The 141,933-nt window shown below is 51.5% G+C and overlaps 1 protein-coding gene and 1 long non-coding RNA gene across 8 annotated transcripts in view; one reads left to right on the forward strand and one right to left on the reverse strand.

Annotated features, from left to right (window-relative positions):
- The window catches only part of LOC113922468, a 12,931-nt gene extending 9,128 nt beyond the window's left edge, over positions 1 to 3,803 (reverse strand). The window contains exon 1 of the long non-coding RNA XR_003519951.2: positions 3,656 to 3,803. This is a non-coding gene — a long non-coding RNA (uncharacterized LOC113922468). The remainder of the gene's footprint in view (positions 1 to 3,655) is intronic.
- Positions 3,804 to 10,539: 6,736 nt separating this feature from the next.
- PAX2 (paired box 2) lies at positions 10,540 to 87,877 on the forward strand. Of its 7 annotated transcripts, none has more exons than XM_027596326.1 (11): positions 10,543 to 10,645; positions 14,149 to 14,317; positions 15,113 to 15,310; positions 41,807 to 41,892; positions 43,447 to 43,566; positions 49,151 to 49,219; positions 67,806 to 67,981; positions 70,217 to 70,343; positions 84,793 to 84,894; positions 87,072 to 87,158; positions 87,651 to 87,877. In XM_027596326.1, exons 1-11 carry the CDS (start codon positions 10,603 to 10,605, stop codon positions 87,770 to 87,772), a joined length of 1,299 nt encoding a protein of 432 aa, XP_027452127.1. In that variant the 5' UTR covers positions 10,543 to 10,602; the 3' UTR covers positions 87,773 to 87,877. The 7 variants fall into 7 exon arrangements, with proteins under 7 accessions (XP_027452126.1, XP_027452127.1, XP_027452128.1 ...); XM_027596327.1 differs by having other exon boundaries at positions 10,551 to 10,645; positions 87,632 to 87,808; XM_027596325.1 differs by lacking the exon at positions 49,151 to 49,219 and having other exon boundaries at positions 10,540 to 10,645; positions 87,632 to 87,808.
- Positions 87,878 to 141,933: the final 54,056 nt, after the last annotated feature.

Genomic DNA, 141,933 nt, shown 5'->3' on the forward strand with positions numbered 1-141,933 from the left:
GGGCCACTGTAATCGCTGGGGACTGGGGCTCTGCGGCCTCTCCCCACCAGTGGGACCTCCTGGGCCCTCCCTCCCGGTGTCCTCTAAATCTGCTAAAAACTTTCCACCCAGAAAACGTGAGTTTTACAACTTCTCTTGGTCTCTTTACAGAACCGGGCTTTTCCATTCTGTTGTGCCTTTAGGACTTTATCTTTCCACTTTCCAGTGTATAAATGCTTTGCACAACTTCCTCCAAGTTGGGTGCACAAGGAAGGTCTTGGTTTCTAGTGGGAATGGAGTGTGGGTGTGTGTGCATATGTGTTAGTGGATGGGGACATGCTGTGTGCACATGTCTGTGTGCACAGGTCTGCATGCACATGTGTGAGGGTCTTGTGTCTTTGAGTATGAACCAAAGTGTAAGCACTGGTGTAGATGTGTCTGACGTTTGGAGAAAAGGCTCTGCCCCCAAAATAAACAACTCAAGGGAGGCCTGAGGAAAGGGGAGGGATGGCAGGCCCCAGGGGACCCAGATGGAGAGAAGAATCTGAACCTGCTGACCAAAAGGGTTAAGGGAGTGGAGGGCTTTTCCTTTTTTTTTCCCCCTCCCTACCCCTCTCCTCCAGGCCTGCCAGTTCCGGTCTGTCTGCCCACTAGGTGCCCTAGAGTAATGCAGGGGTGGGAAGCCAGGGACTCAAGTTTAGTTTTGGATTGATGAGGAGGGAGAGGGTTTGATCAGTTTCCAAGTTTTCCAAATAATTCTACAGAGGTCAAGGACTTACTCCGGGCCCTTTTTTGCCTCATTCCTCAACTTTCTCAACTCCCCCCACCCCCCTTGCACCAGACCCCAGCAGCTCAGGTTCTAGTTCTTTCAGCTGATAATCCAGTCTCAGCATTGGTCTTCCTCTAAGCTTCTTGGCCCAGTCCCTAGGCTGCCTCCATTCCCCCTTGGGGGCCTGGACCCACTAGGGAACCTGGGCCCCCAGGAGTGTCAACTGTGGCCTCCTGGGCTTTTAGGGCTCTGGGCCACCCCTCTGCACCAGAGGTTTAAGTAGGGAGATCAATAGCAAACAGTTGTAATGATCTAATTAATTATGGCAAAATTAAAAGCGAGTACAAAATCAATCTCTGATGGTGTTGAAGATGGAATTCAATTGAGAGCCCATCTGTGCACCCCCTCGACCGTATAAATATGCAGCCCAAGGACAGACCTAATGGCCGGGCCTTCCTGGAAACCTCTCTCCCCCTTTCTTCCTCCCCTGTACAGGGCTTTTCCCTCACTCATAGCATCTATTTTGCTTCCTACCACCTCCTGCCCCCACCCCTCCTTCTTTCCCTGTCCCTCTGCTCAGGCTCTTGACACTCCCACTTTTCCATTTTCCCTCTCCGAAGGCGGCTCTTTTCTGCCTTGCAGGCCTGAGGTGCGGGGACCTGGTTCCCAGTCCTGCCAAGTCTCCCAGCAGAGGCAGCCAGGCACCCTCCCCAGCGCCTCGGAAAAGAGAAGGCAGAGCGGGATGGGGAGGCATCCCTGAGCTCTGTTAGGGCCCTCACCCGACGTTTCTGAGTGCCCGGGATACTCCAGGACAGACCAGGGCGCTTACCCAGGGTCGCCTGCGCCTACCTGCACCAGGCCTGGTAGCCGCTCTCCCAGCGCCGGTGGCAGAGGGGCCGGGCGGACCAGCTGTGCGCCGCGCTCCCTTTCCCTTCCCTCCTTGTCCCGCTTTGGCCGGTGCGGGGACCACACTCCCGCCAGCCGCGGCTTGGGGAAGAGTGGGGAGGAGCTGAGGAGCTGGGCAGGAGGCAGGGCTGTATTGGAGAGAAGGAAGCCACCGTTCCCTTCGAGGCGGCCCCACGGAGCCCCGGAGTCTTCCGCCCTCCGAGCCGCTTTCTCTCTTTCTTTCTCTTTTCACTGCCTCCCTCCTGCTCCTCTGCCCTAATTTCTACTTTAGGCACGTCTGGCTGGGGTACAGCTCCCCGGGGGCTCTGCGGCCCCCAGACGGTCCCCGCGCCCCTTTGGCTTCATCCGGCTAGTTCAAAATGACAATGACACGCGCGCGAGCCAGCGAGCCTGGCTGACGCCCTGGCGCAAGCGCCGCAGCCGGGTTTGCGAAGGATGCGGGTTTTATTTAGTCTCGCTGAGCCAGATCGGGAGCACCGAAAACCACCAGGAAGAGGTCAGGTATGGGGGAAGGAGAGAGAATCTGCAACTAGATCAATTGTGGTCTTTGGCCATCGTAGCCTATACCCCCAGCATCATAAAAATAAGACGTTTATTTGATGTCGGCTGTCCTAGTTGGTTCTCTGGCTCCCTGTCGCTGGTCCCCTGCCTCTCCCTCCTGGGGCTCTGGGCCCACTCCCTGGCCCACATTGAGTTCCCAGGTTTCTTTCTGCCCTTGGAGATCCCTCCCACTCCCTGGTCCTGCCGCCGGGCCCTCAGAGCCTGGGGGAGACACAGCGCGACGCCTCCCCGCCCTCTTTTGCCAGGCCTCCTCACCCCGTTATTAATTGCTGTGCTGACCTGCGGGATTGATTGGCGGCCCTGCAGGAAGAGGCTGAGAAGGCCTTGGCCTCCGAGCAGCCTCGGCGGAGGGCAGAGGGAGGAGGGGGAGGTGCTGGATATGGGTCCTGAGCGCCTGTCTCAGCCCCGCCTGGGACACAGCTGTTTGCCCAGACACCCTTCTCCACCCCCTCTCTCTCACACACACACACCTTCCACGCACCCTCACAACACACTCAGGCGATCCCCTCACCAAGAGATGTTCAGCCCCCAAGGAGACCCATCAGAAATTCTTAATTGATTTAGAAACGGAAAAAGGCTTCCTCCCTCCATTAGTCAGTTTCTTCAATATGTTCGTTAGCCGCGGGTCTAGACCTCACCGCCGGTCCAGACATGGCGGAGCAAACTACTGGGACCAGGGCTTTTTTCTGTCCAAGATTCACTTTGCCTCTTTTTTTTCCCTAGGAACAGTGACAGAAAGTTAAGAAATAATCCTGGATGCAGTGACCTTTAGAGTTTCAAACCAAAGCACTTTTTCCAGAAAGAGCCCTTGTCCTGGCTCCTGAGGGATTCGGTGCAGCCCTTTTGTTTCAAGTTCGGGGAGTGGACGGCTCTGGACCAGGAGGGTGGAGGGCGGAGGCTTGCAGCCTTCTGGGGCTGGGGTCTAACCCTACAGCCGAGACCCTCCCTCCTCCCCACCCCCACCCCCGCCTGCTTAAACCTTAGCGCGTGCGTGCGCGCGCGCGCACACACACACACACACACACTCTCTCTCTCTCTCTCTCTCTCTCTCTCTCTCTCTCTCTCTCTCTCTCTCTCTCTCTTTTTCTCTCTCTCTATCCCGGCCCCCACAGCCACAGCAACACCACTCGCCCCGACCCCAGGCCACAGGCCCACGGGCCAGGCACCCAAGCAGGAGTGAGCCCTCAGACGTCCCGGCTTTGGGCTGGGGTGGGAGGAGGTGGCAGGAGTAAGACAAATCTCAGCCGGTCCCCAGAGAGCCCCCTGTGCTTTGGTTCTCTCCCTGTCTCGACCAGCCCCACTTGCTTCGGTTTTCCCTTCTCCCCTCCGCTCCGGTCCTTTGTCTCCAGCCACTTCGCGGCGCCAAGCAGCCTGTCCCCCGCCTTGGCAGCCCTGCCCTTCGCTTCCCTGTTCCGCTGGCGGGTCTCCCCCCTGCCTTACCCGCTCCCGGCTCTGGCGCGTTCTCCGCCTGCTCCTCACATCCACACAGCTGCCCCGAGAGGAGGAAGGGAGGGCGGGCGCGCCGCGGATGGATCCGACAGAGTAGATTTGGTGCCTGCTCGCAACTCCGGCAAAACTCAGCCCGCCCGGGTGCTCCCGCCCCTCTCCAACTATTCCTCAGCGCTGCCGAGCCGCGCGCCCCCGCCCGCGTTTGGCCCCTTCCTTTCCTTGTACGTCGGCTGTGGCTCTTTCGCTCCCCGCTGGCCGGCCCAGCATCTGCAGTTGCGCTCCCCCTCTGCCCTGCACTCCGCGCCCTTTCGGCTGCCCCCAGCTAGCTGCCGCCTGCTCCCTTTCTTCGCAGCCCCCTGCGTCGTGGTGGCGGTGGCGGGGGGCGCCGGCGCGGTCCGGGGCCCGTCGGCACTGTCTCCTTCCACCCCAGCCAGGTCAGGCTGCGGGCTCGACGCCTGGCTGAGAAGGGGGTTAATCATTACTTGGCCACCGGCACAGCCTCACTCGCACTCTCTCACCCGGGCTTGGGGAGGAAGGGAAGAGGTAGTTGGCCGGCTGGGGACCTCGGCTTCCGCCCAAACCAGCCTCTTCGGGCCTTCCAGAGACAGGTGTCTTCTCCGTTCCCTCAGCATCCCTTTCATGTCCCTTTTCTTCCCCTCCTCTCTCCCCGCCTTCCACGCCTCCCCTTTAGCAGGCCTCTCCCCACCGTCTCATCTCCGCTCTGGCTTTGGCAGGTTGACCGAAGGTCCTGGGAGGACCAACTTTCTTTGTTTGGAACTGGACTGGACGGGATTTCGTTTCCCAGGTCTCCGTGAATGGGCCAGCTTCCTCCCAACGGTTTTGGCCGGCTGGCCCCAAGGGGACCCCGCCTGAGGCTACAATTAACCTGGCTGTTTGGGGGGGGCGGTAGGACTTTAATGGATCCTCTAGCATCTGCCTGACGCAGCGGGGCAAGGGTACTGGAAGAAGTGAGAATGGAGTGGCAGGAAGGATAGACGAGAGCAGAGTGGCAAACATGGACAAGGTGTGGTAGAGTCAAAGGAAGGAACACAGGAGGGGACGCAGCAAGGAATCCTCTTGTTTCCTTTATAGGATAGAAGTTGGATGGAAAGCACCACCCCTTGCCCTGCCTAACCAGCCCAGATCCCTCGTTCCCTCTTTGTGGAAGGGTAAGGGTTCAGAAAGCTGGGCACTTATTCCTTAATCTACCACAGAAATGTTTGGTTTTCAAAGTGCTTTGGTCCACGGAGTAGGCAAGACAGGTAATCATCCTTATTTTACAGGTGAGGAAACTGAGGCTCAAAGAGGGAAAGGGACAGTGCATGTGGTGGCTGTTGCTCCTTCTCATGGGTTGTGGGGTGAGTGGCCCCTTTAGCTGTGCAGAGGTCCATGAGTGTCTGGGGGTTGTGGGACAGGCTGTGTGCAGGTCTGAGCTGGGAGTACCACGGCCTCTGTGGGCCTCTTGCCTCCCCCACTCCACCTTGTTTTCTGTTACACAGGGCCCTCCACTCCTACCCTGTAGACCCACTGGCCCAGTTTCTCCTGGTTTGACAATTTTTTCAGCTGCCCAGTCGGGTGGCCCACCGGCGGCCGCCACCTGGCAGGCCCGTGCCGCTAAGAGGCCGCCTTGGTGGCCAAGTGGCTTGCATTGTCGTTTTCCCTCAAAGGGGCTGCGAAGGGCCGGGCAGGTCGCTGGGACCTCTTGCGAGGAGCAGCCGGGTTAAAGGGGGAGGGGCCGGCGAGGATAAAGGCGCAGCACGTGCGCCCGGCCTCCACAGGACCAACAGACCGAGCGGGCGGGGCCAGCCGGGAGGCGCGCCCCCCCCACCCGGGCTTCACGCAGGGAGCCCAAATATTGGGAACAAAAGCGGGAAAAGAAGAGAGAGAGCAGGAGGGGGGGGGAGCAAGGGAGGGAGCGAGGAAGCAGAAATTAGGGGGTCTTAGATAAAAAAAAAAAGAAAGTAGCTTTAGGGGGAATGTGCCGTGGAGTGTGAAATTGCAGCCCATGGTGCTCCATATTGTACCAGAAGCTCTTCCAAAAAAAAAAAAAAAGCCATCCTCCAACGTGACCAGAGGGCTAGGAAGGGGGAGGGGCGGGGAGAGAATGGGGAGGGGGAGGGGAGAGGGCTGGGCGGGAGCCGGTCAGGCCGAGCTGGAGAGGGGGCCGGGTGCGTGCGCCGAGTGTCCGGGATCTGGTCGCGGAGAGTTGGCGCCCCGAGGTGCGCCGGGACCCAGAGGGCGAGTGGGCCGCGGCCGTCCCGCACTTGGATTGTCAGCGAACTTTTTTTCTCTCCGCTTTTTTTTTTCTGGTGGTAGTGGTGGTGACTTCCAAAACTGGGACTGATTCAGGAAAGGAGCTCGGCTGTGAAGCTGCTACTCTGCTCTACCTTCCTCTCTTCCCTCCTCCGTTTCTGCTTCTCTTCCCTTCGGACTAGTTTCTCCCCCCTTGGTTCTAAACAGCTCCCCCCCCCCCCGAACTTCAATGCGTTTAATTTGGTCCGCTCTGTGGGGAGCATTTCCTAGGGAGATACATTTAATTTCGGAATTTCTAATCCCCTCCCTCAGAGGCCGGGCCCTGGCTCCCTTCGCCGCTCCCCAGGAGGTGGAAGGAGTGGAAGGAGGAAGACAAGCCCGGGCCAAGGGAGAGGGGCAGGGCGGGGAAGCTCTCTCTCGGCCCCCAACCCTCCCCCCACGTGGCCCAGCTGCCTTCCCGAGCTGCTCGAGGACCGGGGGTCTGGGCTCTGGGTCAGGGCCCTGCCTTCAGCGGAGAGGCAGCTACACCCTGTGCCTTTCCTCACCGGGACAGAAAGCGCTGGGCCAGGGAATGGGAAACCGGAAAAGGAGCAGAAGGGTGGAGTAGAGAGCTGGTGCAAGCGGGGGCAGCGGACAGGGTCTAGATGAGCACTTCACTTCATGCACAATCTACCCAGAACCCATTTGGTAGCTCTGAGCGCTAGTCGTGCTTGGCTTGGCTTGGGAAGCCTGTGCATGTGTACACTTGGGGTGCGGAGGAGGAAGTCAATGTGGGCCCTGCTTCTCCCACACCTACACCCTGCAGAGCAGGCCCTGGACAGCTTGAGAGTTAGGCCAGCTGCAGCTCAGCAGCCAGAAAGGAGGCAAGGGCTGGGGCAGCCGGAGAGCCTGGCAGGGAAGGGAGCGGAGAAGGCGAAGGAAGGGAGATCCACAAGGAAGATTTATTGGGCAGATCAGATGCACAGAGGCGGCTAATGAAGCAAATCCCGAGATGGGTATCAGAGCAACTCCCCAAAAGTTTATTTGCCTTTAAATTTCCGCAGGGAGGCGGGCGCCTTGTTTGAAGTGTAAATGCCCCTAGGTTGGGGGGTGGAAGGGCCGCTTTGAAAACACCAGAGAGAAAAGGTTCATTTAGAGGCAGACGGGAAAAGCAACCAACCCTGACAGGTCGGAGCCCGGGTTGTGTTTGGGGTTGGGTTGTTTTCTTTCTTTCTCTTTCTTTTCCTCTTTCCTCTACTTTCTCCTTCCCTTTTCCCCTTTCTTGCTTTTTTCTCCTCTACTAGACTCTATAGAAGAAGAAAGGGAAGAACAGGAAAGGGAGCATCAGAGCTGGAGAGGCCAGTGCCTGGAGAAAAATCTGTAGGCCAGCCCTGGAGCCATAGGAGAAGGCAGAGCCTTGGCTAAAAGTGTTTCTAATCATCAGGGATCATTGCTCTTTAACTTTCTAGACCCAGGAATGGGCTGGAGCGAGGAGGAAGCTGCCAGGGGCTGGATTGGTGGGAGGGTGAGTGTCCAGCTAGTGCAGTGCTGGGGAAAGGGTCCCAGGAACTGGGGGTGGCCGGGGTGGGAGTGATTCTGGAATCTCAGAGGCTACCTGGGAACTGGACTAGCATGGAAGGGTCTTTACTCCTCAGGGGGTACCTGGGAAAGATAGGTGTGTGAGTATAACTTGCAGCACACTTTGCGCATTAAGTCCCCCTAAGTCCCCTTTCACAAAATGTGAAATCCCTCTTGCCCAACACATGAAAATGCCTGTTGTCTGCACCCACACTTCTTCATGGTATGTGCAACACAGGGATATGTCTGCTGGTTCTAGAAAAACCAGTGAGTCTATGTGTGGAGGGGGGTTCTGTCCACAGTCTTATTCCTCCAATAGTTCAGACTCCCCAAGACTTATTAACTTTCTGGACCAACATAGGGAGACCTGGGGCAAAGGGCTCCTTTAGAGTTCTGAGCTCCTCTCAGTAAGGATCCTTCCTCTGTACCTCTCCCTCCACCCCAATCTTGGTTAATTACCTTCCTGAAGGAAGCCCAGAGCTGTACCAGGTAATATCACCTGAGAGCCCCTTTCTCCCAGGCCTGGGAGCCTTTCCCTTTAGGCTGCCCGAACTGTATTTTCCTTTTTTTTCGTTCCCCACACGAAGTTAGTGCGGTTACGTGGGGTTGTGAGGCCAAAGCAAACCCGGGAGCGCCATCTGCAGGTCTCTAGAGGAAGAGACTGACCTTCGGGGCTGGACCCGGCGCCTTCAACCTCCAGCCCAAGGGAACCAGCCTGGCTGCCCAAGGAAGAGGGAGTGAGGGCTGGGAGGGAGGGGGCTTGAGGGAGGTGGTTGTTTTTTTTTTTTTTTTTTCCCTCCCAGAAGTTACTCCATAGGTGGATTAAGCGAATCTGGCTCAGGAGGATCCAGGAAGGGGGTCAAATGTCTAGCCAACTCAGCCCCCTGAGGAGTGGGTGGTTCAGAGTCCTGTGGGGACTGAGCCTGGCTGGATCCCCGTCGGAGGATTGAGGGCACTCTGAACACCCGGGTGCGGGAGGCCCAGTAGGAGTCTCCTGGCTGAATGGGGCGGGTGCGTCTCCCATCCTAGCTGCTGCCTGGGCACTTGCCAGCGGGACAGCGGCGCGAGTCTGCGGCTCTTTCGCGGGCGCCAGGGTCTGCAGTCAGGGGCCAGAGGCGCCTCGAGACCGAGCAGCAAGAGCGGAGCGCGGGCTTCCCTGAGCCGCCCTTTCGCAGACCCAGGGAAGCGGGGGGAGGGAGCGAAGGAGGGAGAGAGAGTTAAAACATCAGCTGAAGTGCCAAGATGATTTATGAGACGAGGGAAAATATTTCATAAAGATCTCCCGGATATTCTGTACTTAACCAGTTAGGAGACAAAGGGCTTCTCCTGCCTGGTGCGTATGAGCGGACCCGAGCGAGTGCGGGCGAGGGCTGCGGAGGCTGGGCCAGCGGCTCTGGCAGGAGCGGGGCCCGGCCGAGCGCGCTGCGCCTCCTGCGCTAGCTCGGGATCCGTCAAGCTGGCAGCGGGCGGCGCTCAACCTCGTTCGCAGCCTCTTCTCCCCAGCCGGGGAGACCAAAGCTCGTCGCCCGCGTCCTCTGCCGCCGCGACCAGTCGCTCCGCACTGTCTCCCCTCCCCAAGCCCTTCTCCCAGGCCATCCGAGGGTCCAGAAGCCAAGCCCCCCGGGCTCTCCCACCGTCCGTTGGGTCCCACTGAGGCAGGTGGGTCCTCGCTGGAGGTCTCCAGCTCCATCCTAAACCGAGCGTTCTGGGCTGCCCAGACTCTGATGGCCAAGGGAAGAGGGAAGCCCTCCGCGCAGCCGCGCGTGGGATGAGAGAGGACAAACTACAGGGCACTTTGCCCCGGAATGAGAATTGGGGGTGCGTGGGTGGGGAGGTACCTCAGGAGGGAAAGGCGAAAGGGAAGGACCAGAGAGAGGAAGGAAGAATCAGGAAGGAACGGAAGGGAACTCAGACCTGAGAGGAGGGGGGTTAAGGCTAGGGATGCGGACCGGGCTCCGGGCCGCGTGGCCCACGCGGGCACTGGCCGGTGGATGGCAGGGCTGGGTGAGTTGGGACTGCGAGCCTGGCTTTCGAGAGCGGCTCGCTCAGGGGCACTCTGTCGTTGCCTGAATATTCATTAGACTGGCCGCTCTTTATCTTTATCTAACGTTTATCTTATCGGCGAGTTTCGTTTCTCAGTGTAGTTTTAATCCCGGGCTCCCCTTTCCCCTCCCCCTGGCCCGCTCCCCTCCCTCCCTCTTCCTTCGCCCGCCGCTCCCTCCCTTCCTCCCTCCCGTTTCCCCCTCCCCACCCCTCCCCTCGCCGGCACCGGAGTGACAGGCGCGGGGCCCTCCTCGCCAAAGCTCGGGGCTCCGGCGCTGGCGAATCACAGAGTGGTGGAATCTATTGCCTTTGTCTGACAAGTCATCCATCTCCCAGCGCGGGGAGGAGGAGGGGGTCTGGAGGGGGCTTTGCAGCTTTTAGAGAGACACACACCGGGAGCCAAGGCTCCAGTCTCCGGCCGAGTCTTCTCGCAGCCGCAACCCACCTGGGGCCAGCCCAGTGCTGCCGGCGCTGCTCGGCTCCCTCCCTCCCTCCCTCCCGGCCCTTCGGCCGCGGCGGTGAGCGCCTGCCTTTTCCGGGGGCGGGGGCCCGGCTCGCGCTCTCCCCTCCTGGAGGCGCCCGCTCGGACATCCCGAGGATTGCTACTTCTCTGCCAACTTCGCCAACTCACCGGCACTTGGAGCGGCCCGGCTCCCCGCCCGGCGCCCTCGGGCCGCCCCCGCTCCTCGCCCTCTCCGACCGCCGCCTCTCGGATGACCGGGTTCCAGGGGAGCTGAGCCGCCTCCCCCGCCCAGCCTCAGCCCTGGCCTCAGCTGCCGCGCGCGCCATGCGCCCCCAGATCCCCCCGGCCCGGCCCGCCGCCCCGGGGCCGCTCTGCTGACCGCCCAGCCCCGCGCCCCGACGGTGGGAAGTTGCGGTCGCTGCGGGTGCGAGCTTCGATCCGCCCGGGAAGCGTCCCCGCGGGGAGCACAGCGCGGCGTCCCCCGCCCGCCCCGCCGCAGCCGGGCGCTCGCTCACCTCCCCACCCCCCCAACGTCCCTCCCTTTTCTCCTCAAGTCCTGAAGTTGAGTTTGAGAGGCGACACGGCGGCGGCGGCCGCGCTGCTCCCGCTCCTCTGCCTCCCCATGGATATGCACTGCAAAGCAGACCCCTTCTCCGCGATGCACCGTGAGTACCGGCGCCCGGCTCCTGTCCCAGCTCGGGGCTCCCCGTCCTAACCCTCTCCCGTCCAGTCCCGGTGCGGCCCTGGCCCCCTTCACTCAGGTCCCATCTTGGAGACTGCGCTGGCTTCTCCAGGCCCCCCCTTTTGTTCTTCCTCTTCCCCTCATTTTCCAGTGTTTCTAAAGCCTCCAGTTTCTCTCTTCTGCCTTAGGTCACCAATACTTCTCCCTCTACCTGCCTTCCTATCTTCCCTCCTGCCCATCACCTGTCTTCCTTTCCTTCCACCTGCTCCTTCTTAGATCATCGATCCACAGCCCCTGGCCCTGGCTCCAGCCATCCTATGCCCTGGTCACCCTCTTGCCCTGGGCTGGGAGACTAAATTGGCAGGCAGTTTTGAGGGGTTTGAGTTGTGTTGTTTTCTCTGTTCTCTCCCTCTCTCCCTCTACCCTCTCTCTCCCTCCCTCTCTCTCTGCCTCCCCCACCCTCCATTCATCTCTACCTTTCTCAAACTTGGAGTGTGCTTGCCCAGGAGGAGACTCCTGGCATGGGCAGCTTCCGTGTCAGGACAATCAGGCAGAAGAGTGTGGGGGTGGGGTGCCCCCATCTGACCCTCAGCTCCCAGCATCTCCAGGCCCTGGCAGCCCAGCCAGGGCTTGGTGTGAGCTGGTTTGTAATACTCCCTCTTCTTTTCTTTCCTACCTCCTTCCCCTCTTTCTCTTCTCCTTCAGTTGGGAGTCCAAGATTGGCAGGATGTGGTGGTCATCTTTCTCCACCTCTCCCTGGGAGATGCTCTAAAAACAAAGAGGGGTTCCAAGGAGAAATCGAAGTCAGGAAGAGATGGAGTAGAGGAGCCTGCCAGGCAGCCCCTGGGCAGAGCCGAGCTCTGCTTGCAGTTCTGGAGGCTCCTTGCCGGCCTCCCACTCCCCGGTGAAAATGGTCCAGCCAGTGCCCTGGCCGGTGGGTAGTCAAAGAGGGGGAAAACGAGGGAGAAAGAACAAAAGGAAGGCAAACGCCAAAGCTGGGGAGAAGGGAAAGAGAAATTTTTTAAAAGGGGAAGAAAATAAAAGAAAGAAAACAGAAAGGATGTTATAGGGGAAAGAGAAGGGGAGAAAAAATTTAAAAAATAGGAAAGAGAATTATTTTAATGAATTTGAATTTATCTAATTCATGTCATATGTCTTTAGCTTGGAGAACAATTCAGAGGTTTTTTTTTTTTAGACAAATAGATTCTAAATAGAAAACTTCTCCTCCTCTGTAGATTAATAATTAAGGATGATTTGTAACTTTTCACAGGGAAACTTTTTTAGACCTGGCTTGGATCGGTGCTCCAGACAAGAGTGCCGAGGAGGGAGAGCTCTGTTTTTCTCTTAAGCATATAATTAGCGTTACAGGGGGAGCTTTTAAAAAAATACTCCTGGGGTAAAATATATTTTCCTAAATAATTTCCAAGTACAGGTAATCCAAGTCAGGGGCCTCGGGCCGCCGCGGGTCTCCGCGAGTTGAGACGGAAATCCTGTCTCCTTTTCGGAGCGAGTGGAACCGGGTCGACACGCCGGCTTCGCCCAGCCCGCCGGCCTCCCTGCCCCGCCACCTCTGCTCTCGCTCTTCTCTCGGGCCGAATCCGCGGGGGATTTGCCGAGTCCCAGCCGCCCACAGGGTGTCACTTTGAAACCCAAAGTGGGGCAAGGCGAGCTGAAGGTGGTTGGAGGAAGGGAGGAGAGACGGCGGCGCGGGCAGGCAGCGTGGCCAGCAAGCCGGGGCAGCCTGAGTCCGCGCCAGCGGCAGTGGCGCATTCCAGGCCCGACTCAGCGGCAGCTCCCGGCCCCCGGCCCTGGACCCCTGTCGTGCCCCCTTCCCGTCCCCCTTCCTTAGACTGGGGACGAGGGGCCGGGCCCGGAGCCCGGGGAGGCTGAATTATTCATCTTTAATCTGCCCGCAGCTGCCGCCTTTTCATACCGGTAACGCGAGTTCTCCCGGGGCCTAAATTATTGATGGTCAGGGTTTGGAGGGAGGGGAGGGGTGAGGAGTGGGGCTAGAGGTAGGGAGAGTAGCGGGAATGAGAGGCAAAAATAAGAGGTTCTAGCCTCCCCCAGCCTCCAGATCTGAAGCCTCTCCCCAGGGGTTTTACCGGCCCTTGCTCTCGGTACCCCCAGAAGGGGACGGGAAAGAAATGAGCAGAGCGCAGATGTTCCCGCTTTCTCCGAAAGCCGCCTGAGGCTAGCAGGGCAGGGGCTGTAGGTTGCTGGCCAGGTCAGGCCGGCCGCTAGAACTCTCTGCGCTTGGATTGCTCAGTAACTGCGGCTGCGGGTTGATCGCTCTGGGTGCAGGATTTCTAGACTGCTGTAGGCCAGGGAGAATGGGGCGCCGCGCAGCGTCCTCAGGCCTGGCATCCGGTGACCACTTGGGCTCCGAGGTTGGGGGCCCCAAGCTGGAGTTGGAATGGAGACCCAGCGCCCTCCTCCTGGCCGGGAGAGCAAACGCCCTCGCTTCGCGGTGTCCTGGGAGGCTGCCGAGGTCTAAGAGGTCAGAGGGACGGGAGCTGGCTCCGGCAGGCAGCACAGGGTGCCCCGTGAGCCCTCAGCCCGTCTGGGCAACTTGCACCATGCTACCTAGAGGAAGCAGTGGGTCCCAAGCCTGGCTCAAGGCGGCAGGCAGACAAGCCCCGGCAGCCTGCGTTCTCTGGCTGCTACCGAACCGAGCGTGGCGCGGCTCTCCCGCTGCCTCCCTGGCTCTGAGCGCAGCAGACTCTGGACCCCTGCGCCTTCAGCCTTCCGTCCTCCACCTGGCTTTCTTTGAACTTTAGACACTAGGGAGACGAGTGGGAAATATGGCCCCCAAATATCTAAAGATAGAAAACATAAAAGAAAAGGAAAAAATCCCGATCAAAACCCAGAATAAAACAAAAACAAAAACACAGGGAAAGAGGCAGGAACACTCCAACTCTGATTTAAAATAGATAGAAGAGGTAAGGAGCAAAAGGAGGGAGTCAGACACTTAGTCCCTCTCTGTGCTCAGAGCCCTTTTGTACTGGGTCAACCGGTCCCAGCCCCCAAATCATCCACCTCCAAGCCCTAGCACACACCAACGACTCCCGCTTGCTTGCGGCTTAGGCGGGATCCCGCTTGGCCCTGCTTCTGCTCTCTGCTCGGCTCTTCTTTTCCTCTCCTACATTCTTTCCTGCCGGCATCAATTTCCTCCCTACCCTCTTTCTTCTCACCAGGCTTCTCCGTTCCTTCCCTCACTTTCTCCCTCGAGAGGTACTGGTCTTAGAGCCACGTTCTTCCCAGCTCTCTGCCCTGCATCTGCGTTTCCCCGTCTCTACGGCCAATGGGTTTCAATCCCCAATCCCCCGCGTTGTGCTTGGCAGCAGACCACTGTTCTGCCACAAGTCCCAGATCATGCCCCTCCACCCTGCCTGCTCCCTTCGCACATCCTGGGCCTTGGACCCTGACTAATGGCCGGTCCCTGCTGTGTGTGGGGTGTTGTGTTTTTTTCTTGTCTCTCCCCAGCAGGGCACGGGGGTGTGAACCAGCTCGGGGGGGTGTTTGTGAACGGCCGGCCCCTGCCCGACGTGGTGAGGCAGCGCATCGTGGAGCTGGCCCACCAGGGTGTGCGGCCCTGCGACATATCCCGGCAGCTGCGGGTCAGCCACGGCTGTGTCAGCAAAATCCTGGGCAGGTGAGGGCCTCAGAGCTGCCCCTGGGAGAAGCCTTGCCTCCTTATCCCGCAGCCCTGGGTCTCCAGACCAAGGACTTGGCTAAAAGTCCAGGATGCCAGTGGGGGTATCTAGATACTCCGGGCTATCTAGAGAGCTGCTCCTTTTGGAGAGGGCGCTTAGGTGGTGGCCACGGCCCCAGGAGCGAGGATGGAGCAGGGTCATTCAGCTCCTGCCCAGCTTCAGGGTTCTCGTGAGAAGCCTGCCAGATACCAGACTTCAGAAAGGGAGGGACTCCTCTTCAAGCAGAGTTAATGCAGACTTGGGGGGGGGGGTGTCAGAGGAACAGGGTGGGGAGTGTAAATGGGTCCCCAAGAGGAAAGAAAAAATCAGCATTGGGGAGGGGACAGTTCTCACCCGGGCTCTGTGTTCAGTAGGAAAGGGCTGGAGGTGGTGGCTCAGCCCTGGTGGGTCTGGAGGCCTGGAAGCTGCTGCCTCCTCTTCGTTCCAAATGCAAGGCTGGGCTTTCAGACTCCCAGGGGCACCTATCCCTGCTGGTGTGCTCGCAGCCCCTGGCATGACTGTCTTCCTGGAGGGAGTGTCCCTGTCGTCCTCCCCTGCATCCTGCCGCCCAGCCCTTGCCCTAGCCAAGCGCCCTCCGGAAGCTGGCTCAGCCACGCTGAGTCTTTTCCCTCCACGCTGCTGCCTCGGGTGGGAGAGTGGCGCTGCCGCCGCAGTCGCAGCCGCCCTGGAGCCTGCAGCCTCCCTGCCCCTGCCACCGCCTGTTCTCGCTGACCCCGCCGGCCTTCCCGGCGCAGGTACTATGAGACCGGCAGCATCAAGCCCGGAGTGATTGGAGGCTCCAAGCCCAAAGTGGCGACGCCCAAAGTGGTGGACAAGATTGCTGAATACAAGCGGCAGAACCCAACTATGTTCGCCTGGGAGATCCGAGACCGGCTCCTGGCTGAGGGCATCTGCGACAATGACACGGTGCCCAGCGTCTCTTCCATCAACAGGTGAGCAAACCACCCGGGACTGCAGGGTGGGACTCCAGCTCCCAGCTCCTGCCCATTAGGGTGTCTCCCAGCTTGCGGTCTCTGTTCTTTCCCCAGCCTCTGCCCTTGCTCCAGGCTCTCAGTCCCCGAAGTCCTTTGGGCAGGGAGAGGAGACCTGGAAGGCAGAGACAGACAGACAGACAGAGCTGTCTCCAGCTCAGGGCTGGGTATTCCCTGCCAGGCTTCTCCCGCCGGCGTCCTGGAAATGAATCCAAGTGTTTGTGGTAATTAAGACTCCAAGATTACGTGCCTCGGTATCTAGAGACAATCACAGCCCACAGCCGAAGCCTTTAAAATGACCAGTGTCTATTCATCGCTTCCAAACAGACTTCCCTTTCTAAAGGCATGCTCCCTTCCCCAGGGGCAGCTGCCTGTCCTGGCTGCCCCACCCTCCCTGCCAACTCCCACAAAGCTTGCCTCCCAGGAGCCCAGGCCTTGCTAGCCAGCTTGCACAAATTTCCGGCCTACAAGCACGAGTATCCAGGCCTGCAGAGCAAACGCCAGCCACCAGCCAGCAATTGGCAGGGAGTAGAGAAAGCTGGACAAGGAGTGGGACACCAGGCAGGCAGGGAGAGAGCTCTGGACCCCAAGGCTCAACTTCAGGATGCTTAGGGCCAGGGATAAGTCTGAACCGATGACAGGCGCAGGCACATGGGGCCAACATAGGCTGGAGTCATCGAGACCTGTAGTTGCACAGCATAGTCTCGCAATCCCCAAGCCACTCCAGCATGCTCTCTGGGAGAGTACACATGTATGTTCCACGTGTGTATACCGTGCCAGTGTGCAAATGGGCCTGTGTCGGGTACAACACGCACAAGGAGCAGTGGGATCCAAGCACCCGGAGGGCTTCAAACATCACAGAACTATACAGTCTGACACCAGCAGAGACCCTGTATAAGTTCCAGACAGCTTGGCCAGCCTTTCAACCCCATTTTAAGACAGATTCCCAAATGAGAAGAAGGCTGAGGGTTTCTTACCCTTGTTATTCTTTGTACTCTTCATAGATTCATTATCAGGACAACTAATAATTCAGATGGTGCCTTTTTCTGAAACTGGCATGACGTATCAAGGTTTCTTTTTTTTTAATATTTTGCAAATGATATGGAATTATCCCAAATCATCCTGAAAACAGCAGGTAAAATTAGCTGGTAGAATGTACCTTGGCTAAAGAAGATTCCCTCTGCCACACTCGTGCTGTAACGTACTGTGAGGCGACCCCAGAAATTATCCCAGTGTGTGCCATATGTATTAAAATGGTTATTCAGTTATGAACAGGGTAACATAATACTGATCAGCTAATTATACACCCTCCGAAAACCCTCCAGCTCCCCGGGCCTGGCTCGCTAGGTACTGAAAGCATAGCAGTTTGACATTCAGACACCTTCGAAGGAGCTGGAGAAAGACTCTGGGTGGTTTGGGAGAGGAATGTGTCTTTTTGCATTTAAAAGCCAGAGGAGGCTGGGGAAGCTTTGGGGCTGGGGCAGGATTGGCGGTTTGGAACGGGCAGGGGACAAAGCATTTGTTTTCGGAGCCATCTGGAGACTCAGCCTCTTGGCTGTCTGCTGGTCCCGAGAGTGAGTTGGAACGGAGATCTTGGGAGGAGAGCAGCCTGCTGAGGAGCGATGTTGCTGGGGCTGGGCGCTGGTGTATTGGGGGACATTCAAGAAAAATGCTTGTTGTCAGTGATAGGATTTGCCAGCCTTTGGAGGAACCCGAGACATGCACAGTTAAGGCAGTTTGGTTTTCTTGATGGGTGGAGGATTGGAGCAATCAAGGCACTTCTGATGGCAGCATCCCTCGCCTACCACCCCGTCTAGAACCCCGTCCCTCCTCTCCCCAACATATACCTTCACTGGCTGAGATGTTTTGAGAAGCTGTCTCATGCCAGAGTTTGGGGATCCTCTCATTCTGAAAAGCCCCAGAAAGCAGGGAACAGGTGACCCCAGGATCAAGCTCAGAAGCCTGGGGTTGCAGTCCCCAGCATTGGGGGAAAGTAGAGGGGTGGGTTGAGAGTAGGAAAAGAACGGCCTCGGCTTGATAGTGCTGACAGCTGCAGGATCTGCACTGCGTGGAGCCCCACCACCTGAGGGGCACCGAGGCTTCCTTTGGGTCTGTAGAAATAGCTATCTGTGGGCAGGTGTTGCTGGAGATGGAGAGGGAGTGGGAGGAGAGGAACGGGGAAGCCACCGGCAGCATGGGCAGCCAAGCCCTCGGTCTGCGGTTGGGCTTCCCGGCTTGCTTTGTCGACAAGGAGCAGTCAGGGTAGTGTGGATTTCACTTTGGGACAGAATCCTACCACGGTTCCAAATTGGGAAAGAATTCTGAGGGCTTCCCAATGTGCTGCTGAGTTGGGGCTGGAGGGATGCATCTAGGCCCCCATGTCCTCCACTTCATCCCTGTAGGTGTTTTGCTCTAAATGGGGAAAGGTTTATCTGAGATTTGTTGTTTCACCCTGAAACCTGATAAAGGCAGGATGTTTCTGCCTGCGTTGGTGATATCAGGAACTTTGTAAATTTTTCACTTTGTAAAATTTCACTGAATCTGGGCCAGAAGTGCAGCTTTACCTGCCACATCTCCACTCACTATAGGAAGACCCTGGGGATTTTCCTCTGTGCAGAAAGTGTGGTGCATCAGGGAATGGGTGGTTCTCGAGTTTAGGGCCTTCCTGTTGGTGAGGTGCCCACTTGTCTTCGGTACTTTATAACCGTTTTGAGTGTGTGCATGTGCCGGTGGTTGGCAAGAAAGGAAGTCCACACATGCTCACCCACTGAGCCAAATTGTGAGGTTTTTTTTCATCTTCTCCTTCCCAAAACAGATGTTGTCGCCACACTTGAAATATGCTGTTATGGTTATAAACGAAATTGCTTTTCATGCTTTAAAATTGGTTTTGGTTTTCTCTGATCCGGTCGCGATAAAGGCTTGGACATTCCATCCACATACTCCACTGACAAATCCTCAGAGAAATACCTCTCTGAGTCAGTGGAGTAGGTCAGGGAGGCCTCCCAAACCCACTCCTGCCCCCCAGAGACCACTATCAAAAATCCAGAGGGTTGACAGGATTGCTTAGCATGTGGAATTTCTGTGACTCCATCTCGATATTGGGTTACTGATCACTAAGCATGGAGTTGCCAGCTCCTCAGTTTATACACTGCCACTGTAGAGGGCGGATGTTTATAAACAGGTGACTTGAGACTAACACCTGGTGTGGGAAATGGCCTAGGGCGTGAGAAGAGATGGAGGGGGATCCATGCTACCGAAGGGGGTAAAAGTCGCCTAAGTTATATTGCCGAGCAATTGACTGGGCAGGAAGGATCTTCCTGATTATATGCCAAAGTCTTCTGATTTGGCTATTGCTCTGGGCAGAGAATACAGCTCCTTTGAAAGAATGGGCACAAACTCCAGGTAGAGTCTAGGGTTACCAAGGATCCCCTGAGGGTGCTTTCTTGGAATAAGCTGACAAAAAGGCCGTTGCTCGCTTAACTTTTCCAACCTGCACTACACTCTTGGGATCAGGGCCTTCCCTGCCCCTAGATCTTTGGAGTGGGCTCTTCCAGAGTCCATTTCTCACTGATCACCTGCTACCCACACTCTCTCAGCCTGTTTGGCTCCAAGTGAGCACATTCACTGGCTTCAAGGCCACAGCCCCAGTGCTGTGCAAGGTTTCCATCCTGTGTCATTCGCAGGCCTCATCGGAGTTCTGGCAGTGGGGTGACCGTAGTGGGCCAGCTGTTCATTTGAAGACCTATCCAAAAAAGCTAGGAATGCTGAAGATATGTTCAGGGCTGGAGTGTGTGTCTCTTTCTCTGAAACTCAGGTTCTAGAACATTGCACATTTGTCTCGTAGACTCTTAGACCTTGCTTGGCATGAATCTGGGCCAGCAGTGCAGCTTTACCTGCCACATCTCCATGCCCTTGTAGCTATTTGGTGGTCAGTGCTGTTGGTCTCATGGCAAAGAGCCAAGGCAAATTGGTGGGCTAAGAAGAAGACTTCTGGGGCGCCTGGGTGGCTCAGTCAGTTAAGCGTCTGCCTTCGGCTAAGGTCTTGATCCCAGGGTCCTGGGATCGAGCCCTGCATCGGGCTCCTTGCTCAGTGGGGAGCCTGCTTCTCCCTTGCCTGCCGTTCCCCCTGCTTGTGCTTGCTCTCTCTCTCTCGCTCTCTCTGTGTCAAATAAATAAATAAAATCTTAAAAAAAGAAAAAGAAAAAGAGGACTTCTGTCCTCAGAGGAGTAGGAGAAATAAGGACAGAGAACTTGCCTTCTGTGGCCCAGGGCCTACCACACTGCGGTCACAAAGAGAAAACAAATATGCCAATGTCTGTCCGAGAAGCCTTGCTCACTTATCCTTCCCCAGAGAGGGCTCTCCTCCTGCGGAGATCACCCATCATTAGACTAACATGTGAAATAGGTACGGCTGTTGATCTTATTTCTTAAAATGAGCTGGAGCTGTCCTCCTGAAAAGCCATTTTTGTTCCCTTAGTTACTTTAGACTTCTTGGCCTGCCGTCATATGGGTCTGACTGTTTCCCTCATCGGCTGGCTCAGAGCGGGCGTTCAGGCCATGAAATGGCCTTCAGGTGAGAGCAATGGCTGGTTGCCCTGAGTTCTTACCTCAGCTGCCAACTCTGGGGAAGAGAAAGACAGGAGGGGTTGTCCCTAATGAAAACTCCAGGTAGGTTTTGGAGGGCAATGCAAAGCAGAAAGAGAGGGAAACTCCTCCTAACTAACTAAATAAATAGTGTCCCAACTATTTTGAGAACTCAATAAAACAATCACATCAAATATGAAGAGGCATAAATCTTGTGTCTGCACAGGTAACCTACTCAATTGCTTTTATTATCGTTCAGGCTGCCTCCATTTATTACAGTCCACAGCCTGGGCAAAGGAGGTTGCGTGGAGGGTGGTCTCCAGTGCAATCCTACACCCTGAGAGGCAACAATCAGCCCATAGAGGCAGGGATTTCGATGGGAGCGCGGGAAGGGCCCATCTGTCTGCATGAAAACCAATCAATAACTCTGTAACCAGAGCCCTTGTCACAGGGAAATGGACAACACAACAGTTCAATACAGGGGCCACAGGGGGAATTAGCCAGCGGAGATGGGGCCAGGCAGGAACAGCCCCTGGAGAAGAGAAACAGGGTACCTGGAGAAAGGAACGTTGGGGAGGGAGTGGTGCTGTGTGTATATTGGTAGATGGGGCGAATGATTGTGCAGAGTAGATCCAGGGAATGGATCTACCGTTGGAACCGGTGTGAGAGGGAACAGTTGGGAAACGGACTTATTCTGGTGCATGCAAGAGAGTGTGGTTGTATTATGTGATGGTATGTGCTTGTAGACTAGAACATTACAGCTTCCAGAGAAAGAGTAGCCATGGTAGAAACTGGTGCAGAAGATGAATCTCCCCCTCCCCCCAACACCACCAAGAGCCTGCATCTGAAGAGGGGCTTGTCATGAGCCCACCTGAGAGAGGGGTCCTGCTTCCCCATCTTGTCAGCAGGACTGATGAAGGAACGCCCTGAGCCAAGGGCCCCATTTTCTGCTCCCGGCTTCCTAGGTCTCCAGCTCTGGCTACTCTGTAATTTCCCCTCTTAGTTCTCAGGCTTGTCCTTAGTCCCTCCTTGTTGCTACCTGGAGTTGGAGGTCTCCAAGTAAGAGGAAACGATGTATATGTATTTTTTTTCCACTTCTTGTTCTTTCTTTTTTAAAAATTTATTTATTTATTTTAGAGAGAGCGCGCGCACGCACGTGCCAGAGTGAGCGTACAGTGGAAGGGGCAGAGGGAGAAGGAAAGAATCCCAAGCAGACTCCCTACTGAGCCCGAAGTGAAGTGGGTGGGGCTCCATCTCATGACTCTGAGATCATGATCTGAGCCTAAATCAAGAGTCCAACGCTTAACCGACTGAGCCCTCCAGGTGCCCCTTCACTTCCTGTTCTTTAAAAGAGTGCAGTTAAGGGTTCTAACCTGGCCTGCCACTTGTCTGAATCCCTGCTGTTTCCCCACATCCCCAAGCCGGGTGTCCAGAGTTCAGATTCTTGCAAGGGAGGCATTTACAGGTACAGCTATGGCCAGCTCACCTAGCCACGTGCGTGAGCCTAGAAAGGAGATAGAGGCCCCTGACAGATCTGAGGCATGGGAAACAGTATCTCACAACCAATGCCCAAATCACAAGTGAAGTAAACAGATAGGAAATAAAATCGCATTGGGTTTATCAGTCTACCAGTAAACCATGGGGTTGAATGTTTTCCTCCCATTGAACCTGTTGTTTTGGTGCTAGCAAGGTGCAGCTTGAACATGGTTCACAATGGTTTCTAGGCATAGAGGTTGACATGTTCAGTGTGTATGGGTTTGTATGTGTATGCGTGTGCCATCCTGTGTCTGCTCTTTGGTAAAAGGGCTCCAAGGCCAAGAGGAAAGGGAAGAAGTTCCAAAGGATGTGTCCCGCAGTCACAGACAAAGGCTGAACACCTTGTCCTTGGCCCAATAGGTCAATCAGTGAGGTAGTCATTGGGCCATTGGGTGATAATAGGGCTCAGCTGAAGATTCTTTGTTTCTAATTTGGGCAAACTGAGGTCAAAATTTCCTTCAATCTTTACTTGCACTGTAACACTCCATGGTCCTGTTAGTCCCCAAAAAGCAGGGCCTGGCTACAGTGATGTCACCTTTGTATTGGAGAGCTGTGAGTTCAGCTGTCCATCTTCACTTAGACTCTCACTCAGTTCCAGCCCAGTCAGCAAGACTAGTTAGGGACCAACTGTATAAGCAGCTAAAAAGATGCTCTTCCCAGTGGGCCTCTTTCCTGTAGAGTTTTGGTGCAGAGGCCCACCAAGGGGTGCAGGTCCCTCTAGCAGGAGGTGTGGTGGCAGCTTGGGGACAGTCATTGACAGGGCTCTCCCAAGGGCCAGGCCAAGAGGATGTCTCCACGTCCTTCCCCAGTAACCCAGGTGCCAGGGAAATAAGGAAGAGGCTTTTTGTGAGAAACACGTAACTGGGGACTGGAGAGGCCTTGGAGACCAGGCAGGGCATGAAGGCACAGGCAGATGCCTGGGGCCTCCAGGGAGGGCCGGGCCTAGGGGAGCTGTTGGGGATGGGAAGTAAGAGGGAGTGAGCTGGCACTGGAGGAGAAGGAGCAAGGCCTCATGCAGTTCTCCGTGGGTAGGAGAAGAAGGTATATAGAAGGGAGGGAGGGAGATGGGAGAGGCCTTGGAGCCAGGTTCCTCTTGTAGCTCATCCTCAGCAACCACAAAAATAACTGGACTCTTTCTTTTGGTTTTTGAGAGATAATATGATAAGAAGATATTTTGTGTTTTTCACATGAGAGTGAGAAACTGAGAGTCGTCGGCATTCTAGAAAGGTCAGGTTTATTGTAGGGATGTGGAGGGAGGAAAGTAGAGCTGCAGGAGCTGGGATGGAGCTGGTGAGAGCTGGACCAAAGGGCTGGGGTATGCGGGCCCAGCCTAGAGGCAGGAAGATTTGGGTTTTGAAAACTCTGTGCTGGCCAAAGAAAACAGAGCTTCAGGTCTGATTCAGTCCATGGGCCCTGGTCTGCTGTCCCAGGGCTGTATAACCAGACTTGGCTTCTCTTCTCTGCTTCAGACCAGAGCACTAACAGTGCAGGTACAGGGGTGCGGGTGATGTTTCCCGAGCCCCTTAGTCCAGGAGCCCCTGAGGAGGGTAGGTCAAGGGGAGAGTCCACTCTCTACCGTGAGGGCAGGGGAGGGTGAGGCGTGAGTGGGAGGGGAGGATGGAAGTCAGAAGGAGGGCTGAAGAGTGAGAAAGGAGGTGGGGAGCCTGAGGGGTGAAAGGGAGAGGCCTCGGAACTGGCTTGGCTGGATGAGAATGGAGCGCATGGCCAGAGTACAAAGCAGGGAGCTCTGGAAGCTTGAAAAGGGGGTTGGATCCTGTGCATCTCCGCCAAGGGCCTCTGGTGGTGCTTGGAGGTGGTCGGATGGAGCCTGAGCTCTGGGCAGCTGGTAGACCAGGCTGAGGGTGACTTCAGGGAGCTCAGAAGGTGGTAAAGGAGAAAAGGGGAGGCCAGCCAGGAAGGACGAAGGTGGCGGGCAAAGGAAGTGTTGTGGGAGGTCAAGTCGTGGCCACCTGTACCACAAGGCAGCCTGGCCCTGGCTGTGGGGCTGTTGCACTGTAGTTGCTGCAGCCTGGTCCCTAGCAGAAGGGAGAGTGGGAGAGAGGCCAAGAGGAAGGGAGGGAGGTCTTCGTTTCCTAGGTGTTTCAGACTCGAGGCCCTCCACCCGGGAGCCTCCGGCCACTCTGCTCTGGACTTCCTCTCTTGCCTGCCTGCAGCCCTGCCTGAACTTCTCTGCAGTGAGCTCACTCTGCAGCCATTCGGGGGCAGAGGAAGCCAGAGGGACGCCACAGGCAGCGCCCGGCGGGAGAAGCAGAAAGGCTACAAGACAGGGCAGCAGGCTGCAAGGGGACCTGTACCCACCTTGTAGACACAGTAAGGTCAAGAAATCAGAGAGGAAGGGCTCAGAGGTCGGGGAGAGAAGGGAGGAGGGCAGGAAGGGAGGACAGCAATGGCCGCAGAGCTGGAGCACCTGGGAGCAAGCCCTGAGGCAGCATCCCCCCCACCCCCTTGGCCCCAGGGTCTTTGCTGGACTGGTGGAGGAAGCTGCAGGCAACCAGGGGCCTTGTAGGCAGTATCTGGCTTAACAGGCCACAGAGATGGTCAAGGAGGAGACCCTCATTCTGCCCCTTATCTTGTGACTTTCCATTTAATTCTAGAGGGCAAGATGGTCCTTGCTTACGTGTCCTGTGTCATACCGAGAGAAGGTGATTCTGCGTTGAGGGCCTCTGTGTGTCTCTGTTTTGGAAAGAGCCTGAGAACTTTGGAAAGAACATGTGGTATCTAGCTGAGCCTAACATTTGTGTCCTGGGAAGCTGTCTAAATGGTCCTGGTATTCCAGGGAGCTCTTAAAAGGAGTCAGTCTTGTCAAACAGGGGGCTGGTGGTTTCCTATTCAGAGAGTTTCGGGCTGAAGGGACTGTTTGGTCTCAGAATGAAAGTTTCTGCCATCGTTTGGACAACCTGTCTATTTTTTTTTTAAAAGGTTGCAAAGCATTTTTTAAAGGCTTTATTTATTTATTCATGAGAGACAGAATGAGAGAGAGAGGCAGAGGGAGAAGCAGGCTCCCTCCAGAGCAGGGAGCCCGATGTGGGATTCGATCCCAGGAGTCTGGGATCATGACCTGAGCTGAAGGCAGACGCCCAACCGACTGAGCCGCCCAGGCACCCTGGACAACCTGTCTATTTGGGATGTTAGCAAATGTTGTCTGGCAAGCGTGGGTTGAATGGACGATAGATCTACCAATGGGTTGACGAGTGGGGGTCCGGTCAGGTACAAAGGGTCCCGGCACACTTAGTCTGTGTGCACACGTGTGTGCATCTTCTCTGCTAGAGGTGAGGGTGTAGAGTGGCACATGATGGCCAGGTCGAGGGTGTGTAACACGCCTATACCAGGAGGACTGGTAGCAGCACTTGATTTGTGTCTGTCGAGGTCCTCAAAGGGAGTATGCATTTAGGTAGGGACACAGGTCAAACTGTTTATCTCCTTTTGTCATCTACAGAGAGGATACCTCCCCTTCCTCCCCCCCCCCCCCCCCCGTCACTTACTTTTTTCCTTCCTCTCTCTCCTCCTCCTCAGGGTAGCTGGTTTGGGTTAGGAGGCCAATCTCAGTAGACTCTAATTGAAGAGAGAAGAGAATTTGATGAGATAAGGAAGGCCATCCTTCCTCTGGGGACCAATAGAGGTTTCACATTCCCCTACTCCGCTCAGCTTCTCTAGGGAGCTGACACCAGGGCAGGCAGCCTCCCCACAGACTGTGACTGTCTGGCCTCTGGGAGAGCCAGAGGAAATGAGGTATTCCTTGGGGTCAAGACTCGGGTTCCCTTCCCAGTCACCATGGATCTGGATGGAGGGACAGTCTGATGGAGCCCCTGACGAGACAGGTAAAGGGGGTAGAAGAGAGACGGCCCAAGACAGGAGGAGAGAAGTGAGAGCCCAGAAGTGACAGACACAGGCCAGCTCCAGCTAAAGCCTGTTTTTTTGGCCACAGAAGTGGACTGAGTATGTGTGTTGGGAAGGGAGGTCTTTTTTTTTTTTTTTTTAATTAGGGAAGAGGCTCTGAAGCCTTTTTGGCCAGTCTCCTGGGCTAAGCCCTTAGCTTTTTGCAGAGGGTACAGCCCTGGTTCGGTCCAGCTCCCCATAGAAATAGTGGCCACCCCTCACTCTTATACCCCCTGCCCTCTCCCGCCCCAGCACATATGTATTCCCCTCTTCCTCCTCCCTTACCTCCCCTTAACTTGGCCCTGAGGATCAGGTAGTTCCTGACCCCAGGGAGGCAGCCTGAAGACTCCTTAGGAGATGACCTCCCAGGGTGGGTACAAAAAAAGTTGAGAGAAATTCATTTCATGGCCAGTCACTGCTTAGAAAAGGCGATTCCAGCATACGAATGTGATAAATGTTAACTGAGCATTAATCGCATTAAAGAGGGCCCTATAAACTTTTCATTTCTAATTAAATTCGTCCAGTGATGCTGCCCAAGCGAGTACTCTGGGCCTTTGTTTATGTGGAAAATTAAAATGCAAATACAATGGGATTTATTTCCAGGAGTGGAGTGATGGGCTGGCCCCTCTGGCTACTGGTCTCCAGGCCTCTTGGGCCAGGTAACTCCTTCTTTGGAAGTGCCATCCCCCCTTGGGACACATTCTGGTGTGAAGGGAGAGGACAGAGTTCAAGGTCAACTAGAGTTAGAGATGAAGAGAAGGTATGGAAAAAATTGAGGAGAGGGAGAAAAAAGACAGTAGATGACCCAGAAATCTAAGAAAGCATTGCTCTGCCCCCCCTCGCCCCCTCTACTTCCAACTCATACCTCTAAGAGAAGAGATCCCCCAAATCTCGCTTGTGAGTAATGTCACCACAAGCTTCCGCCGCAGCTCGGGGATGAAGGGTGAGCGTGGGAGGGAGAATTTGGAGGAATCAGCCCTGCCAGGCATATGTGGACCTCCACCTAAAAGAACCGAGTGGTCATCCACAGAGAGGGCCCTGGATTTATCTCCAGCAGTTTGAGGGGCAGCTGCAGTCCACACCATGCTCTCACTGATCTCTTCCTGCCGGCACCAAGCGGCATTGACACAGGGCGGTGGAGCGGAGAGGCGCACACCGAGGGCGCTGTGCAGGCACGCCCGCCCCCACGTAGCCTTCCCGTGTGTGGGGAGAGCCAGGCACTCATGAGAATAAACAAATGTCCCTTGCAGGGAGTCCTTCGGTGCCGTGATGCCTTTGATAAAAAGCAGTAACCCTAAATACTGTTGAATAGAACGATCTAAAGTTCCTATTTACCAAAACATAAATTAAGTCGAGTGGAGAGCAAACATGGGTCAGAAAAACCACGTGGGTAGATCAGTGGGGACACTGAAGGATCGCCGTGCTGCTCTATGGATAAGGAAGTTGTAAACAGCATTAAAAAGTAGAGAGGGAAAGAAAATGGAAGTGGAGACATGATAAAAAGCAGAGCACTAAATCACAAATAGGGGTACATGTACAAAGTCACAAACCAGATTTACGTCAAGCGTTGCAAGATCTATAGCTTGGTCTGACCACACGTGGAGATACTCTGCGCATGGGCATGCGGGCATCCGGAGAGCGGATAGAGGCTGTGTCAGCATGAGGAGGGTGGACTTGGTCGTAACCTGGGCCCTCTCTGTCAGACAGTGGGACTGACCCAACAGCTCTACCGTGCAGGGATCTGATTGGGTCCGGTTCTGCAGATAGCCAAGGAAACAGCCTTAGGAGGTTTTTAAAGGTCTTTGAGTACATGAGTCTCCTGTGAGCTGGATCCACGTTCTAATGGATCTCCAAGGCCGCAACCCATTCCCAGATGGAGTCTGCTTGACTAGTTTTGTTAAATAGCTTGCTACCCCTGTCCTCTTTAGTCTGTTTTATTCTGGGTTATTTTTGTCCTTTTCAGCGTTCACTTATGTCTCTTAGAAATGCATGAGCACTTGCTGACAAACAGGTAAATGTGACAGTTCCCAAACATCTGGATGAAAACCAAATCTTTCGGCAATCATCTATGAGGGTTGTCAATAGGATGCCAAAGATCTGGTGATTTAGAGACATCTACATAATTGATCAGATTTCTAGTTTTTATCCAGGCATCGACACTCATTTTCACTTCACTGGTGTCGCATTTCATTGGGAAACACCTGTTTTCAGAGGGAAATATTCTAGGTGACAAGGTGTTGTGGTTAGGAAGCATCTTTGATGCATTTGGGTCTGGTTTCTGGCTTAAAAGGAGGCTAGTCTTGACTTGAAAGTCAGGTGGAAAGCTGGTGCTTTAGAGAGTTTAGTATCTGAACAAGCACAGCAGGTGGATGCTTTCCCTGGAAAGTTGGTTGGGAGGGCAAGTCACTTGGTCTAAATGAGGGTAAGCTGTCCAGTAGGCCTGGCTTCCATAAGGGAATCCACTTTGCCATCTTAAAGGAGAGTATCGGGTTCTTAGAAGGCATGGTCTTTCATTCACGTATACTTTCATTTGTCCATTCAGAAAACCTTTGCTGAGCACCTGCTATATGCCAGGCAAGTCACACAAACCTATGTAACCCAGAAAATGTAAGAAAGTGGGCTCTGGGAGAGATTGCTGGAGTTTGAGTCAACTTCCCGACCTACTGGCTCTGGGAGAGATTGCTGGAGTTTGAGTCAACTTCCCGATCAACTTCCCGATCTTCCCGAGATAGATAAATCTCATCTCCTCTTTGGACCTCGGTTTCTTCACCCGTCTAATACGAGGATAACCATACAAGGTTCTCGTGAGGGTTACACGAGTTAATCCACGTAAACCTGCTTAGCATTGCACCTGGCACGTATCAAGTGCTCAATAAATGTTAGTTATTTTCATGGCAGTCATAGTCATAATGTGTCTATTTCTTGCTATATGTCTATGTCAGTGTGTGTGACTTCTGGCTTGTGTGTGCATAAACAGTGACCTCTTTTAAATAAAAAAGCTTGAGCTGAAAGGATATTCTGTGAACAGAAATGTGTATCATGAATGCCAGTGAGAATTACGGTCCGCTATGAGCCCAGCCGGATTTAGGAAGGGGCCTGTTCCATGTGTGTGCAGGAAAAAAAGCCCATGATGAGTCAGTTACCTGACGATTGAACAGAATTAGTCAGATAATTGCTCCCTTTGTGCACTTTGTTTGAGAGCCCAGCCTCTGTGTGTATGTGTGTGTGTGTGTGCGTGTGTGTGTGTGTGTGTGTATAAACTTCCTATGCCTGTACACTCCTTCTCTGGAATGAGCCTACTAGTGTTTGAGGAGTTGAAGGTTGGCATTTTCTGGGCTTCATGGCATTTTCATGGGTTGTGGTGCTTTGCATTTTGTCATTTTTTTTTAAAGATAAAATGAAACAGTCACGGGGGAAAAAATCCTTATTTGATGGGTTTGAAGGGTTCCTCTGATTCTTAAATGTCATAGGGGGAAGAGAAGGAAGGTAAACAGGAAGAGGAAGAGAAGAGAGGAGAGAAAGTAAAGAGAAAAGATAGAGAGAGAGGAGAGGGGGAAGTACGCAAGTATTTGACAAGCTCAAACCAATCTGTCTGCTATTGTCCCACATTTCTGTATGTTCCAGGGAAGCACAGGAGGTTGATTATCATTGCAGTTATTGTCACTGTTAAGGGTTAAAAGATTTTAAGGAGAAAATTTAGTAGAAAAATTTTACTTTGGGCTTGACGTATTAAGTGCAATGGTTCAAAGGAACTGGAAAACTACAAATTCTACTCACTCTGTGCTCAAAGGAGCAAAGATGAAAACTAAGGTTTTCCAAACTCACGATGATGTGTTCTGGCTCCCCATCTTTATGGGAAGGCCCGTGGACTGAGGCCAAGGCCCAATCCCATTCTTGCCTATAGCTCTCCCTGCCCCTTTGGCCTGGGTAGGTAGGGTAGCCAAGTTCAGCTCAATGGACTTTCTTAAGATCCACACCCAAATGCCTTAATATTCACTGATCTGATTTCTTTCTTAGCCTTTCCTTATTTCCCAACTTGACCCCTAGATTTCACTATTTCTTGTTTATACCTATTGCCTGACCAATGTTCTGAGTTTTTAAATTAGAAAGTAAATCTTTTAAATGAGCTAAATTTGAATCCTGAGAACTCAATTATCCTTGGATTTTTTTCATAACTGTAAAATGTTTAAGGGCCACCATTTTCCTTTCTGCCTATTCATCCTCACTAGGGCTGGACGCAACCTCGGTACGGAAATGGGCAGTGGTGAAATCTATCATCCCCGAGCCCCTGCCCCTGTCCAAATGGACCAGAAGGCCAAGGAGGGAACTAGCCCCTGCCTCCATGCTGCCTGACTGACCACACACACACCTCTACTCATCTTAGGGTTTAATGTATATTAGCACACATGTGGACATGCTTGTACACATGCATAGGCCAATCTTATGGTTGCTTTACTTGGTAAGCCCTTATATTCATTATGATAGTAGCTAACAAGTGCTTACTATAGTAGAAATCATTATAAGCATATTGCATGTATTAATTGATTTAAGCCTCGCAAACAACCCCATAGGGCTTTATAGGACTGTTTATAGATGAGGTAACTGGGGTACAGTGATGTTAAATAACTTACTCAGATCACAGGCTAAGCAGCAGAACTAGGATTTGAACCCAGGCAATACTGGTTCTAAAACCTATGTGCTCATCTGGCGCTCTATACTACATATTACCTTTCCATCAGAGAAAGGGCATCCATCTACGGTCTCTTGTGGCGCTCTGTATATCTTGCAGTCTCATGCCCTGTGATGTAGTGATACATTTCCTGACAAGCTCAGAACAAAGACCCTGCGCCCTGGTAGAAAGTCACGCCTAATAGATGTTCCTGTACTCTTCTATGGTGTGTGTGTGGGGCCCTGAGCGCAGGCCACTGCTGAGCCACATCATCTGGGGATGCTGGGAAGGAAGAAGGTGCTGATGGCCAGAGCCAGAGAGGTAGTGGATTGGGGAACTAGAGTTCATGCTGGACTCGGGTTCATGTTCATTGGAATCAGGGAGTTTACTCCCACCCATTCTCCTCTTGCCGCATCAGGGATCCAGACTCTCGATAGGCATTGAGTCTGGTTTAGGGCTTTGACACATTAGGCAGACGTAGGGAGGGTGGCACCAGGATCTGTGTCAGAAGTGTTCCATGGATCAGGGGCAGCTGGCTTCTAACAGAACAGAACTGTGCATTTGGTCATTGAGAAGAGATTTGTCCCATATCTCTAGAATCTTCCTTCTGGAAAGCAGCAATGCAAATGACCAAGCTGGAGGGAGCTAAAAAAGCTAAAGGATGGGCCCTCTCACCCACCTCCCACAACCATACCGAGAAAGCAATTACGGAATCCTATACCACCACCCAGATCCAACATCATTACTCAACCCACATCACCAAGGAGACACCCATTAACCTAATCTCTGAGACATACGTTACAAAAAAAAAAAAAAAAAAAAGATGCTGATATGATCAACGAACACAATAATTCAAAGCAGAAACACAGACATTGCTGCTAAACAATACTCAAATTCCTCCAGCTCAGTGTTACACAAAGTGCAGTCACCTCAATACAATATCACAAAACACCAAGTAACAAACCTCAAACCAGCTGCAGGAATGCATCGGGGCACAATGCAATACAATGTACACCCAACACAATTCAAACTCTCCATCCCACAGGCACACCCATACACAAAGGCTGAAATCATGTGGCCGCCAGAGCAATAGCACACACTGGTCGGGCGTGCACAGAGATGGGGCACGCAGTACAGCTCCCGGCCCCTCTGCACGCCCAGCAGAAAACGGTCACATCCACAGCCTCCCCAAGCTCAGTGCACTCCTGATCCCCAGGCCCAGCGCAGCCTGCCAGCCAGCAGCAGCACCATCCTGTTTCTCCAGCAGGTGGATGTGTCCAGACCATCACCTTCAATAAGGCCTCTGGGCTCTGGTTGCTAGTAAGAGAATAAACTGTCCCCTGAGCCTGCTTCCTGAGACAGGACAAATCAGCTCTATCCTGGCTGGGGTTTAATAAGACTTTGCTGTTGCTGAAAATGACAGAGCTCCAGGGATGGAGGGAAAGGTGGGGGTGGGCCCGGGAGGGGGGCTCACCGAGCTGGGTGCAGGAATTCCCCCTTCCTCCACCAAGCCCTGCCTTCTGTGGCCATTCCAGAGCCGAAGCCCTCTTGCTGGGTGTTCACTGAGTATCGATTCAGTCTGCAAGCAATTTTAATATTTCTTCAGGGACTTTCCAGCAACAGCACAAGTCATTAATTCACCCTCCCAAATTGCTTATTCAATAGCAGGAACATGGCTCCTGAATAAAGTCCCAGAATTTATGTGACTCGCACGAGTCAGGAGGTCAAACAACTGTTATGGAGCGAAGTTAAAAATCCAAATAAAATATTGACACTTTTTTGGGGAGGGGGAGGGGGGAAGTAAAGGTATTTAAAATAGGTTTTTGTTGCAATGCCCCCAGGATAAAGAATGGAAGGAGACTGAAGACAAGTTGGAGTTTATAAAATCAATGGAATTTATTGCACATCTACTTGGCATTTAATAATTCTCTCATTTCCACATCCCCCCCCACCCCGTCCTAGCCATAGACAGAAAGATACACAGGTGTACAAGTGCACATTTATGCACATCAATACTGGTGCATGGACCAATATAAAAACACAGTTGTGATGTGAGAATCTCAGACACTCTGGGAAGGGACCAGTGCAGTGTGACTATGGCTTACATATTTGACAGAAATAGGCATAACTGGGGCAAAAATTCATGAAGTAGGTTCTGATAAATATATCCAGTATTATAAATGGTGGATCAATGCATCAGAGCCGACATGACTATAAAGATACACTAATCATAGTAGTAGTTTCTAGAAACATAGAAACACTTTTGTGTGCAGTACTGTTACACACTCATGTACATGATTTGGAAACTAAATAGATAAACAGAATTTGGAAACTCTACACCCAAAACCTACCAGTGCATATAAAATACTGAAACCATAGCCACTTAACCTAAAATTGTGGTTCGTTTGTAACATGGACGTGCTGCTCATCAGATACAGGGGAGAGGCTAAGCATGTTTAGAATGGCTGCTATATGCAATTTCTGCCCATTGTCTACACATACATTTGCTCAGTTGTCCAGATCACAAATGAGAAAAGACTATGCCCAAATAGTTAATAAACACAGATAACTATTAATATAGAAATTTCCAGAAGAGGTAATATGTTTCAACCTGTAGACATTAGAGTCCCAGACCTGTACCCAAAGTCTGGCTCCAGTGTTATTAAGCGCATGACCTTGGGCAAATTGCTCAGACCACTCTGTTGTCTCCTTGGTGTTATAGAGAACATGCCTATTTAACAGAGTCGTAGCTAGGATTTATTTTTTTTATTTTAATTTTTTTTTTAAGATTTTACTTATTTATTTGAGAGAGAGAGCACAAACTGGGAAGAGAGGCAGAGAGAGAGGGAGAAGCAGGCTCTCCGCTGAGCAGGGAGCCCGACCTGGGGCTCAATCCCAGGCTGGGATCATGACCTGAGCTGAAGGCAGCCGATTAACTAACTGAGCCACCCAGGTGCCCCTCGTAGCTAGGATTTAAATGAGCAAACGCATTTGTCACAATGGCTGTCAGTTAATGAATATGAAATAAGTTCTAATTATTTCCTTTACTATGATTATATGCAGCTCTTCTATCCGGGCCCCACCTCTCATAGATTCTACTATCTGTTCTTGGTATGAGTTATTCTACCCAGCGTGGGTTCTGGAGCCAGGTTCCCCACTTTAAATCCTGGTTCTGTTGCCTAACAGCTGTATGCCCTTGGGTTAGTTACTTAACTTCTCTGAGCCTCGGGTTCCACATCTGTAGAATAGTTAAATTAATCCACATAAAGTGCTTAGCACAGTGCCTGGTACATAGTGAACATATATTAGCTCATTACATTCCCAAATATGTTATCCTTATTATTATTAATAATAACATTCATTTGTTATTCAGCAAATAGTCTTTAAGTGCTAACATTCTGCCAGGCACTGTTACTAGGTGCTGGAAATACAATAGTGAGAGAAATGGGTGTGATACCTGCCCTTATAAAGTTCAGAGTCTAGGGGAGGACTCAATGTGAATTGAGTAAGCAAAAAGACAAGCTTTCAGCTCTGTGCTAGACCCTGAGGGGAAGAGGGGTATGGAGAGAAATAGATTGGAAAGCCAGGGTAGAGCCAGATTGGGAAAGATTTTGAAGGCCAGGCTGAGGAATTTTGAATTGATTCTGTTGGTAATAGGAAGCAATTGTAGGGTTTAGCCACATCATATTCTTTCAGGAGACAGAGACTGATGGATTGTTTTCGAATACTGGAGTCACTGGGCAAGAGGTGGGAGGGGCGAGAGGCCAGGAGTTCAGGCCCCACCTCTGCTGCTGCTCAGGGCACTTGCTCCAGGCTTCCTTCTGCTTGCCTAGGGAGGTGGGCATGCCAGGGAGGACACGGAGCACGGGCAGGGAGGACTTGGTCCCAGCAGTGAGGCTACACAGCACCTCTTTCACCATCACATCAGGCAGTCTTCTAGCCTCTGGACCTTCCCAAGCAGGACCATGGGGTGGACAGCTGGTGGACCCCAGTTCTAGCCCGGAAGCCCTGACAGATGAGGGCAGGGCTGGTGGCGAAAGGAGCTAGTCCGGTCACGCTCTGGGCTTGGCATGCACTGCAGACTGGTTTCCAAATGGTTAGTTAAACACATTGCCCCTTAATTTTTAAACCTATGCATATCTTGAAGTTAAATCAATCCATATGCTTACCATTCATCATATAAACCATCACTATTGCCCCCTTGGGCCAGCCCCATGGCCCATCTAGCCTGGTAAATTGTATCTGGCCTGGGCTCCGGGGGACACGTGGTGGAAGGATTATCGCCCTTAGAGCCAGCCTTAGAAGGCTAAATTGATGCAGAATCTCTGAAGAAATAATATCTAAGGAACCCAGTGGGAATCTATCATCCTGGAATGTACAAAAACCTATTTTGAAATTATTTTTATTTTTAACCTATGGTTTAGTTTCCACGGAGGGACTGATAGCTTCTTGAATTTTGGTTACTGGGTCAGTGGGAGTCAGGATCAGCAGATGGAGAGCAATGTCAATCGACAGTTATGAGGAAGGAAACTTCTGAGGCTACTAAGGCTTTCTCTCAACCCTCTCAAGTCTCCCCTATATAACCACAAGTGTGGCTTCTTCACCCCCTGGGTTAAACCAGTCTTCTCAAATATTATAGAGTTTAAGAATAATCTGGAGAATTTGCTTAAATACAGATTCCTGGGCCTTGACACCATCAGCAATTTGAATCAGGAGGGCTAAGGTGGGCCCCAGGGGATTTGAATTTTAACACGCACCCCGGGGGATTCTAATGCAGGTGGTTCAAGGACAGTGGTTTGAGGAAACTCTTCTGCAAACTTTTCATCTCTCAGAGCTCAGTCCTGCCTTCTGAGAAGCAACAAAGGAAGCAGAAGCTCTGGACACATTTGGGGGGAACACTGTTAAGCTTGGAAGCTGTGCATTCCAGCTCTACCATGCTATAGTCAGAAGGGAAGTTCCTGCCTGTACCTTCTCCTCATCAGCGGCCATGCTACAGACCCTGCCTGGCCTTTGGGTGGTTGTCCAAACTGAAAGCTGTAGGGCATGTGAGTGGGCGTAGGCAAGCCACTCTGACCTGCACAGATTGCAAAGCCAGAGCCTAGGAAGACAAGAGTTTGCACAAAGCACTTCCGGGCTGCCAGTGGGGAGAGCAGGTTGGATGATGCTGTTTCCTCTGTGAGGAGGAGGTTGTAAATTTCAGGGTTTTAGTTCCTGGGATGTGCCGAGGGGAAATCCTAGTTCCTTAAAGTTCTCAGGAGTAGGGAGAGGTAGGAAACATTTTTAGGAGAGGTGAAATTTTCCGGGATAATCTATGATATTTCACTTGAGGTTCTGCCATGAAAAGTCTCCAGCTGTTTGCACTGCTCCAGCTGGACTCAGGGCTGAGCCAGGGACATGTACCCGGTAGAGACAGTTCTCAAAGGCCTGTGTTGAAACAATCATGTGCAATCACTGGGCGAAATATCCTTTGCTGAAGCAAATATGGTTTTGCCCTCTGGAACGATCCAGCCTATATAATACCCAGGAAGCCTGAAGGCTCTGGCAGAGGCCCCTCCCACCACTCACCTGGCTCAGTGGGTTGTGGAGCCAGCTAGTCTGAGACCTTCTCGACCCCGGAGTTCCCTTGATTTACCAAATCAGGACAGACTTTCCCCCTATGAGGAATTAAATATTTTCTGCAAAAACTCTGAAGTCGGCAGTCTACCCTAGGACAATTTAAACTGATTTATACATGTGTATGACACGTGTATATAGACACCTGACTTCTTGCCTTAAAGACCCTCTCAGCAAACTAGTAATATGACCAAGCCTGGGGCCAGCCTGCCGTTCTAACTAAGAAGTAATTCCATCGTGAGGAAAGCCGTCTGCTCTAGGCAGCTGGATAGGATTTTATGGGGACATGTTTGGCGGTCCCATGTATACATCACATCGTTAGCAGCTGGTTCCAACAGGTGTTATTACTCCCATTTTAGAGACGGGAATACTAACTCTCAGGGAGCCCCTTACCCTTTGTTTCTCAGAACACAACAGAAGAGGCTGGAAATAGAATCCAAGAGTTGGGATTCTGGGCTTTAGGGTATTTCTTTTCTGGAGGTAGGATAGCTTGGTGGTTATGGGTATGGGCCCTGCATTTAGTCTCCTTGAATTCAAATGCCAGACTTGCCATTTATGAAATGGGTGACGTGGGGCAAATTGCAACATGCCATATCTCCAAAATGGGTTGTTGTGAGGATTAAGTAAACTGTTTGGGGCATGTAGAACATTGCCTAACACATAGTAAATACTCAGTAGAGAGTGGATTTTATTCCTGCTTCTTCCTTAGCTCCTGCTAAGGAAGCATTGCTCCTAGAAATCCTGACCAGCCTAGTCCTGGATATGCTGCCACCTAACTCTCTCCAAGGTGAGCTGTCTGAGGTCACCTCGATGCTAATAGGACCTCTTCTTGTCTCCACCTCAGGGGGAGTTTTTGCACACCATTTATTATCATATAATACAATGCAATATAATATCATACATAACATAACATAATATGATGGGTAGGTTAACTTGGAAACCCTGAGGCGGACCGTGGATGGATGGATAGATGAATAGATACATTTGTACTAAGTATACATACATTATATCATTCTATTGATTTGTAAAAAGTTCCCGGTCTGCCTGGCTGTAATGAGATTTTTGAACTTTGCGTGGCGATCAATGAGTGGAATATTATTGGCCTGGAGAATTGATATACCTGCTCTCAGTGGCTTGTTCTGCTCGCAGGCTGCCCCGGCCCCCCAGGTGTACGATTCCAGCAGACACTTAACCTTTTTTACAGTGTCATCAGGCTAAAAGGAATCTAATAGTGACACAGGACTTGTGCTCAGCACTCTGCCACTATTGCTTTCCTGTCACAAATAATTTATAGCCTTCTATTTCCATCCCTGAGCCTGCACCCCAGCCCTGCCTCCCGCTTTCCCCAAGCTCCCAGGAATCAATAACCTCACACAGCCACAGTGGGACTTCAGGGTGCAGAGACAGACGGACAAAGAGAAGGGAGACCGACAGAGGGGCAGAGAGACAGAATGAAACACGGGGGAAGGAAGGAGAGGAGGAAGAGGAAGTGGGAGAGGGAGGAGAACCGGAAGAGGAGTAAGGATCTCCCTGGCGCTTTCTTAGAACGTGGAGAGCTCCTCCGTTTCTTCAGGAGTTTAGCAAACTGTTAATAGGAGACTCATTACCTGCTCTCATGCTAACTCACAGAGCTGGTGAAACTGTTTTGATCTCCAGCTTGGTGGGAGGTGGAGGCCTCCTGGGAATTTAACCAAAGAAAGAGTGACTTCACCTGCCTTGTCATCTATACTTGGAAGTGCGGTCACAGCCCCTGGCATCTACTGGGCCCCAAAGAAGCTGCTGCTTCTTTGAGGTCCCAGAAGGGGACCCTAGTCTGTCTTGCTGAGAGTCTCTCTGATGCACCTGCTTTGGGGTCAGGCTGTGACACCTGCTGTTGCTGCTTCGGGTCTTCTCAGTGCTCTGTCCAGGGCCTCCATAGCAGCTGCACTGACCAGGCTGGACCGTGTTGGGCGGGGAGGCCTCCTGCTTGCACCTGGCTCGGTCCCTGAAGAGAAGGCAGCCGATTCTGACGGTCACCCATAGGAATACCACTACTACTGGTCATTGTTATTATTATTAATTATTATTATTAGCATTTGCATATATTGAGCCAAGTGTCATACTAACCATTTGACGTGAATCATCCTATTTAATCCTCACAACAGTCCTAGGAAGTGGGCAGTATTATTATCTTATTTTGCAGATGAGGGAGTAAGAAACTGTCTGGTGTTTCACAATAGTAACAGAGCTGGAACTCAGACTCAGGCAGATTGGGCCCAGAGCATATCCCCTTCTTCCCTTTGCCCTAGTCACACCCTTGCTAAGTTCCTAAAGTCCCCCATGCTGGGCCTAGGCAAAGCCAGGAAAAGCGGGGGAAGGAAGGGCGCATCCCTGTGAAGGAGAACAAGCTGGAAAGAGAAGTGGGGAACAGGGGTCCTGACAGGGCCATTTTCCCATGGCAACAGGAGGAGAGATGGCCTCCAGGACTCCCCACTGCTTCCCCCCCCACCCAAAGATCCTTACCTGTAGACTTGACTTGAAGGCCAGACCTGCCTGGGGCCATGGAGGCCATACATGTGTCTGGCTGAACTTGCAGTACCAAGAATGAAAAAGATGGAAAGAGAGGGAGGAGAAATGGGGAAATAATATCAGACAATCAGCCAAAGCAATGCTTCACTTTATCCTTTTAACCTCTGGTGATAATCCCATGAGTTGTCGGGCTGTGTAGGGGATGCAGGTCGGCAATTGATAACCACCAGGTATCCATGATCCCAGTTCTTAAATTTCTGGAGATCAGCTCTGGGGACTAATAAGTGCCCACTGCCTGGGGGGCACGGATGGATACCAAGAGCATTAGTGACTCATGCAGGCACCCTGCCCAGCTCCTCTCCTGTGGACCCCCAAGCCGCTGTCAGGGAGTAGTGATTTTCCATCACTTGCTGCCTCAGCTAAATCTACACCAGTGCCCCCGGGGTCAGAGGCTGTGGGTAACAAAGATAGAAACTCTGCAAGGCCAGCCAGTTATCTGAGTCAACCAGCCCCAGCCCTGCGGCTCCCTTAGTCCAGGGCTCATCAGCCCGCAGGCTAGAGCCACCCACAGCAGGCCCAGTGAGATCCCAGAAGCTTTTGCTGCAGCGAGTTCGGAGCAGCTGCTTTGAGCCGCATAGCCTCCTTCTAGACTTTTCCTACGGACCAGTCTAAATGGGCCTCGGCTACCGTCTGATCTTTCCCATGGTGATCACGCTCCACACCTTCCCCCAGCTCTAGGGAGATGAGCTTCCCTTCTGCTGTGCTGAGAGAGAAGAGCTGTAAAAGCGCCTTTTCAAAGCTTTTGACCCCTCAACCTGTACCGTCTCTTGCTAGCTCCTCCCGGTGCGTCTCCCTGTTCCGCCTTGTTCTCTCGGTTGTTCCTGCATCTGCCCGGCAACTTCAGGCTCTGCCCTTCCCCCCACCCCGTTCTTCCTCCTCAGCCCGCAAACACATCCAGGGCTTTCCTACCCTAAACGGCCTTCCCTCCACTCAGCTGCCCGTTCCATCCACTGGCTCCCACACCTTCTTCTCCTCTCCTTTTCTACAAACTTCTGAAGGCACTAGTCTACTTTCACGGCCCCCCTCACCTCCTATTCACTCCCTAACCTCTTTCTGTCTGGCTTCAGTTGTTCCAGTCGCTTTGTTGAGACCGCCGTCCCCCAAATTCCCAAATCTGTGCCTCCTCTCATTCGCACCTCCCTCCAGTCTTTGCATCGTCACTGATGCTGTGGATTATATTCTCCTTCTGGAAATGTTCCTCTCCATTGACTTAGGTGAAACGGCCCAATCCTGGTCCTGCCATCTCCAGTGTGACCAATTCTGAGCCCTCTGCAAGGGCAGGTTCTTTTCCCCCGCCTATGAAAGTAGGTGCCCGCCAACACCCGCTCCTTCGGCCCTGTCTCTATCAACACTCTTTTTCCCTGACAGTCAGATCTGTGTCTGCCGTGCCATCTGGACGCTCCCCTACCACCCCAGACACTGCATGTCCAAGACAGAACCAGCCACCTCCCTCCCTCTCTCCTCCTGACAGCGGTACAAACCACCAGCCTTGCAGGTACCCAGAATTGAGGGTCTCAGAGCCGTGGTTGACTCTGGTTAGTTGCTAAATCCTGGTCATTCCGCCTTCACGATCTCTTGCAGACTCTTTCCTTTCTTTCCTGAGACCTCGTTGCCTGCATGTTGTTGCTTTACCGAGATCTCTAGTTTCGAAATCCCTCATGGCGTGAGACTCTCTAACCCTGGTTGCTGCACGTTGAGAGAAGTATGACAAAGTCATGAAAAGTACCCATTTTAGAGACTGAGTTCTGCCTCTGCCCTCACCAACAGTGTGTGGTCTTGACTAAGCCGCTTAACTTCTGTCAACTTTGGTTTTCAGCCTGCAAAATGAGGATAATAGTATCTACTCTGGAGGTCGTTGGGAGAAGGAACAGTAGTATGTATAAGTAATATAAATTGCACGTGATACTGGCACCTACTAGATGATCGACAAAGGGAAAATCACTCTTTATCATCGTCACTTCCAAGTTTCAGCCTTATTTCCCCTTTCTCCTTTATGTACCTCCACTGTTCCTGGCTGACCGGTTTGGGCTTTAACCGCTAAGACTCACTCGGCCTCCATGCTTTTCTTCTATTTCCCTCCAGCACCTGCTTATAATGCCCCCACCCCCACCCCGCCACGGCTGCTTTGTTCATCTGAGAACCATAGTATTTTTCACTGGGAAGGAGACCTTCGAGATCCTGTAGTCCCACCGTTTTACTTTACAGCTGAAGAAACAGAGGCCCCGAGAGGTAGAATGATGAGCCCAAAGCTATTGTGGCCGATGAGAGGCAGAGTCAGAAGCAGGACTCAGGGCCCCTGCCTAACTGCCTGCTGCCCTTTCCACTCTCCTTCATGCCTGGGGTCCCTTCATCTGTTCAGCCCTGCCCTCCTTTGAAGGTCTGTGTGAAGATCCACCTCCTCAGGGACTTCTTTCCCAGTCCGCCACCTGCAAGGGGCTGGATTCCTCCTCTGCCTCCTTCTCGCGTTTACTGCCAGGCCCCTCGGGACTCCTTAGCTTTCTTTGGGTGTGTGTCTTCCCTCTATCCAGCTTCGTGTCCGGCACGGTGAGGCAGGCGCCTTATCTCTATTGCCTGTGAGTGCTCACTTAAACCGGAGTGGAGTCTGCTCATGGCTTCTGACTCACCTGGCTGGTTTGGGTGAACTTGGCCCACACGCCGCTGTGTAGGGAGGGGCAATGCCACGGGAGAAGTTGCTTCCAAGGGTACCTATTCTGACTAATGGGTGGAGGGGAGCATTCCTTGGTCTTGGCCCCAGCGTTGGTCTTTTGCCTCACCGAGCCGTGGGCTCCTCAGATCACTGACAAGCAGGCTCAACCCCAGCCCTGGGATGTTTGATCCCGCCCCTCGCCCCGGAGTGCGCAGGGTGGGTGCCAGGCTTTTCAACTAGGCTGGTAAAGAAGCTATGATCTGAGTAAGACCCCAGAAAAGTAGATCATTGGGCCAGCGAGCTGGGCAGGGACAGGGCAGTGAGTGGGCTCAGGAAGAAGTTGTTCAGGACCTGGCATCTGGCAAAGGGACCGTGTGATGTGCTGAAATCCCGGGGACAAAAAGCACCACCTGTGACCCAGCCCTTTCCTGGCTATTTCTTTTTAGCTCAAGACACAGGGAAATCTCACCCTGTCCCCCAGCTCTAGAGGACTGTGATACAGTCCCAGTAGGAGAGCCAGCTCCAAAATGATCTCCAGACCCAGGGAGTCCTGTTGCCAGGAGGAGATATGGTGTGGTTGAGGAGGGAAGGGTGGGCAACAAGCCGCCAGGGCAGCCCCACCCACAGAAAGGGGAAGAATGCTGTGCTGCACTCACCCTGCTGCCCCAGTCCTTGCCGCCAAAAACCAAGCCGCCGCTCGGATGGTGCGCACCGCAGGAGAGAATAGACACCGCCTCTGCCCAGCCGCACTGGGCTGGATCCGCGGAGCCACCGGGAGGGAAAGCTCATGCCTGGCGGCGGTCAGTGAGGGCAGGGGCACAGGGGGCAGATGGATGAGGAAGGAGCTGGGGAGCTTGGGAGAGCCCCTCTGCAGGGCTGGGCTGGAGCTGGTGCAGGCAGGAGCAGGTGTGTGACGTGTGATGCTCTCGTGATGCTGTTGCAGGATCATCAGGACCAAAGTTCAGCAGCCTTTCCACCCAACGCCGGATGGGGCCGGGACGGGAGTGACTGCCCCTGGCCACACCATTGGTAAGAGGGCTCAGGGAAGGGAGGAAGCGGGGCCCCACCTAGGAGAGCCAGGCACCCCCCCCCCCGAACGGCCCACCTGCCCACCCACCTGAGGTCCCAGGCCCCCTTTCCCAGCCCACACTCTCCCTGCTCCTAGAGGTTGGGGTCTCCCCCAGAGACTCGCTCACCAGGACTGCTCTCTGCCTCCTGCCCACATCTCCTTGCAGCTCCTTGTCTGTCTCTGTCTCTGTCACTGCCTCTCTCTAAATCAAGACTTTCCTTTAGCATTTCTTCTCCCCCTTTCTCCTCCTTCCTCATCTTTTGTTTTTATCTGAGTCTGTCTCCACTTGCCCCTTTCTTTCAGATCTACCTTCTTACTGCATTTTGTAATTTTTAAAACTCTTTCTCTCTTCTCCCCTCCTCTCCCTTCTCTCTCTTCCCTCCTCTGTCTGCCTTTCCCTTTCTCTTTTCTCCTGTCTGCCCGTGTGGCTCTGGATCTGTTCCCACCTCTCTGCTCTGCTCCTCAAGGCCTCTTTCCTCTGAACCCATCTCTTCTTGATCTGTCTGTCTCTCTCCCCTCCCCTCTGTAACTCTCTGCTGCTCCAGCCTCCTTATTTACTGACCCTTGCTCATGACCTCTCGGAGACATGTCTGAGGCCCACCAGAATGCCAGCTAACGTCCCCTCCCGTAGGGTCTTCCGTTTGAGGCAAGGGCGCTTGGTGCTGCTAGTAGCCATAGATGAGGCCTGGGGCGTAAGGGGCTGAAATGTGGTTATACTTCTCCCGCTGCCCCTCTTGGCAGCTGTCCCCTTCTCTCTTGACCAGCAGGAAGTAGAAACGGCTGGTCCCAGCCCTCCTGAAGTTGGCAGGAGCTGTTGTTTCTGAGGCCATGTTACAGTGTGTGCCGGGAGGGAGGGTTGGGCCAGGCTGTACCTGAGTTGATCACCTCGGAGTGAATGTTTTCACTAGTCTGTGCCCTGAGGGAGGAATTAGGAACTTCTCAAGTGATTTCAAGACCAGAAGCAACTGGGAGAGACGAGCTGTGGCCTCCTGGGGAATATCACGACCATTCTTGTTTTCTCCTAGAGGGTCAGAGACAGATCCTAGAAAGCCACAGCCTCGGAAACAGGATCAGTAAAGGCCAGCCCAGGAGACTAGAGACAGTGAGCTGGGCTTTGTTTAGAGGGGTTGGCCCGGCCCCAGGGATTGGTGAGCTATGCAAGGAGGCCTGCTAAGAGCTGTGCTCCCTGCAGAACCACTGAGTCACTCTCTAGATGAGTCAGTGTTGGTGTTTCCATGCATCCTCAGGAAGTGAGTTTGAGGGCCCAGCGAAGTCTCTAGGGCTGTGGAGAAGGCCTGGGGTTGACTGGTCACCACTTAGCCTGGGGCTTGACAGAAGTGAAGAGCCTGCACTGTGTATAGCCATGCGTTTCCCTCTAAACCTCAGAGGACGCAGGGGAATATGGGCTCCCCAACCCTCTTCCTGCCTCTGCTTCTCTCGGCCCCCAGCCTTGGGGCTTTGGCCTGCGATCACAGCTGTTATCCTGATGGCATTTCCTCCTTACTCCCGTCCAGTTCCCAGTACGGCCTCCCCTCCTGTTTCCAGCGCCTCCAATGATCCAGTGGGATCCTACTCCATCAACGGGATCCTGGGAATCCCTCGCTCCAATGGTGAGAAGAGGAAACGTGACGAAGGTAGGGAGGAGGGAAGAGGCTTGGCTTCCCTGTGCATGCTTTGTCCTTGGACTCAGAGCTCCGGTTTCGGCCCAGCTTCGCAGCTGCTCTGCTGTGAGATCAGTTTTAGCAGCAAAGCCGGGGTCCTCCCCACTGCCCTGCTGGCTCCTGGAAAGGGAGGCGGGCTGCTGGTAGGGCCCTCAGCTTCACCATCTGCTCAGCAGCCTCAACGGCCTCGTCTTCCCCTGGGACTGCCCCTAATATCCCAGTGGGGCACCAGGGGAGGAGCTGAACCGTGTACCTTGGGAGGGTTCAGGAAGCTGGGGGACAGCCGACCTCTGACCCAAGGATGAAAGGCCGATCTGCCCTTGTTCTTACCTGATCCCAACCCATCAGAAGATGGAGGTGTGATGTCACGTGCAGCTGACCCGGGGGTCCTTTCTCTGTGACACATGGATTCTGCCCCCCATTGAAACCACTCAGGGAGCTGGACGTGGGCCCTCTGTACTCTTCCCTCTGGGAGGAGACGCCACTCAGGCTCCTCCCTGGCCCTTCCCCGGCATTCCCTATCGTGCCTAAGGTGCAGCCAGGCTGTTAGGCAGGGAGTTCAGGGGAGGGAGAAATGAAGAGGAGGAAGAGAAGAGAAAGGACACGAAGAGGGAGTGGTGGCCATGAGCTTGGGAGAAGGCGTTTTATAAATGTTGAGACATGGGGGGTCTCTTGGTGACCATCTGGTTCTCTTCTGATGAGGGAAGGGCTCAGGGCGCAGGGCCGGCAGGCCCAGACCAACGGAGACACCAGTGTCTGGAGCCTGCTTCCTGTCCCAGTTTCATGGTCCCTGCCAGGGAAGCAGTAACTTCTGGTCTAGGGGGGGTGTATGATTTTAAAGGTATCTCCCACAAAATAGAGAGACTCCTCTAGAGATGAGCCTAAAGGGGGACCGCATAATCCCATTAGCCTGGACAGTCCCAATTTATGCCTTTTGTCTCTGCATCTTGGCCAGTCAGCATCTCTTTTTTCTCTCAAAAATGTCCTGTTTGGACAATAAATCACATGGCCATCCCAAGCATAGACAAGCCCTTGATTGGGGCAACATTAGAGGGTAAGGAACAGAGAAAAGGGACAGAAGTGAGATTCCCTGGGCCCAGGCTGAGGGCAAAGAGAGTATGAAAGCCCTGGCCTCCAGCGGAAGGGACCGAGCATGGGAGAGGCCTAGGTCTGGCAAGACAGTGATGACCTGGTGCTGGCCTCCTTCCAGAAGCCCTAATAGCCTCGTTTCACAGGGAAACAGCTTGTCTGGCTCTATTTCTCCTTCTTCCAAAATATCCAAACCCATTTGGCTGCCACGGCCTTTGCCACTCACTAAATTTCATTGTGGTGGTTTTGGCGGCAGCCCCTGATGGGCAGGGGGAGGCTTCGGGAAAGGCGCTGGGTCCCAGTTCTCCCTGGGGCCTTCCCACACTCCCCTTAGCCAGGCGCCCTGGCACCCTGAGTGGTTTGGAAGATTCTTCCTCGGGCCCCAAGAGTTTCCCCTTCACCACCAGCCCCTGCCTTTTTTAGAGTGTGAGATGTCCGGCAGGCAGGGCAGGGGGAGGCCACAGGACACACCCCCCCGCCCCTGCCATGTACTCTCTCCTATTGGTCTGCGGTTGGGGCCAAGCATGCCCTGTTTCCTGGACTACTGTGGGCCATAAGAGGCCAGGGGTAGGGAGGCACTGGCAGGAGGCTGTGGCCACCCAGGGTCGGGCCCAGCCGGCCCGGAACAGAGTGCTCTCCTCCCTGCAATTGATCACATTCATTGTTTCAAGTCAATTGAATTCAGTGAACCTTTCCTGTGCATCAGCTGCAAGAAAGGCTTGAAGACCCCAAAGCAGAACAAGATATGATTCTTGTCCTTAAGGAGCTTACAGTCTAGTGGGGCGTGTAAATCATGTGAGCCCAGAGAGCAGAAAGGCCCATCAGATAGCTGCGTTGTGATGGAGGTCTGGGCTGCAGGCCACGGGAACTCAGAGTCAGGAGGGAGTAACCTGGCAGGAAGGGCTGCATTTCGAGGAGGGGACTGGAGGATGGACCAGGGGCATGTTCAAGGACAATGGCAGTGTGAAATTCTGTCTGGTAGACTGAGCCTTGTGGCCAGAGGGTGCTGCGGTGGGGAAGATGCAGGCGTGCTCCGGCAGGGCTGAAGGGGCAAGAGGGAAGGGCCAGGAGGGAAGGCAAAGTACATGGGTTAGGGCCGCAGGAGATCAGGCCAAGACCGGAGCACATAAGGAGTCTGGACTTTTTTCTGCAGGCATGAGTAGCCACTGAAAGTGTCTGAGCGGGAAGGGAGAAGAGCAGGGCTGGGTTTGGGAAGACCATCCTCCAGCAGGCTGACCGTGATGGCAGCGGGGAGACATCTCAGGAAGCAATTGGCATCTTCTAGGTGAGGGGTCATGGGGGCTCTCAGCTTCCTCTTACTGCTTAGCACTTACCTCCTGGGCCTAGCCAGGGGACAAGGAGGATCCGAGGCCCTACTTCTTTTGGGGGGGGATGGTTCTCTTGCCTTGACTTCCGCTTTCCCTGACAAACCGCAGACCAGGTGGAGCTGCCCTCTCCCTGGTGGAGGCCAGCACCTGTGAGGGAAGCCAGTTCTCCCTGACCTGCCCCATCCCACCCCGGGGCCGCCACCCACACTTGACCTGTCCGATCCAGGTGGAAGGGAGAGGAAAAGAGAGAGCAAAGGCAGACCTTTCACAGCCCTGCTCCCCTCCCCCATCCTGGGTGCCTCCAAGCAGCCAGGCCCAGTTTGCATTAGGGAGCAGCTCAGATGATTAAGAATAGGAGAGATAATTATGTGTCAAGATGATGTAGCCCAAGTCTGCAGTCAGGCCAAGCTAGCACAGCACCTGGCAGGCCGTTGCAGGAGAAAGCCTCAGGCATGGGCTCCACACACCCAGGTGTGTCCTTCAGATACTGGGCCAGCACCGCAGGCTACGAGTGACTTGGGGCGCTGAGGGGTGTTGGGATGGGAACGGGGATACATGTCAAGGGACTAGACCTCCAGGGGCGGAGGGGCACATCTCCCTCCAGGAGGACCCCCGCTGCCCCTGCCAGGCTGGCCCCCCTTTGGCCCCATGCACAGTGGCATCTCTCTAGAAGTGCCATGCCCCGAGGGCAAGCCGTGAGCCTCTCAGTCCTCAAGGAAGCCGCTCCCGCTCCTGCCTCTGGGTACAGTTCGGCCTATTCTTCAGCTCTAACAATGTCACGGTGGTGGGCATTAGCGAGGACAATCACTGCAGCGTGTGCTGCCATTATTGGAGACGATCTCAGCAGTAGCTATTGGCGTTCACAGTGATAATACCCAGAGCATTATTGGCATTGGCACTCGGAATATGGACAGCGTTATTAGTATCTGCAGCAATCATATCTGTGGGGATATTAGTAAAGGGCCGATCAGCTGTGACTCTGGGGAAAAAGGGAACTGACAGTGACTGTGAGCCTGCCTGAGACGCCTTCTCACGCCCTGGCCATCGGAAGTATGGAAAAATCCCCGGACTTTCCTTTGAGAAATGTGCTAGTCAAGACGCTTCGACACTCCCCACCTACCCGAGTCCAGAAGCTCCCAGAATGAGACAGGGACCAGGGATAGATGAGGAAGCTATGTCATGAAGCATCCAGAAGACAGGCTGTCCATCAGTCTGAGATGGGACTAACCTCTCCAGTTAGTACCCTGCTAAGATCCTTACCTCTTTTTGGGTACAATTTTGGTTGAGTATGTTAGGGTCCCTTGAAGGGCCACTGCTTCCCTGAACACTGCGTACCCTGGTTTATGTGGCTGGAAGATAGAGACTGTTGTATTTTTTCAGGCTGGAAAACCAGAGTCCTTTGCCTTCACCCAGTTGTTTTCGGCCGTAGCCCAAAGCATTGCTGTCCATGCGTGTTGTTGAAGCACAGAGCAATTACATAACTTGTCCAAAAATCCAAATGAAGTCATATGGTATGAGTCTGTTGATCTGTGTGAGGGGAGGTGTGTTGGTATCATCCTTTGATGTGTGGGATTGCAGGGGGCCGTGATTTTGCATTCCATTAATTAGGTGCACAATGAATTGTGCAGTTGAGAGGTGCCAAACCCGTGCGGTGGTGCATTTGCAGACAGGGCAGGTTGCAGGGAAACGGCTCAGTCCTGTCGCTGCCTTTAATAGCTCCCTTCTGCTTCGGATGAAGCCGTAACCGGAAAAAGAGGCTTATTTCCTGAGTTAGTTTACCTCCTCGAAGTCCCCGAGTGTGTTGCTCAGGTTGGACATGGAGCAAATGAGGGGATCCGGCTGTGGCAATGAGCAGCGCCCACCCGGTCCAGGAGCCCTGGCTTTGGGCAAAGGGAGGCTGCAGGACCCCCACCCAGCAAGAAGAAGGAGGAGGAGGCCGGGTGGAGGCCAGCAGGCAGTCCCTGGAGCGGCGTGGACGGGCAGTGTGGCTCAGTGGGGAAGGGTGTGGGCCCTGGAGTGAGGCACACCCAGGTTTGAATCCTGGTGGCTCCGGCAAATCGCTTACCCTTCATCAGCTCAGTTTTCTCTGTAAAATGGAGATGGCATCAGCACTCACTTCAGGGGGACTGTGGAGAGGGCTACACAAAAGCATATAGCCTTGAGCCAACTCCATCTTGGAAGACAGGTCGTCGTCATGGGTCTGCGGGGGAGGACCTAATCGGCAGGTTTATGTTTTGAGGGGAAGTGAAGTCGTGTCAGAAGGAAACTTATTTGGGCCCAGGCTCCCTAATCTTGGTGCGGGAAGCTGATGCTGGGACAAGCTCACCGGGATGGGACCAGGGAGTGGGGGAGAGATGTCAGCCACCCATGTGTGATTGGGAGGACCTTTGTCCATCTCTGTGTGGTCATTGGCTCTGTGGTTATCTGGGTGGGCCACGTGTCATCTCTCAGCATCCAAAGGCATTTTAGATGTATGTACTTAAATCTAGGACCCCCTTCTTTGCTAACCTGGAGGCATCCCTCCCTCTATCCATTGCTGTGCATTTCTGCTCTCACATGTAAGTTTATTTATTTATCTAGGGAAATGTGTGTTTGTTGTTTTATGGACACCATGTAATTTTTTATGTGGTTTAAGCAAATGTAGGTATGTGTGTTTTCTACCATTCTGAAATCTCTGGGTGAAAAGGGGCATGGAATGCCATGTACTGGGCAGGCAGGCAGTCTTCTGGGTAGTGTATATACTTGAATAGACGACCAGATGTGAGCAAATGCATGTCCACCAGTACTAGTGAGCGGGGAGAGCTCTAGGCCAGGCCTGAGGATGTTAAGGGTCCATGGTCCTGAGACACGGGTGTGCATATAGAGTTTTGCCCAAAGGGCCCTGTAGGCATCACCTTGCATTCTGTAGGCAAATACATGGGCTGTCCTGAGCCTGCCTCCAGGTTTGCCTGGGGCCCAAGGCTGGGGAGACTGAGGCTGGGAGCCCTTACACCCTAAGGCTGTGTGGGAGTTGTGGCTCAGAAACCTCGAAGCCCTTTGAGGAGGAGCCTGGTCTCCCAATCTCAGGGTCTTGTCCCCAGTCTTCTACCTGCCTGTCTTTCGGGATCTCTCAGTGCCTGTCTGTCTCTTATTTGCTCTAGTCGAGGTATACACTGATCCTGCCCACATTAGAGGAGGTGGAGGTTTGCATCTGGTCTGGACTTTAAGAGGTATGGGGGCCAGAGGGAATATGGTGTGGGGGTCAGGGGAAAGAGCTGGGGCGGTGGCGGTTATAGACAATTCGGAGAGTGGGCTCCTAAGAGCCAGGGAGCGGAAATGAGGAGTTGGGTCAGGCTCCCACTGGGAAACCAAGAGGCTAACAGAGTCTCAGGTCCTGGATCACTTCCGCCACGGGCCACTGCTGGGTTTGGGGGCTGAGGCCCCAGTGGCCTGGAGGGTCAGGCACTCAGTGGATGGGGGGCACTTTTTCCAGCCCTTGGAAAAACAAAGAACAGATCGGGTAGTAAAACAAAAGCAAAGGAGACCTGGAAGCACCTGACAGCCCTAATTCATCACGGCCCAAGTTTTTTCCTGTGTTCCCATTATATTTGTTTGTAAAAGTGGAAATCAATTTTGAAGGTAATTTTCTGGAAAGAATGGAAGGGAGGTGGGAGGGCCGGATAAGGCAGAGATGGTAAAAGGAAAAATTTAGGCCAGGCACAGCCCAGGGGCAGCTCTTGGCAAGGTGAAAGAAAATTGCATATTCAATCTCCATCCATGAATCTCCCTCACTGCTGCCCGCCTCCTGCTTGAAAACAATGAAGGCTTTTTCCCAACGCTGGGCAGGGCCTCGGTATCAGCCTCACTTTAACTTCAGGGTCATTAATTCCCTGATTATTGAAGGAGAAGAGAGGGTTGCAGCATCGTCAATTTCGAAGGCACACCCCCCCCCCATGTGATAGGGCCCTGGCTGGGCTGGGGGGCAGCCGGGGTGAGGTGAGGTGTTGTTTCAGAAGAGCAAAGGGGTGGGGAGGGAGGAAATGGGGAGCCAACTGGACTGGGGGGAAGGAAGCCAGGAGGAGGGTGGAGGAAGGCAGTCATTACTGCATACCTCTGTTGTGTTGTTATTGCAAATTAAAAGTAGCATGTTCCACTCCACAGCTATCTTTGGGGAGGGAGGGGCACCGAGGGAGGTGGGGGATCTTATCATTGCTTCTTCAGCAGACCAGCCGTGGTGTCACCGTGTGAGGTGACATTTGAATTTACAATTCCGCTGAGAAAAGCCATTAATTCACAAATTAACATTTCTCCCTCTCCCTCTCTCTTTAACACTCTCTCCCTCTCTCACATGGATGTGCAAGCAATTGAAAAGACAAAGGAAATAGCCTTAAGGAAGAGACTTTACTGCTAGTCTGTCTGTGCTGAGATTGCTCCCCCTGCTTCCAGATAGATAAACCAATTACCTGAGCAGCCCTGCTCCTGGCCGCCCGCGATCGCCTCCTTTTGTAGGCTGCCTCCGTGGCCGGATTACACCCGGTGTATCTCATTAATGTAAACCAGGCGTGCCCTGGTCACTGGCCTCTCTTCCCCACTCTCTTCCTGGAGGGGCAGCGGGAGGAGTGCTGGTGTCAGAAAAGGCAGACAAGGAGGACACCCCCCCCAAGAAGAGAGGCTGCCCCCAATCCCTCCGCTGCAGCCAGGCCCTGGGACTTCGGGCGTGCCAGTGGTCCTGGAGGAGGCTGATGGGGGAAGGGGGAAGGCCGCAGGTGAGCGCTCCTTGGGAGGCTGGCACGGGTGGAGGGCTTGAGAGGCAGAGGCAGGAGCCAGAGCCTGACTCCCTCGGGCCCACAGCGCCGTTGTCTGTGGCCTTTTGGTCCAGATGCAGAGGGCGGCTTGCATGGGAAGAGCTTCGGGAAGTTTGGCGGAGTATACACCATGTTAGTGGGACAGGATTATTCAGCCCAAAGGAGCTGGGAGGGGTGCCGAGGAGTGTCCAGAAGACACCTCGAGGCTGCACCATGTTGCAGATTCCTTAACCGAAACCCGGAGCATGGGCACAGTTATGTCTGTGTACCACCTCCTCCTTCCCCACCTACGTCCCCAGCCGGTGCTTTCCTTCTCAAAGAATACCACCCCCTACCACCCCAGAAGTGTGGAGCCCAGGGTGGTGTGCTCTCAGAACCCTGGCGTGAGCTTCCAGCGTGGGCAGGAAATCACAGAACCTCTTTTGGCTTTCGCTGTCCTCCAGGCCCTGGCCAGGCACTGTAAGAAAACATTATATTGGCAGAGGGAAGCTGAACAGAGTTCGAGGTTCTTTAAGGAGAGGTACCCTGTGGATTATGGCTGGAATGATATGATTTCACATGCCCGATACCACCCAGCCCAGGTCACATGAGGCAGGTTTTATGAAAGTCCAGAAACCAAATCTACATGAAGGTAGTCATCTGTCTGGACAAGTGCCTGAGTTTAACTGTATCAACAAAGCTCAACTTATGTTCATTTTCCAACAAATCATCAAAACCTGGCTAATGTCTACTCCAGTCCAAGAAAGAGTTAAGGTTTAAAGGTCAGCACTCACTAAGATACCAAAAAAAAAAAAAAAAAATCCACTTATGAACACACATTCATTGTTATGATTATATCTTCCCAGTAACCTGGGAAATTAGACCGTTCGAACCAGAGGGGGGAGATTCTCTATCTTAGATGGATCACGTATTTTAGCCACATTTTCTGGGTACTGTTGGCCATGAGCCTGTTGAACACTGACCATATCGTTATACAAAGGTGGGGGTAGGTTATGTCGATATTTTATTTGGCATCTGTGCACACGTGGGCTTTTTTCTGTGGAGAAGTACCAGGTTTTAGCCTGTGTAGTTGACATAGGTGCATGAATTTGACATAAATCCCTGTGTTTACACCAGAGACTGGCAGCCAGATCACTAACCAGTGGTTTCCCAGCCAGTTCATGCTGTTGTGGAGAAAGAGTTGTATTTGGTTGTTTGAGGAATTATGTTGAGATTTAGCACAAAAGAGACTTTTTTTTTTTTAAAGATTTTTATTTATCTGAGAGAGAATGAGATAGAGAGAGGGAGCATGAGAGAGGGGAGGGTCAGAGGGAGAAGCAGACTCCCCAACTGACAGCAGGGAGCCCGATGCGGGACTCGATCCCGGGACTCCAGGATCATGACCTGAGCCGAAGGCAGTTGCTCAACCAACTGAGCCACCCAGGCGCCCCTTCTTCATAAGGTGCCAGAATAGACAGGTTGCCCCCCTGCCCCCAGGAGAGAATGTACAGGTCTGCCGCGGAGGGGCTGCCTATGTCCCTCCACCACTGGAAACTAGGGTGGGTGCAGCACAGTATCCCAACTTTCCCAGCAAAGGCCCCAAGTTCTCCCCCCGCCCCCTGCGTCCGTGCACTCCTGTGCACGGGCATGCACACCCATCTTGTCAGAATTTGTCTTCACCTCCCAGTCTTCCACATGGCGACCCCCTTCTAGCCCTGCAGGTAGGCATCGTTCTCCTTCCTCCACCCGCAAGGGCACCAAGCGAGAAATCCGCTGCCTCAGCTCTGCCCTTCTCCCCCAAGTGCAGGCTATGGATGCAGGAGGGAGGAGCCAGGCCCTGCTGCTTCTGGGCTCCCCTCTCCGGGCGCTGCCTCCTCCTCTGGCCAAGGGGCAGCTGGGAAGGGCAGGGGCATGGGGGACACTTCAGAAAAAGGATTTGGATGACAGGTAGGCCAGATTGCTGCCTGCCAGAGGAATGGGTCTGAGCAGCCTCTCTGATCTTGCCGGCTGCCCACAAAGGAGCCCTGAGCTCAGAGCTTCCCTGCCTGCCTTCCTTGGGGCCTCGGTGGCCAGCAGGGCTCTCCGGGACCCTCCCCATTCTGCCCTGGGTGGGGGTGCAAAGGCAAGGAGGGTGGGGGGAGGGCTGGGCCTGACTCTGGGGCTGGGAGACGGATCACGAGCCTCCAAGCCGAGTTGCAGCAGAGCCAGTAATTCAAACCATCCTGACCCTTCGGTGAACCTGAACCTGCTGACCTTGACAACACCAGACAAGTGAGGCCTCACAAACCTCAACCTGCACGAAGGCCTCGCCTTCTCTCCCTCCCTTCCTTGGAGGTCCGGGCCCAGCCTCCAGGTGGCTCCTAATTTGGCTGTCCCCACCAAATGTCAGTATCCCTCCCTCCCTGAAGTACCCGCCTGCCCCCCTGTCTCAAAGCACCCTCTGTGCTCTGTCCCACTGGAGACAGTACACGGGCATCTCATGGGGCCCCTCCAGGGCCAGGCCAAGGAATTCTCCTTTAAACAAGGCTTGTACACCTTGCCCATTCTCCTCCTGCCTGAGCCTTCATCTTTTTCAGAAGCACTGGCTGTAGTGTGCGTGTGTGTCCACGCGCACGCGCGCACACACACACACACACACACACACACATGCACGCAGGTGCGCACACATGAGGTCTGGGTGCACACAGGGCCAGGGATAAAATGTGATCAAGACAGAGCAGACAGAGGAGGGAAGAAAAGCCCGAGGAAAGCAGCCCCAGGAACCTGCATTAAAGTAAATGCAGTTTATGAAGTTTATGCTTTCCTCCTAGGGAGAGCTGGATTCCATCCAACAGCCTCTCAGAGCCTGGCAAACAGCTCCTGAAGCAGAAAGTACGGGCAGGAGCTCAAGCAAGCCAGTGACAGAGGGAGGGATGTATAGACTCACTCTCTCTCTCTCTCTCTCTCTCTCTCTCCCACGGGCTCACACAGATCTCCCTAGGCCCCCGGCCAACTGCAAAGTCTGGATGGAAGGGTGCAGACGGTGTGTTTGGTAGGAGTGACTCCAGGAGCTTCACTTTCCTTCCCTCTTGCCTGCTCAGCCCCCCATCTTCTTCTCCTTTGGTGGTGTGGCCAACCCAGACACATGGGCAGTGTGCCTCCCCCCGCCCCGGGCAGATTGGTGGCGTGGCAAGCTGGACAGAAGGCAGCATGGACCCCTGGGGCAGCCAGCCTGTGGAAGCTGCTCTGTGTGAGGGGCAGTGCGGACGGTCTTGGGGTGGTTGTTGTGAGGCATAAGTAGTCAAAGGGATCAGAATGCGGCCTCCCAGGAAACTGCCTTTTTTCTGACTCTGGGATTCCTTTCTCTGGTATCATGGTCTAGGCCAACTGGATACCCTGTAACTACTGAAGACAGCTGCTGGAATCTCTTAGGGAGAAAAGAGACAGTATTTTTTTTTTCCTGGGAATTCAAAGGAAATGAATGGTTGACAAGGTTAAGGATCTGGGCGCTCTCAGAGGGACTTATAAGCAAGGTGGGATATCTGCCCTTCTAGGGGTTCACGTGTGCATACACTAATCACATGTAAATGGGCCAGAATCCTTGACTTTGGAGGAAAGGGGAGTGTGGGTTGGCGTGCCCCTTGCCCCCGTGCTCCGGTGACATGCCTCAGCTGGGGATGGGATGTGGGGAGGGGAAGTCTGTCTCCCTCCTCTCCCCGGGAATTTTGTGTCCCTGTCCCGCCAGGAGCTGGGACAGAGGAGGACAGCAGAGGTGGAGTCATCTGAAGACAGACAGTCAAGGGAAGAAGAGTCGAAGGGAAAGTGAAGGATGGGCAGAAATTGCTGATTGTGGAGGATGCTCTGGAAGCCAGGAGATGCCAGGCATGGAGGGAGACAGAAACTGGTCAAGGATGGCTTTCGCCCTTTCTCTCTCCTTTCCCCTCCCTCCTCCCCTCCCTCCCTCTCCTCATCCCTCCCCTCTTCCCACCACGCATCTTTATTGGTTCCGGTAATAGCGTTGATTTGCATGTCAGGCAAAGCCTTGCTACACACACAAAAAGAAAACCCCAGCCGTGGCGGTGTGGCAGTGTCAGCTCTCGCTGTTGTTCGACAGTGTAAAATTAAATTAATAAAGCCCCCAACACAGGAAAACATAACAGGAAATTAATGGCCTTTACTGTCGCTCTGATGCAGTCATTTGCAACCCTGCTTTCCGCACCAAAGACTTCATAAATGCAAGCAGTTTCTCTAAACAAGCATACTTAGGGCGGCCTGGTATGTAATTTTTCGCCTTGCTTGTGTCCTTTGAGCTAACAAAGCCCCCTTCCCTCTTGGCTCCAGAGAGGTTTCTAACTGGTCCTGGCCCCAGCTGGAACCCAGCACCAGGCAGCAGGCCCCAGCCCCTCCCTGAGAGCCCACATAGGTCGGAAGGAAGACTCCGTCCCCACACAGACAGATGCTCCTTCCCCACCGGTGGTGGGTGGTCGGTGGCCCCACTGGGGAGCCCGGAGCCCTAGCCTCTGCCAGGTGGCCAGCAGGAAGGCACGGTGCCCACTCTCAAGCAGGAAAGTTGATCACTCTGGGGAATTCACCCACACCCACCCAGGGCTCACTCCTCCCCTTCCTCTGTGCAGTTCGATTCTCTCTCCACTACCTGTTTGCTCCCCTCCCGTCATTGCCTCTGGTCTTCCCTTCCCTCCAGCTTCATCTCTACCTGCTCAACTGCTCCTACTTCATAGATGGGTCACATGCGCTCACTCGGGCTGTGTGTTGGCCGTGGGTGCTCATGCCCTTCTTTGCTACAGGTAACTGGGGGGTTTGGGGAGGAGGGGGGGACGAACTTTTTCAGAATGCGGAAAGTAACTGTCCTGGTATAATTCTCTGGAGTTCTAGGTCTCTCCTCTACTGTTTGGTGAGGAAGTATGAGGGCCCTAAATGATCGTTCAGGTCATGCCTCTGTCCTCGGGCAGATTTCCTATAAACCATTCAGAGAGCTGAGAGTCTATGATTTTGCTTTGGTGTGTAAATAGTGGAATATTGAGAAAACTTATGTCTTTGGAGAGCTTTCTATCATTGTGGGCCCAAGTGCCCAATGTGTTGGGATGTATGAGAGGAACAAATAACCAGGACGTGGGTCTCCAGGAATTTATAATCTACTGGGGGAGACAAGACTATCACACATCAGACAATAAGCTATTAATTAAACACTGAACCACGTGGCTGAGCATTCAATAGGAATCCAGGGACGTGGCTAGAAGAGCAAGCAGGAGATGGGACTTGAGCCCTGGAGTAGCTAAGATGCAGAGAGACTGTCTCCAGAGCCCCCTCCCATGTGGAAGGAGACCAGTGGCTGGGCTAAGGGTGGTGACAAGGCAAAGGCTCCGATTCTTAAGGGTCGTCTGGTCTTATGTGCCACTCACATAGAACTCTCCCTTCCTGCAGTGCTGCCTGACAGGCCATGGGACATAGGCCATACATGGACAGTTGTCATTGTTAGCAGCACTGCCTTTATACTGAGTCAGGCTAGTGTTGAGGGAAAAACCTTGGAATCCAAATGTCCGGATGTGGGGTCCATCTGCACTCCTTACTGGCTGTGGGACCTTTGGCTATTTACATGATCTCTCTGAATCTCAGGTTCCTCATCTTTGAAATAGAGACAACAATATTCACCACTTAAAGTGATGGTGAGGATCTCCCTTTGACGCCCCCTCTTCTCTCCCTACCTTCCTCCCTTCTTTCCATTCATCCCACGTGGCCCCAGGTGGATTTTAGTTTCTCACACGATGTGGTCCCTGCACTGGAGGAAGGTTTCCCACTGTCCTGGTTACCCATCTCTGAATTCATTCTTGACAGTTAAAGTCTCTCCTACGTGCACACTGAACTCTAGAGACAGTCTAGCCAATGCCAAGAACAGTAGACCCATTGCCAGTCTCCATCTGGAGATTCTGCATCCATAATGTAGCCTAAGATTACATTCGATTTTTTTTTATTAGCTCTGTCAAACTCAAGATCATATTGAGTTCGTGGTCAACGAAAACCTCGAGATCTTTTTCACATCAATTGCTATCAAGCCAGGTCTACCCCACTGTGCACTTGTATAATTGATTTTTTTTAACCTAAACATAGGGCATTCCATTTATCCATGTTGAATTTCATCTTGTTGGTTTGGGCTCTTAATTCCACCTGATTAAGCTCATAAGGATGTCTTCTGTAGCATCATCCCAGCAGGGTTTTTTTACAAGAGTAAAAAATGCCTGGGTGGCTCAGTCAGTTAGGCGTCTGCCTTCGGCTCAGGTCATGATCTCAGGGTCCTGGGATTGAGCTCCACATCAGTCTCTCTCTTTAGCGGGGAGTCTGCTTCTCCCTCCCCGTTTCCCTCTGTGCTCTCTCTCTCAAATAAATAAACACAATCTTGAAAAAAGGAATTATTTGCCTTTACAATAAAGGAGAGACAGTGCCCGCCAGTGGAAACCTCCCTCCTGGTTGCAGTAAACAAATGCTTTGGGTACTATTGAGCCCAGCAGCCATCAGCCATTTCACTTTTCTTCATCTTGTCCATAAAATTAGGAAGGGGATTCTTTGTGAAATGTTAACATTCACCACATCCACAGCATTTCCTTAATAAAAAAATGCAACTTAAGTTGATGAGCAGATTGAGTGCCTGCTATATATAAAACATGGCGGGACTGATTCACAAAAGTAAATAAAATGCAGTTCTTGACTGCAAGAAGCTTCTAATCTAGTAGGGAGATAAATGTACACATCATTATACTAGCAGAATGTGATTGATGCTATGATCAAGGTAAAAAGTGCTCTGATAAATGTTTTAAAAAGAGAGAGAGCGCGCGCACAGTTGCTTCCAACCAGGGCAATTAAGGAGGTTTTGGTGGGGTCAGCGTTTGATCTAAGCATTGATAGCTAATTCATGTGCCACAACTTGTAGCAACATGTTCTTTCCTGGGGCCCACAAATTAACTGTGTAACAATTTCTTCTAAAAGATTTCCTGACCCTAGCATTAAATTTATTAGAGCATTATTTGCAAAATCCCCCTTTTGCGGGGAAGATGGCATTGGGCTTTGTCACTGCCTCACCCTTTAATGTGACTTCTCAAGGATTATCAACAAAAAATTTAGGATCCTATCTACTCTCTCCTCCAGGGTCCTGGTAGATGAATTATCTGGGCTGGGGAAAGTTAAGTAAATCGGAATAGATATGAGTTACCTGCCTGGCCCCCTCCTGACCTGGGCGACTCCTGATGGTCCCATTTTGAAGATTCTTTTCTTTGATGGAGAAGACAAAGGCAAGCCGAGGGAGAGAGGGTTGAGAGGTTCTGCCTTCTTTCCCTTTTTCTCCTCAGTCTTACTCACCTTCCCAAGTATTGAACCTAAACCTGCCTTCCTTTTTGTTCTTTCTTCAAACATAGCTACAAAGGCCCTTTTCTGTTGTCTCAGCTTGTTCTGAGCTTTTGTCTTCCTGACAGGTTCATGCTACTCTCATATCCATCCTTGGTTATGGTCCTCTCCTTCCATCTGTTGTGTGTCCTTTTTAAGAGAGGGAAAAATAACTTTTGGCTGATAATAAGTGTCATACATGCTCATTGGAAGATATTTGGAATATACAGTAAATTTTTTAAAAAAATCACGCATAATCTCATCACCAAGAGATAACCGCTGTTAGAATTTGGTATATTCTTTACAGTCTTTTTTTTCCTTCTGCGCATATATAATTTTTTATCAAAATTGGAATGATACTGCATATACAGCTTGTGTCTTGCTATTTTCACTTAACATTATATAGGACCATTTTCACATATCATTAAATATTCTTTGAAAACATGATTTTTTAATGGCTGCATAATCTTCCACTGTTCGGTGTACATGTCCTTTTAAAATCTAGGCTCATCATATTTTAAAGCTTATCCGTGTGCAACAACAATGCCTTTCCTTAAATGTCCTTCTCTTTCAACCCCTCCCCCACTCCAGGCCTTTTACTTTGTCTGGTTGGTTATTTGAGCTTGTAGAGGTGGAATTTCATTTTTAGAGCACCCTGTCCTTACGGAATTATACTCCCTTGTAGAATCTCTTGCCATCACACGACTGTTCTTTCCCTCCCCATGTAGCAGTTTGCTTTCCTTAAGTTGGATTCTGTCCAATGCCTCCTTCCTTGGCTACTGTCAACTCTAGACATGCTTGCTTTCTCCCCAGATCCCCATCACTTCCCTTTTATCGGTTTTTGTTTCTTGGTCAGAATTAAGCAGCTTGGAATAGTGAAAAGGGCATTGGGCATTGAGAACCTCATTTCCCATCTTAAAGATGACCAGCTGTGTGACATGGGAAAATTACTCAACCTTTCTGAGCCTTTTTTTTCTTTTTGTCTCTAAGAGGGAATCCGATTAAATGATCTCTGTGACAATTTGCAGCTGTAAAATGCAATGACACTGAATTCAGAGTAGCAATTTACTTTGTTGCTTCTTTTTTCTTCTAAAAGGTAAACTGTTGAGCAAAGCAAGTTAAGAATTTCTCAACCTTTGCTTCTAGAATTCTGTTAAACGAATCAGCCAACATTTTTTTTTTTTTATCACCTCGGGCCCTATGCTAGATTTACAAAGATGAAAAAGATGGGTCCCTGCCTTCAAAATAGTCACAGTTTAGTGGAGAAAACAAACAAAAACTATGATACATACAGATTCTAAATTTGGCTCTGCCACTTACTGGCTATAGTAGGTAATTTGGGATAAGTTACCTAACCTTTCCATTCCTTGGTTTCTCCAGGTTACAAACTCAAGCTGCCACAGGCAAATTGCCTGTGTTTGCTTCTGCCTCTTGTATCACTTGTTAGCTGCGTAACCTTAGGAAAGTTCTGGAACCTCTGCACATCCATTTCCTCACCTACAAAATGGGGATAATAATAGAAACTTCCTGCTTAAGTTCTGGTAATAATTAAATGAGTGAATATATGTACAATTCTTAGATGAGTACCTAATATATAGTAAGCACTTAATGTTAGTTGCTGTTATTGTAAGGATTAAGTCAGTGTCTATATGTTACACATAGTGTCTGCTATTGTAATAGGAACTGGATCGATTTCAGTTATTATTATTATTTCTACAATAGAGGTTTGGCTAGATGGCTGCTGGAACACAGAGAAAGAAGAAATTAATACTGCTGAGGGAGGAACTAGCCACCCCCTGGTGTAACTTTGAGGAAACTCAATCCAGAAAAGCTCACGGGACTTGGCCAAGGCCATGTAGCACGTGAGCGACAAAACCAGGATTTCAACTCAGATGTCACTCCTAGTCCAGTGTTACGTTACTAGATCACTAATGCGGTTTAGTGTCCCTAGAGGCACATGGGTGTGTAAATGGGCACAGAAAGACTGAGGTCAGGCAGGCCAGGCACCACCCCCACTTTTCCCCCTACCATGAACTCACTGAGTGTTTAGAAGCTGAGCTTGGTCAAGGAGAGCAGGTGGTCTGTGAAGGCTAGAAGGCCAGGCAGAACCTAGTCTTGCTCAGAGCCTAAACTTTGGGCCATGTTTCCAAGGGCTGCTTTATGCCCTCCTCTTGAGCTTGGCTTGGCCACGGCAGACTCGAAGGTTGTCCAGTTTAAGGATGGGAGGCGACGGGGAATGTCATGCCATCTCTTTGGACAAACCGTGTTCCCACCAGCACAGTCTCCAGCCTGGCCCTTGCAGCCCTTCCCAGCACAGGGCAACAGGCCTCTCTCCTCTCTTCCTTTTCCTGTCTCTCTCTCTCCTTTCCCCCAAGCTTCCCCTCTTCCTTCCTTCCTCCCTTCCTCCCTTCTGTCCCCTTTGCTCCCATTCTCTCCTCACTCCCCTCCACGCTGTCCCCTCCCCATGGCTCCAATCCCTACTCCTTCCCGAGGGGCAACCCGGGAGGCCGGCTCGCTCCGAGGGGAGGGGGGAGGGGCGGGCGGCGCGTGGGGGTGGGGCCGGGCTGCACCGGCGGGCTGCCCTGAATGACAAGCGGGGATATTGATCGCATTCTGAACTCAGCCCAGCCGATAGAAGGTAATTAATGACTCCATTTGCCTCAGTACCGAGGAGAACAATTGAGTTTGAAACTGCAACAACTGGCAGCTGGGGGTGAACCCCGCAGAGAGGGAAGGTAGTGTCAGAGGAGGCCGGGGCAGGGGGGGCAGACACCATGGAGCCCACGTTAGCCTGAGCCCCCCACCCCAACCACAGCCAGCCCCTGCCCCTTCAGCCGTCGGCCCCCTGGGGCTGAAGTCTGGGAGCACTGTTCCTACTTCCTCCCTGCTTTTCTCTCTTCTCCCTCTATCGCTCTTTTGGGTCATTTTCTGTCTTCGGATGAAGTAAGACCAACTTTCCCCCAGACTGCTTCCCCTCTGCTGTGTGATCCTGCACACTTATTTTTACTCTCCCTCAGCTTGTTCCCTCATTTGTAAAATTGAACTAATACACCTCAAGCCTGCCTAGTACATAGTGTCCATAAATGATGATGATGATGATGATCTTTGACACGAAAGGCAAATTTGGTAGCCTGGAGAAGGCTTTGGGGTCAGACATCCTGAGTTCAAATCCAGGCTTTGCTGCTTAGTAGTTGGATAATGTTGAACAAATAATTTTGCCTCTCATCTGAAAAGTGAGAAGTACCTCGTAAAGTTGAGTGGATTCAATGAGTATATGTAAAAGCTCTAATGTTGTTGGTTTCCCCATAGGTAGATATGTGTACTGGGGCTTAGAAAATTGAAGTTAGCATAGTTCTTTCCTGTACTTTAAAAGGATTCCTCTCAAATGCCTAATTCCTACTTCTTGGGACTTGGGGGATAGCCCTTGTTCATCCCACCTTGATTTTATGGACTTTGATGAGCCTTGGGTGCTTTCTGACCAAGGAAATGGCATTATTTCATTCTGTCTCTAATCATCACCCCACCTACCTTTTGGTCAGTGCACAAGAATTTCTCTTGACCCTCACAGTGACTACTTTGAGAATTCAGGTAGAAAGTCATCCCACAGGAGGACAGAACACTTCTGTGACTAGCCCTCATCCCTAAGACCTGGTATTCAGTGGCTTCCCTCCTGCCCAAGCTGCTGAGCTCTCACTGGACAACACTATTCATGATTGGTCTGGCCTGGAATCAGAAGGGTGGAAGGTAGGGCTCTGCCCCCAGGACGCCCAGAATAGATGGGGAGTGACAAGGCTAAGTGAGTGAGGAGATCAGATCCTTTCGCTGAGGAGTAAAAGACATTTTTATTAACAATTCTAGAAGTGGTACATGCTCATTGTACAAAGCCTGGACAATATGGAAAAACTTAGATGAGAAGAAAATAATTTTCTCATGATCTGAAGGTAACCTTTATTTTTTTTTAAGATTTTATTTATTTATTTGAGAGAGAGAATGAGAGAGAGAGAGAGAGAGAGAGAGCGTACGAGAGGGAAGAGGGTCAGAGGGAGAAGCAGACTCCCCGCTGAGCAGGGAGCCCGATGTGGGACTGGATCCCAGGACTCCAGGATCATGACCTGAGCCAAAGGCAGTCGCTTAACCAACTGAGCCACCCAGGCGCCCCTGAAGGTAACCTTTATTAACCATGTCAGTGGCGCTCCTTCCAGTCAAGATGATCTTTGGTCTTGCAGTTGTCTTTGTCCCCATGGAGACCAGGCATAGCTGCTGGAGCCCACGCTCTGAACGTTGGCTGGGCAGGCAGCTCCTGCAGCCCATTGTTCTTCTGTCCTCAGCTGTCCACGGAGCACCTTCCCGGTGCCAGGCTCCCTGCTGGACATGCCCTTGAGCTAGCCACCTATCCTTATTTAATCTACACTTTGTTTACTCTGAGCCGTTTCCTCACCTGTAAAAAGGGGATCATCATCCCTACCTCCTTTGGAGAGTGGTTAGGAAGCCCAGATAACCTAAGGTTTGTGAAAGCTTTCTGTTAACTGCTCAGCAAATAGGAAGCAGTCAGAGGAGAAGACAATATGAGCCTTTGTTCCCCTGAAAGAAAAATATTCATCAAAGTTTTAGCTCAGCAGTTTGTTTAATTTAATAAATTTATTTACATCCTGCCTTATTCCAAAAAGAACTTGTAGTAGCTCACTTTCCTTGAGAGTGCTTTTGCTGTAGTGGACAAAACACCTGGAATGGGCTCCAGTCCTGAGAGCCCTACCACCTAGTTGTGTGACCTAGGACTGGTCACCACCCCGCCCCCTTCACTGCTCACCCCTTCTAGTTTTTCTTACTGTAAAATGGGAAATTTGGGCCAAGTGTCTCTTAGTCATTTTCAAACAGTCTGTGCTCAGCCAGCTCAGGGCCGTAGGCTGTGCCTTCAGTGTAGGGAGGGTGCAAGGCAGAGAAGGGGGGTGCTAGGAGGAAGACCATGCCCCAGATGGAGTCATGTGGTCCCCAGCTGAGCCCCTGGGTTTGGGACCCAGGCAGCAGAGTGAAATGATGTAGTGGGTAGGCTCTAGGTCAAGCAGACCTGCAAATCCTGACTGTCACTAACCAGCCGCCTAGCCTTAGCTAAGCAACTTAACGTCTCTTTGCCTCAGTTTCCCTCTCTTTCACATAGGTATCACAGTCCTGACCTCACAGTGTTGTGGGGAGGATTCAGTGGCATGTAATAAGCTGAGTACTGTAAGCTGCTAAGGGCTGATGGCTGGGGACAGTAGTAGAACAGGGCTGAATCTTCCACACATGGAGACTGACTAGCACACGGTCCCTTCCTCACTCTGGCAGGGTGCAGGGTGAGGTCTTACTAAACTTAACAGCAAACACATTTTCCAGCCTTAATCTAAAAATATGGCCTGGCAGTGGGAAAGAGAATTAAAAAATCAGAATTGTTCCACAAAACCCAGGACACGTGGCCACCACACTCCAGCCCTCTTCTGGGAACCCTGACAAGGGGTTGGCTTATCTCATCAAGATAAAGGCCGAGGGCCTCCTCCCTCCCGTCATTTAGGAAAGGACTTCTCGGGAACCAGCTCCCACCACGGGCCAATAGACCCATTTTATCCCACCCCTGCTGTCTGTGACAAGGCCTTGGTGTGGGGAGTCCAGTTTAGAGGCTGTCTCTGGTCCCTGTTCTCAAGTGACCTCCGCTGCCTTCTTTGGATGGTGGTTCTGTAGCTCCCCGATCAAGTGTTGCTCTTAACTGGGAAGACGGTATTCTCTGTCCCATGAGCAAAGGCACTATAGGTGGGCAGGGTGGTGTTGCTGAGAGTGATGCTGTTAGGAGCTCACCAGCAGTAGGGGTGAGTGGAGAAGGGGCATAAGTCTGCCTAGGGAGCTGCTGTGGATCTTCCCACATCCTTTGATTGCTAGGGATGCATGAGTCTTGCCTTATAGGTGATTGGGTGTTCTGGGGTGCCAAGCCAGTCAGGTGGCCAGTCCAGAGATCTTCGGCCAGGGGTCTGGGTCAGTCATTCATTCAGTCACTCATCAAACACCTACTCTATGCCCATGTCCATGCTCAGCACTGGAACCACAGAGATGCATTCAGTCATGGTCTCTGCCCACAGGGAACTCATGGCCTGGCTCCTTGGCACAAGGGAGCTGTCTCTGTTGGGTCAGTAATCTTCTTGGAGAAGGATGCTATCTAATTACTCACACATTTCCTTCCCCACTCACTCTGAAACCTCGATCAAGACGTGTTTCTGCCTCCTCCTCTGTTTTGGCCCAGCTCTGCCAGCGAGACTTGGATCCCTGGGCGGAGCAGTGGACTCCTAGTGCGGTTCCATCCCTCTCCTTGCTGTCACCTCTGGGAGTCTCCCCTTGGGAAGTCCCACCCGGAGCGCTCTCTCTCCATCATCCTCAGGAGGTGCCTGCCAGTGGTCAGCGCTGAGCACCGCTTCATCTTTTCTTCTTCTAGTCTCTTCTTCCATGTTCTCTTTTTGTGTCTGCTCCTCTTCTCTTTTTCCCCTTCCTCACCCTACCCTCCAAACCCACCCCCATCCAGGCCCTTGTTTAGCTGGACACCCCGGTTTCCTGTTCAGGTGCCTTCTCCCCAGCCAGCACCTCCCCGGGCTTCCGGCATGAGGAGCATCTTGCCTTCTTCCTCTGCCCGTTCTGTCTCTTCCTTTCCTCCTTTCCTGGGCTTCTCCTTCTTGGACCTCTGACCCCAGACTTCTCCCAACCACTTCTCCCCTTGCCTTCATCCCTTCTGTCCTTCTCCAGCTGAAGGAAGGGTGCCACCCCTCCTCCAGAGAGAGCCTGCGAGAGCTTGCTGTCCCCATCAGTGGGGCCATTGTCCGCTCCCTGTCCCTGCGCCCCCACCCCCCACAACTTTCTTTATGCTCCTTCGCCACTCATCATTACCGATGCCTTTCCTGCCTCCTCATTGCCTTCCTCCTCCTCTGGGGAGTTTCCTCAAGCCTCCTGTAGCCTCTCTTGGGGTTCTCTGCAGGCTTTCATCACACCACCTTGCTTCCCTGATCCTCCGGCACCTTCTTTCTCTCCCCCAGCCCCACGCCCTTCCTCCTCCTCTCCTTCCCTTTGCCTGCCTCCCGCCACCACCTCTTCCGAAGCAGGCTTCCCTTTGCCTTTCCTTCCTCCCCCCCCCTTTCATTGCCGCCTCTGTAACCTGTCTTATCACCAGGGCCTGAGTATACAAAAAAAATAAATAAATAAAAAGGTCAGTGAGCGGAGGGAGCAGCAATAACCCCTAAAACAGTACCATCAGTGGAACATGATTGATCAATTGAATTCCATAGCGGCTGAAAAATGTGGGATTAAGTAGTGTATTATACGCACAATGAGTTGAGGCATGATGTTCATTTCAAGTTCATTTCGCCGGCCTCTGCCACCAGATCAGGCAATCAATAGGGGCAGCAGATATCATATATCACCTCTCTGCGGGCTGGGGAGAGAGCACCATAATCTCTCGCAAATTTAGAGTGACAGATTTGTCAAGATCTGAAGGGCCCCTGAATAAATGAAGGAAAAGAGACTCCTCCAGCCAGTGACCTGAGGACAAAGCTTCAGTTCAGCCCCTACACACACACACACACACACACACACACACACACAGGATTGAGCCAAGCCACACACAGGCTTATACACAAATCCCCACAGAGGCATGATACGAGCCTTCCCACACATATGCACACACCCATGCACATAACGTATGAGCACATGCTCCCAGACAAATGCACACCTTCCTCCCCAGGACCCATTGGTGACACTGCACTAACCACACACAAAGACAGCAGGGCTTCCCTAAAAAGTAGGAGGACTCCAGCAGGGGAGGAGTAGACACAATGGGATATGCAAACAGCTACAAGGGGTGGAATTAGGAGGATAGCACATCCTTGAAAGAAAAGCAGGCACAGAAGAAACATGGGGCACCTGAGCTCACGCTCCCCGTGCAATCACACACGTGTACACACACACACACACACACACTTTGAGAACAGCTCTCTCTCTGTCACTCACACAGACACACACACATATTTATCTGGATGTTCAGACATGTACAAATGCATATACACAGAGAATACCCACAGAAAAGGAAAAACTAAATATGCCACACCCCAACTCATATAAGAGAGACACACACAGTCTCTAAGACAGAAAATCATTCCAGAGGCTTACACAGTAAAAAACACAACCACCAAGTTTTGTGTCCATAGGAATGCAGGGAACATAGAAATACCATGGAGGCTGCCCCTGTGTCTGTCTATCCAGCTCAGACTAGATCCTGCTCTTCATTTCTCTCTCTCTCTCTCTCTCTCTCTCTCTCTCACACACACACACACACACACACACACACACACACACACACACACACACTTTCTTTGCTTTCCCACCTCCTGAAGAATAGAGTGGGGTGGGGGGGAAGACAGCAGGTCCCATTTGGAAAGCAGACCCCATGCTCCATCTGGGAGGCCAGAAGAGAGGATGGCTGCAGGTTGAGGTTAATCAATATGTAATATTTTCTATGGTCTCCTGAACGATACTGTACGGTGTTACTGTATATAATGCAATATTGATTATATCATATCGTATAATCACCTATAAACTGATATATATCACAGTCCCAGAGGAACACCCTGAGGCCTACAGCGTGGGCTGGCCCCAGGCCCAAGGCTCCTCAGTGGGTCTTGGGCTGAAGGAAGCCAAGGAGTAGCCACGCTGTGGCTGGTGTGGACCCAGCTTCCGGGGGTAGACATTCAGAGAGAGACAGAGAGCAGGCACTTAGCTCACTGTGTGCTCTGGAAACTCTAACAGACCTGATGCAGGGGGGCAGGGATGGGGAGGGAAGGGTAGCAGAAAGCCTGGGTAGAGTGGGACCTGGACAGAATTGGCCTGCAGCCCCAGGGAGCGGGCCCGAGTGCGGCACCACCGTTGGCCTTTCCTTCACGGAGTGAGTCTCAGCTCTCTGTGAGAACCACAGGGGGAGCCGGGGGCCCGAGGAGCTGGCCCCTGACAGAGGCCTAGTCAGAGTCCGGGTCGGAGACAGAGGATGAGGAGGGTGGTCCGGGCACAAGAGCACCCACAGAGATGCTGTCTTTAGTCTCTGCCCAAGGCGGTATCTCACTGCTCATGTGCCACCTGCTGTCCTCCTGCTCTGGTCTCAGTCCTGGCCCAGCGCGAGCAGAATGCTTCAGCTTGACTTTCACAGTCCCTCCTCCCTCAGTGGTGAAGTTAATTACTTCACCCAGCCCCCATGTTACACTCAGCCTTGGAGATTTGATGATTTTCCACCCTTGGAGTCAGTGGAACTGAAATTCATCTCAGAGCCGAGTTCAATTCTCCACAGGCTCAGTAATGCTGGTCTGAGACACCCAGCTCCTCCCCCAGGCTGACCCAGGCCTGGGGACAGAAGGGGTTCAGGGGAGACATCCCCTAAGGAGACCCCTGGCTGTACCTCTGCCCAGTCCTCCCCGCACCCCCGGGCCCCGGCACTCAGAGGCTCTGGCTTCCCCAGCCAGATCTCTGAGGCACGGTCAGCCCCTGGGTCTGCTGCTCTAGCCTAGAAGCTGGGAATGAGGGGTCCCAGCAGAGGTAGAAAGCCCCCTTGACCCACTGTGCCTGTGCTGGCCTGCGCTGATGCCCCCAGTGTCTGTGTGTCCTCCAGATGTGTCCGAGGGCTCAGTCCCCAATGGAGACTCCCAGAGTGGCGTGGACAGTTTGCGGAAGCACTTGCGAGCTGACACCTTCACCCAGCAGCAGCTGGAAGCTTTGGATCGGGTCTTTGAGCGTCCTTCCTACCCCGACGTCTTCCAGGCATCAGAGCACATCAAATCAGAACAGGTGAGGAAGGAGCTCTCTGCTTGTAGGAGTGGACAGGAACGGGGCAGAACAACGCCTCTGGAGAACGTGCGATACCAGCATCACATGCACGGCATATGGGTGCACTGTGTGTGGGCCGAGTGGACACACTCACACAAGGACGTTATGGGAGAGTTAAGAAAAACCATTATGGTATATGGCAGTTAGAAATGATGGATGATAGGTCTTGGGGAAGTCTTGTCTCCTTTCAGAGCCTCAGTTTCCCCATCTGTAGAATGGAGGACTTGGGTAAGGTCTAATAGGTCCCTCCAGCCCTGTCATTCCACGCGTCTGGCATAGAATACCCAGGAGACGTCCATGTCCTCTTGCCATGTCCCTTGCCTTAATGGCCCGGAGGTCTTACAGAAAGTTGGTGCGAGGCCGGGGTGCTCTTCTCGCCCGATGTCAGAAGGAGAGCCCTCGGTGCCTGCCTCCTGCTCCCAAGTCCAGTTGTCCAGTGTGACCCGAGATAGGTGGCCGGCCTAACCCCCCGCCCTGATACTTCGTCCAGATGCAGAACAGCCCAGAGCGCCAGGCAGCCCACAACACACCCACAGAATACACAGCATAGAAACACATCTCCTAACTCCTCCCATTTACCCATGTGCACGTGTTTACACACCACCACAGGCACCTGCTCCCTACCCCCACTCACAGCTCACAGTCCTCAGAGCACACACCCCCCCATCTGCCAGAAGGGGTGCCTTGTCCCAGACCACAGCTCGGCACACCTCCAGCACCTGCTTCCACCCACACATCCAGAGGGGCCCCCAGTGCACACACTCCCATTCCTCCCACACCTACGGCCCAGGCCAGGCCCACAACTGCCGCACAGCAGTCAACCGGGCTTGCACGCGCACACGCGCACTCGGACGTGCGTGCGTGCGTGCGCGGCCCCGCAGGCTCCGCTCAGCACAGTTCCTCTCTAGGACTCCAGCAGCTCCCAGCCACTCGCCATTCTCTCCGCCCGCCCTTTTATCCCATAAGCTGTTTGTCTTCATAAAACAAAAATCAAAAGTCTTTTTAAGGTGCCCTGAGCCATAAACCAACAAAGGAGGAGCCGGCCGAGGCGGGCGGCTCGGTGCACCCTCCACGAGTCCCCGGCTGTATTACAATGAATAACCTTTATTTACTTTCATTAGACTATTAAACACCAGCACAGTCATTTTTTCCCCCTGAAACTCGGAGCAGGGCCCATAAAGCAAATCCGAAGCCTAATTGAGTTCATTTTAATTTCTCTCCGATCACAGCGAATTACTCTGGTGATAAATCAGGGGGCAGCTTCACCCCCAGTAGAAGGCCTAATTTGCAGCTAATTACAAAACTGATTTCTACAGGAAGATCAATACGAGAAGGAATTGGAAATGACGAGGCAATCCTGGCCAGCCAGGGAAGGGAGGGGGCCCTCTGGGGGGGGCCAGGAAGCGGAAGGGAAAAAAACGGACCCGAAAGAGCAGAAAATCAGTTTTAATTTAACGTAATATTAATCAGGACAACTTTTCCTGCTTTGTGCAGGCTCCTGGTCGGCCCAGCTCCGGGGTCTGGCTGAGCGGTGACGGCAATAAAAAGGCAATTACCCGAGTGTTTCGGGCAGGACACCCTTTCAGAGGCAATGACTGGCCCCCTCCCACCCTTCTGTTAGCCATGTGGACTCTCCCCCTCCCCAATTTCATACCCCAGTGCACAGGCAGAGAGCAAGGGGCCCGTGGGGCTGTCTTTGTTTGTTTTTTAAAAAGGGGGCGCCAGCACCCGATCAGCTAGCCCAGCAGTGCCAGGCCAGAGGCCCCACTCGGCCCTTCCCCCAGCTCCTGCCTCGGCCATCATCGTGTCATGGTCCGCCCCTCCTCCCCAAGACTCCAGGGGAATCTGAAAACACCCTTTGCCTCTCAGCAGGGGGGACCCAACTGCTACACTCCGCCCTTGGGGCTTCTTAGGCAGGAGAGGCTATAGTGGTTTAAAGAGTGCTGGGATCACCACCAATAACTACAGGCTGCACCTCCAGCTTACCCCGAGTCAGGTCTACCCCCCACCCACACAAAACTCTCCATCATCTGCTGAACCTGCCCCTCCCTCGCTCCCCTCCCTCTGCCTGGCCGTCTCCTTCCACCCCATCTGGGAAGGCTCCCCGTTCCTCCTCCCCATCTGCACACGGAGCCCTTTCTCTGCATGTGCATGTGCCTATCAATAGAGAGCGGTCGCTTTTCTCTCTTCTCCCAGGGGAATGAGTACTCCCTCCCAGCCCTGACCCCTGGGCTTGATGAAGTCAAGTCGAGTCTATCTGCATCCACCAACCCCGAGCTGGGCAGCAACGTGTCAGGCACGCAGACATACCCCGTTGTGACCGGTAAGGAGGCTTCTGGGGGGAGGGGGGGCACTGCTTTCAGTAGGGGCACCTCAGCCCATGCCATCTGGGGCCCAGTGTGACCCGTGGGCCCCCTGGCATGGTATCTACAGAGAGAGTGAGCCTCCGAAAACCAGGGTACTTTCTGAATCCTGAACATATGTGTGCAGATGTGAGGAGAAGAAGCTGTGGTCAGGGTCTCTGTGTGCTTCAGCCTGGAAAGGTCAAAGCTAGGAGGAGCTGTTGCTGGTTCCTTCTGCCCATCCTCTCGCCTCTCTCTTTACCTCTTCTCTTGCCTCCACCAAGGTGCCCAGAATTATATGCCTCTTGTGAGGACGTGCACAGAGGAATGCAGAGGGTAAATAGGCCAGGCTGAGGAGAGTGGGGCAGTGTCCAGCCTCCATGCTCCCACACCTCCAAGGCTCCTGGGGGATCTGGCTTCCTCTCCCTCTAGGCAGCCTGGGGAGCTGTGGCTTTGGGCTTCAGGGCACAGCATCCAGCTCTGTGGTTACAGATAAGCACAGTTATCACAGTCCTTCTCCTGCTTCCCAGAGAAACCACTGAGACTGAGGCTTGATTTCAAGGCCAGGCAGGTTCAAGCCAGTCCCACAGTCAAATGCAGGGGAGAGGACAGCTAATCCAGCTGCTCCCGTGGATTCGGAGCAGCAGGGGCAGCTCGAGGGGAAGAGGGCCGAGGTGTGGTGCAGCGAAGGGCCCAGCTAAGGAAGCTCTAGGCCGCAGAGCTGCAGGCTGTGGAAGGCGTCTGGCACTGCAGAAGGGTTTCCGGGCCAGGAAAGTGCCCAAGTGGGAGAAACACACATTGAGGTGTTATTAAAATTCACCTAATTATTCTGGAGACACTAAAGCCAATGTGCCGTTTGTTCCTTGGGAGACAGAATGATTGAGAAGGGTCTCGGTGGGGATTGGGAGACACTGAGGCGTTACCTGCTGAGCGAGGCGGGCGGAGGACTGGCAGCAGGGCTGTAGACAGTCAGCATCATAGCTGGTGGCAAAGGCAGGGAGCAAGGCCCTGGTTCTGGCGTGGAGCTGATCTGAGTAGGGCTCAGGCCCGAGCCGGGCTGTGAGTGGCCATCCAGCTTCCACCTGCGGGCTTGGGAGAGCCCTGTCCTTAGCTTTCCCGGGCTCTCCTCAAGGGGTGTCCTGCTGGTACAACAGTTTTCGGCCCAGACAAGGTTGAGCTCTTTTGCTAGGCGATCAGAGATTGAGTTCTGGAAGTGTCAGGGAACCAGATGGGGCTTTTGGGAGTGACAACCTTAGCTGGGTCAGGACATAGCCTATTATTAACTGGCCCTTGACATGAGCCCTCCTTGGCCAACGTGGAAGCTCTCTGAGCTGCTGGGTGTTCTGACCCAAGGCAGAGAGATGGTGCAGCCCAGGCCACGCTTCTCATCTGCTGAGAGTTTCAGTGGCCACTTCCTGAAGGTGGCCCACCCCAGGCTGCTGATGAAAGAGAGCCCAGGAGACTTTTCTCTCATCCCAGCTGTGCTTCTCTGTGCCTGGGGCCACAGTCCAGAAGGCAGGGGCTCCCTGGGGTGGAGAGATGGATCTTCGGGTAGGGTTCCTGCTGCAGAAGAACTCGGGCTGGTGCAGAAAAGTGCCTCCACCTTGAGCATCCCCCACCCGCCTCCCCCCCCCCCCCCCATGGCCCTGGAACAGTCCCAGCTCAGCCTGGGAACATCTCCGGCTGATCCATCTGGATCCAAGTGTGAGAAAAGTTCATTTCAGACCCAGCTTGACATTCCCAGGTGGCAAGTTAGCACTAACATCTCAATCTGTATGCGACATTTCAATCAAGCGAGGAGTAACAAAAGCAGAACCATTAACATTCGGAGCTGTTCACCAGTGGTAATGACGGGAAACTCGCTCAGAAACTGGAAATTACCAAAAAGAGAAAAGTGTGTGGAGAGGTGGGGGAGGGGAAGTGGGAGGAGGTGGGGGCAGGGAATGAATTTTCTACACTTAGGCCAAGATCCAATGTTTGGATTAATGGTGCCATTACCAGAGAAAGGGCTGCAGATTATGCTCATTCTTAAAATGTTTTTGTTGGCAATTAAATGGCTGCAGTTATTGATCTTTGTTGATTTTATGTCCTCCTAATTTGCATAATCTATTAAAGATGAATGATTCATGATGTGTTTATTATGGGGACAAACAGAATTTGCTGGAGGTATTGTCAAGGTGAGAAACGGGGCAGTGCCCAGAGACTCGATGGGCCACCTCAGGAGTGGGTCCAGCATGGTGGCCTTCGGGCCAGGACTTTGTGGGTAGCGGCAAGCAGTGATGCAAGGACAGCAGACACATGAGAGGTGGACTTGGGCTAGGTTCTTCTAGAAGGATCTTGGCATCTGTGAAAACTTCAAGCACATCTGGCACATGGGCGAGGCTTTGGGTGTATTTGTAGAAATTCCGCTCGAAGATTCTTAAAAAGCTTATTTTGTTGGAGAATATGAAGGACCTTGGTCAAGAACAAAAAGGGGGAGGCTCTTTCCGGCCAGCTGTGTGCTAAACGTGAGGGAGCAGGGAGGTCATCTGTATCCACAGGCTGGCTTGGGCTTGCTAAGGTGTTCAGGGCCCCCTCCTCACCCCCCGTGTCTCAGGCACCCAGCTCATCTTCCTCCCCGGGGACAGGCAGCTGAGGCTGTAAACCTTCAGGGATGAGCCCTGGGGAAACCGGCCTAGCAATGCCCTAGCCCAACCTGGAGAGCTGACCTTATTGATATTCCTGCCACCTCCTGGCACTGGAGGCTGATTTCAAACTTCACCAGCCACTTGATACAGCTGTTCCACAAGGTCAGGACTGAGAGGAGAGAGGAGCCCGGGCTATTGTGTGGAGGGGAGCGTGGGGCCCGGTGAGCCAGGACAGCTCATCACATTGCAAGCAAGGGTGGCTGGCGGCGTCTGCGGCTTGGCCTGATAGTCTCCCCTCCCCACCTTCCATCTTGGAACCAAGGAGAGAGACGGATTTTTTCTGGGTAGTGTTTGCAAGTTCTGCCGAGATTTTAATTTCACTGCATCACAACTCAGCAAGCTGCCAAGTCAAGCTGGTTATTTAAATTTATCACCCACTTTCCCTTCCGCCGCTGGGCTGCTCTAGCTCAGCGGCATCTCTTCTCTCCAGCCCACTGCTCTAGGCTGCTGGTCTGGAACGGAGCCGAGTCTCTCTGAAGTGATAAGGAAAAAGGGACCAGCTACAGGAGAGAGAGGGTTGGGGGTACTCTGGCCCCAGGCCTCCTCAGGTTGGCTGGTGGTGGCTGGTACCTTCTTCTTCTATCAACTTCTTACCCTTCCAGGGGACCCCAGAGGGGGCTGTCATCAACCCCTCAGTAGTCCCAGAGACCTCTGGGCCAGGACTTCAGTGAGGACTCTGGCTCCAACTGTGTGCTGGTGCCTTCAAATCTCCCTTCACTGGAAGAAAAGAGCCCCTCATCCCCATGACCTTCACCTCAACCTCTCCCTTCCTGTGCCTGTCCAGGTCTTCAGCCATACGGGAGCATGAGGGGACACTGGCATCAATGTTGATCTGGGAGAAGATGAGTACTAGTCTCAGGATGCCCCAAGTCCCTTGGAGAGGCGCCTGAGCATTTAGAGAGTCCCTTGGCCTGATGAAAGTCCACCGTGAAGGTGAGAGCAGGCTCCCTACCCTGGAGGCCACACGGAGGGAGACAGGGAGTGTGTGGCGGCTCTCCAGGCTAACCCTAGCAGCCCAGGAATCCACCTGTCAGTCCCCGGAGCTACTGCCCTGAGCGGGCTGCCCTGGCCTCCAGTGGGCATTGGCACTGAGCACTGGGAGAGCTTCGTGCGAGGTAGTTCTTGCCACCCTCCTTTTAGTCCCAGAGAGGTGATGGAGCAATGAGATCCATGTCCAGAAACAAGGCGGGCTCCACTCCCCAAAACACAGCTGGATAAAAATATAACAACAAGAATTGTTAACACAACAAGCAAACCTCACTCTCCAGTGCCAGAAGGAGAGGGAAACTCAAAGCCAGAGCAAGAAGTGAATGACCAGGGGCATTGCACTGGGGGTGGACCCCAACTGGGGGAGACTGCAGTTGTCACACAGCAGATGGAAGCCACGACCTTGAGTCCAAAAGAAGCAGGAAGCTAGAAGTGAGTATTACCCTGTGAAAAGCCAGGAACAGAGCAAGACGCCATCTGTGAAAGGGAAACACACAAATTATCCCAGTGGTCCAGGGAAGCAAGTGAGTGAAAAATTGTCTCCATGAAAAATGGAGCCCCTAAGCCTGACCCTGGTTCAGAGGCCAAATTTATACCTGAGTATGTGGCAGGAACCCCCAGCCAAGAACTGACATAAAAATTTGTCTAGGGTAATAACCCACTCAGAAACCCCAGCAGGAACCAGGGCAAACCTTCTCCGTAGAGGCATTCCCCAACCTAGGGCACATGGGACTCCACCACTAAAGATGAGCTCACGACAAAAAATTACACACCTCATGTGAATACAAGCTATCATGAGGGAGAGTTAGCAGAAGCGAGAAATAGGATGACTAATATCCCCAAGAGCTGGAGATAATAGAACAGTCCAAAAACAAGTATAAAATAAGTATGTTTCATATTCAAAAAAAAAAAAAAGATAAAAGTATTAGTTTTGTGTTTATCACGGTTCCAGATCCCACATCCCCTTCCCCACCACAGCTTAGCCAATCTTCAGGTAATAAAAGTTCAAAAGGACAACGAAAGAAGACCACACCTATATATAGCTTACTGTTTTGAGGTTCAGGAGCCTCAGGCAGCCCTGAGAGTAGAGCCTGTTCCCTGCTTATTCAAGCTCCCAGACTCAGGTGTTAGCAGAGAATCTTCCCTTTGGAAAAATGTCTGAACTTTGGAAAGCTAGGGACAAGGAAAATACAGCCCTCCTCAGTGAAGAAAGAGCCTTATTAGCTTCTCTACCCTGGGTGGATGGCAGTGGGGAGATAAGGTGGTTTTATTTAAGAGTTTGGGAGAAACTTCTCTTGATGCCTTAAGACTACAGCTCTGAAGGAATCTATAGCTAAGATCCAGGAGGAGATGTGGATGCTGCCCAAGAGGGGAGAGTGCCCAAGGTGGGGAGAGGGGGCAGAAGCTTCTCCTGGAACCTGGTACATTGAGGGGAAGTCAGTAAGGCAAAGTTCAAAGCTGAAAAGCAGGGCTGACCCCCCAGGTCCTGGAGGCCTGTGAGAACCAACCGCGCAGGCTCAGCTTCTGAGAAAGGGTTGTGAGCCCTCAGAAGCTCAGACCCCTTGCCCAGATCTGGGATGGTCAGCAAAGTGGTCTTTTAGCAGACAGAAGTGTGGATCCTGGGAAACCCTCCTCCTCCTACGCAGGGAGTCCTGAGGACCTCCAGAAACTGCCTCTTTCCTGTAGTTAACAACCCCCTTCCAATGCAACTGCACTTCCCTCCATAAAACAAACAGCTTAGCCCTTGGCCAGCCCCTCCGGGGGAGGAGAGGGCAATAAAGGCTGAGAAATGTTTCTAAAGGAGGCTGGGAGTCTCCTAGCCTTGTCTGTCGGCTCAAAGCCCCTGATTAGCTAGAGGAATTTAGGGCACAGACATCAGACCTCCTCTCCAACCTTGAAAGGAGCGAGCTAGGGCAACTTCTGACATACAACAAGTCAGAGCCCCTTGCTGCGGAGGCCAAACCAAGCCAGAGGGCTTCTCCATGGTACCCATGCGCCCTGGACCCTATACTTAGGCCCAGAAGGCCCAATAGTATGAAGCTAGCTTCCTCCAAACATCCCTGAGGCCTCCAGCCACATCCCCAAGGACCTCCAGCCCCCAGACCTCGGCTCTGATTTAATTACGGGGGCATTTCCATAGCAATGAGACATTGACAGATAATGCAGGTGCCCTGGGCCTGCAGCCTAGGGAGTCATTGGATCTGGGCTCTTTCCCTTCCTCCTTTATCCAGTTCACCTTTAGAGGGAAAGGATATTGAAAAGGAACACTAATCCACTCTAGGCCTGGGAGAGTCAGATCGAATTGGAGCAGAATAAAAGCTGTACCACCTCAGTCTCCATCCTAAATCCACATCCATGTTTGTGCTACCAGCCATCCCCGGTGGTGATGGGCTGTGCATCCCAGCAGGGGGCCTTGGACAGAAGCACATGGGGCTGCTAAAGGAGCTGCAGAGGGGAGGAGAGCCATGGGGAAGATGAAGAAGGTCTGAAAGGCTCCTGGGTATTTTAGCAAAGATGCAGTACCATGGTCTTCTAAGCTGAGCTCAGATGTGGCCCATTACCTTGGGCCTTCCTCTTGACTTCTCCCTTCATCTCTTTCCTCCACCCATGATACCAAAAGGCTGAGCACCCCAAATGGACTGTGTGTGCTTAGTCCTCCACACCGCCAGGGCTCACTGATCCATGTAGAGATCAAGGAGAGAGGGGCCAGTTTTAATATGAATCAAAATATTTTTAAGAAATCAATGATCTCTATTTCAAGTGCATATAGTAGCCAACTCAGGGTAACAAAGGGCTGCCTAATAGAAAGCACTGGGCACCATTTTCATGATTAGCTAGGTTATGGAGAACCTCTCAGCTGCTATATAGATGTTTAGAGATGCTTGGGGTGTCCCAAAGGAGAATTCTCCAAAAGGGGGATCTCCTGGCACTGAGCTTGTTTACTCCATTATTTGGCACTCTCTAAGAAGAAAAGATTGGCTAAGTAAAAGTAAAATCCATCAACTCAGTCTTTTCTGAATGACCAGAAATCCTAAATGGTGGTGTCCCAATGAATATTACAGGTATGCACTGGGACCAAGGGCTCAGAAATGTCTCCCGGTGGCCTCAAAGCCACCTAGGTAAGACCTGAAAGCCTGTTTGCCCCAGAGAGCCAGCCAGCCCCCAAGGGACAGGAAAACCCTCTCTCCCCTGAACACATACACACACTGCCTCCCTAGGGTGATCAGAATCTTTCCTTCCCTGCTATCAGCCTCAGGACAAACAAGCCAGCACTTTTTCAACCCTGAGCTTTGGGAGGCAAGCCCTGCCACCATTGTTACTTCTGAGAGGGCTTTGCTCCCTTCAGCCTGGAATCCTCCCCTCTCCTCCCTGGGCTGCCAGGCAGGGAGGGAGGAAGTCCGAGGGCCCGCTCCCAGAGCAGCCTAATGCTCCAGCAGCTTAAGTGGCCGTTTTCCTTGGGATTAGGGTTTCACTTACACAGAGCGCCTGAAAAACGCTGCGCTTTTGGAAGGATTAGAGCTGACAATTCAGTGCTCTCAGAGAACAAAATAAAGCTGGAGAGGAACTGGGAGACCTGGAGTATCGGGAGACTGTGCAAACAGGCTTAACCTCTGCCCACCCAGCATGAGGGTCTCTGGTGCTTGGAGCCCATCGGTGAGTCGAGCCCAGCCTCCCCAGCGCCGGAGCACCTGCCGACTCCAGTCTCCACTTGTGATATGCTAAAGGAGCTAGAGAAGGCTGCTTGGAGAAGTGAAGGAGGAGAGGGCTGGGATGTCCTCCCCTCTCTCTGAGCGTCAGTTTCCTTCTCTAGAAGATAGCCAGACTCCCTTTCAGGCTTCTGAAAATGTGATACTCGCCAACACTCCCTAGCCTTCTCCCAGGATCCGGAGGCTGTGGCTCCATCCACAGTCCAGATGAGTTAAAAGGAAGCCACTTCTTGGGGGGTCCCAGGGCAGCAGGCGACCATGGCCCAGATGAGGGCAGTGTGCTGGAAGGAAGGAGAAGGGGTGGGAAAAGCATAACTGGTTATACACAGCTGGTTGGCTGACAGGGTGCAGACCTTCCTGAGCCCACACAGATCCGGGCAGCATCCCTGCCTAGGACACAGCAGGGACGAAAGGTCCAGCTGTGTGGGAAGCAAGATCAGCTAGGAGAGCAGCCACCTGAGCTGCGGGCACAGCCCCCTCTGCTGGAACCCAGAGCAGGCAAGGCTCAGGATGAAGAGCTCTGGGGCCAACCCAGTGCCTGGGGCTGGGGGCTCTCACGCAGGCACCTCTGCGCCGCTCCCCCCCCCCCCCCCCGCCGTAGAAACCTTGGGGAGGATTCAGAAACATGGGAAATAAGAAACAAAATGAAACATGTAGAAAACTCTTTTCCTCTCCTTTAAAAGCAGCTTTTACAGATTTAAAGTTTGTTACTTCAGTGTATTATGTAAACTTGGATTGGTCATAAAGTGATCATAATTGGTATAGTCAATGTAAATGTACAGTGTAAGTAGGCAGTAATTACAAATTTAATAGCTATATTCTTGGAAGTATTATAAATGCTTGTGTCAAATGCAGGCCCAGACTGCCAACCTTGGAGCAATCTAATGTCTTCATCTTCACTACCTTATGAGAAGCGGACAAAACTTGAGAATAGGATAGTAAAACAAGAGTTATGTTTTCTGGCCTTAGGGTCCTCCATAGTGTCAAGTGGATAGCAGAAGTGCTCATTTTCAGAGAACGATGCTGAGGAAAAGCATCTCTACACTCACTGAATAGAACTTTTGCTGTATAAATCTATGTCTAATAAGTCTTGTGGTCTGAGTCATCACCAGGCCAGAGCATCTCTGCCGCTTTGGCGACTGCCTTTTTACTATTTCCTGGGTCTTATGGATGCTGACGTTTTCCTCACTTGCGATGAGCCTCTCTGCTCCTTCACCTGTTATTTTGCTTTTCTTTGTATGAGCAGACTTGTCTATTGGTACAATTCAAGTACATTTAAACAAATCGGTGTCTTTCTTATGCCAAAGAACAGGTTCTTTTGGTTTGTTATAAATTCTGTTATCCATGTTCGAGTCATGAATACTTTTGAGAGTATGACAAAAGCCGTCTAGATATTATATACGTGTACCTATAACGTTCGGTGTATGGCTTTATATGGACGCTGTGAAGCGCATCCATGGAGTCCTACGGAATCAGTGAACCCCAGTTTAAAATCCTTGCTGTAGAAAATGGAAAAACCTGAAGCATGCAAGCAACAAGAAGCAACAAGATGTTGTTTTAGGAAGGATTCACTTAGCATAATCCCAGATTACTCTCCTGGACCAAATACCTATTTTCTGAGTTTATAATATTCGAGGATGTCATTCTAGAATCAGTTCCCAAGTATACTGCTTGTTCTATTCATTCAGATTCTGCCATCTACTATCTGTGGAATCTTGAACATAATACTTAGTCCCTCTGAGTTTCGGTTTTTCATCTATATAGTGGGGATTAAAAACGGATCAACATCATTGGTTGATATGAGAATTAAAAGAGATAAGACATAGAAAATATTTAGGATGGTGCCTAGCTGTAGTAGGTGCCCAGTGAAGGCTAGCTAGTCTAGCTTAAGTAGAAACGCAACTCTGTCCTTGAGTCTTAGAGCTGACAAAACAGCATAAATTATCTGGTGACTGAAATTTTCCAATTTCTTAATAAAGTCATTCCCTTTGCTGTTCTCTGTACTTGTAAGAGGAACTGCACTTAGATTCTCCAAAACAGTTGATTTGATCTGGCCCATTTGGTAAGGAATGTCTGACAAAAGTGCACTGTCTGATTCAGATGCAGTGATTGCTGTAGAAATTGGCTGTAGACTCTTCAGGGATTTCCGCAGTTGAACTGAGAAGACATCCTCATCAAGTACAGTGCTTCTAACACTTCTGGGTACTTTAAGATTCTCAACCACTACTGTTTCTTGAAGAGCCTCTTTGTTTTTTAGAAAACTCTCCAAGGAGATTAATACTCCACCCCATGGAGTTTTACTACAGACTTTCGGTGTCAGTATTTTATTCTTTATGTCCTGTTTTTCTTGCCTCGTCTTAATGACGACAGTGACGATAGGAGATTTTTGCTTGTTGGGTGACTTCTTTTCCTTTCCTTCAGCCCTTTTGGGGATTATCTGGCTTCATGTTGTCATTCAAAGGCAGTGTGAGACAGACATAGCTTCAAACGTGGGCTCTCTCGTTTACTAGCCCTGTGGCCATGAGGACGCCATTATGCCTTTGCGGCTCCATTTTCTCAACTTGGAGACAAGGAGGTTAGACAGATCATCTCAAAGACTTGTCCATCTTTAAAACTTTGTGATCTTAGGAAGCACGTCTCCCACACGAAATGCCCATCCCCCTGGTAATATGTGGGTTTTTGTTTTTGTTTTTGTTTTTATCCATTTGTGATTCTTGGTGCTGTTGTCACGTTACCGGCATTGTGGGTGAGCAAAACACCTTGCTGCTTCCTGTCTTCTTTTGGGCGGCACATACTTTGTAACTGATGTATTTTGCCATGTTGCTGTTTTCTCCTCTTTCTGTGCTTTTGCTTGTTTGTTTTTAGGGGGTGGTTGTGCTTACAGTTTTAGAACCCGTCTCCACTCCCCTCTGTCCATCCGTCTGCAGTGCTCTGTTGATTCTTCCTTGCACACATTCCATTACACATTCATATCTCTCACTAAAAGAGGCTTGCTCCAAGAATGCTGCTGGGCAAATGGTATGATGGTCTTAGTAATTTGAAAACTTCCTGCAGTATGTGTTTTCCATTATTGACAATGGTGTTCCAGAAGAATATATGGCTCTGGCAAGAGTTTGGTCAATTTTTTCCTCCTCTTCAGGTGTCCCCTGTGTACTAATGAAGCCATTGGGAGTGCTTTGTATGCGGTGGCTTGCGCCTCTCTTGGTTCAGGGGTCCTGACAGGCACCTCTTTATGGTGATGCTGATGTCACAGGATAGAACAGCACGGCTGTGTGCCGAACACCGGGAAGCATGTATGCTTCTTCCTCATCGTGGGCCTCTTCTCTCACATTTTAAAAATGTCTGAATAGCACTTCCCGGATTCAGTTTTTTAACCAGAATTTAGAAATGTGTCTTTCAGCAAACAGTTCTCAGGGCAACTTGCAGCAAGCAGAAGTTTCTGTATGCCGCAGGTTAGCCTGACCGTTTTGCGAGAGGAAAAGCTGAGAGGAAATAAACATCACGATAGGGTAACTCCAGGTTAGCTGGAGACACCTTTCTAGGGCATCTGGCCTTTCTTCCTCTCTCCTGAAGCCAGGTAGGGAATTGTATGACAAAACCTTAGATTACAAGGAATTCATGTGTGACAGGCTATAGGAACCAGGAGGATGAAAATCAGAATTCAGGTGCATTTAAATTCCTGTTTTTTTTTTTTTAAAGAAAGAAGAATACTTCTTTCTCTGGATGCTTTGTAGGCATTAAGGTCACAGGACCAAGAGGAATTGGGTTTCTAGATCTTTTTTAATTGCAAAACCTCTGCCTCTTCCCTAACTCTCCTCTGTCTTGGGGCCTTTTGACCAACAAACGCCATATGATTAATCTCTCAAGGAATTGATAGATATTGCTGTCCTTGTCCACTTCAGACCCACTCCACTGAGAGATGGGCAGGAGGAGTGAAACTTTTATTAACAATAGAAGTCAGTGAAAGAAAGCCCACAACAGAGCAGATGCAGATTCTCTCTTCTGTCTCCCTGGGAGTCTGAAGTGATCTCTTGTCTGAGGGTTCTGCCCTGTTGTCTGTTCTTGAGTTTTAGGAAATGTAAAATCTTCGCTATATTAGACAGGTATAGAGGAGAACCATTCTATTTCATGATAAAACTGAGTCACAATAAGTCACTGTCATCTCTTCCCATCTTATAAAAATTCATAATCCCTGTTCAAACTGTTTTTAGAGAAAAAGCAGATTTCAGCATTTATGTTTTGTCCCAGCCTTTACCTCTTCGAAGGAGACCAACACACATGAAACAGTGAGAAAACAGTACAACCCACCTGGAATTGGCTATAAGTGCAATAAAGTGATAGAGAACCAATCAGTAAAGTATTTACTGAGCATCATTTATTGATTTCTCAACTACGCAAGACAGAGCAGAAGACGGGACCCTGCCCTCAGTTTGATTATGGTCTATTTGAGGAGGCAAGCCATAATATGATACAGGTCCAATGCCTTACGGAATGTAATGACATGGTCAACCATGCAGCACAGACACTCTAGAAGTTTAGAAGAAAGAAACTTCCCTGATGGGTAGAATGGTAGGCATTTTAAGGCTTGAGTTGGAAAGAGAGGGGAAACTATGAGGAAGAAGAAAATGATACAGCAAAAGCACAGAGAGGTTCCACAGCACACATGCCTGTGAAAACAGTCCAACCAAACCAGGCGGAGTGAGAGTCAGAGCTGAGAAAGTCAGATGGGGAGAGTACCCCGGAGGCTTTGGAAGGCTGGCAGAGTGTAGATTCCAGCTGTGGACTACAGAGAATCAGTGGTGGTTTTCACAAGGGAAGTGATATGTTGAAAGCAACATTTCATGAGGACTGGCCAGGCAGCCACACCTGGGCTAGACCGGAGGGGCAAGAATGTGCAGGCAGGGAATACAAGCAAGAGCACTGTTGCGGCAGACCAAGGGCTTGTGCTCAGGAGCTGAGCTCTGGAGGCTGTAGACGAAATGGAGATGGGGCCAATGTAACAGACGTTGCTAAGGGTAATTGGTAACACTTGGTGACTGACTTCATCCAGAGGGGAAGGACGCAGGCTATATCAAGAAGGATTTCAGGGTGCCTGGGTGGCTCAGTCAGTTAAGCATCTGACTCTTGATTTCGGCTCAGGTCATGATCTCAGGGTTCTTCAGGGTCATGAGATCGAGCCCTGTGTTGGATTGGGAGTGGAGCCTGCTTAAGAGTCTCTCTCTCATGCTCCCTCTGCCCCCACCGGACACACACACACACACACACACACACACACACACACACACACACACACACACACACACCCAGCTCACAAGTGCTCTCTCTCAAAACAAAAGAAGGATTCCAAAGTTTTTTGGTTTGGTGATCTTCAGGAAGTTCTTCAACACACCTGATTGGGGGGAAGATGAGTTGGCTTTTATCCCCATTAGGTTTGAGGTGACAATGGGACAGCTGATGAAAATGTTGGGGCGCCTGGGTGGCTCAGTCGATTAAGCGTCTGCCTTCAGCTCAGGTCATGATTCCAGGGTCCTGGGATCGAGCCCCGCATTGGGCTCCTTGCTCTGCAGGGAGCCTGCTTCTCCCTCTCCCTCTGCCTGCCATTCCCTCTCCTTGTGATCTCTCTCTCTCTCTCTCTCACTCTCTCACTCTCTCTCTCTGTGTCAAATAAATAGATAAAATCTTTTTTAAAAAAAGAAAATGTTCAGCAGGCAGCTGGAGATACAAAAAGCTGAGCTGAAGCTCTGTATACTTAGGGAAAGATAAATCACTCAGATGTGTTAAGGGAGGAGTGAGGAAACTCAGGTCTCAGAAAAGTAGGAGATGAGGTGAAATTCAAGGAGAGAGTGGCAAGGAGAGCAAGGGGCGCTTTGGAATAGCCTTAGGGAGGATGAAGACTAGGGCAACTGATGAAAAGAAAATGAGCCGGGCCAAATATGTATAGTTCTGTGACTTGCCCCAGCCACACTTTGCCTTCTCAGGGCCAGACAGAGGCACTAGGGTGGGAGAGTGGCGCAGGCTGAGGAGGATAAGGGGGCTCTGGAGAGGATAAATGGTACCCAGGAGAGCATCACATTGTCTCTAGGGCATGGAAGTGTGGGAGAGGCAAGAGGGCAAATTATTGTCATTAAAGATGGGGGCATAAATTGCAAGGCAGGTGGTGATCCCTTCGTGGCGCTGGAGGGGACAGGCAAGGAAAGGAGGCCATTCAGGTGTAGCTGTGTCCCAGAGATGTCTGTGGCCTAGGGTGGCTCCCTAATATTGGCTTGCTTTACCTTCACTCCAGGACACTGCTAAGGAAAGCCCTGCCTCCCACCCTCCAGACTCTGGCTAGCAGAAGTTTCCAGGGACAGAAGTCCAGCAGCTCGTGGGGGGAGCAGGTTCTGCTCATTGGAGCTTTATCTGATCCACTTGAACTGTTGGCTCAAAGCTCCTGGTTTTCACTTAAGGGATAGTTTTCTATCAGTTAAATGCTATAAACACTAACAGCAAAATAGCCCACTGGCTGCACAGCCCCCCTCCCCCCACTCTCCACACCTGCCAGGCTCAGCACCTGCAGCTCTGCCTAGAAAGGACAAGGAAGACCCATCAGCCCCAGCATGGGTGGAGGTGGGGGTATCCTCCAAGCCTGAAGGAAAGATGGGGTGCTAGAGAGGTGAGCAAGGTGATAGAGGTCCATTTGGCTACTGGAGAAACCACAGCTGAATGTCTGGCCTGAGAGGAGGAATAAAAGCAGGTCATCTCCCTCCCTTCTCCGTCTGCGTTTGGGCTATGAAGAGACACAAGCAAGGGGAAACACATACGCACATAAACGCACACGGAGAGACGCAAAGCGCTACGCAGAGCAGAGGTGCGCAGTCGAACACAGGGCACTTAAGTAACAAGCTTAAACACGTGTAAAGGCCGGACCTGCTCATTCAGATATTCTCCCACATGTCTGCACACAGCTCTTTCCTCTCCAAGACTTTCCTTCCCACGAAGTACCCTGGTGTGAGCAGAGAGGCAGGCCTCTCTCTTCCAGGCCTCACCCCTTCCCCTTTGTGTTTTTCCAGGTCGTGACATGGCGAGCACCACCCTGCCTGGTTACCCCCCTCACGTGCCCCCCACTGGCCAGGGAAGCTACCCCACCTCCACCCTGGCAGGAATGGTGCCTGGTAGGTGACAATGCTGCAGCTGCCTAATTTAGGTGGGGGTGACTAAATTGTGGGTGAGCTGCTGAGTGGTCTGTAGTCTGAGGCTGCGGGTGGGGGGAGACCCAGCGTCCCTTCCCGCCCAAACCATTGCTGTTCCATCCCTCTCTCTCCTTAGAGGCTGCAGTTGGTCCCTCATCCTCCCTCATGAGCAACCCAGGGAGGGAGTTTGCAGAAGTGGCTCCTGTGTGCACCCCAGTGTATGTCATGCCCCCTCCACAGTGCCCACCCACCTGAGCCTGTGCCTGGGGAGCACTCAGCCTCAGCTCCTCTCTCCAGTGCCCCAGCCCACTCCCAGCCAGCTGACACTGCTTGGAAGAGCCTGCCCTGGTTTCCATGGAAACTTGGAGCCAAGAACCATTTCCAGGGGCATTGTCAGTCACTCAGACAAAGCCACCCTGGTCCATACCAACCCACAGGGAAAACCAGTGTGGGGAACTGACCCCACCCCAGGGAGAAGAGGGAGCTAGTCCCTGAGGAAAGAGGAACAGAGGACAGGCTATAGCTGGACCCAGAGAGACATTGGCTCCAGAGAGACAAGCTAGAGCACCACGTCTCCTCAGAGGTACCGGGGCCTTCATTGCTCCTGAGGAGTTGGGTCTGGACTGTGTGGATCAGAGAGGAGGAGGCCAGACTTTGGGTCTGAGGACTGCAGCTGGACGTTGTGCTCCTCCCAACCTCTCACCCCTGTTTGGGAGCTGGGCTTGAAGCCAGAGAGCTGAAGGTTCTATTCGCAGAAACGCCAAAACCCTCTTGTCTTAAAGAGGGTGAGACTCGCTGGGCCTGCAGCCCACTCCTGCTGGTGGCCCTCCCCTGACGCACAGCCCCCATGGTGGGGGAGGATAGAAGAGGGTGACTAGCCCCATTCCTGGATGTCCATCCAGGGACAGCCCTGGCTAAGCAGAGCTTGAGGGGGATATGGGCGTTGGCAAAGGGGGAGACTGCCGCCGCCGGGTGCTGTACCACAGGGGCTGAAGGGAGTTAGAGGGACTGGCTAAGGAGAGCTGGGAGGTGTGGGTGAGGGGATTTCTGCCCAGATCTGGAGTGGGGGTAGAAGTGTTGGGGACAAGGAGATTCTTCTGGGAAAGTCCCAGCAGTGAGCAGGTGGAGGCTGGAGAAGGTCTTAGAGAGGTGGGGGTGAGGGAGGGGGTGTCTGCAAGGAGGTGGGGATGAGGGGAGCTCATGGTGGCAAGGGGGGAGTCGTTAAACAGAATCTAGTGCTGATGAGGAAATTACACTTGTTTCATTAGCGATGGGGAAGGAGATAGCTCAGTTCCTCTTGGTCACAGTTGAGCTCAGAAGCTCATTATCCTGCTGCACGCATGCTTTCCCTCCTCGTCAATAAACAGGCTTTCCAGTGGCTGCATCCCCCACCCCCACCCCAGTTCCCTCTCAGAGAGGGGCCCCTTCTCCTCTACTTAACCCGCGGTTAGGGATCACTGTAAACAGTCTGGGGTCATCACACAGGAGAAAGGGCGAGGGGGAAACCCGGAGGCCTGGCCTTTCTCCCGCGGAGGGAGGGAAGCAGCTTCCAACAGCTCCCAGCCCACGGGGCCCCGGGCTAACCGCTCGCGGACCGGCGGGCAGTCCACCTGCTTCGCACCGCCTCCTTCTCCTGCTGCGTGGCCCGAGTACCGAATCTCTCGAGGGAAAGGCGGGAGAGGGGTGTTTCCCAGCAGAGCCCCCACCCCTTGCGTTGGCACCGTGCTGAGATGCCATTCTTAGGACTTTCTGGGACAAAGTGTCCCGAGGGCCTTCCTTCGCCACCTTCCCCCCCGCTTCCACCCCGTGGGGCTATGGCTCCTAGAGCCAGAGTGTCCACTAAAAAGGCCCTGGCCCCCAAAGCAGCGGGGTAGACGCGCTGGGACCCCCCCCAACAAACCCCGGGTGGTCCGGAGCGCCTCCTCGGGGGAGCCCCAAGCCCCCAGGCCCGTGTCCGTGCTTCTGCACCCTCCCCACCATGGGCTCTCCCCACGCAGACCCGGTGGATTGCTCTGCCTCCGTCTGCCCTCACGCCCTTGGCGGGCATTGCTCTGCCCGCGGCACCTGCACCTCGGACCCGGGGGAGGCCGCTGGCCGGGCACGTCGGGTCCGCCCCGGCGTTGCGCGTGTCTGATCCCCACTCCACCACCCTCCCGCAGGGAGCGAGTTCTCCGGCAACCCGTACAGCCACCCCCAGTACACGGCCTACAACGAGGCTTGGAGATTCAGCAACCCCGCCTTACTAAGTGAGTACGCCACCTGGCTGGTCGGCGGCTCAGCACGTCAGCCCGCGCGGGCCAGCTCGGCCGGGCTGCTTCCGACGCCGGGCCGACTCCCCGCGACCCAACCTTCGGGTGCCGGGCGGGCGGGCTCGTTAGTGCAGCACTGAGGTCCGGGATCCCTTGAGGACGCCCGCGCCTCCTGCCCCTTCCCTCCTTTTCTCTCCCTCCCCCGGGGCTAGCAGGCTCTGCGCCGCCCCCCCACCCTCGGTCCCTCTGGAAGGTCCCCACTCGGGCGGCGGCGGTCACCGATCGATCGGGTCCCTCTCCCACCGGTGAATGAACCTCTCCCGGGGGCGACCGGCCCCGTAGCCCAACCAAGGTGTCCCTGCCCCGATCCCGCCAGACCCCAGCCCCGGGAGGTCTTTGCTTTTCTTTCCTTTTTTGTTCTCCTGTTTGTGCTCTCACCCAGCCCATTCTTCTCCTGTGTTAACTTCCAGGTTCCCCTTATTATTATAGTGCCGCCCCCCGGGGCTCCGCCCCTGCCGCTGCTGCCGCTGCCTATGACCGCCACTAGTTACCGCGGGGACCACATCAAGCTTCAGGCCGACAGCTTCGGCCTCCACATCGTCCCCGTCTGACCGCCCACCCCGGAGGGAGGGAGGACCGACGCGACGCGATGCCTCCCGGCCGCCGCCCCAGCCCCACCCCCATCCCAGGAGCCCTGCAGCCCTTCACACCACACCCTGTCGAAGGCCGGACAGGACAGGTGGAGCCGCGGGCGGGACCCTCAGGCCCGGGCCCGCCGCCCCCAACCCCGCCCGCCGCCCCTCCCCGCCTGCCTGGACCGCGCGGCGGCGAGAGGAGGGCGCACCCCAGCTCGCCCGGCCTTGGCCCGAGCCGGCCGCGGAGCCGACCAGCCACGCCGCCAGACCCTGGCCCGGCCCGCCGCTGCGCGCGGGGGACACGTTTCTGTGACACACAATCAGCACGGACTGCAGCGCGGCCCAGCCCCCGGAGCAGCCGGTCTCGGACGCTCTGGCGCCGGGAGGTTTCGCTGGAGGCACTGGGCGAAGGAAATTAAGAACAAAACGATTTTCTGCAGAAGGAGGAAGAGCCCCCTGCCGAACCCTCCAGGAAGAGTCCCTACCCTCGCGCTAGCCGGACTGCCCCCACCTTCCGAGCGTGCCCTGCCCCACGAGGTGGAGTGGAATGGGGGCGTGGGGTCCGGGCTCTTGGGACGGGGGTTGGGGTCATCAGGTCTTCCCGAAGTTGGAACCCAAGGCACGCAGGCCCCAGCAGCGCGCACCCACCGAGCCCTACTCTTGGCTCTTCCCCACTCCACCTGAATCGCCTGGTTCCCCAGGGTCCAGGCACTCTTACTACGGACCGGACTCTCAGCCCCACCTTGCCCCTACCTCAGCGTCTCTTCCATCTGCCGACCTTCCATTCTCCCCTCATGCCCGTCCTTTTCCCATCCCACGACGCTCCCCATCTCTCCTCCCTAACTCCTCGCCCCTTCGGAGGCTCTCCAGTGCCTGCCGCAGGACCAGTTTCCGTAGGCCGCGGGCACTGGTCTGGCGGCGCGGCTCCTGGACGTCCCCTCCCCCGACACAGACTCGCGATCTGCCGGTGGTAGGAGCCGGTTCTGAGCTGGCGTCTGAGCGGCGGCGGGGTGGAAGTGGGGGCTGCCCAGTCCACCCCCACCCCCACCCCCACCCCCACCCCCAGCCTCCTCCTCCGGCAGGAACTGAACAGAACCGCGAAAAGTCTGCATTTATTTAATATGATGGTCTTTGCAAAAAGGAAAAACAAAACAAATTCAACAGGCTGCTGCTTTGTAGAAAGACGGTGTGTGTCGTGTGAAGGCGAACCCCCGTGTATATAAGCCCGCCCCGCCGCCCCGCCCCGCCCGGTAGAGTCCCCGCGGCCCGCCCGCCCTGCCTGTAGATACGCCCCTCTGTGCTGTGAGAGTCGCCGCTCGCTGGGGGGGAGGGGGGGACACAGCTACACGCCCACTAAAGCACAGCACGTCCTGAGGGAGGGGGGCATTTTTTATGTTACAAAAAAAATTACGAAAGAAAAGAAATCTCTATGCAAAACGACGAACATGGTCCTGTGGACTCCTCTCGCCTCTGTTTCGTTGGCTATTTCTCTGTAATTCCGTGTTTTCGCTCTCCTCGTCTCTCTCCTCCGCATCTCTGCCCTCTCTCCATCTCTCTCCGCCCTGCTTCTCTCCCCCTCCGTCTCTGTCTCTCCGTCTCTGCCCCTCCCTCGGCCTCTCCCCCAGCCCCGCCCCGGCCGCCTGGCCCACGCAGGCTCTCTGCGAGGCGGCAGCTCCAGCCCCGGGCTCGCCCCCACCCCGGCCGTGCCCCGCGCGCCCTGGGCCGCCGGCGGCCGGGCCGCCCCGCCCCGTAGTTGCTCTCTCGGTAGCGGCGATGCGCCCTGCATGTCTCCTCACCCGTGGATCGTGACGACTCGAAATAACAGAAACAAAGTCAATAAAAGTGAAAATAAATAAATAAAATAAATAAAAATCCTTGAACAAATCCGAAAAGGCTTGGAGTCCTCGCCCAGATCTCTCTCCCCTTCGAGCCTTTTTATTTGAAAAGGAAAACGAGAAAAGAGAATAGTTTAAGGGAACTGCCGGCGCCCGGCCAGGCTCCGTGGCCCGAACGGGGCGGCGAGGGCGCTGAGGTTCAAACTCCGAGGCCAGGCCCGTCCAGTCCCTGTGGAGCTGGCCGGGCAGGGGCCCCAGCCCCAGGACCCAGCCGAACCCTCGAGAGAGCCCCTGACAGCTCTGGTCTCCTTAGCCACTTCCAGCGCGTCGGTTCGTTTTCTTTTCTTTTTCTTTCTTTCTTTTCTTTTCTTTTCCTTTTTTTTTTTTGTGCACATGAGAAATAAAATAATAATAAATAATAATAATAAATAATAAATAATAATAATAATAAAATTTTGTATGTCACTCCCCATGGCTCCAGGTCTGTCTCTCCCTGTCTCTGGGATAGGCCTCCCCTCACACTGTCGATCCCAAATAACCCGCTCAGTGACCCTCCCAACGGCACTCCCACTGCGACCGACCTCCCACCCTCTCGCCGAGACCCTCTCGGTGGCGGCCCAACGCAGGCGGACGCCCAGACGCCTGCGCCCTTCGCTCTCTACCCGCACCGCTCTCCCCGCCCTTGGGGCAAGGAGTTTCGCTTTCCCAAAACTTCAGAGTAACTTCGAGTTATGCGTCTATACCAGGCCGGTTCGGTCGCCCTGCCTCTCCACCCGCGCCAGATTTAGGGTTCAGGCTCTCAGAACGCGACCTCGGAGGCGCTCTCCCCACCGGTGGGTGTGTCCGCCGCGCCGTCTCCTTCCTCCGTTCGCCGCGCAACCGCAATTTTATCCCCCGAGTCCGCACAGAGACTGCGGAGACCGCACGCGCCCGCCGCGAGTTTCCTCGCTGAGCGTTTACTTCAGGGCCGGACCGTGCCCGGCCCTGCGGAGACCCCGGGACAACCTGCCGCCCACGGGACCTCGCGCGCCCTTGGGTTCGTCCCGGAGAGGGCGCGCGGGCGCTTATGCCTGGGTGTCGGTAGGTGGCTTCTATTTCTGTTTGCGTGGGTCTGTCCCTGGGGAGGGTCTGGTGGTGCGGAAGTAGGGAAACGGTTTTGTTTTTTCAGACACTCTTACTGTTCTTGTCCCCCGGTGTCCAGGGAACGATCTTGTGTGTCTGTACCTGTGTCTGTTCCTGCGTTGGGGAGGGATGGAGTGATTGTCCAGGACTGTCCAGGCTGCATCCGAGATATTTGGAAGGGGTCCGCCCCTCTATCTCTTCAGCAGCCTCCCAACTCCACTCCTCCCACAAAGGCCACGGTGTCCACGTGGTGGTCTCTGCTCTTAGAGACTTTCTTTCTCTGCCCTGGGGAAACCTGTCCCTTAGCCCCCATCTCTGCCTCTTCCCACTTGAGAGGCTGTTGACACTCTGAGCTGCCAAGGATGGCAAACAAGGCCTGGAGGCTAAGGAGTGACCTTCTCCCTTGGCTGGTGTCTCCCAGACACCTCCTTCCCACCAGGATCCCAAAGACCTTTCTTTCCCCAAGCCCATTTGCTCAGCTTCACCCACATCATGGGACTTCAGGAGGATATGAAGGGTCCCCAACAAATCAGCAAGCCCCTAATCAAGTCTATTCCCTCTCTTCTCCCTCTCCACCTAGGTCTCCTCCCTATTCCCCATCTCATCAAATGACAGTCCCATTGTCCACCCTGCTCTGTGCTGCTCCTTTTGATCACGAGTCTCCTAGAAGAGTGGTCTTCAAACTTCTTTGATCATACACACTATCAGTAAAAAGAATTCTGAATGTGTACTCCCAATATAGGTATATTTACTTATGTACCAGTTCCATAAATATACTACTGGACTAACATTATGAATTTTATAGGACAAAAAAATAGAAAAAGGATACGATTGGAATACATAGAAATAGAAGTTCTAATGTTCTCATCTCAGGCCTAAATGGATAATTTTGCACTCCCTGGAAAATATACACCCCACTTCAGAGATCTTGCTTAGAATCCATCAAAACCCAACATGGCCGAACTCCTGGCTGTTGCCCGATACCCAGTGGGTGAGTTCCTGGAAGTTGTCGGGATGCTGTGTTGGCCCAGCCAATGCTGCCCTCATCATATGTAGCAGGCTACCTGGCCCCCAGTGCCTGGCTTTGCCCCTGGGTGCCCCAGACTGGGAACCCTGCCCTGCCCAACCCTTTAAATTGGAAGCCAGGGCCTTCCGTGGGCGCCACCAGAGCTCCTTACGTTCTGTTCTATTTCCGGTCACCTTCAGACCAGATTGGACAGCAAGGATCCCCCGGTCTACAGTGACCACCTTTTCCCAGAAGCTTTCATGCTGTGTTGTGCCCCTCCGGAGGCACTGATTTCTGCTTGGAAATCTGAGGGGCCCCCAAGCATGTTCTGTACTCTTTGACCAGTTTTCTGTTCTAATTGCAGCCCCATTTACCCACCCCAAACACAGATAGGGCCCGCTTCAGTATTCCCCAGAACTCACCTAATTCTGACTCTGCAGGTCCTGTCCCCGCCCCACCCCCACAGAGTTCCCAGCTGAGGTACACCAAGTATGACAATTAGAAACAGATGAAGGAAGGTGTCCTGGGTTGAAGGAACAGCAGGAGCCAAGACATGGAGGCATGGAAATATACCAGATAAAATGTGGCTGGAGTATCAGGTGCCGGGAGAGAGTCAGAGTGGGTAGAGGGAGATGGCAGGAGATGAAGCGTCAAAGTAGTTGAGAGCCAGGACACTGGACTGGAAATGTCAAAATGATATCCATCACTTAACACGGCTCCTTTCGGGAAGCTGCCCCACTCCCAGCCCCTCCTGCCCGCGTAGACACCACATCTGTACCCTGCTACTAGAACGGGACTCCAGCACAAATCCAGGCCAAGCCAGTGAGGACCGGGCACCGGCCGCAGGAGAGAATGAGGACATTTCCCGAGGGAGCGAAGCCCAGTAGAGGCCCCGAGGGGATTCCCCAGCCTTTGTCACCTCAGTAAAGGACAGCTCCAGTCCACCGCTCACTCAGGCCAAAAGCTCAAGTCTGCCCTCTCGCCCCCGTCTTTCCCATCTCACATCTGAGCCCCCAGCACAACCAGACAGCTCTCCTTTAAAAGAGGCACGGAATTGGACCACTTCTGACTACCTGCCCTGGACGGTCCTAGGCCAAGCCACCACACGATCCTTTAGCTAGGCTTGCAAAAGAACGTTCTAATTGGTCTTTCTGCTTCCATCTTTGCCCCACCCACCCCAGCCCATTCTCCCCATAGCAGCCACAGTGATGCTCCAACATGTAGAGCAGATCAGGTCCCTCCTCTGCTCGGAGCCCTCCAGTGGCTCCCCTTCTCCCGCAGAGTCCAAGTCGGGACCCTAAAACTGACCTACAAAGCCCTGCGTGTTCTGGCTGTCTCCCCCTCGCCCCCACCCACACCCCTACCCCCAGCGCTGCTGGTAACTCACCTCCCACGCCCTCCTTCAGCTCACCGAGCTCGGAGCTCGCTGGCCTCTGCACAAGCGCTTCGGTTACTCCAAGCATGAGCCTTCCCAAGACATTTGCGCTCGATGTGCCTCCCCCACCCCAGACAGCCCCCCACTTCTTTAAGGGCTCTGCTCCAAATTCCCTTATCAGCAGGGCCTTCCCTGACCAACTTGAATGAACTAGTGCACACACACCCTCACTCTGTTCCCTTCCCCAGCTTCTCCATAGTCTACTACGCCTGACAGATTGTGTTTTATTGGTTTCTGTCTTGTCCTCTCCCATTAGAATGGGAGCTCCACGAGGACAGATTTTTGTCTGATCTGTTTGCTGCTCTATCACCATGACTGGACAGTGTCTGGCACAAAGGTGTTCAACAAATGATGATGGACAAATAAACGAATGGAGCGATGGGAACAGGAAGTCAGGAGTAAGCAGGAGGCTGACGCAGGGGAGAGAAACAGAGAAGAGAGTGAGAGATGGTAGGAACCCTGAATCACCTGGAGGAGGACGATGACCTGCAGAGAGCAGCCGAGTGGCTAACGGAGGAGGTGAGAAAGGACAGATGCTGCTCCTACTTCTCTAGAAGCCCAGTGGTTTGATGTGATCACTGAACTCCTTAAACAACTCCCCCCATTACCTAGGGTGACTTTTCCTTACCACGGAAGCACCCACCATTGTGGGGGCTTGAGTGGGGGCATCAAGAGTGCACCCCTTCATCCATTGGGAAACTGTCCCTCTACCTTCCTGTGTAGCTCTTGTGGGGCTGTCCGTCAGAGCACCCCATCAGCTCCTGACCACAGAGATGGGCCTGAGACCCACATCTGCCCAAAGGGGATCTCACATTCCTGTCCAAAGCACATAGTCCTCAGGTTAGGAGCAGAGTCCTCTCAGAAGGCTCATTACTGGGGACTGGAAGAGAGAGTTTCTCTTCTCTTGGACTGTCAGCTGAAAGGATTAAGGGCTTTGGACCCCTAAGGACGGCCCCCTAGCACATGGAGAGGGCAGACCCACTCGGAGTCAGGCAAGAACACACAGAGCTGAGAGAGGTAGAGAGAAAAAAAGCTCTGGTGGTATTGTCCAAGCCTCTGGAGCCAGCTAGGCCAGAAACAAGACCGGTTTGGGACTTCCAGAGTCATAAGCCAGGATATTCTCCTTATTTCACCTAAGCAGAAGTGTTGAATGTCTGTCCATTGTAGTCTAAAATGGTCTGACTTAAATAGTTCTGGAGTGCAAATGCCCTGTGAAGTACTTTGGATTTTTTTTCTCTATAGGCCATGAGAGCCACAGCAAGTTTTTGAGCAAGAGAGAGTGGTTTAATAGGCCTGCATTTTTGGAAGAGCTCTCTGTCCATAATGTGAGGAGTGGGATATGAGAAGAGACAGTGGGTACAGAGAGACCTGTACGAACTTACTTTGGTGGCCCAGGCAAGAGATGGTGATGGTCCGTCTACACTCAGGATTCACTCAGGAAGGGCACTGGCATGGAAAATGATATGGTTATATTTTTAAATAAAAAAGAAAAGTGCCAAACAGTAGATATATCATATAAGAAAGAGGAAAAATAGAAATAATTTGCATCTATATACACAAACATTGGAAAGATAAACAGCAGTCTTATAAAAATGTTGGCTCTGGGTGGGGAACAGTGTGGATGCAGACCCAGTAAGAGGAAGGTGTCTGTGAGTATATACACTTTTAATGTAATTTTAATTTTATTGAAAAATGAAATTTCAATTAAAAATGTAAAGAGACAATCAGGTCCTTGACACATATAAGCATAACTGTTTAGTGAATAAACCGAATTTTGCTTTTTTGCTGTACAACTGAGTAAAAGGCCATTGGATTTGGTGAATAGGGGATACGTGGTGACCAGGAGGCTAGTGCTTTCTAAAGGGGGGAGGAAGGGATGGGAGGGCGGTGGTGGCAGGGAGAGGTAGCTAAGACCTGAGGAAGCAGGAGGCAGAGGGTAAACAATTCTTTGGAAAGGTTTGGAGGGGGAGGGACTTGGGATGGTGTGGTTGGCGAGCTCAAGGGAAGGTTCTTTCAGGCGCAGGGCTGTGGACAAGCCTGCTGGCTAAGGCAGAGGGTGGAAGACAGGGGTAGGCGGTGAAGATGTTTGGAGATGCATGTGAGAGGCTTATGGAAGGAGGTCTGAAAGAATAGGGCTGAGGCGTAGGGGTGAGGGGTGGAGAGGACCCAGAGAATGCTACTGGGGAAAGGAAGGTCATAAGGGGAAGGGAGCTGCTGGGGTTGCTCCGAGGGATTGCAGGAGGCCCAACAGCTGTCTGCCCAGAGTATGGGGGGCAGGGCTGGGCCCAGCCTTGAGGAGGGTAGAGTTTTGGAAGAATCTCCTGGGGATTCAGAAGGAAGTCTGGGAGCAGGAACGTGTTGCCAGCCAGCAGCAGGGAGAACACACACGAGTGGTAGATCTCTGGCTCCCCTTGCCCAGGCTGGTTCCGTCTCTCAGGACACAGGAGCCAGACTTCCAAGATTATGTTGCTCCCCCCTTTCCGACCTCATCCACATCCCCCTCCTCCACGTGGCCTCCCTACCTGACAGAAGCCTGGCAGCAACTCGGGCCCATTTTCATGGTCTGATCTTGGTGACTGTCCCTCTGCAAGTGCCCCGGCACAGCCTCAACTGCCTCGTAGGAGAGGTCTGTGGAAGAACCATCCCCAGCCCTCCCCCCTCAAGGCATTCCCAGCCCCCATATGCAACCTAGAGGGGGGACAATATGCACGTGTGCATGGAGGCATCTCTAAGCCAAGAACAGAAGGGTCCTAAAAGTTGGCTAGGTGACCTTCAATGAGGCCCCTTCCTCTCTCTGTGCCTTAGTTCCCTCATGTGTAAAAACCAGATGGCGCTAGGACTCCTTCCCACTTGGACATCCTAGGCTTCTGTAGTTGTATACTAGAGGTGTTCGGGCAATCTCTGTGACCAGAGGAATTTGAGAAAGCTCCGTGGAAGTGGAGTGGGTACATTCAGATGGTGAAGGGGATGGAGTGTTTTTTTTAACTGTAGAAGGAGGCGGCATGGATTTATTTATGTGTTGCCATCTCTCCCATCAGGGAGTTAGTACTGCCTTCTCCTATCTCTCTTCCCAGTGTCTGCCCAGAGGTCTCAAGGGACAGCGGCTGCAAGCATTGAGACAGGAGAGTGGTGGGGTCCATTGAGGGTGCAAGGTAGGGGACTAAGGGAGGAAGACAAAGGAAGCAGCCATTTGGGGCCAACTACATTCCCTGCCTTCCCCCACACCCCCACCTGCCCAAAGCATCCCAATACCCTAATTAACCAGTCCCTTAGGCCCCTGTTAGCCAGGCCGGCTGAGCGCCCAACTCCCAGGGGACCAGCCCCCTTACCCCCCAGACTAATCAGTCCTTTGCTCCTTGAGTGCATGAGCATGTGCGTGCACGTGTGCACACACATATACACACACACCTTTATTCTCTCCCAGAGTCCCAGGCCCCATTCTAGCCTTCAGAGGGTTAATTTAGGGTGGTACTGAATTCTCCCTATGAAGACACCCCCGTTTGAGATGACTGAAGAGTTAGGGAGAAGCCAGGCAAAGTTTGGGGGGTCCTTTCCAGTTGGGGTTTTCTCTCAAACTTGTAGGACCAAGAATGTGTAGCAAAAGATGAAGCCATGAGTGGGGGTGCTCTATGGCACCCCAAGCCCTTGGGCTGGCACCTCTCAGGTCCCTGTCTATGGTCAATCTTCACCCCAACCCAGACCCCCTCCTCCCCTTCATCTCCCATTCGTCTCCCCACCCCCTTACCCCCCGACACCCGCACTGTCAGCCCAAACACATGATAAATTGCCCTGTCAACAGAATTCATTCAGGGACCAATTAATTCCACAGAAATGAACCAGGAGCCATCAGTTGCTGAAAAACTCAGAGTGCAGGGAGCGGAGGGAGGGGGTGCAGGCGGGGGGGTGGGCGGCAGAGGAGGGGACGGGGAGGCTGGGGAAGTTAGTCTGACAGAAATTGGTCATTTAATGCTTAAGTGCACGCTAGACAGCCCTGTCATCGCCCGCGGCCCCCGCGCGGGATTAATTATCAGAGGAGGAGAGGGCAGCCCAGCCCAGCCCAGCCATCTGTCACCAACCAAGGCTAGAGTCACCCAGGACTTGGGCCACCCTGAGTCCACTTCCAAGTCTTCAGTCCTCCTTCTTCCTCAGCTTATATGTCCTCTCAGATCCCAATCCTAGGTCCAGCCTCATGTCTTAGACCCTCAGCTGCATTTAGTCAGGCCTTGCCATCAGCTAGCCCAACCAGGAAGTCTTCTTTGACCCTTTGACTGGGTTGGGCCCCATAACTCCCTGAACTCCCCCATCATTACCCTCAACCATTTTGGGTGACTCGTTTTGTGGAGGCCAAGATATGATTGCCCCACCCATTGATCCTAGTGTAAGGGAATGGCACCATCTTCCACATAACTGCTCAAGCCAGAGCCCTACTAGTCATCCTTGACTCTTTGCTCTCCCTCATCCCTCTCATTCAATCAGAATCCAAGTCCTGTCAGTTCAACCTCCTGTAAACATATGAAATCTGAGTCAGCTGCTTCTAGCTTCTCACTACCACCTGCTCTCCTGATTTAAGGCTCTTGCTAGTAGCTAATATTATCTTTAAAAATACAAATAATATCCTCTTGTGCCCCTCCACATGCATGCGTGCTTGTGCACGTGTGCGCGCACACACACACACTACCTTCCAGTTTAATACTCTTTGGTGGACGACCATGGACCTATAGGGTGTCAAGTTCAAACTCTTAACTTGACTCACAAGGCACAAAACCCCAGCCTCACCTCCAGCATCCTTCCCCTGCTTTCTTTGCTCCAGGCCCACTGACCTTCCTTTCCAGGAAGGAAAGGACTTTCCACACTCTGTTTTCATCCCAGTCGGCAAACCCCTCCCCCCAAATTAAATTTACTAACTCCTATTCATCTTTGAGATCTCAGATTAAATGTCACTCCCTCCAGGAAGCCTTCCCTGACCCTTTGATGTGCTTTTACAGCTCCCAGACTTCCTCATTCATCAACATGTCACCTTGTGCATTGTCTGTTTTTCCACAAAAATGTTATTTTCATGAGAATAGAGTCCATGTCTTTATCCTTCTATCCTGGCACTTAATGGATACCAGAAAATACTTGTTGAATAAATAAATTAATGAATAAAGGCCTAACCTTGTCTTGACTCTATCCCTGGCCAGACTCTGGAGCCACACTCCCCAGCATCAGATCATTCCTGGAAACCCAAGACATGCTGGGGTGGCTGGGGAGATGAGAAACCCTCAGGGAACACTCAGGAAACTTGTGAGCCCATCAGACTCACCCAAACCAGCTATGTTAGCTGGGTTCAGATGAGGCTGCTGAGAGATGGAGGTTAGAATGGTCAAGAGAATGGCTGGAAGAACTTCCTAGAAGAGCAAAGCCCAGGGTCTGGAAGAAGCATGCTCTGTGCAGAGACATGGCTTGGCTGAAGCATGGGGCTGATCAGAGAAGGAGAGGGTAAAAAAGTTGGAAGGAGAACTTTCCAAATATGATTTTCATATATTTACCAAAGGTTGAACTGACAGGACTTGGATATTGATTGGACGAGAGGGATGAGGGAGGGGAGACCAGTCTGTGAAGGGCAATGAATGCCAGGCTGAGTTTGGCCTTTCTCCTGCCCCTGATGGTGGCAGAGGGTTGGGGCAGTCATTGACTACTTCTAAAGATGGCCAGATGCAAAGTTTGATTTGCAAAGTTAACTCCAGGGGCAGACAGGGTGGTTAAAGGAAAAGTTGGGGCAAGGAAATCATTAGGAGGACAGTACAATTATGAGAGAAAGAGAGAGAGACGGTGACCTGTGGAAAGGTTTGTGATGGAGAAGTGACCCATGACAGGCAGAGGGGAATGAGGTGAGCTGAGTGATCTCCATCTCCAAGAAGTCCAAGAAGGCCTGGTGGCAGCCTCACTCAGAGAGCATATCTGGACTTGGCTGCCAATTGGATCTGAAGGTGAGAAAGAGAGAGAGAGAGAGCAAAGATCACTGTCTCCAAAGTTTGTGTTCCAAGAGCCTGGATGACTGATGAGGCCATTAGCAGTGGTAAGAAGAGAGGCTGATTTGGTACTAGAAACAATAAGCTCGACTTTGTATGCATGCCTCAGTTTGGCAGGCCTGAGGCATGATGTCCAATAGATAGAATTAAAGAGCAGTAGCTCCATCAAAAACTAATGATGTAATGTATGGTGATTAACATAACAATAAAAAATTTTAAAGGAAAAAAAAGAGCAGTAGCTCAAGGGTGTGAATTGGCCTTGGGATATAGAATTGAGGTATATACCCTCCTACATTTGCTCTCCTATCATCCAAATTTGCATTTCAGTTTGGATAAGCCAGTGTAATTTTGTGACAAAGTAATAGAATAATTCTCAAAGTGATCCTACAATAATATATACAATGCTGTAAAGATGTGTCATCAGGTACAAGTGATAGTGTAGGGCTTTAATAATGTAATCTAGAAATAAAGTAACTATATGCCAATTTACTAATCTCAACCAGGAAATGATGGGTCAATGTATTGGCTAACAATATGGGCTGTATTGTGGTAATGAGGTAACCATGTAATCAGCGATAGTGTAAGTGCTGAAATGACTGTAACAAGGCATATGACCCAGCAATACAACGACAACCTGACAGTGTAATCATGTTAACCTGGTAATGAGGTACTGATACAATGGTGCCATGACTTAATGGCAGAGTAGTGATGATGTCACACAATAATAAAGCCTCAAGGACAATGGGAAGAAAAAGGTTAGAACCCTGAACCGGAGCCCCGGGGCCCTGAGAACTGAGTGAGAGAGCTCCAAGTTTGAATGGAAGCTTGCTCAGGATGCAGCAGAGGTCTGGAAGCAGCTTCTGGAGGGATGATACAACCTGAGACAGGAAAGAGCTGAGCCAAGAAGGAAAATTGGCAAGGCAAAAACAAAACAAAAAAAAATGGTGGTGGCTTTGCAGGACAGGACAGGGCTCTGTGGAGCTGGCTGGAATGGAGGGGCCTGGGCTGGGGTCAGAAGGAGGCAGCCCCTGATTGCCGAGTAGTATCTGAGCAACCCTGACAGCATTCAGTGCTCTGAGTGCTCATTTAGCCCAAGAGGTGTCTGCTCCCTCAGGGGCTAAAGAAGATGGCAAATCACATCCAAATACTTGCAAGATTCTTGGAATCATCAAGTTGACAAAAATATAAAAGAAATTTTATTTCTTTTATATTTCAGAGCTAATAATAACACAATTGAAAACAGTTCACATTTATCCCATCTTGAGCAAGGGCTGGGCACTGTCCTCGGTACTTTCCCGGCATTATCCACAATAACCCCGTTAAGAAGGTTTTATTGTTTCTATTTGATAGAGAAAGATGATGAGACTGGTTAACATATTTGCCCAACTCACATGGCAAGTAAGGGGTAGAGCTGGAATTCAAACTCAGGCCCATTTCCCTTTAAAGCACACCATGTCTTTGCCATTGGGTTTCTGCTTTGACAAGTGCATGTTCCTAAGTAAGAAGCAAACCAGGGAGCAGGTTGAGCCACAACAAAAATACCTAACGTATTCCTAGACACTAATTTTATTAAAAGACCAATGTTAAATGGTTAAAATGGATAAAAATATGTACAATAAGCAACCATTTAGTAAGAAAGGAGGAATATGAATACAGAAACTTATTTACTTATATTTTACAAAATGGAAAGATAAACCAAGAAGGCTTTTTAAAATGTTCGTCCATTGAAGAAGGGAGGAAATAAAAGGGCAGGAGAGGGTAGAAGGTAGACGTAACTGATGATAGCTTATTTTGTAGGTTTGACTTTAGAACCATGTAAATATTTTACATAATAATACAACAAAATTAAGTAAATAAATAAGCAATCCGCCCCCCCAAAAAAAAACAAAAGCAAAATGGAACAAATGAATCTAACTATCTATGGAGTTGGTGTCATAACCACACGGAAATTATTTCAAGCAATTTAAAACCTAATAATTGACTGTACATACATTCCCTAGTGGGACATACACTAATAGAGCAAATAAATAGTGATGTCAGTATTCATGGAGATTTTCAGTGTGAGAGGAACAAACAAACAAAACCAAGTGGAAGATCAGTGAAGACAAGTAAAATCCCCATAGTCCTGGATTTAATTGGACATATTGTTAATAACTTTTGATGCATTCTACCTTTTTAAAAAAATTTTTCTGGTCTGTCCATGGAAAAAGGACAAGAAAATGACCAACTCACTACCAATAAGCACCCCTAGTCCCTAGACTGTGGTCTTTAAATACCAATTTGCACTAAAAGGGACCAGGACTCTTTGGGGAAATTGAAGATTCCAAGTCTGAAATAGGAAATGTAAAAAAATAATTCTGGAAATCTTCTTATCTCAGAAAGCAGAAAAGCTATTAAAGACTACTAGGGTCATGTTAAAAGGACTTAGTCGCCCATTAGAGGCTCCCATTGGCCAATGACTAGATAACTGAACATCAATGAGAATAATAACTGCAATTAACTGAAACTCATCAAATATATTTAAATTCATGAGTCCATAATTATACCTAAAAGAAAAGCCGTATTGATCTTCTTTGGAGGGTGCTAGAGAATCAACTAATTATTTGGGAAACTGATAAAGAGAAAAAAAATCAAATACTTCTACTGTTTTTCTTATATGAAAGTACCTCAGGAAAATCAAATGGTGGGTGAGGGGAAATTTCTTTTATAGAAGTCTTCCAGCTAATAAATGAAGAAGGAATGGATAGAATTAGAATATAATCATTTTGTAACCCCTAATGGAATAATAGATCTAGACAACGCTCATTGATGGCCGTTAATTTCACAAAAAAGAAGCAACAGAACATTATGTGCCTCTCGATGAAAATACAAAAAAAAAAAAAACCCTATTAAGTAGGATTTCCAAAAAAAATCACACCTGAATCTGATCAAACCACTAGATGTAACTATCATTTTACAGAAAATATTATGAACAGAGGAACCACAAAGATGCAATCTGATTTAGGCGCTTGCTTGTATAGTTTCCCCAGACTGTGAGAAACTTTAGTGCAAATAATCTGGCTTCTTCAGTAAGGAAATTGCAAGGGAGGGGGAACGGATAGACTACAAGAGACTTAAGAGACATATCAACTAATTGCAATATATTTGAATCTTGCAAATAGTTAAAAAGAAGAGGAAGATCAGGAAGAGGAGAAGCTATGAGGTAATCAGGGAAGTGTAAACACTACACTAATGGCACATTATGAAGTTTTTATTATTATTATTTATTTATTTATAGTTTCAGGAGTAGAATCTAGTGATTCATCATTACATATAACACCCAGTGCTCATCACAAGTGCCCTCCTTAATGCCCATCACCCGTTTAGCCCATCCCCCCACCCACCTCCCCTCCAGCAACCCTCAGTTTGTTCTCTATAGTTAAGAGTCTCTTATAGTTTACCTCCCTCTCTTTTTTCTTTCCCCATGTTCATCTGTTTTGTTTCTTAAATTCCACGTATGAGTGAAATCATATGGCATTTGTCTTTCTCTGACTGACTTATTTCACTTAGCATAATACACTTTAGCTCCATCCATGTCATTGCAAATGGCAAGATTTCATTCTTTTGATGGCTGAGTAGTATTTCATTGTGTATGTGTATATATATATATATATATATATATATATATATATATACACACCACATCTTCTTTATCCATTCATCAGTTGATGGTCATTTGGGCTCTTTCCATAATTTGGCTATTGTTGATAATGCTGCTATAAACATAGGGGTGCATGTGCCCCTTTGAATCATATTTTTGTATCCTTTGGGTAAATGCCTGGTAGTGCATTTGCTGGGTTGGAGGGTAGTTCTTTTTTTAAGCTTTTTGAGGAACCTCCATACTGTTTTCCAGAGGGGCTGCACCAGTTTGCATTCCCACAAATAGTGTAAGAGGGTTCCCCTTTCTTTGTATCCTCACCAATCTGTTGTTTTCCTTAATTTTAGCCATTTGGACAGGTGTGAAGTGATATCTCACTGTAGTTTGATTTGTATTTCCCTAATGATGAGTGATGTTGATCATCTTTTCATGTGTCTTTGGCCATCTCTGTGTCTTCCTTGGAAAAATGTCTATTCATGTCTTCTGCTCATTTCTTTTTTTTTTTAAGATTTTATTTATTTATTTGATGGAGAGCTAGAGAGAAAGCACAAGCAGGCAGAGCAGCAGGCAGAGGGAGAGGGAGAAGCAGGCTCTCTGCTGAGCAGCAAGCCCAATGTGGGTCTCGATCCCAGGACTCCGGGATCATGACCTGAACCAAAGGCAGACACTCAACCAACTGAGCCACCCAGGCACCCCTCTTCTGCCCATTTCTTAACTGGATTATTTGTTTTTTGGGTGTTGAGTTTGCTAAGTTCTTTATAGATTTTGGATACTAACCCTTCATCAGATATGTCATTTGCAAATATCTTCTCCCATTCCATAGATTGCCTTTTAGTTTTGTTGATTGTTTCCTACACTGTGCAGAAGCTTTTTATCTTGATGAGTCCCAATCGTTCATTTTTGCTTTTGTTTCCCTTGCCTCAGAAGGTGTGTCTAGAAAGAAGTTGCTATGGCCAAGGTCAGAGAGGTTGCTGCCTGTGTTCTCCTCTAAGGTTTCGATAGTTTCCTGTCTCACATTTAGGTCTCTCATCCATTTTGAATTTATTTTTATGTATGATATAAAAAGTGGTCCAGTTTCGTTCTTCTGAAAGTTGCTATCCAGTTTTCTCAACACCATTTGTTGAAGAGACTTTTTTACATTGCATATTCTTTCCTGCTTTGTTGAAGATTAGTTGACCATATAGTTATAGGTTTATTTCTGGGTTTTCTATCTTGTTCCATTGACCTATGTGTCTGTTTTTGTGCCAGTACCACACTGTCTTGATGACTACAGCTTTGTAATATAGCCTGAAGTCCGGAATTGTGATGCCCTCAGCTTTGCTTTTCTTTTTCAAGATTGCTTTGGCTGTTTGTGGTCTTGTGGTTCCATACAAATTTTAGGATTGTTTGTTCTAGCTCTGTGAAAAATGCTGGTGGCATTTTGATAGAGATTGCATTAAATGTGCAGATGCTTTGGGTACTATAGACATTTTAACAATATCTCTTCTTCTAATCCATGAGCATGGAATTTTTTTTTTCATTTCTTTGGGTCATCTTTAATTTCTTTCATCATTTTTTAATAGTTTTCAGAGTAGAGATCTTTTATTTCTTTGGTTAGGCTTATTCCTTGGTATCTTACGGTTTTTGGTACAATTGTAAGTGGGATCAATTCCTTGATTTCTCTTTCTGCTGCTTCATTATTGTGTATAGAAATGCAACAGATGTCTCTACATTGATTTTGTATCTTGTGACTTTACTGAATTCATGTATCAATTCTAGCAATTTTTTGGTGGAGTCTTTCAGGTTTTCTCTGCAGAGTATCATGTCGTCTGTGAATAGTGAAAGTTTGACTTTTTGCTGATTTGGATGCCTTTTATTTCTTTTTGTTGTCTGATTGCTGAGGCTTGGACTTCCAGTACTATGTTAAATAACACTGGTAAGAATGGATATCCCTGTTGCGTTCCTGACTGTAGAGGAAAAGCTCTCAGTTTTTCCCCATTGAGGATGATATTAGCTGTGGGCCTTTTGTTTATGGCCTTTATGATGTTGAGCTGTGTTCCCTCTATTCCTGCTTTGTTGAGGATTTTTATCAAGAATGGATGCTCTACTTTGTCAAATGCTTTTTCTGAATCTATCAAGAGGATCATATGGTTCTTATCCTTTCTTTTATTAATATGATGTATCACGTTGCTTGATTTGTGAATATTGAACCACCCGTGCAGCCCAGGAATAAATCCTACTTGATCGTGGTGAATGATTTTTTAATGTACTATTGGATTTGACTTACCAGCATCTTGTTGAGAACATTATGAAGTTTTTAGATGTGACCATTATTATGGTCATTTTAGAAGTCCTTTTATTTTAGAAATATAAACTGAAATATTTACAGATTAAATGGTATAATATCTGGGATTTGCTATAAAATAATTTTGGAGTGGAGGAGTTGGGGATTATATGGAATAAGACTAAATATAAACTGATCATTGTTGGAGCTGGGTTTGTTATAATATCCTCTCTATTTTTATATATGTTTGAATTTTTCAGTAATAAAAAATTTTAAGGCATTGTTATATTGAAACAAACTAGTTAAATTTGGAGATAGCCATTTTCCCCACCTTTATTTTCAGAAAGTGGACATCTGTCTTCAGTTGTTTAGTTGTCCAAGCTGGAGAGTCCGAAAAAAACTGACCAGCCCAAAAGAAAGTATTTCTAGATTCTGGCAATTGGGGTCCCCCACAAAACATTTGGGTCCCCACCTTACTACTTTTCAGTGATGTCTACTAATCAACAGATCTCAAACATGCACAGAGTTTCCAAGCAGTCTTTTATTGCCTTACTTTTGTGTGTTGTTGGACAGGAAAGGATACTAATGGTTTTAAATGAGCTTCTAACATAAGAGATAAAGACCAAAATTGAATGCCACAAGAAAAAGAACTTGAAAGAATCAAAGACAATTCAGGGAAAAGAAGAAAACTAAAAACAAACCAAAGAAACAAAAATCCATCTATAATTAATAGCCTCAAAGAGGTAAAAGAAACACATCCATGAGGCAACAACAAGGTATATTTTTAAGGTACATTTGGAGAATAATAATAAGTTTAACCCCCCCCCGGAAATTAATATGTATGTATATATATAATATCAGAAGTAAAAATATTTAATAGAAGGTTTTCAAGGTAAAGTTAAGAAAATACCCAGAAGGTCAAATGAATAGCCATAGAGATGAAACCAGGAAAAAAAAAATAAGAAAACTAGAGGATAGATACATAAAGAGTAAACATCTGAGTAATAGGAGTGAGAAAAAGAAGACAAAGAAGATGGAGGTGAGAAAATTATTTAAAATTAGTTCCATAAATTTTCCAAAAATAACATAAATTTCTAGATTAAAAGGACTTGCCAAATACCCAGAAGAATGGATTTACAAATTCCTACACCAAAGCACATAATCATAAAATTTTAAAATACCAAGAGATAAAGAGATGCTTCCAGAGTGAGAGAAATAAGGGGGGGAAGTGTTTTACTACAACAGTTAGGAAATAAGAACGTCAGCAAACTTCTCAACGGCAACAATGGAAACTATTAGATGATGGAACAATATCTTCAAAATTCCTAGGAAAAATGTTTTTGTGTCTAGAATTCCCACCATAAATATCAGTGTAGTATGAGACCAAAATAAAGTCTTTCTTACAGTTCCAAAGTCCTCCCACATTCTTTTGCATCCTTTCTTAACAAATTACTGGATGATGTCTTCTATCAAAAATGAACTAAGGAAGAGGAATATTTGGGTCCCAGTAAGCAAAAGATCTAACACAGGAAAGAAGTGAGGGGAATTCCTAAAATGTTGGAGGAGGAGAATTTTATAATGACAGTTGTGGAACATATCCATGGAATAATCAGTACAGATGGGAACAGGAGTAGGAACACCACATACAGTTACATAAGTTGTTCCTGACCAAAGGTGTCTAGCTTGGTGGCCATAAATGGGAGCCAGAATTCATCTTGCACTCTTCTTGCCACACCACATTCCTGATGAAGGATTGCATCAAACCTAGAGGAAGAAGATGCCCTTACTAATTGATCTTTCCAAAGAGAGCAGTGTTTTGTAACTTGTCACCCCAGGAAGCTCCTTTGTATAATCCATCTGTCCAGAAGGAAATTGACTCAAAAGGGCCATTTGTGTTAGTGATAACCCTGCCTGGAAAAATTGTAGGTCCAGAAAGGATGCCACCAATAAAAACATGGTAACAGTAGATTACAAAGTATGCTTGACAAAAATAAAAAGAGTTTCATATCTCTGTTGGGAATTTGGATATGAATTAGTAACAAGTAACTAGAAAACTTAGCAAACAACCAAAAACTAAGGCAGTTTTTAACTCCAGGTAAAACACAACAAATAAAAATGTGGCTACGTCTGAGGCAAATGACTGATATGTCAGGGATGGGAGTTAGTGGGAAAAAGGAGAACTTTTTTTCTTTTAAACAGTTTTAGTTTTAGTTTTAGTTTTATCTTACAGATTCTTATGCCATGCATTATTCTAAACAATTTGCACTCATTTAATCCTCATAACAATTCAAGGTGGATCATCTTCATTTAACAGGAGAGTTGGCTCTCATTTGAAGTTTTTTCAATGAACAGGTGTTCCTTTTTAAATAATAATTTTTAAAAATAATGAGCCAAAGAAATCTATTCTCTTTCTCATATGACAACCATTTGGTTGTTTGAATTCTTTTCTTCCCTAGTATAAAAACTCCTAGTTCTTCCAATGATGTCTCAAAGGTAGAATTATTATGTATTGCAGTTATTAGTAACACTTTCTTAACTGACTGAGCCACCCAGTCGCCCCTAGTAACACTTTCTTTTACTCTCAAATGTGTCCTAGTTTAGGTAATAAATTTTATGGTCATAGTACTAGGTGTTCAGATCCTTTACCATGGGGTTTGCCCTCCGCTGGTCATCACTCTTTAGAAGGGTCCTCAGCTCTCAATCTAGCAAAATATGGAAACTAGTAGGACCATTGGACAATTGGACAACCTTATTCCAAGCTTTCTGCATCTACTAAGGCAGCTTGGGAGCCTGGGTCACCATACTCCTGGCAGTGCCACACAATTCATTCACAATGAATTAACTGTCAAATAAACTGTCTTTTTTGAGTGCCTCATTCTTTAAGATTTTATTTTTAAATATTTTAAAATAATCTCTACACCCAACATGGGGCTTGAAAACTCACAACCCTGAAGTTAAGAGTCACATGCTCTTCCGACTGAACTAGCCAGGTGCCTCTGAGTGACTCATTCTTTTTTTTTTTTTTTATGTTATGTTAATCACCCTACATTACATCATTAGTTTTTGATGTAGTGTTCCATGATTCATTGTTTGCATATAACACCCAGTGCTCCATGCAGAACATGCCCTCTTTAATACCCATCACCAGGCTAACCCATCTTCCCACCCCTCTCCCCTCTAGAACAATGTTTGTTTTTCAGAGTCCATAGTCTCTCATGGTTTGTCTCCCCCTCCGATCCCCCTGCTTCATTCTTCCCCTCCTGCTATCTTCTTCTTCTTCTTCTTTTTTTAACATATAATGTATTATTTGCTTCAAAGGTACAGACCTGTGATTCAACAGTCTTGCACACCTCACAGCACTCACCATAGCACATACCCTCCCCAGTGTCTATCACCCAGCCACCCCATCCCTCCCACCCCCCACCACTCCAACAACCCTCAGTTTGTTTCCTGAGATTAAGAATTCCTTATATCAGTGAAGTCATATGACACATGTCTTTCTCTGATTGACTTATTTCGCTCAACATAATACCCTCCAGTTCCATCCATGTCATTGCAAATGGCAAGATTTCATTCTTTTTGACGGCTGCATAATCTTCCATTGTATATATATACCACATCTTCTTTATCCATTCATCTGTCGATGGACATCTTGGCTCTTTCCACAGTTTGGCTATTGTGGACATTGCTGCTATAAACACTGGGGTGCACGTACCCCTTCAGATCCCTACATTTGTATCTTTGGGGTAAATACCCAGTCGTGCAATTGCTGGATCGTATGGTAGCTCTATTTCAACTTTTTGAAGAACCTCCATACTGTTTTCCAGAGTGGCTGCACCAGCTTGCATTCCCACCAACAGTGTAGGAGGGTTCCCCTTTCTCCACATCCCTGCCAACATCTGTCATTTCCTGACTTGTTAATTTTAGCCATTCTGACTAGTGTGAGGTGATATCTCATTGAGGTTTTGATTTGGATTTCCCTGATGCCGAGGGATGTTGAGCACTTTTTCATGTGTCTGTTGGCTGTTTGGAAAAATGTCTGTTCATGTCTTCTGCCCATTTCTTGATTGGATCATTTGTTCTTTGGCTGGAGGCATCACAATTCTGAACTTCAAGCTCTATTACAAAGCTGTCATCATCAAGATAGTATGGTACTGGCACAAAAACAGACACATAGATCAATGGAACAGAATAGAGAGCCCAGAAATGGACCCTCAACTCTATGGTCAACTAATCTTCGACAAAGCAGGACAGAATGTCCAATGGAAAAAAGATAGTCTCTTCAACAAATGGTGTTGGGAAAATTGGACAGCCACATGCAGAAGAATGAAACTGGACCATTTCCTTACACCACACACAAAAATAGACTCAAAGTGGTTGAAAGACCTAAATGTGAGACAGGAGCCCATCAACATCCTAAAGGAGAACACAGGCAGCAACCTCTTCGACCTCAGCCGCAGCAACTTCTTCCTAGAAACATCGCCAAAGGCAAGGGAAGCAAGGGCAAAAGTGAACTATTGGGACCTCATCAAGATAAAAAGCTTTTGCACAGCGAAAGAAACAGTCAACAAAACCAAAAGACAACCGATAGAATGGGAGAAGATATTTGCAAATGACATATCAGATAAAGGGCTAGTATCCAAAATCTATAAAGAACTTCTTAAACTCAACACCCAATGAGTGACTCATTCTTAAAAGAGGGCTCCCAGTCCCATGTTTGCACCTTTGATCTTTTTAACCCACCGGTAGGGTTCCATATTCACCCTCCTCCAAATGTCATTTGTTCATGTAGGATCATTGCTCCAGCCTGTCAAGATCATCTTGAATCTCAATCCTGTCATCCAACCTATTAGTAATCCTGTTCCTCCTTGTGACAGTTGGAAGTATGATGAGCTGGACACCTACATCTTCATCTGAGCCACTGATAGAAACATTGCATGACCAGGGCCTTCCACTGGCAGGACCACCCACTAGCAAGACATCTTTTCATCATTGCACTTCTTTGGGTATAGTGAGTCACCAGTTATGAATCCTCCAAGCAGGGCCGTCATGCAGCCCACATTTCTTCATTGTATCCACAAGGATTATATGACAAACTACTTCATACTCTGTTGAAAGCAAAAAACTTCAGCATTCCCCTAACCTCCTCATTCAGTGTCCTTACCAACAAAGGAATGATATTCTGCCCTTTGATATGTGTTTTTAGAGAACTCATGCTGGCTTCTGCCAAAAAGCAGACAGTTTCCTTGCTGAGCACTGCCATATCCCATATATAATCATTTCAAGAATTTTGTCAGGAATCAGCATCAGTCTTGACAGTCTTTAATTTCCAAATCCATTGTCTATGATGAATATAATAGCAATACTTGTCCATTTCCATCCCATGGCACCCCTCCCATCCTCCATGATTCCCCAAAGGTCACTGAATGCAGATTCCTGATGACATATGATCTTGACACCTGTCTGGACCTGGACCCATTCACCATGATTTTTTTCCTATTATTTCTGATTTGAAATCATTCTCCTAGACACCCTGGAAAGAAGGGAGTGGGGGAAGGTAGCAGCTCTTCTCAGTCTTTAGTTAACACCACACCATGACCTTCTACCCCAAAGGTTGTCCTGGGTATTAAACACATTTTATTCATCTATTTACTTAATTATTAAGTAAAATCCAACCGTTCATTAATTTATGTTTAATCACACAAGTGATACATACTCATTAAAGTGCAAATATTACAGATAAAGCTAGAGCAGTCATTGACCAGGCCTCCTAATTCTAGTCCATTCTTTTTTGTTTTGTTTTGTTTTTTTTAGAAAGGGAGGAGGGGGAGAGAGAGAGAGAGAATTTTAAGCAGGCTCCAAGGCCAGTGCAGAGCATGATGGAGGGCTAGATCTCACAACCCTGAGATCACTACCGCAGCCAAAATCAAGAGTTAGTAGCTTAACCGACTGAGCCATCCAGGCACCCCTGTAGTCCAATCTTTATTGTTACTGGTTTGGTGTATACTCTTCTATGCGTTTACACACATTTATGTACATAAAAAAACGTATGCTTTGGGCTTTTGCTTAACTATGTTGATATATCCTGTAGAACATATCCCCCCATTAACATTTTCCTGGCAGAACACCTCTAGGCTTTCTGCACCCAGACTTTATAGAACACATGTATTTCCCAATAATGTATTTCAGTTCTTTATATGGGAAACATATATATAGTATTTGCATCCCCAAAACTCAATATGGCATTCTAAACTTAATGATGTACAGGGAAAATCCTGAGTTCCATTTCAAATAGAATTCGCAGAGTGTCAGAATCACATGTAGATGTTTTGAAAAGTGTCAACAAAGGGGATGTGAGTCTGGAGAATGGCTGATGCTAAGGGGCCTTATTATTGCTAACAAAGCAGCCATTTGTCACAACCACATTCATTATTTGGTAACCAGGAAGCAATGTTTTGAGCATTTTCCATCCTAACATAATAAATAATTTGTTATTTACATAGAGGCATTTTACTGGGATTTGGTTATATTTTAGGAAATCAGTTGAGAGATCTGAGTTGGCATATAACCTGTTATCATTTTTCCCATTTAAAATAATAGAAAACAGGTTCCCACTTAGTGTTTGCAAAAAGAGCACTTGATCTGAAGGGACGGATTTCTGACATTAAGAGAGAAAATGCCTGTCCATTGACAGAGATTGAACAAAATGTGGTATGTACATACAATGAAATATCATTCAGTCATAAAGAAGAATAAAGTTCTGACACCTGCTACAGCATGGATGAATCTTGAAAGCATTATGCTCATTGAAAGAAGCAGACACAAAAAGACAAATATTGTAATGATTTCACTTATATGAAATACCTTATAAGCAAATTTGGTAAGACAGAAAGTAGATTACAGTTTCCCAGGAGCTTATGTGGAATAGGGGGCAATGACTTAATGGGTACAGAGTTTCTGTTTGGGATGATGAGAAAATTTGGGAAATAGTGGTGATGGCTACATAACACTGTGAATATGGTTAACGCCACTGAATTGTACACTTCAAAATGGTTAAAATGGTGAATTTTATGTTATTTATTCTACCACAATAAAAAAGGAAAGGTTCTATGTATTTTTTAAAAAGATTTTATTTATTTGAGAGAGAGGGAGCATGAGCAAGGGAGGGGCAGAGGGAGAAGCAGACTCCCCACTGAGCAGGGAGCCCGATGCGGGGCTCGATCCCAGGACCCTGGGATCATGACCTGAGCTGAAGGCAGAGGCTTAACCAACTGAGCCACCCAGGCACCCCAGGAAAGGTTCTGTGTATTTAAAAACAACAACAACAACAACAACAACTCTTGGGGCACCTGGGTGGCTCAGTCGGTTAAGTGTCCAACTCTTGGTTTTGGCTCAGGTCCTGATCTCAGGGTCATGAGATGGAGCCCTGCATGGGTCTCTGCACTCAGCAGGGAGTCTGCTTGAAGATTCTCTCTCCCTCTGACCCTCCTCCTCCCTCTCTCTCTCTAAAATAAATAAATAAAGTCTTTTTTAAAAGCTCCTCTTTTTAGCACTGAGATTCTTATCTACATTGAGTCCTACAAAGATTAACGTACATACGGAGAAATTCAAGGAGAATCTTGTTTTTATCTTACTAAACTTTTTGTTTTTCTTGGAGAAAAAAAGAGGTAAGATGACAAATGTCTTCTTATGTAACTTGCTTTTCTCATTCAGCAGTATGATTGGAAAGCCCCTGTGCCAGTACCTGGATTTTTGCAGAGTCCTGCATAGGATATGTGTGGGGGGGGTTTATCTGCCCATTGCAGTGCCAGGCAGTTTTTAGCAGCCTTCTTTGTTTGGGGGCCTCTAACCTTCCAGGTGCTCCTCACAGTGTGTTGACGGTGTCCCTCTCCCAGTCCCTCTTCCTTCCTCCCATGGTCTATGTGGAGTCAATCTGGCCTCATTAGAGACCTTTCCAGGCAGTCACACAGGTATGCTCCCATGCCTGTACTGGGTTTAGAGATACATGCTCAGAGATGTTCCTTGCATTATTGTTTCCAAAGCAGAAAGCATCCATGTCCATCAATAAGAGGTTACTCAATGGCATTGTCCTTACAGTAGACTCCTATGCAAGCATTAACAAGGTTGGTATAGATTATAGAACTATATTTATTAACATAAAAAATTGCCCACAATTGTTAAGTTAAAAAACAAATTTTTAAAAAATATGTATTGGGGTGCCTGGGTGGCTCAACTGGTTAAGTGTCTGCCTTCAGCTAAGGTCATGATCCCAGGGTCCTGGGATCGAGCTCCACGTCGGGCTCCCGGCTCAGCAGAGGAGTCTGCTCCCTCTCCCTCTGCTCTTCTCCCCCTGCTTGTGCTCTCTCTCTCTCTCAAATAAATAAATAAAATCTTTAAAAAAAAAACCATGTATTATACAATACCATTTTTGTAAAAAAAAATTGATATGTACCTAAAAATAAATTTAATATTTGTTTATTTGTTTATCTGAGAGCGAGCATGAACTGGAGGGGCAGAGGGAGAGGGAGAGAATCTTGAGCAGACTCCGTGCTGAGCACTGAGCCTGATGCGGGGCTCGATCTCACGACCCTGAGATCACAACCTGAGACGAAACCAAGAGGCAGACTTTTAACCGACTGCACCACCCAGGCGCCCCCACAAATATAATTTCTTACACTCTCCTCTCTCTCTCCATGAGAGTTGCTATCTCCACTCTAAGGCAGAAGGCGGGGTGGGTGGGAGGAGGGAGGAGGCGGGCCCCCATTCATAGACACGGTGCCAAGCTTTGGCCAGGAGCTTTATCTCCATCCTTGCATTTAGTCCACACAACAACTGAGAAGGGGTAGATATTACTAGGCCTTGTTTTACAGATGAAAAAACTGAAATGATAAATAATCACCTTCAACCATGCAGCTAATAAATAACTAAAGCAAAATTCAAAACCAGGTCTGCTTGACCCCAAAGCCTTCCTCCTTTCATGGGTCCCTATAGCACCCAGTTTTACAAATTTATCTGGGCTTCAATTTTCCTGACACCCAATCCTCAACTTACCATTTACAGCTCTTGTAATCAGAGCAGCAGGTCTCTTCCCGAAACTTCCCTAACTACCCCTGCACAGTCCTCCAAAGCAAATCCTAGCCTTTAGTCTTCAAGACCATTTGTAAGCTCACTTTCATATCTCCTCTTCAATCCTTCCCCGCAGGAACATGAACTCCAAATGCCAGAAGAAATGAAGTCATTCCCCACACCCCCCAGGGGACCCGGATCTCTTCAGGGTCTCTACCTATGACTGCGAGGTTCTGCCAGACAGCATCTGGGAGTTACAGCAGGTCTGGGCAGGTTCTGCCAGACCTCGGATGCGAACCACAGAAGGTTCTCTGGGATCCCTATCAGGGACATTTCAGGATGTCCCTCCCCACCTACATCAGGGAAGTTTCTAAGATCCTTCCCATTTGCTTCCTTAGCTTTCCTATGTGAGAGAACCTAGCCCTTCCTCTGCGAGCACCTGTGCGGTTCCTGCAGGGTGGGCTAGCTCCTCTCTGGGGGCGTCTCACCCTGGCTTTGCCTCCCTACCTTCATTTTGGCATCTTTTCATTGCCAGATTTTTCTTTCCTTCCTTGTCCCAGGAAGATGGAGTGCAGCCCTTTAACTCTTACCTTCTCCTCTGGCAGACACACCAGTTTGCATTTCCAGCATCCAGCGCCAACGACAAGCTCAGTCAGGTAAATACAAGCTCCTGTCCCTCCTGTTTCCCTGTCCGGTGGCCACTTCTGCCTCATGGTCGTGGGGGGCATTCCTGAGAAGCAGCCTAGAGCCCCCTCTCTTCCCAGTATTAAATCCCTTTCTGCTCAATATGGGGGGGGGTCTCTTTCCTGCAACTGAACCCTTCATGATGCAAAAATAATTACTGCCCCTTCTTATTCCAGTGGGCCTGTCACTATGTGAAAGGCTGAACATCCATTACCTCATCTAATTTACATAGCAATCATGTGAATTTAATGTTTTCCCAATTTGCATGTGAGGAAACCAAGGATCAGAGAGGTTGCCCAAGTGCACGTGACCAGTAAGTTGCTGAGCGTTAGCTTGAAAACAGCTCTGCAAACTCCAGAGCTTGTGTTCCTAACCACATGCCATATGGCCTCTCCCAGGTTTCCTTGTGAGAGGGACACAGAACTGCGTAACAGACAATATCCTCAACAGACTTTGTAGAAGATACAGAGCTGTTTTATAAACTGTAAGTGATACCGTAAGTGATTAATGTATATAAATATAACCGTAAGTTATAATGACTTTGCACCAGGGGTTCTGCTCTCTCTCCACGGTCTCCCCCGGTCCACCCCTCCAAGCCTACACACTTCCCTTCCCTTGGCCCTGCCTCCCGCCGCGCCAGGAGCCCATAGTATCCTTTCCTGTCGTCACCACACTTTCTGGAAGAGCACCTGCTCTGTTCTTTCCTCCCCCACCTTCGGCCCTATTCCCACTGTTACCTGGCTTCTGTCCCCACTACCGCAGGGAAACTGTTCCAGCCAAGATTTTTGTGTCCCTTCATTGCAAATTCCATGGCTCCCTCTGAGGCCTCATCCTGTTCATGTCACCCTGCTGCCTCCCCCCACCTTCTTGGAGCCCTTTCCTCCCTTGGCTTCCTGATGACAGTCTCCCCGGATTTTCTTCCAGCCTTTCTGATGGTGACTCTCAGCCTGACTGGCCCTCTAACTCCCTTGTCTCTCAAATGCTGGCATTTTCCAGGGTTCCGCCCTCAGCCCTCAGCCCTGACCCCCTCCTTCAGGCACCCTAATCCTTCCTAGAGCGGTAATGGCCGCATATACGCAGTGAGAACTCCTAACCTGTTGTCTTCAGCTCAGATTATTCTCTCACACTTTAGGCTCATGTTCCCATCTGCCTAACAGGCACCCCCAACTGGAAGTTCCCCTGAAAACCCCAGTTCAATGTGTTTAAAACTAAAGAGTGCAACATGTCTCCCATAGCCCGTGCACATGCACATGCACATGCACATCATTATGGGTGGTAGGATTACATGCGATGTTTTATTCTGCATATCTGAATTTTCCAGCTTTTCTTCGATTGACATTCGTAACTCACATGATGAGGAAAAACAACTTTTTTATAAAAATATCAAGGTTGACTTACCAGATTCTGGTAATTGAACAGAGATATTTTGGACCACAAACAACATTCCTCACACTCTTCTTTCTCCTTAAGTTTCAGTCTCCACTCTTAAGGAGAAGGGAGGGGAGAGAAGAAAGGAGGCGGGGCCACCATTTCTAGACACAGCCCCAAACCTTGGCCAGGGACTTGGTGTCTATCACTGCATCAATCCTCACAACAGCTGAAGGGAACGGATATTTTTAGGCCCATTTTACAGGTGAAAAAAACTGAGATTCTGAAATGACAAGCAATTGCCCTCAGTCTTGCAGCTATAAATAACTCAAGCAAAATTCAAAGCCAAGTTGGTCTGATCCCAAAGCCTCGCTTGTGCCCTCTCTCTCTCTCTCTCTCACACACACACACACACTCTCTCACACACACACACATACACACTCTCTCTCTCACACACACACACACATTCTCTCTCTCTCTCTCTCTCTCTCTCTCTTTCTCCCTAGAATTTCCCCTGAGTTCTTGCTGAAGATTTTCCACAAAATCTCCCTCTCCTCTCCACCCCTTCACTTCTGGCAGGGCCCGGAAGATGGGTGCCTGGGGACAGTAACACACTCTGATGTTCCTAACGTTTTGTGCAATAACACCATAATAGCCCTACCCTAACCCAACTACCATCCTCATTTCTGTCAGAGAAGTCATTTATTCTCTCATTGACTCTACACTCAGCACCTCCTATGTCTTCAGACAAGCAGGGGGAGTGGGAGAGGGAGAAGCAGGCTCCCCGCTGAGCAGGGAGCCCGATGCGGGACTCGATCCCAGGATCCTGGGATCACGACCTGAGCCAAAGGCAGATGCTTAACAACGGAGCCACCCAGGCACCCTATATCCTAAACTATCCTAAGGGGGCAGGAACCAAGAGAAAGCACCTGTCTGGTCACCCTCGCACCCCCTGTCTCCCCATATGCTTTTGTGCCCCTGGCCCCTCATCCTCTCACCCTCAACATGGCCCCATTTGCAAACCCAGGTCTCCCTCAGACCCCAGACCCCCAGTTCCCTTTCCCTCCTCCTGTACCCTCCCCCGAAAATCTCTGTCATTATCTCTGGAAAGCGAGGCTTGTGCATCATCATTAATGGGCTAAACAGCAGGGTCAGCGAGGCAGGTAGCAGTAAACGCAGCAATTACGGCCGCGCCTCCATCCGAGCGCCTTCGCTCCCAATCCATCTCCCCTCATCACCGGGCGGTTGCTGAGCTGGCCCTGCCTTCATTACATTAATCAGGTTAATTCCAAGTTAGAGTCCACATTCTAATCAAAAGGTAGTCGACAGGGGTGGGGTGCCAGGGGACGTGGGAAGAGCTGTCCTCCCAAGGCCTGGACACCTGACAGTCTGGTCTCTGGGGCCCCACTCCTTCCAGGGACTGCTCTTGCTGTGTCTGGGCCTTGCTCCTGAGACCTCTCTTGCATCCTGGATTCAAGCCAGGCCCGAGGCTCTAGATATGTCATTAGAGGCAAGAGAGAGTCTCTTTCCTTGTCTCTCTAAAAAGGCCAACCACACCCTCATGGATTGTTGGCAAGGTTGTACACTGACAACTCTAGGAGAGCACCATATTCATGTTGTAGTCTACATGAGGCACGTCCTTAGTGTTGTACGATGTACAACCTACACAACAGTCCAGAGCAGCCCTGCGGTCCACCTCCTGAGAAACTAATGGCCTAAGGAAATAGGGGGACAGTGGAGGAGGAAGACTAGAGGCCATAGAGCCAACACGGGAGCTCAAAGAGCTCGTGAAGAGGAAACAGAGATCAATAGACCTCCGCTGCCAGCAACGACTCCATCAGCCCCAACACTGGCACGTCCCCAAGGTTCTGTCCTTACCCTCTGCCAGGTAAGCTCATCTGTTTTCACAGCTTCAAATATCACCATGTTGATGAAGAACCTCTTCCCAAACTCTTTCCCACCCTGGCTTTATATTCCAGATGGGTGGCTCCACAGGGAAGTCCCTCCAGCCGTGTAAAGAACGTGGCTGACATAGCTCAGAAGCCTCTCTTTCAAATTTACTTCTCTTCCTTTTCTCAGTAAACCCCTCTCTATCTGGCCCAAGCTAGAAATCTTGGAAGTCACTTGAAAGCCCCCTTTCTTCAACTCCTTATTAAGTTTCTATTACTGCTGTAACAAATTACCAGAAACTTAGTGGCTTAAGACAACACAGATTTATTATCTTTTAGTGATGGCGGTCAGAAGTCTAAAACGGGTCTCACTGAGTTCAACTCAAGGTGTCAGCAGGGCTATGGAGGCTTTAAGGGAGAATCTGTTTCCTTGCCTTTTCCAGCCTCTGGAGGTCGCCTGCATTCCTTGGCTCGTGTCCCCTTTCTCCATCTTCAACACCAGGAGCATAGCATCTTCAAATCTTTCTTTGACTCTGACCATCTCGCCTCCCCTTTCACTTTTAACGGCCCTTGTGACTACACTGGGCCACCCAGATAATCCAGAATAATCTCCTGGACATGCTTAGTAACCTTAATTCCATCTGCAACCTTAAATTCCCCCCTTGCTATGTAACACATGTATGTATAGGTTCTTGAGATTACGTTGCGGACATTGAGGGGCCATTATTCTGCTCACCACAGACCCAAATGACCTGTTGATCTTCAAGTTCTATTAATTCTATGCCTCCCAGATGATCCTTCTATCTATTCCTACATTCTTCATCTTGGCTTGTCTGGACATTGCAATCATCTTCTAACTGGTATCTCTACCTCTAACCTCGCCTTCCTAGTCCATCTCCCAAGTGACTGTCAGAATGTAGCAGACGCTTTTATCATCTGCAGCATCTCTTCCCCTCATCCCCTTCTGATTGCAGTGCAGCCAGCCTAAGAAAGGGGGTGAATGGGCCAGGGGGCAGCTGTCAACCAATGGGAGACCTCAGTCAGTACATGATGCTCAGCTTCCTATCATTTACAGGGACAATGCTGAGGTATATTCTACATGATTCTTGACACAGTCTCCAAAGATTGATCATCATTTGCCCACAGGGACAAACCAACTTTCTTCTCTGTTTCCCTCTCCCGACTCCCTCTCTACTGCTCCCTGGGATCACCTCCCAAATAAACTGTCTTCACCCAAGTCTTTGTCTCAAGCTCTGATTTGGGGGGAAATCAAACTAAGACATAGATGTCTCTAAAATGAAATCTGATCAAGTTATCTTCCTTATTAAAAGACAGTCAATGGGGCTCCTGGCTGGCTGTGTCAGAAGAGCATGTGACTCTTGATATCAGGGTTGTGAGTTTAAGCCCCACTTTGGGTATAGAGATTACTTAAAAATAAAATCTTAAAAAAAAAAAAAAAAAGACAGTCAAAAACTCCCGCCCTCAGATTAAAGTACCAATTTGCCAGTTGGTATTCAAAACCCTGTATGTCCCAACTCACTTCTCCAATCGCACTGTCTTCTTCATCCATCTGTACACCAGCCACACAGGATTCCAGCATACACTCCCACATCTCCAAGCCCTCACTCGTGCTGAGAGCTCAGAGTTCTAGATTCTGGCCCTGGGTACCTCCACATGAGCGTTCCTAGCAAACTTCAAACTCAGCATGTCTAGAACTGAACTCAGCTTCTCATCAATGCACTCCTCCCTTTCTGAACTTCCTCTCCGTTTTCCTTTGTTTTGTCTAATTCTTTGTCATCTTCCCTGACTCTTGTTCTTCCTCTGGTCTCATATACATGGGTGATCTCCAGGCTCTTTGTTCTTGACCCTCTTTTCTCGATCTCAATGCTTCTCCTGAGTAGTCTCACCCATTCCCACGGCATCATTCACTACCTACACATGCTGATGAGTCTTCTCTTTTTGTCACCAGGCCGGGCCTCTCTGCTGAGCTCCAGACTCATGCCCAGCTGCTTGCTATCACAACTTCACCTCTACATGTTCAAGACCCTCCCCTCCAACTTGCTCTTTCTCCAATATCTCCTTTTATAGAATCACCTATTACCTAGACATTCATAAACCTTCAGTACTTTCTGTTCTATCCACCTCCCTCAAATCCCGCCTGTTTTACCTCCTTTGTTCTCTCTTCCCTCTTCCCTCAGACACTCACAGTCTCTTCCCTGGAGTTTGCAATGGTTGTAACTGGTTTCCTTGCCTTTGGTCTTACCTTCTCCAATCCGTCCTCCACACAACAGTCAGAGAGGCTTTCTAACACACACATCTGGCTGGGTTACTTCCCATTCACTCAGTAACACCCTACAGGAAAGGTCCACATTTCTTAGCATGACCAAAATCCTTCCTGCTGGGGGCTGCCCTCCTGAGCAGCCCCAGCTCCCCGTCATGCTCCACATACTGTTCCCTCTGGTTGTCACGTCCTTCCTCTATCACAACCCCATCAACCCCTTCTCGACTTGGAAACTTGCTTATCTTTTAAACCACCTCTTCTGGGAGGCTTCCAGAGCAGTGCTCCTGGAGTGATCCAAGCAGCACAGTCCTATTACATTTACTTACTAGTCTTTCTCCTTTTTTAGACTTTGAGTCCTTGAGGGCAGGGACCCTCTCTTAGTTATCTTTGTCCCTCAGCACTGTGTCTGGCTCTTAGCAAGAATTCATTCAGTGCTTGCTCGACGAGTGAACTAGTAGGCATGCGGCGAAATTCTCACCTACATAATGACACACACAGAGTCACTGAATTCCTGTCCACAGAGGGGGACACAGCCACCCTCATTCATGCTGATGTTCCCATGTACAAGGGATCTTCAACAGTCAATCACACACCTCGGCCGTCATTTACCTACAGCCCAAGGCTGACATTCACCCACACACCCACCTCCACGTCCACCACGTCTCTCATAGTCACACCCACACCAACATGTCTAGTCACAAACACTCTACACGACTGTACACACAAACTCCCACAGAGCCACATCTCCACAGCCACACACACAGCTCCAAACACCTCGAGGGCACACTTCATCTCCAATTGTGAGCAAATGCTGTTGGTTTTCATTAATCTGCAGACTCTGTGTTTGCCAGTCTCTCTGGCTCCCCCTCTCCCTCTTCCCTACTCTCTCTCTTTCTGCTCGGAGGCAGGTGAGCGCATCAATTTTCTCCTCGTCTGTGGCAGTTAAATTAAATGGAATCGGCCTGATTGCTGAAAATCAAAGGGAAGGCTGATAAAGCAATTAAATCCCTCTAATTCCTCGTCCTGAAAGGTGCAGCGGCTCTGAAGCTAATTAACTTCATAATGAAAAATCCTTCTTCACCCTTTTAGGCTCTTCTCCCCGGGTCTCCTCTCCTCTTCTTCTCTTCTTCTGGGGAGAAGCTGGTTACTGAGGAAAAGCTGGATCAGCAGCATTAAGAGTCATAACCCTGGAGAGGTCTCAGGGGCTCTCCACTATGCTCCCAAACCCAGCACCTTTCTCCATCCCTTCCACACTCACCTGCGCACCCTCAACACCCAGCCTCCTTTCTCCTACACTCAGTTGCCTGCTTACCTCTCAACATTACATTTCTAACACCCATCCCTACCCCAACAGTCAGTACAATGCCAACACCATCCCAACCTCCAACACCTAGCCCCACCTACAGCACCAGCGCTCCCCCAACACCCAGGCCCACCGCAACAACCACCCCACCTCCAGCACCCACACATTCCACCTCTAATACCCAGTCCTACCTCCATACCTAGACTTACCTGCACACTAGCCCTCTTCAACCACCTCTGTCTCTAATACCAGCCCTACCCTAACACTCAGCCTCACTTCCAATACTCCACCCTACCCCAAAACCAGCTCTACCCCTATAGCCAACCCTACCTATTCACCAGCCCTACCCCAAAACTCAGCCCTACCTTGACACCTAGCCTCACCTTTACATCAGCCCTCCCTGCTCTCTAACACCAGCCTGTCTCTAATACCAGCCTACCCAACACCCAGCCCCACCTCTAACTCCAGCCCTATCTCTACACCAGCCTACCTCCAATGCACAACCTATAATTTTGAGTTCCTATACGTGTCCAGAACTATACTAGGCACTGGGGCTATAGAGAAAAACAAAAACAAGAACAAGCCCTACTCTAAGGTATCTCCTGATCTAGAAATAGACAAGCAAAAAGACAATCACCGTAAGAGCTATAAGACCTTTCTAAAAAGAAGTCTGTGACAGGGGGCCCTAAGGGGCTCTTGCAAATAGAGAAGGCTCCCAGATGGGAGACACTTGAGCTAGGTCATTAAGAATTGCTGGGCTGGCTTGATGAGAGAGGGAGATGGTATCAAGAAAAAGAGCATGTGCAAGGTTTGGAGGTGGGGGAGAGCACGGACTGACCAGGGATTGGGATTGGAAAGATAGCCACCGGGACATTGACGGGGACATTGAGGAGGCTTGGCAGAGGTGAGGCTGAGTAACTGGGCAGGGACCGGCTCATGAAGGGTTTTGAAGACCATAGCAATGAGCTTTGGTTTCTTTTAAAAATGTCAGGAGCTGAAGGGCTACATGGCAGATTCAGCCAGAGTCTGTTGGACTTCTCTCCTACTACCCCACATGTGGAAGCAAGGCAGACGCAGGGAGCCTGGCTGCCCCACATGCAGTGTCCTTGGGCACCCTGGCAGGAGGTAGGCCTAGAGAATGGGGACCACAGAGACATCCAGTCAAAGCTTATCTAAGAAGGTAATGGAGAGAGTGTACCAGATGGCCTTCTATGATTTGAGAGAGACAAGAGGCCCTGGTTCTGCAGCCGTCCCTCATCCAGCCTTGCAATGCTGCCTTCCATTCTTCACCCCCTGGGAAGATCACCTGCTCACATGGCTTCAGATACCACCTCACCACTGATGGCTGTGAGCCCCACAAGGGAAGGGCGTAGCCTATCTCATTTTACCTTTACATCCCCAGGCCGATCTACCACAGATGCTCAATAATATTTGTTAACTAATACATAGAAATGAACAACGACTTCCAAATTTGTAACCCCAAGCTCTAGACTCTTGTGTTCCACTGTCATCTAAACATTTCCACTTGGATAATTCCATCTCACACTATGCCCAAACACAAACCCGGCCCTTCCGCCACCCCCACCCCAATCCTGCTCCTCTTCTGAGTTCCCCATCTTAGTGAATGATACCACCAGCCACACTAGTGACTAAGCCACAGGCCTGGGCTTCATTCTTGGCTCCTCCGTCTCTCCCAGCCTTACCGCCACATCAAACCAGTCCCCAGTCCCAGTCATTCTGACTTCCTGATGGTTCCCCTCTCCCTTCTCGCACCGTAACACTCTAGTCATCACCTCACGTTGCCTCTCTCAGACTACTGCATTGATTTCCTAACTGGTCTTCCTGCTTCCGGTCTTGGCTGCTTCCAATCCATCCTCCAGAATAACTGCTCCAAAATGGAAAATAGGATCGCACCATTCCCTGCTCATTACTCTCCAGGGTGGCTCCTCACTGCCCAAAGAACCAGGGCTAGAACCCTCAGCCAGCTTCTGGAACCACCAGGTTTCAGCCACAGCTATCCAACATCCCAGATTCATATCATGGTGCCTTGACTCCTGCCCCCACACCTGCTAGGAATGCCTTCTCCGGCACCTTCCCCCACAGTGTCCTCATCACCACACCATTCACTTGGTAAAACTCCACTCATCTCTCGAGACTCTCTGCAATTTTCTTTAGAGACTATTTTGTTTCTGTTTTCCTTTGAGTTTTTCTGTGACTTTTTGGCATTCCAGATTGAGCAAGTATTATTTTGTGAGTAGAAAGGGAAAATGTTTTTATTGCAGCTGAGAAACACACACACCCCCATCCCCGCCTATAAAGTTTCTCTCCAGGCTTCCACACACCTACCCATAGAATTCAACCTCCTTTGGGTGTCACTGGGCCCTCTCTCCCACCCCCTGAAACACAGGCATCCTTATCTGTTTGCACACCTGTCTCCCTGGAGGGAGGGAAGCCCTTAAGGGCAGGTTCTTGCTCATATTGGTCAGCCCAGTGCTTGGCAGATCAAACGGGAGACATGATTATTGAATGAATGCATGAATGAATGAATGAATGACCAAATGACCTGAGAAGGATCTCAGGGTTTGATCCAACCACAGCATTCCATGGAGGGTAAGGATGTTGGGAACACTTGGTCTAGGAGATGTGAAGAGCAACCCGCATGCCCACCCCTGCCTTAGGGCTCCATGACAGACCCAAGCACCCACCACTGCCCATATACATGGGTGATCTCCAGGCTCCAGGCCAGGACTCCTATCTCCTTGCCATAAAGGGGAAGGGTAGTAATGGAACTTCCCAAATGGAGAAGACCACCCTAGGGGCCTGGGCTCCAGCCTCAGCCCAGCCCTGATCTCCGTTGTCGCAGACCCTCATGGGAGTGGCCAGAGGCACAAGTTGGGAAAAATGGTGGGCGGAGAGGAGCAGGAATGTGGAAGAAAGGCAGAGACTGGGAGAGTAGCAGAGGGAAGGCAGTACTCATGAAGACCAGGGAAGGAGACAGAGAGAGACAACAGCAGAGACACAGGAAGGGCAGGTGGGCAGCAAGACCCCAAGCACAGCCCAGGAAGCTTGGAGCACACAAAGCTAACTCTGGGGTTGGAGGACAGGGCCCCAGGAAGGCAGGAGAGGAGAGCTATTCCCAATCTCCTGCAGGTGCTCCTAGGCTGGCTCCCCACTGGATTCCAGAGCTGGCGGGCAGCACCCAGCAGGGGGGAGATGAGGCTGTGACATGAGTGATGGGCACTGATTTGGGCCCAGATTCGCGGTGCTTGGCGGGGCTGGCACAGCTCCGAGACCAGGAGGAGGGGTGGACTGGGCATTTGGGAGCCAGACCGGTGATCAGAAGCGGGTATCTCTCTGGAGAAACGCTTGGCTCTCTTCGTTGAGCACCGAGCAGAGTTCTAGTGACCAAGGACTCAGGGCAGCAGGGGGGGACTTGAGAGGGGTCCTCTGCCCGGAGCCGGACTTCGGTTTGTGGAGAGTGCAGGACGGGTGCCCCGAAGGGGTGGTCACAGGCAAGCAGGCGGGGGTGTGTGGGTAGCCCCCTGGAACTGCCCAGGGGGTGCGTGCACACACACCATTCCACAGGCCCAGAACACACCACCGTGAGGTGGCTGGATGGATATACTCAGCAGCACTGCTTGAGCACCTACTGTGTACCACAGCCCATCTGAACCATTCCCACACTCAGCCATACCCACACCACCCCCCACAGATCAAGCCCACATGCACCGTGGTCTCCCTCGTGGTCACACCTCCTCACACCCACACACCCTCCTCGTCACACAACTCACGCTCAGTCACGCACACTTCCACAAGTCACAAGGCCCACCCAGACACTACTCAGTAAGACTCGCTCTGTCACAAAGGGCCACCAACACTCATTCACCCCTCTCCCAGGGGCTCAGAGTGTAAGTCAGACAATCCGCACAGACATGACCCAGCCCACGAGGGGTCTCGCGGTCTCTCCTTCCCCCCCCCAACAGAAGCAGGCAGGCGTACGTGCACGCACACTCAAATCTGTCAGTTTGGCTAAAGGGTTGGGGATAACCCCGGAGATTAAGAGCTGGGTGTCTGGGTCTTGGCATTGAAGAGAGAAAGAGACGATCTCAGGCTGCTGGGAGATAAATCTCTGGCCACCACCCTAGAGAGTCCAACGAGGCCTCTCGGGGACAGCCTTCCCATCCCAGTTGACTCAGGCCTTGCCCACACTGTCTCTAGACACCCTCCGGCCCCCTGCCAGGGTCCAGTCCCCTTCAGTCCCTACAGTCACCCCCTCCCTGGCTCCCCTCCTGGCAGCTCATTCTCTTTCCATCTGCATCCCTTCTCCTCCCCCTCTCCGACCCCCCCATCCCCGCCCCCCCAGCCTCGGTGATAAAAGAGCCAGATTGGAGCGGGTGCCACGCAGCTTCATTCCCCACCATATGGGCCCAAAAGCCAAATCGTCAGCTAAGCGATTAAATCAAGTATGTCGAACAAAATGTTATGAACTGACATTATGGGTATATAATTTTATGCCATTTGTTGCCATCTGTTTATCTAAACAGCCCCCATTCCACACAGACATACAGACTCACACCTTCCCTCCTACCCCCGTCCCCACCCGGCAGGACCCCCCCACCCCTAACCAGAGCCCAGGGTCAGGGACAGGAAGACACGTGCCTGGAAGTTGGAGAGCTGGGGCCTCCAGGGTTCTTGGGGATCAGAAGGAATTGTGAGGCCAGGAGTCCCGGGGGCTGAGGGAAAGGAGACTAGGGATCAGCCTCAGTCGCCGGCCTGGGAGAGACGGGGCCCTTGGGTAGCCGGAGGTTAGGGAGTCAGAAGTCCTGGGTATAAAGAATGTGGCCAGGGCCCTGGTACGGGAACATGGACCAAAGCCAGGGGAGACTCACTGGCAAGCCTCCAGCCTCGCCTGTGGCACACGGGAGCAAGTGTGTGCATGCGCGGGGCGGGCACGGGAGCGGCCACTGTGCACGGTGCCGGCCGTTGGAGCTTCCTCGCCCTCTGCCCCGTGTCTGTCCTGGGGCCTGAGGCTCTCAGAGCCTCATGCAGTGGGCTGGCTCCTCCTGAGACCACCGGCACAGAGCAGGGGTCCAGAGGCTTGGGCTGGAGCGACCCATGTCTCCTCGTAAGCATGAGGCCCCGGGGCAGCCCAGGGGACGGGGAGCCCCCCTTCTCACAGCCCCTCAGAGCTCCTCAAGCAGCCTCAGAGTCTGGAATGGCCCCTCAATCCTAGGCCTGTGGCGTCTGTGAGCGTAAGTATGAGCCCCCGGTTGCTGACACTGAGCCGCCCTACCCCTGCGGGCCCAGACTGCCTGGGTCCTGACCCGTGTCAGTGTCTGTGGTCTCTCCCCCTGCCTCCCTTGTCCCCCACCTCTGCCTGCGTCTCCCCTCTGCCCTGCTGTCTCTGGGAGTCTCTTTCACCTCTGTGCTGGTTTTCCTCACTCTCATCTCTTTTTTCTGCCTGCCTCTGGCTCTGTTGGCCTCTGACTCTCCTGTAGGTGCAGGCTTGGGCCTCGGGGATGCCCATCCGGAGGGGCAGCGGCTCTGCAGAGGGGTGCAGGCCAGAGTCAGGGTGAGGGTCTGGACACAGTGGGGCAAAACACTGAGACCCTGGGGACTCCACAGTGGACAGTGAGGTGATCCTGGGGCAATGAAAGCCTCGGGGCTGTTCGTGAACTAAAAGGAAGTTGGCCTGGGGGTCAAGAAGATCCCCCCCCCCCCGCCCAGAAAGTGAGGGAAGCCTCCTGCCACCTATGAGGCTAACCCAGAGGGGCAGGAGGAGGAAGCCCTGCCCGAAGGTGCGCTGGGCAGAGGGCTGGGAACCTCTCCCAGGGTTTGTTAAAACACTACCCAAACCCGCACACTCACATTCACAGGTCACGTCCACACCTGCGCACACAGACCCACAGAGCCACCCCCCCACACACACACGGGCACAGTGATGCTCCCCATGTAAACAAACACCTCAAGGTCACTCACGCAAATAACCTCGCAATCAGGGACAGTGTTGCTAGCAAAGCAGAAGCTCTGCAGCTCCCTGAGCCCCAGGCCAGGCATTCCAAGGCCCAGCCTTTTCCAGGGCTCCCCCAGGTATGTGTGCGCAAGGGGGCACCCCAAGCCTGGCTTCACACTCCACTGCCCCACGCAGCATCCCGCATCCACCTGGCATGGCTCCAGGTCCCTGTCCCTCCGGTAGGAGGAGACAGGTGAGCAACAGAAACCCAAGCCGGGGAGAAAGAAACATCCAGAAAGACTCAAGGGAGGACCGAGACAGAGAGGAAGACGGGGAGAAGGAGATGAAGAAACAGAGAGAGGCAGAGACACCAGGCAGGGGACGGAAAGGGAGAGACAAAGACAAAGAGAAGCAGGAGACTTGACCAACAGGGAGAGCGAGGGGACGCTGCGGGCGGGCGGGCGGGAGGGGGCGCCCAGGCCGAGCAGGGCCGGGAAGGCGCGTTGGTGGTGGCGGCGCTGAGGATGGAAAAGCTCATTTTGCTGGTAATTTACTCTCCTGCTTTTGGGCCGCTCCGCCTGCCGCTGCCGCCCGCCCGGGCTGCCTGTTCCAATATTAGATATAAACAAGTAAACTGTGTAATGGATCACATTAAGCAGGCCTTGCGTCTTGAGGCAGGATTTAATTTGCATGGCAGATTAGCTTGTCTTCCCAGCAAGGCACCCCGGGGCACCCCGAGCTGTAATAGGATCCCGCCTCTTAGAGCCCATTAAGGCAATTGAGAGCGCCTCTTAATCTCCCTCCCTGCCCTGCACCAGAATCCCCTCCTGCCGGACCCCGTCTTCCAGCCCCCATTCAGGCCCCACCTCACCCTTAAAGCAGCAACTCCAAATCCCCTGGGATGCACCCTTTCCAACCTCAAAACTTTCTCTCTACACACCCCAACTTTGCTTCAGAGCCCCTCAACTGCCTTGAACCCCTTTTTTCCCATTTTCCCAAAGCGTCCTCAAACTCCAGGCCAGTGCTTCAATCCCAACTTCTCTATTTCCCGCATGGCTCCCCCAAACCCTTCACCAATCAGTTGACTTCTTAGCTGAGGTTAGGGATGAGAGTATGTTCCACCCTTTTCTTCAATTTCCCATTGAACGGCTACTCATCAAGCTTCCTATATCCTTAGTAATATTGCCACCAGCCCAGGAATCAGAGCAGGACTGAGGATCTATGCGAAGACTGATGTTCAAGGCACAATTTGGTTTCAAACTGAGGCTGAGGTAAGTAGTTATAACGACCCTCATTTGTGGGGTGATTTAAAGTTTATAAGTGTTACACCTATTAGGTCACAAATCCTCATAGGAGCCCTTTTAAATCCACCTCACTTTAAGATAAGGAAACTGAGGTTCAGAGAGGAGAAATGGGTCAAACAACTGCTCAGTGTCAGCTCCAGGACTCAAGCCATGTCCTCCCGACCCCAGTGGAGCAGCCTTTCTGATCCGTCAGTGCCGGGGTCAGCTCAGGGCTCCAGAGAGGGACGGGGCAGTCTTGGGGTTAAGAACCACACAAGGGTCTGTATCAGGGTCAGGACAACCACGGATTTCCATCCCCTGCCTAGGCCCGGACCGGGGTGGGTGGAGCCTGCACCATGGTCAATTTCCCCACTCATTGAACAGGAGGTGCTCCTGCAGGGGAGTGCCAGAATGCTTGTTAAGAGGACAAAGCAACCAAAGGCCAGGGGCATCAGAAACGAGAGAAATTAGGGGTAGGCATGGAGAAGAACTTGCCGTCTGTGGGAACATCAGGCAGGGCTCCCTCGGCTTCAGAGGCACCCTGAGCCAGATCGTGCTGGGCTGGGGAGGGGGGCTATGGAGGCTGCAGGCAGTGCGTTGGGGCCCAGGGCGGGTGGGTATGGGGCCAGGCCAGTGGAGAAGGGTCAGCTCAGCCCTGTGGAGCTCACAAAGGGTCCTTGTTGTGGGTAATGGGACTCCCCTGGCAGCTTTATTTGCTGTCAGTGGCTTTTATTAAAGTCTCCAGTTTCAGACCCTCCACCTCCAGCCATTGTGTGTGCTCCCCCAGGGCCCTGCCCCCAGCCCCTGGCTAGGCTGACTCTGAAGAGCCCCCTTGCCCCATCCCCCGGGGCCCCAGGCCCCCCAGCTACCAGCCTCCCACCTCCACCTCCCAGCGAGAGGGCAGAGAGGCTATGCACTGGAGGAGGAATGTCTCGGCCTTGGCCCTCAGCACCCAAACAGACCCTAATCTTCCAGATGTTGTGACTGGTGCCAGGGGGTGGGGCCATGAGTCAGCCTGGGCAGAATACACAGAGTGACACACACGTGTGCACATCTATGTGCATCCATGTGTGTCCTTGCGGGGTGTGCACCCATCTGTTCCCTCAGCTCATCTCTGCACACAGCCACGCAGACCACTCTAGGAATGGGTAGCATTTAGGCATTGAGTGGCGGGGGGCGGGGGGGAGGCTAGAGTTTGATTTCATAAGCAGTTAGGGACACCCTCTGCCCCCGCCAGATACCTGGTCACTGCTAGGGGCTGGGAGGATGGGGAAGTATCTCCCAGTTCAAACTGTCACCTGGGGTATTGGCTCCCCACCCCCTTTGTTCGTCCAGTAGGCAGGAGAGAGTGTTTGCCAGGGGAAGGATGGGGACAGAGGGAGCGAGGCTGGGCCATGACCTGGGTGGGGAAGAGACTCAGATGCACGGAATGTGAGCACAGGGTTCAGCCTCCCTTCACCCAGATCCAAACTCTTCCTCTGTCACTCAGAACCCAGCCCTGAACTCACAGCCCACAGCCCAAGGAGCTGAGGCCAGAGAACACACTTCCTTCCCAGAGAACATAGTGGGGTTGGGGCATGAAGAGACCCAGGCTGGGCTCTGCAGCGTGGCCCACCCCCTCCTCCCCAGACAAAAGTTTGGAGTGAAAATGAATATTCATCCCAGGAAGTGCTTGCTGAGCAGGGGAAATAGAAGAGGGGCATAGGAGGGGGCCAGAGAGCCGCAGGTGGTCGCTGGAGGGGCCTCGGAGCCCACCCAGAGCTTCTAGCCTGGGCCCTACCCCGGCCCTTGTGGAGGAAGAGGGGCAAACTAGTGACTCCTCTCCCTTATGCACAAATATGCAGGGTCAGTCACTCTGTCTGTGTGCAGTTGGGCAGGGGCCATGCATGGATGTTGGGGGTCACATCATCATGAATATTTGGAGTCAGGCAGGATATCAATTTGTGTGCCTGTATGTCTCTTTTCTGGGGGTGTCTGCTCTGGGGGGGCAGCTGAGTGGATTTATGTGAGAAAAAAGTGTTTGTGTTGAAGGTGACTACATGTACTGGTTATGGGATGTTTGGTCTGCATATGGTCACGTGCCGAAGAGAGAGGGAGGTCCAAGGGGGTCCACAGCCCTCCCCAGGGTCTTCTGAGCTCCTGGCTTGGCCTGTGCCAGGCCATTCGGGGAGCGCCCGTGCTTTATGGTGCGCGGGTGAAAAATGGAAATGCTAATAAGGAGTCGTTAAGTTGTCTTGCAAAAATGTTAAATGATAAATTGGGTAATGTTATTGTTGAAATGAAATATGTAAAATAAATGAGTTATTTATTTCTAATAAATATTTTGTTTACGATATATTTGTAGGGGTGTTAATTATTTTCCCCCTCAATCGGGGCAGCGTATAAATTCTAATAAAGTGCAGGCCGTGGTGAAGGCAGTGGTGAAGGTGGCGGCCCCTCCGGCCGGGCTGCTGGAGGACCGGGCCGTGATGGACGCTCCAGGCACATGTCATTGCTCTATCTGGTGTGGTCTGCTGTCTCCCCTCAACAAAAAGAAAGGCAGAAAGGGAGCGGGGAGGGAGAGAGGGAGGGAAGGAGGGAGGAAGGAGTCCAGGAGGAAAACAAATAATAAGCTAGGGTCTCCAGGACGAGATGAGGTCTTGCTCCTTAGCTAGCTGCACAGGCCTTGGGCACGCACGTCGCTGCTGGAACCCGCTGCAAGGAAGAAGAAATAAATATGTAAGCAAACCAAGTGGCGAGGACACTTCATGTCCCTAAGACCCATCTGCAGCACTGACCCACCGCAATAACCCTCCAGGCTGGGCGCCCTCAGTTACTCCCACTCTCCCCTACTCCAGCTGGGAGATCTCCAGGGAGGCAGAAACCCCCACCTCTGGCTGTTTCTAAACCTGCCCTACCAAAACCTCCTCCTTCCTCCCACCAAAGGAAGCCCCCTCTCCCCGCCCCCCTGCCTCTGCTCCCTCTCTTGCCTTGCCTCCACCCCTTCCTATGAGGACCTCCAGGTCTGTCCACAGCCTCTCCAGGGGAACCCTAGTTTAGCCCCTCAGGATCTATCAGACCAGAAATTCAAGGAGGCCCTGGCCTGGCCCCCGAGGATGGGATGGGTGGAGGGGAGTACATTCCCCTTCAGAACAGGCTGCCTCCCCCCAGGGCGTTATCTCTCCCCCTGAGTAATAAAACTGCTGAGGCAGGACGGCCTGGTGGGCAGGGACAGGTGGCAAGGGCACGAGATGCAGGGCCGCTCTGTCCCTGCCGCGGGCACCATCCACCTCTCTCTCCAACCCCCTCCACCAACTCCTGGGGCTGAGCTGGGCTCCAGGTTCTCACCGTGGAGCTCCCATCAGGGAGCCATGAGGGCAGACCTCCTATCAGGGAGCTCAAGCACTTAGCACACCCTTCCTCACGGTGGGGGAACTCGGTGGGGGGCTACATCCCCAAAGGAGCTGGGGCTGGGCCCATTCAAGGAGTTGCTATGTGTCTTTAGAGTTGGGGTGTGGAAGCCACGGCTTGAGGTAATGCCTTCCAGGCTAGGGTCCCCCACAGTCGGCCAGGAAGTGGACCGGGACCTCTCCCAGCCACCTACCACCTCCCACCACTTGAAGCTGAGCCTTCGGGGGCTGCCTCTCAAAAGGCGGCCCTCGGCCCAAGTGTGACCTGTTTGTGTGTGCACATGCCGCTGCGTGTGCAAGAGGAATAGGCTTATGGGAGGGGAGACCTTCAGCATGACACTGAGGAAAGTGAATAATAGAGGAAACAAACAGGGACACGCCACAGACTCTGGCGTGAGCACGCAGGACCCCACTGATGCATGCGCAGATACTGGACTGGCACGCGGTCAGTCACCCTCAGTGCTTGCGTGGTGCACATCCGGGTGCAAAGCCCGGTATCCTGATCTGATCTGATACCACAAACAGATCTGATCTGATACCACAGACAGTATCTGATCCACAAACAGAAATGCCTCCAACTGTGCTTTCAGGGGCATTGAGACAGGTCCACTAAGAGACAAAATGGGACATGAAATCATCGCCTATCTGTGGGGCTTTGATTAGGTGGAGGGAGGGGGTATCAACACCGTGGGGAGGGCGCCCCCTACTGGACAGAACAGCCGTAACGCCCCAAGCCCCGCCATCTAAACCTGCCCCTAACTTACCCGCACCCTGCTCCTACCTCCTACCGAGTCATCCACACACCTCACACTTGTCTGCCACACTCTGGATAAGCCCCCAGCCAGGCTGCATAACTCTGGGTTGTCTTCAAAACGTGTAAAACATTTGATCATCATTTGTTTAAACTGTATAAATAATCCACCCGGTTTTAATAGGATTTTTCTATGAATCGGCAACAAAGCATGAAATGTGATATTTTCACCATGAGTAGTTGGGAAATTAGTCACCTCTGTCCATGGCTCTCTGCTGGCTGGAGACCCCCATTCTGTCTGGTCCCTCCCTCCCCTCCATGTCAGACTGTCCTGGGCCCTTCAAATACTACCCCCTCAGCTCCCACCTTTTGGGGGGTAGAGGGGGAATTCTATGGTGTTGCTCTGAGGAGCCCTTGTGGTCATCTCTGGCTCTGAGAGCAGAGACCAGGCGGCATTGGCGCTCTGTTTCCCAGACTCCTCGCCTGCCATCAGGGCCCCACTGTGGGCTCCAGTGCACTTTGGGGTAGGCTTTCGGGATGGGCAGTGGGCTGTGGGAGAGTTATTTGGGGCAGAATGCTGGTATGAGGCAGAGAGCGGGGGTCATTCACCATCTCCCCCAATCACCCAAAGTGTTTCCACACTTGCCTACTCCCCAGGCTGTTACACACCTGTTTGCTGTTACATAGTCACAAAGGCAAGACCTACATGCAACCTCCAGAGGCTGGACCTGTCTTCTCGGACTGACAAGTTGCCCACCCGCTCTGGGAACAGAAGATGCTGAGTCTGAGGGAAAAGCCACTGTTGGTAACAGGGAGGGCGGTGGAGGTGGGGGAGGATGGGGGTCAGATCTGGGGAAGTGGGGGATGGGAGAATCAGAGCTGAGCTTCAGAGAGGGGAGCCAGACAGGAATCAGAGATCAGGCCAGGACCGGGGAGGAGGCGTGAAGAGGCGGCGGGATGGTGGAGACTGCCCGAATATGCCAGAGAGCCTTTCAGTCCCACTCCCAAATGACTCCTGACCCCGGCCCCCACCACCAAGTACAGCAACCCCAAAGCAGCCCTCCTCTGCCTCGGTGCGACATGGAGAAAAGCCGGCAGCCAACACCAGGGACCAAGGGCCTACAGAGCAGCCTGGCCCGAGTCACCCAGCCAGGCCTTGGGCCTCCCAGGTCTCGGGCCACAGCCTGGTGGGGCTCAGCCACAGACCTGGGCACAGCCATGGGGGAGGGCCATGGGGGGGTCCCCCCCCACCCCCGTGCTGCACGACAGTCCACGTGCTCCAAGCTGAGCAGGGCCCCCTTCCTTTCTGTCCCCCGCCCCTGGCCTGAGATGAATAAAACTCAGGGGGTGGGGGGAGCTATTCATGGACCAGAGAATGTGTGAGCCGCCCAGCAGCCCCCTCTCATTAGGGGACCCCCGTCAGGTGGCGCTCATTAACTTCAAGTTGTCTCTTGTTTTAAAACTCGGGTGAGGGGGGCAGGGTGGAGGGGCACATTGTCTGGCTGCCGCCCCGGAGAGATTAGGCGCCCAGGAGGAGGGGGCAGGCAAAGGCCCTTTAATTAGTTACTTTCAAAGGTTCCCTGTCCCCTTTCTCTCGGGTCCCCCTCCTGCCCCCGGCTGGGCCCAGCTTCGAGGGGGGTGGTCTTTTCTGCTTGGCAGAGCCGCCTGGTCACTCAGCTTAAATCCGCAGTCTTTGTTCCCGCCTGGACAATGGGCCCAGCACATCAGCCACGGAGGCCACGGAAGAAGCAGGGCCCTCTTCTGTAAGCCTGGAGCCAACGGAGAGGGCTGCACCATGGCTCAGGGTGCAGCCTGGGGCTCCAGACAGGGGCCTGGGCACCAGGGGCTTTTCTGGGCTAAGAAGAAAAGGGGACACACACACAGAGACACACACACACTCACCCCAACCTCAAGACCTAACTATAGCGGAGGAAAAAGTTGGGACAAACCTCATGTCAGGGACTCTTGCACACAGGAAATTTCTAGGGGAGATGTCTAGAAGCTAGCTCAAGGATGGGCGTCCCCTTCCCTCTATATAGCTGAAAAAAACAAGGTTTTAAAATCAAGCAGATCTGAATCAATCCCAGTCTTGGCTCTGCTACTCATTAACAAGTAATTCGTCTCTCAAGCCTCAATTCCCCTCATCTCTAAAATGGGGGAAATAGTGCTTGTCTCGTGGGTCATGAGGATTAGATTCCTTAACTAGATAAAAGTGTCTAGCACAGTGCCTGGCAAACAGGAAGCCCTCAGCACGGTGCCTTGTGTGGTTCCCACAGCCAGAGCCCGAGCCCACACCCGCCACCACCAGGCCACAGGCTCAGCTGACACTTTCCCTTGGCGGGTGCTTGCTGGGGGCAGACATGGGCTCACTGCCTTGCAGACAAAGTACTGGTGCTCACATGTGGGGAAACACTTAGAAGTCAGTGAGTATGTGGACAGGAATGAAGAGGAAGGAGGGTACCAGATGGGGGGTGGTGGGGTGAGGGAGGCCAGCAAACAGAAGGCTAAGCAGGAACAGGAGGAGGAAGGGGATAGTGGGCCAGCCTGGGGAGCGGGGGTTGGGGCGGGTGGTGACTAGCAGATCCTGGGGGGTGGACTTGGGGGGGTGAGTTGAGAGGCTGAGTTGCAGGAAGAGTTGGTGATTTGCCTGGGTCAGCAGATTAATGGTACTAACGAAGTTTCCAAGAGCGTGGTGAGTTGGGGGGCCGGGGGCGCCCATGTGGAAAGGCACATGACTGGGGATTGATCAGGCTGAAGATGAAACAGAGAAAGCTTCCCGGGCAGGAGAGGTAGGAAACGCCAAAACCAATTACTCCCCAACCCCTCTGGCCTCCGGATCCCTCCCCCAGGGAGGAGGGAAGGGGCTGTGACCTCTCTCGGTGGGTGCTTGCACTCCAGGCGTGCACACACACAGACAGCTCACATGGGTAGGCGTGTGCACGGGGGAAGGCCCATGCGTGGGAGTGAGGAGACCTGGATATGATGATGGGTCACATGTTGGTCTGTGTGCTCTCCCCCTTGTGTGGCGGTCATTTGACTTCTCCCAGGTGTCCCCTGTCACAGATGACTCCTCTCAGGTATCCCTACCTCCCACCTAAGTGCCCCGTGTGACAAGCGCATGCGTCATCAGGAGGAGTCAGGGGCCCACAGGTGGAAGCAGAAGTGGGGGGCATTGCTCTGGATCATCTTCATTCAGTTTGGACCTTGAGTAGCACCTCCACAAATCTGTTAGTTTGGGCTCACCCCTAGTTTCCAGTCAGAGGCAACCCTGGATTACCATTTAGGTGGCTAAGTCCCTGGGCCGATAATTGACAACTTAGCTTCTGGTTAATGGGAGTGTACCCCACTTAGGGAAAACCCACCCTTTCGGAAGGAATCAATTACACACAGGTTCCTCTTAATAGCCCCTGATGTTTGTTGAATGAATAAGTGTGACAGATTGAGCAGCCCTCTTCAGCTTCAAGAATTCACAAAGGATATCAAAGAACTAGATCAAAGGGCAAGCAAACATCTCCTACAGGACTTAAAGAAGCCCTTAGTTAAAATTCAACAGTTAAGAGGTGATTAGACATAAGATAAGGGCCCTTCAAACTCCTAACACTAACCCAATAGTGGTCCACCTTGGGGGTCTTGAAGGAAGATGGAAGTGGGGGAGGGGGAGAAAGGAGGCACAAGGCAGCCCAGATCCACCTCTTGCCCGAGGAGAGACAGAGGGATGGAGGGACGGTCCCCTTCCAAGCAGTGCGTCGTGTTGTGCAGCGATTGCACCTCCAGATTCAGGACAGAATTTGTGTTTCATGCCATATGCTGAGTGGTGTTATTATAGTTATTAGCAATTATGTTTTATCATAAAATCACTTTTCCTTTAAATATGTGAGTAAAAAAATATCAGCTGTTCTTAGAGTAAGTTCTAGCCAATCTATTCGTCTTGGAAATTACTAGTTTTAGAATACATGCCAACAGGCAAACGGGCTGGGAACCCTGGATGTTTGCACCGGTGCGCGTTGGAAGCCTAGCCATTCCACGCAGGAAGCAGCCACCACAGCGCTGGACCCAGAAGGTTGGGGGGGGTGGGCATCGTGCTGCAAAGGTCCTGTAGTCAGTGCCCCCCACCTCAGGGCCAGGCCTGGCCCCTCCCCCAACCTCCAACCCAGTGACCACCTTCCTGAGGCTGTCACTGGGTTCCTGGCCCCAAGATGTCTCCCCCTCCCCCATGCCCCCCCATCCCCACCTTGTGCCCCTGCTGCAATGTCTACGAAGGAGACCGGCTCCTCTTGGGGCCTGCAAGCTTTTGTTAGCGTTATGTGAGCCGCTAGTAACAAGGGCCCTGAAACCCAACTCGACCAAACTCATAAAAGGGGTCACTGTCTCTTTAATTAAAGTTCCCTGTTTGGAGGTTAAAGACAAACCCGTTTGATGGTGCAGGTGTGTGGAGGGGGGGAGTGGGGTGGAGGGGGCTGGAGGGAAATGGAATTCTATCCTTGGAGGGAGCAGGGAGGGGCCTCACCAGGGCCAGACTGGCTGACCACGGAAAGTCTGATGGGGGGCGCGAGGGGTCCCCGGTGCGGTAAGTGTCACAAGGGGAGAAACCAGCCAGGAACAGAGAGTCCAGGGGCCAGTGCAGCCAGCTCCGACCGCCCCGCACATGTGCCCGGCTCAGGCTGCCTGCCCCTGATCCCCTCCACTGCCACCGCTCCCCTTGTCCGCTCCTTGATTCCCCCTTTTCCACCCCAAGAGTTCTCCCCTAAAAGAGGGCTCAGGGCTTAATCCCATCTCCACATAGAAGCAACTTCATCACAGTTTAACATAAAAAGATCAGCTGGTATCGACCCGTAATTTGGACCCATGCCACGCTATTGGCAGGAAGACAGAATAAGTTAGGGTGGCTATGTTTCAAAAATTCTCTGTGTGCACTCAATCACGGCCCAGGGAAGGCGGGCGGGTGCGTAATAACCCAGCCGCGCTCTCCATTTCCCCTGTAGATCAATGCTAATACCAGGAGGCCCCGGAAGATGGATGGAACCGACAGGAACCTTGAAATCCCTACACAGGGGCTGGTGCCTCAACCGATAAAGGATTTCGCTGCTGCTGGGGCGGGGACACAGAAACCCTAAGGGCCACGGGAGACAGTCTGGTGGGGGGCAAGGAAGCGGAGAAGAGGGAGCAGCCTCTCACACACACACACACACACTCATGTCCTCACTGACAGCCACAGTCACTCACGCAGCCTCTGACTGATGCACACTCCCGAGTCACTGACATGCACACCAATGGCTGGCACACACAATCACTCACACTCTCCAGCCCGCAGCATCAACACCTCCCCGAGAGGCCTGGACTCCAAGCGGTCACTCACGTATGCACACTCAGACACAAACATGCATACAAGCTCAAACCTACACACTAGAGTCATGGTCTGACATGGAGGCTCACTTGGCACATTGAGAGACCGACACACCCACTCACTGGCATCTACACGCTGCTATGGTGAAGCATAAAGATCCAGGCGCCCACAACCGTATTTACATCCCTGCCTTTCCTTTCTTCCTTTCCATTTCATCCCTTCTCCCCATTGCCTTCTGATTCTGTTCAGAACCTTGCTGGCTGGCGATCAGTCGGGGAGCTTCCCAGGACCCACTGGAAGTAAATCACTGAGACAGAAGTCTACCAGACACACAGCCCTGGAGACACCCATATGAGAACCTGTATGCATCCTGGCTGGAAGGTAGGAGACCTGGGTCCCAGGGACAGCTCAGCCACAGACTTGCTTACATGGCCTTGGGGAAGCCCCTAGCTCTTTCTGGGCCTCTATTTCCTTATCTATAAAACAAGAGGTTGGACCAGGAGATTTCTAAGGTCCCCTTCCAGGTCTGAATGATTCTGTCTGTGGCAAATACAAATCCTTGTGTGTGTGTGTGTGTGTGTGTGTGTGTGTGTGTGTGCATGCGCGCGCACACACACACACACGTGCGCGCGCGGGGAGCCCCAAGCAAGTGCATGCACCCGGGCTTTTGAGAGCCTCATGGCCTGAAGCCACACCCACAATGACGTGCAGGATCACACCTGCAGGTGCTGCTCTTCCCAACCAGGGTGCCTGCAGCAGGGACAGCAGCTCCTCATCCTTCCCAAAGCTGGATGTCAGGGAGCTTCAGAACCCACTTTTCTGTGAGCAAAGAATTGGGGACAGCAGGGAGATGGAGCAGGTGTGAGTTTAAGAGAGGAGGTGTTGGAGGGCAAGGGCTGGGACCTGCAGAGCGGATAGAGAGAAAAGCACAGTGCTGGCTGCCAAGACTGCCCCCCACCCGTCCACCCCTTTCTGGCTGCTGATTTTCCTTCTGAGCTCAGCCCCGGTACAGGAGCCATTTCCATGGCCTCACACTGACATCTTGTGGCCATCACTAGGATTGCAGGCATTGCAAAGGGTGGCACTGGGAACCCTGTGGAGAAATACAGCTCTACCAGTCACCCAGCCAATACCTGGTAGGACAGTGGATCTGATCCCTGGGTGCCCTGTCCTAGGCTCAGCAACCAGGAAAGGCACAGGAGACTGACACGTACCTTGAGCAGGGGCCGGTGTAAGAACAGGAGGCTGCTTTGGGAAAAGGCTTCAGGGTCACTTGATGACAAAAGGGACTGGAGAAAAATGAACGCTCAGGGGAGCTCCAGTCTGTGGAGGTGACATAGCCCTGTCACCCTGCAGCCCCAGTCTGAGGCAGGGAAACATGACCCTGACCAGGGCTTGCAGTCCAAGGGAGGAGATGCAATATTTCCCCAGGGATCCTCCACCTGAAGGAAGAGAATCAGCCCTGGACTCATGCAAGCACAGTCTGATGGGCAGTGTCTGGCTCCCCTCACAGGGAGACTAAGCCTTTGAGGGGTGAGACATGGCTGCCCCAAGGGAGCCTCTAATCTTGAGGAGGGGAAAACCCCAGCGTCATCAGGGATACCAGTCCTATCTGAGGAACATGCAATGTGGGGGATCTGAAGCCTCCGGCTGTCCCAGCCTCCCATGTCTGGAAGTCTGAAAGGAACATGATTTCTGTGTCTGCCTCAGCAGCCTAGGGCTTGGCTTGGAAGAAGGTTGAGGAAGAAGTAGGGGGTAGTTGGCTCCAGAGCCAGCCCCATCCATTCTGAAGAGGCCTGGTGAAGGGTTGGGGAGAACCACACCTCCCCAAGCCTCTCAGAAGTAGCCGTGACTGAAGTCCCAAGCCTGTCCCAAGATTTCTCTGGATCAGTTCCTCTAGCTGGAGTCTCCTGTCACTTCTGGAGACAGGCTTTAGGCACCTAGAGATGGCAGATCACACACACACAAGGCAGAAGCCATGGGTTCTCAGCCCGGAGCCAGGGAACCCTGGAGGTGTTAGGCTGATGACTTTGTTATAAATTAGAGACTCATTAAGAGCAGGTTGAGAAGGGCTCAGTAACAGCTTTCGGGGCCCATCTTTTCGATTTCTTGTTCAGTTTGTTTATTGCGATTGTTCCTGTCTCATAAGCTTATTGCAAAACCAATAAAAATGATCTATTCGGAGAGGGGAGCTGCTCTTTTGACTAGTAAGCTGCCGCTTGGTCCTGGGCCCTGCCCCTCCCCCTCCCGGCGGCTGCAGCCCCAGCCTGGTTGACCAGCTGTCTCCTGCCGCGGGGTCAGCAGAGGGTGCCAGATTCTTGCTCACCAGAAACTGTGTCCACCTGCCATGCAGCCGCCCTAGGCCAGCCTCAGGCCTCCAACCTGGCCCCATCACCTCAATGACTTCTCTACCCCAGCCCTCCAGCTTACCAGGTCTGAGCTGGGCACATGTCGGGGCTCAGTTATGAGATGAGAGGCCAGGTTGGGGACCCTGGGACAGTTGCTGGAGCCTGGAATTTCAGGTGGGATTTTGGCTCAGTGAGACTTTGTGCTTAGCATGGGGTTCTCTACCCTGAGGTAGCCCTGAGGGCTGATGAATGGAGGAGAGCAGGCCCCAAGGGTTCCCTAGAATCAAAAGTCCTGCCCTTGACCTTGATGACAGAACAGAATCCCCTGGCCTCTTGCACATCCAGGACCCTGTCACAGTTGGGTTCAAAGGCCCAGGAACCCCTCTTCTCAGGGAGCTGACTCTCATTCCCATCCCTGTTCCATCAATGACATCGGTTCCATTTAGCGACTATAATGTTTGAGACATCATGGATTTCCTTGTGGCACTTGGTTTCAGAGACTTTCAGATGATCATCGTGGGGAAGCGCAGGGTTGAGGGGAGTCAGAGAGAAGCCAACAGACTCCTTACTGATCATATAGAATTCAAGGGTCGGAGCCAGGAAGGACTTCTGAGATCGTTCTGTCCAACTCCTTCAAGTCTGCGATACGGAATCAGGGTCAGAGACAAGAAGTGACTTGGCCAAAGCCCCACAGCTAGGGAGTGACAAAGCTGGGACTGGAACTCAAAGTGACAGACCCTGGCACCATTGTCTTGTGTCTTCCTTTGTTTATCTGGTTCGTGTCAGGGAGCTCTGCCTCCCCCATGTGTCGGTCCAACACAGATAACAGGCCACCCTGCCCACCCCCACCCCTGCTCTCTAATAACAGGCAGGTTCTCTCTAAAGCAAAGTCAGTGTCTTTCCTCAATGCCCTGGCTCTGCCTGAGGGCTCAAAGGAGGGGAAGAACCTGGCACAGAGGCCTTTGGAGTTTCTCTGTCATTTCAAAGAGAGAGCATCAAATGACTCTTCGTCTGTTTATTTTGGATGGGGGAACAAGGCACAAAGGCAGGTAGGAAAGAGCAAGTTTGCAGGAAGCAGAGCATCTCAAGGACTTGGCACATCTTCAGAGAGAGGCACATCAACGTTCTTCCTTGATCTCTTTGTGTTTATGTTAATATTCAGTATAGCA

Source organism: Zalophus californianus, chromosome 15 (genome assembly GCF_009762305.2).
Source record: "Zalophus californianus isolate mZalCal1 chromosome 15, mZalCal1.pri.v2, whole genome shotgun sequence".
Classification (NCBI taxonomy): domain Eukaryota; kingdom Metazoa; phylum Chordata; class Mammalia; order Carnivora; family Otariidae; genus Zalophus; species Zalophus californianus.

Excerpts from the sequence above, each read along its gene's own strand:
- PAX2 (XM_027596326.1), top strand. The coding sequence starts at position 10,603 with ATGGATATGCACTGCAAAGCAGACCCCTTCTCCGCGATGCACC. Across the intron at positions 14,318-15,112 it reads GTCAGCAAAATCCTGGGCAG|GTACTATGAGACCGGCAGCA; the intron begins GTGAGGGCCTCA and ends TTCCCGGCGCAG. Across the intron at positions 70,344-84,792 it reads GACATACCCCGTTGTGACCG|GTCGTGACATGGCGAGCACC; the intron begins GTAAGGAGGCTT and ends GTGTTTTTCCAG.